Here is a 126,745-nt window from a genome sequence, read left to right on the forward strand (position 1 = left end):
TCATGTATAAGTACACATTAAAATAGAATATAGCTTTTACTGATTAAAACAAATGCCTCTGGATAGAACTGATCAAAACTCACCTGAGAAGCAAAAAGACACGAGGACATGAAGGGGCTTCATTTTTTTATCCGAGTAGAAAATAAGGTAAGTAAAAAAAATAAATAGCGCAGCAGAAATGTCTAGCAGTCCGCCTCAAATTAGTCATCTGATTCACTGCTCAAAGATTGAGTAAAGCTACAAAGCTGTGATTGTACCAAGAAATGATTGCATCTTGTTTGCCTTCAGCTACTGTCATTATTAAATGGGCATGATGTTGTTTGACCGTCCCTCTTTAGCTAAAAAAAAGAGGGAGAAAGAAACAGGGAACATGCCATATGGAAGCCTTCATCAGTCTTCTAAGAAGAATTAGTTCATGACTCTTTCAGGGTATGAACTCTTCACCACTGGCTCTTCCATTTGTTTTAGTACATACAGTCCATTAAGCTCAAGGGCATCAAACTCAACAAGCAGACTCTGCTGACCATGTCACGGGTATCAGAGGACAGTCTGAGGATTCTTTCATATTGCAAAGTAGCCATTCAAACCACAGCTATATAAGAAAATCATACTTATGTTCATTAAATACTCCCAATGAACTCTAACTAACTGGGATGAGAAGGGGCCAATCCAAGGCATCTTCTTGGCATTGCTATCTCTATTATTAACTAAGAAACTGAAATGCCTTGTCTTCTCAATATCTTAATATTATAACTTTATTAAGAAATTTACTTATTATATTTATGTTTTACAGACATTACCTTGAGTGAACCAGGGCTGCACGGCCCTTTTGATTTAGTCCAAATTAGTCCTGCATGCAGGGTTCATACGCCTTTTTCAGGGCCAAATTCAAGCACTTTTTAAGCACTTTCAACGTCCCTTTTCAAGCTTTTCCACTAGTAGAACTGACACACAAAACAAAACAACGACTACACTACACACTAACTACACAAGACCAGTGTTGGTCAAGTTACTTGAAAAAAGTAATCAGTAACTAATTACTGATTACTTCCCCAAAAAAGTAATCCCGTTACTTTACTGATTACTTATTTTCAAAAGTAATTAATTACTTAGTTACTTAGTTACTTTTTAAAAACACGATTTACAACCTGAAGAGGTGATAAAGCGATAGATCTTTCAGCCCAATTCTACTTTTTCTGCATAATCCATCATACAAAATGTAATCAAATGGAAAAGTCTCTTTTTTTAACTTGTTTTATTAGTTTTAATCTTTTAACTTTATGCATCAAGAAAAAATTTAATTGTATGCAACATTCTCTGACTTGAATAAATTAGTTTAACATTTAAACCTATTTTCTGCACATTCCAGCACATAAAATAAAATATTTTTTGTGTTTACACTCAGTCTTTCAAATAGATGCAAGTGAAACACAGCAGAAAATAAATAAAGTCAAAGACTCAGCAGCCCTGTTGCTCTATTTTCACCTGTAAAGCAGGACCGCGGTAGGCGGAGGTTTACCCTGGTGCAGGTGTGCCGCGGTCAGTTGAAGAATCCGCGAGTTTCTCTGTGAATTTCCCATTACGTCGTTGCGCACTCGGTGCTTGCTTGGAAGTTTAGGGTTTTTCGCTGTAAAAAGTTTTCTTCCCACGCACAACGGACACTAATGTTTTTGTCACTTTTTATGGAATCAAACTCAAAATAAGGTCAGTACTTCCACGCTTTAAACGCTGCACGCTCATACTCTCTCCCACAATCGATTTATGATCCATTGTTGATCTGCACACAGCTGTTGTCACCAGCGGCTCACTCGCTTATGTCACTGTCATGAGACATTCTCGCAAAAAAATCACGGTTTTAGTAACGCAGCATTCCTACGGGAAAGTAACGGTAATCTAATTACCAATTTTGCAATAGTAATCCCTTACTTTACTCGTTACTTGAAAAAGTAATCAGATTACAGTAACATGTTACTGCCCATCTCTGCACAAGACAACACACTAACTTGAGACTCCAAACATGGTAAACGTCACAAATCTCTCACGTATCAAAACACTCTGGCTGTATCCCAATTCAGGGTCAGCAGCCTTTAAGTACTGAATATTATGTCACTCATTTATGTGAAAATGTTTAATAATGAGGAACATTAAAACATTACTGTTGGCCACATGTCAGCAAAGTTATTTGCCATTAGCGGTGTTTGTACTTTCAGTGTTTACTTGGTTTTAAAGCCTTTAAAATATAATAATACAATAGCTGACCTTAATCTTACAGAGAATGTGATGATTTTATGGATAATTAAAGTCAGTCATATATCCACAAACACAACAAGCTGAAAGTCAGTGATGCTGCTCGGTTTGCAGTCCTGAATATCACGGCACCAGCAGGATTCACTGCACTGTTAATGTTAGCTATGTTATATTGCTGGTGGTGTCGAACTATGAAAGACAGCAACAAGTTTAATATTCAGAAAAAATAAATTATGTATCAGCAGCAGAATGGACCTAAAAATAGATGTCTGTTTCAGTTCTATGAAGCTTTGAGTATTTTGGATCAGTAGCACTGCTGTGTTTGTTGCATCATATTGCTGTAATTGTTTATATGCTTTATATATTCTGAGGTAAGTTGATCTATAGTGTTACATCATATTCTATAAGGATGTTATGTGTTTGTATACTTTCTGCCCAGTTTGACCCATTTAGCAGAAGTCAGCCTGTTTAAGGCTCTGATATCTATTCTGTATGACGTAAAGCAGTTATGACATGGTATGATTTTCTCACCCAATGAAGGAATGTTTTATATATCAGTCTACTCTTCATTCTATCAGAAACAGTTATCACAGCTCGTACATTTGCTTTTTACACATATATGTAAGCATTGAACCACATTTAGTAATGCCAACATATAAAACGAACAATATTTGTCTCTTATGTACAATACACCTATATATACAGTGTCAAAGATACTCGTCTTTGAGTGAAGATTTAAGGTGATAGGAACAATGAATAAATGCAACTTGAATCTTTATTGAAGCTCAGTATTTGACACGGAGTTCAAACTCCCTGCTGTAATGACTAATAATGATTAATATAATAACTATAATATTGGCCATATTATATTTACATTACCATGACTTTAGTCTCATGAACAACATTAGCTAATTGTTATTCACTAGCTAATCTTAAAATGACTGTTCAGTGTCACGGCCCAGCAGCACGAGGGAACAGAGATGGACACAGGTGCAGAAACCAACCCGGAAGCGAGACGATAGGGAATAAATGATTTATTTCCGCCCACAGGCAAACAAAAGCAAAAAACAAAGCGACGCCACCACACTAGTGGCGCGTAGGATTATCTAAGATAATGGAGGGCGACCTAGACACCTCTAGGGAACGGCTGAACAGCAGAGGCAGCGGGGAGGTAGAAACAGGACTAGGTAGGGGCCGGGGCACTGGAATAAGAGGAGATCACGGTCAGTGGGATCCAGCAGACAATCAACGATCCTCCACAGTTGAATTGAGTTGTCTTACTTGGTTTCAGGTGGAGGGGACAGGTGGGGCGGAAGGCCCGGAAACGGTCGAGACGTGGGGAGGCAGGTAAGTGAGTGGTGGGCCGGCAGGCCACGTCGTGTCAGCAGCAGGCGGCCCAGGTCCAGGAAGGCGGGAGTGAGGGAGACAAGATCTCCACTCCAGGTGCTACCTCTGAGAACAAGAAGAACAAGTAAGTCATCACACGGCTTCAGGACAGAGTTATGATGCTCCACTTGACTAACATGGGGATAGCAGATACTCAGGCGATGAATGGTTGAGAGCGCAGGTCTGATATACTGCTGGCATAATTGCTCACAGGTGGACAGCCAGGGAGGAGCAACCGAACTCCGCCTAAAGGAGGAGGGGCCGCTGTCGGAGACCTGCAGGTGCCCACCCAGACCATGACAGTTCAGTACAGAAATGAAACCCAACAATCATGTTTTTACAGTCCCGTGGTCTAAGCCTCAGATACTTATTAAATCACACAGAGCTCATGTAGAAACAAATGAACTAAATGTGTTCTCCTTCATTTCTGTCAAACAAAGCTGTATGACACGTTTCCAGCTGTTAGTATCATGGTTGCTAGGCAACCTGGGTAGCTCGACGGAGGCTAGACCGTCCCATGCAAGCCTCGCACTTCCGGCCTTAGCGGTCTTTGAGTACGCGGCCCTTTAGGACCGTTGAGGCTGTGTACTTTGAGGCTGCAGACTCTGAGTTGGGATACAGCCAGAGGCGCAAGACAGCCCAGGCAGGGAAATTTTGCTTTTACATTTTGCGACTCATTTTATTTTTCCATCTGATAAGAAAACTATTCAATCAGATAGTTATTTGTGGTGAATGAAATACAGTTACACTTTCAAGCACCACATGTGAAATTCAAGCACTTTTCAAACCTTAAAAAATGCAACATTAAATTCAAGCATTTTCAAGATTTCAAGCACCCGTACAAACCCTGTGCATGTTGTGAGCAAAATCTGTGATGTGCAATGTATAAAACTGAAATAAAGATATGACTTTTAGGAAGTTTTTTTTTACCATATGTCTATGCTTTAGCATGTAGTCGGGTAAAAACGACCCAAAACACAAAATAAAAAAATTAAATAACCTTCTACTAATACTTTTATTGAATTAGGACAAATGTTAACATCCTGTGCAGAAATACATGGGTTCAATAAATAAAATTAAATTTTCTTTTGTGAAATGGTTATCATGTGCATATATTTTGATAATAAAGAAAGCATTATTCAGAGATGTCAGAACTAGTCCGGATTCTGAATAAAGGCCATAAATGAACAACATTGGGATGAACATCAAATTCGAAATGTAAATGAAAAAGAAGCAAATCTAAGTAATAACCACTGCAGGTGCAGTCAAGCCTGCCTGGTGATGTTGGCTGGTGGTTTGTGTAGAGTGTGCCCTACCCAGCACCATCTTTTCTTCCTGATTTCTTCCTCTATTGGGAGTCGACAGGTTCTTTCCCATAGGTTGATGTTGCTGATGGTGTCTGGCCAACAAATGTGGGGGTTCCTTTTGAGACAGCTATTGAGGAATGTTTATTTTTTTGAGGTCTTTTTTTTCCCAGGTGTCATCCCCGTACAGCAGTACTGACTTCACGTTGGATGCCCAGATGTTCTTGATGTGGATGAAGGTGACTATTGTTTTGCCAATCCTTGCCTTGACATCTGCATCGGTTCCACCTTGTTGGTTGATGATGCTGCCCAAGTAGGGGAAACAGTGTACTTCCTCTAGAGCAGCGGTCCCCAACCCTCGGGCCTCGGACCGGTACCGGTCCGTGAGTCGTTTGGTACCGGGTCGCGAGAGTTGAAGCTCAGGTGTGAAATGTATGGTTTTCAGGGTTTTTATCGGTTTTCAGCGTTATTTTGTTATCGTTTTTATCGTTAACTCGGTTTCCCTGGGTCTTTTCACGTGTGTTATGAATAAATCTTCTTTTTTTTCGGTACCGGTACTAGTTTTATTTTGTTGTATTTATCCACGACACCTTAAAGGCAGGTCCGTGAAAATATTGTGGGCATAAACCGGTCCATGGCGCAAAAAAGGTTGGGGACCGCTGCTCTAGAGGACTTCCATTAAGGATGCTTGGGTTGTTGCTATTGGAGTTGATCTTGAGAATTTGGGTTTTCTTCTTGTTGATGATGAGTCCACCATGTGCTGATATAGCTGCCAGTGCATTGGTCTTTTTTTTGCATCTGCTGCTGGCTGTGAGAAAGAAGTGGCAGGTCGTCAGGAATGTCTAAGTCATCAAGCTGACTCCAAAGGGTCCACTAAATTCCATTCCTGCATTCACTGGTGGAAGTCTTCATGATCCAGTTGATGACGACAAACAGACAAGCAGGCATCCTTGTCGGTCTCCGGTCTTCACCTGGAAGCTGTTGGTGAGTTGCCCTTCATGGATTACTCTTCAGGTCATGACCTAATATGAGCCCTTAATCATGTTGACCATCTTGGCTGGGATGCTGTAGTATGCTGGAGGAAGTTCCAATGGCCCTCTCAGTCCACACCAGGGGCGATTTTAGCCCATTTTTGGGGGCACCCCCAAAGATTTCTTACTTTTTTTGACAATATTTGCTGTTTGTGTGACACACTACTAAAAATATAAAAAGCATACAGTACTGTACTTGTTTGCGACATAACATTGTAACAACAAAAGTATAGATAACCCCCCCTCCCAAAATGGTTTGTTCCAGCTCGCCTCTCCCCTACTCTGGCTTTAGCACTCTTGCTGCCAGAGCGATGGTGGCTGAGACACAGCGGAGCAGAGGTGTAAGTGCCTGTATACATTGTATACATTGTATACATTCTACCACAGGCAAAGTTGCCTCCATTTTTATAGTTTTTATTAATATTTTGTAATAATTTATTTGAAATAATTCTGTTTTGGGAGTGTTTTTTATGTATCTGTATTATATTATACAAACACATTAAAAGTGAATCTCTGTCCAAAAAATGCACTGTTTACTTTTTACTCACTATGAGCATCATTCATAATTCTCCCCCAGTAATTAAGGAACTATATGTATTTTTTTTTTTATTACAATCCATTCTTCTTTTGCAGCATTTAAATAACCTTGATCAGATTTGATGGTTTTGTTACAGACTTTTTAAAAAAGTGTTTTGCTTTTCTTTCACAAATGTGGGGATTAAATTGTGTTAAAATGTACAAAACAGTGATGTCATGTTTTGTGACGAGGACCCAGGCACAGAGAGACTTGATGAATTTAGGAATCTTATATTAATAAAGAAATTTGCAGACTTGCACAGAGATGGTAAAATTATGATGACTGATAACGGAGACGAAGACAACAGGCGATGAGGACAGGGAGGAACAGGGGTTTAAATGCACCAAAGTGACAGTCAGACAGAACTTGGGACAACATTTAAGGATGCAGGGACTGACAGAGACAGGTTTATCTTGCCTGGCTGGGCAGCTCTCCGGGTGCTCAGCACCCCCAAAGCTCTGATCCTAGAATCGTCCCTGGTCCACACTGTCAAATGCCTTCTCCAAAGACTGTTCAATTATGATGCATAATGTTGTGATCTGATCTGTGCATGATCGGTTCTGTTAGAAGCCTGCTTGTTCATCTCGTAGTTGTGAATCAACAATTCCCTTCATCCTCTCTAGGGCTACATCCACATGTACACGGATATTTTTGAAAACACAGCTTTTTCTATGCATTTGGTCCTTTCGTCCACACGTAAACTGCATTTAGTATCACTGAAAACTGATATTTATAAAACCTCCTGCCAGGGTAAAGATTTTCGAAAACTCAGTTTTTGCGTTTATGCGTGGATGAGGAAAATAGAGTCACGAAACGTCAAAGGTGTGCACCTTTTTGACGTCATGCTGTGCGCCACGTTATTGTTTACGAGACAAAATTGCTACAATGGCGGATATAGACAAAATACTGTTGCTGTTAATCTTACTATAATTTTTTACACACTTACATATACACATGCAGTTACTGTCCCTCCATTTAGAAAGACAGAGGCGTCAGTGTGAACTTCATGCCTCTGATTCACCTACAGCAGTGTTACTGTATTATGTGTTTAACCTGCTTACATTTTTATCATGGTGTAGTTTTGTCTTATGAATCCAGATAACAGAATGATATCCTTGTTTAACTTATGTTGGCCTCTGGTAAAGGTAATCTAATGGGATGTATGACTGCCAGTGGAACTAGGTCACTAGTGTTTACTGATGATGTGACTACTGATAGAGGCAGCAGGATGAATCTTGATGTGTACAGAGCTATACTCTACTCAGATTCAGCCAAATGCTGCAAAACTGATCAGGTCGTGAGTCACATTGCAAACTGATAAAAAACATACTGTAAAAGAAACCCAAAAATTTCTTAAAGCAAAGAAATTGTCATGGTCCTGAGTCTGAGGACTCAGTGTTTTGTGTTTCCTTATGCTTTTGTTCATTCCGAGTGTGTATTCTGTTGTGATTTTGCCATTTGTTAGGTTTCTGTTCTTTGCCTGCCTGCTCCCACTTCTCTGTGTTCCCTCTGTCTGTCCATGGTGTTATTGTGTCTGCTCATGAGTCTGCCTGTCATGTTCAGTGTCCTGTCTGATTCTCTGTGTCTGTTAGTTTCCTGTTTTATTCTGAAAGTTCATGTCTCATGTCAGTGTGTTCAGTTTTACCTCTCCCCTGTCTCGTTAGCCTTATTGCTCCCAGCTGTGTCTCCCTCCTGTGGCCCATTCCCTGATTACTCCCCGTGTATTTTAGCCCTGTGTTTTCCTGTGCTCTCTGTCGCGTCGTCTGTTTAACTCCGTGTCCGTCTGCATCATTCTGTGTAACCTGGTGTTTAGTCTGCGTCTCTCCGCCATCTTTCATTGTGTATTTTGTTCCTCCCCCTGTGCGTGTTTGGTTTAAGTTGAGTTCTTTAGTTTTCCCCAGTTTAGGTTGGTTTACTCCCCGCTCTGCTCCTCCTGTTTTTGTCCCCTTATCACCTCTGCAAATAAATATTCACTCGCACCCCAGTCAGTGCCTGCATCTTGGATCCTTTACTCAATTCACCACACGACTGCTGTGCAGCCTGACAGAAATGGTATTCTTCAAAAGCAAGTCAATCACATGAGCCTATCCCAGTTGAGTTGGGAACCACAATGGTGTAAACAAACCTTTGGGTTCTTGACATTGTTTGTGGACTTGATTTCCATCCTAGTATTACAAAAAAAAACAAAAAAATCATCTTAAAATGATTAAAATGGAAAATGTGCTAGGTTTTCTCTGGATTCAGATTAATAGTGGCTTTCAAAGCTTTTATCAATATTTTTTAGACCTCATATTTAGAGTTCAAGTGAAAGTTATCATATACAAGCTCAAAACCTAGAATTAATTCCAGATCTTTAATCTGCTTAATTTGTCATAAAAGTAACAAGAGAACAGGACTCAGACCATGGAACCTATCAGCCAACAATCCAGTTACTTTTGAACCTCTAAAACTGGGGAAATATTTATTAAAAAGAAAAAAAAAAGTTGCACGTCCATTAATACAATGTTAATACAATGGTTAAACCCCTTGAGATGTATCTTATAGTCGGCACTTTAGTTATATGCTGTTTGATTTAAACTTGACTGTGGTGGTTTACAAAGGCAAAATTTCAAAGAGATTAAATTATAGAATTAAGTACCGGTATGCATATTTATAGCGGCAGCAGACAAGACTTTGAATTTAAACCTTGTTAGTCAAAAGTGACATCGCACTTAGTGAATGTAGGAGACTCGGACAGTTCCCCTCATAGTGTTCCTTTCATCTCTGTAGAATAGCAGACATTATTTTGAAATACTCACAGAGCAATAAAAAAACCAAACAAACAAAAACAGTAAGACTACTCTCTTTAACATTAAACAATTTTAATGTCTTTATTGTCCAAAGATAGCACAACACTTGTGATTTAAATGTCACTCCTTACAGCATCAACTGCAACACCACTCATTCAAACGCACATAAAATCTCTTGATGTCAAGAAGCAAGTCTCTCAGAAAAGGAAACTTTTTATCTATCATTAGAAATGTTATAAGACCTCTATACTAACTATGTAAACATTGCAATGGAAACGTTCCTGTTGCAATTTCTTACAAAAAAATAAAAACTTCTTAATGAGACTTTTAGAATGAACAAGAGCTCCCGCAGAATAGTGCACATGAATTTTATATACACTCAGTGTCATCAAAATATAATATTCAGTAAATCAAACACCACACAGTATCGGTCATATATTTACATTCTAGTATGTGAATTGCTTCACCCATTCAGGTAAGCGTGTTCCAAAAGGTGGTTCTGACACTACAGATGATCAAGTAGACCGAGGATGATCTGACTCATCAGTTTGTCCTATATTGGCTGGAGTGAGTTTAACCGCCACGAGTAACCACGTGATGTTTGAAAACATTTATATTGGCAGCTTTGTTTTTGTTTTGTTGGTATGATTGTCTTTTTTAAGATCGAGGAAGGACCTGAGCAATTGTGTCCCGCGCGCTCTGAGTGAGCCGCTCTGGGAACCTGACCTCATACTCTACTATTAGGTCTCCCCGACGATCAGGTCGTTTGGGATAAGGTAGCCCTTCTCCACTAATTCGTCGCTTCATCCCCGGATGCACAATATCTGTTGATGACACAGTGACTGTTCTGCCATCTACTGTGGGTGCATTGACTGTACAGCCACACAAAGCCTGGAGAATCAGAAGATAAGATAAAGAAGAAAAACATTAGGAATTCCAGTTAACTTCATATGTCATTTAGTTAACATTTAAATTGATTAAAAAAAACCAAAAAAACCAAAACATTGAAAATGTATTTTTAAAGTTATATGTACTCTTACTTACATCTCTGAGTGAGATCTTAGCGGTGTAAATGATGTCAGAGCCGTCACGTTTGAACACTGGATGTGGCTTGTCTTTCAACACAAATGCAATGTCAGCTGGAATGTTTGTAGGAGTCTCGTCTCCCTCTTTAGGAAACGTAATTTTAGTGCCCTCTTTCCAGCCTTTCTTTATTTGCACCTCTAGGATTTTCTCTTCTTTCCTTAATGTTCGGCCATCAGGGTTCAGCCTTTTCCGTGAGATTTTCATTTTTTTGGTGCAACCTGACAACACTTCCTCCAAGGTCACCCGGAGATCGTGAACTACAGGAGGATCCTGCTGCTTCTTTACCACACTAGTGTGACCGCCCATACCAGAGCTGAAGGAGCGAGGGAACCCACCCATTCCCCCCATTCCGCCGCCACCCATCCCAAAGCGGGCAAATGGCTCATCAGTGTCCATTTCCTCATCCATGCCTCCATTCCGCCCGCCAAAGAACTGTTCAAATGGGTTACGTCCACCGAAGAACTCTGCAAAGATGGCATGGGGGTCACCCTGGAAGGTGTAGCTGAAGGTGCCAGGACCACCACCACCACCACCAGTAGGGCCTCCGCCTTTCAGTCCTGGAAGCATAGTAGAAACAATCAGATTAAAAGGATTCAGTTTGGGTTTGGCACACTGCAGTAAGTTTGTTTGTTTGTTTTTTTTATTCTTGCAAGAAACAGTTGTTAGTCATCATTATCTTACTTTTGTGCAACTTATTTAATGCAAATTACTAATTTTAGATTTTTATTAGTAATGATTTTAAAATATCCCATACACTAATGAGGTTCACGTGAATGCTGGTATAAAGAGAATTTTATCATGTTTTTTCATTTAAACAATAGTATGAACAAAGTTATTTTGTGCTTTGATTTTGCAAACACCCTTTAAAGTACAAAAGCAGATGTGAAACTAGCATAACACTAAAATCAGCCAGGAAACAGGGCTAAAACACATTTGTCATGTTAGAATTAATAGCCAAATAACCAAAGTTATACAGCAGCTGCTGTTTAACTGTGTGCCAAAATATTACTTGTCAGCATCCTTATTTGGAAATGCTCTCAGTTCAGGAGGTACCAAGAAGAATGTGAAGAAATACAACACGAATGCTTGTGTAATGCTGTGATCACTGGGGATAACTGAGGTTTCCACTGCATGAGTGCACTGGGTAGGTGATTTTTCACAATTTTACCAGGCTTTACTAGGAGTAACTTAAGTATTCCATGAGAGTAGCTGGGATATGTCCAGTTGGGTGCATGGAGTGGCACTGCCCCCCTCTACCAATACCCTTGCGCTAGAGTACTGTTAATCTCACAATGTCCATCATCATTGTCTAACAGCATGAATAGGAGCAATGGTGGACTGCAGCTTAGTACAACGAGGACAACGCTGAAGCACTTGAAGGTTATGCTTCCACTTCACTATACTTTAGATGTACATTTTTTACATTGATATCCATTTATTTTAAATCTTTACTTTGTTGTTGACTTTGAAGACTTTAAACTATAAGCATTTTATGCTTTATACTTTGGCTTGTTGTAATGTTAAAACCTCTGTGCTAATACTTAAGTAGAAGTTTCCACCATTTCAGGTTTTTGTGAACTAAAAATATCAACACCGAGGTTAGCTAGTCATCGTTAGGGCCTAAAAGCCGAGCCCCCCGCCCCTTTCCTGTCCCGTCAGATGCAGAACCCTCCAGCTTCTCTACGTACTTCATCAAGTTCTTGCAGAAACATGCAATGCGAGTATTGCCGTCAGCAGACCAGCTCTCCTGTCCTGGCTCAGAGACAAGCCACTGACTGAAGGTCGGAGGACAGGAGAGCCAGGACAGCGCCATGACACACAGGATTATCCCAGTTTAGTCTACACATGTTCAGAACTGTTGTTTCCACCCAGCCTTGTTGACAGCTCGTAGCTCCAACTGTGTTAAACGTTATTTTGACGGCGCCTTGACGATTATTGGCCCCGCAATATTGCATGATTTAGAAAACTTACCTTCTTCGCCAAAACGGTCGTATATATCTTTTTTCTTAGGGTCGCTCAAAACGTCGTAAGCTTCAGCAATCTCCTTGAATTTCTCCTCGGCTCCCGGTGACTTGTTTTTGTCAGGATGATAACGCAGAGCCTGCTTACGATAAGCTTTCTTGATGTCGTCCTCCGATGCTCCTTTCTTAATCCCCAAAATCTCATAGTAGTCTTTACCCATTTTGACCAACCAGTGGTCTAACCTGTTGTAGCTGTTGGTAAATTGCTGGTGATGAACTTCTGCCGCACGTCCTCAATCCTGACTCAACTCGATCCGCTCAGCCCCGCATATTTTCTTTATAAACAGTGTGGAAACTTCCAGAGTTTTCCATAACCAGCCTGAACAATCTCCTCGGTGACGCTGCGCCAGGGACACGCCCAGCGGGACGTCACGCCATGATGCCTTCATGTGGTGTCGGACATATTTCTCAACCTACGTTTCATGCCTGATCCAAGAGTGTCAAACATATTTTAGTTTACGGACCACACACAGCCCAATTTGCTTTCAAAAGGGCCAGATCAGTACTCCAGTAAGTACTCCAGAACAACCTACTGAAAACATTTTCTGCTAATTAAGCAGAATTTGTTTTTATTTAAAATTATATTAATGACATATAAAGCCCCATATGGTCAGACTCGTGTATGTATATGTATGTATGTATGTATGCTTTATAACACCAAATGGCCTCTCAGATCATCTGATCAGGGTCTCCTTCAACAATCTTATTTTAAAACCAGAGGTGATCACTCATTTGAGGTTGGAGTGCCTAAACTTTGGAGAAGCCTTTCTCACCCTGTCAGGGCAACTGAATCAGTGGTCTGTTTCAAGGCACTGCTGAAAACCCTTTTTTATAGGTCAGCCTTTTCTGAATCCTTCTCCTATTATTTTTGGCCATAGTTTACATCTGATGTGTGCATTCAAGTGTGTATGTTAGAATTAGAACATAAGAACGTCTATTTGACTTTGTGTCTGTATGCTTGAACATATATACTTACCTTTAATATGGAGTTTTGTTTTTTACAAACTGTGTGTTTCAGAAAGCACCGTACAAATAAATAAATGACGTAAAAGCATAAAATTTTTATATGTAGAGTATTTGTAAGTAAAGAGCATAGTACTTTATGTCCATACATTTTTGTTCTTGTGTAGCAATGCTGGCAATACGTAACTTTACAGAGAATACCATTTCGTTGAAAAACTTTATTTCAGGGCTTTTCTCCAATTTTCACACCCCAGATTCTGCAAAGCCATGACTAAGTTGTTTCTGGTATGTTTGACGGCCCTCGCTGTCTTGATAAACATAACTTTAGGTTTATTTTGATGCAAAACAAGATCACAAGACCACTCTTGATTACTCTAAAATATTTCAAACATTAGAAAAAATCCATTCCTACATGTCCCGTGGGATTATTGGCTTGGCACACCAAATGCAATCTGAAGCTGAGTGAACTGCTGGCAGGAACTTTCTTTTTTTTTTGTTTTTTTTTTGGCCTGTCCCGTTTGGCTCTTTTGCCATCAGAATTGTTGTCTAAAGGCAAAGAAAGATGCCCAACGGATTTACTTTACCAAACTGACCATCCCAGCCTTGCCGTAATGGTCCATTTGATTCACCTTTTATTGTTTATTTTATTTTCACTTACTGAATACGGGACAGACTTGACTGGGGGAAAGAAGGGGAGAAAGAAAGAGGGAAAGAGAAACAGCTGAGAAGATGGATGGGGGAGAAGGGCAAAAGACAAAAACCAACAGAACAGGCAGAGAAAAAAAAATGCATATATCAATCACCTGGATCACCTGCTGAGAAAGAAAAAAGAAAGCAAGCAGAAGAGAACAAGAGTAATAGAATAAACAACATCACAATGATATATGGGAATATGACAGTAAATACTAAATGTTAAACATTATTGTGCAGCACATAAGATCAACAGAACACAGTGTGCTTTGAGGTAGGAGCCAAAAAGGGTGTAGTTTGTGGGTGTGATCACCCGTGTGTACACCTGTGAGCATGGACGCGCTTGTTTTTTGTTTTTTTAAAAGGTTCCTTCATGTAATAATCTGCTAGAGGGTGTGGGGGGGCCACAGCCCCGTCCTCCAGGGCATGAAGCAGGTGTGGAGGAGATCAAAACTCCAGGAACTTTCACGCTTGGGTGCGGCTCAGATTTAAGACAAATAAATCCACTGCTTACTGACTGGTGGTGAACAGGAAGATGTAACAATAACACTGTGCCATCAGGAGGGATCAGCCTTTTTTAGACCTGTTACCTCAATCAGAGGAAAGCAGACAAGAAACATGTGAAAGAGATACAGTAACTGCCATGTTACTGTGACTTGGCTGTATTCTACCATGTAGCCACATCTGGAAGCCCACTTTTTTATCTCTTTAAACTGCATTTTTTTAAATCTCTGTTTTACACAAACTGATTTAAATGTTGAAGCTAGATAATACATAAATGTAATGATTTGCTGCCACTGCTAAGACCACCTTTTCATTATTATTATTATTATTATTATTATTAATCACTTATTTTAAAAAAGGATCCAAGCTAAATCTGACTTAAGTACAGAACCCACAATAGCATCAACAAACTCAAGTTTTCTTATGTACTCAATAGAAATCTACCATATTGAGTGAACATTTTTGTCTATCAGTGGGTAACCAACCCACAGTTTGAGAACCTCTGCCTGAGGAAAGGTTCACTACAAATTAATACAGACACCATCATCAAAACACCAAATGCTGTGATATTCTTTGGTAAAACGGGCCTCCATCTCTCTTGAGTTTCAGAGACTTTAATAAGTTAAAATAACGATGCACTGGAGCAACAGCGGAGTTTATGGTAACATAGCTCCTCATTACCATACTATATATATAATTCACTATGTTTTATCAAAACGTGACTAAATCTTTTTTTTTTTAATTACAAGTATCACTAGACTCCTGTCTGCACTCTGTGGGTTTCCTCAGTTTCATTTGCTGTTGTGCAAGACAGCACTGGGTTGTATAAAAGTAATATATTCCAATTTGTAAGATAAACTTCTTCGTCATGTGAAGGAAAACCTGTTTTCCAGGCGAGTGCTGCTGCCAGTACAAACTGAAAGGGTGGTAACAGAAAGACTCACCCAAATCACTGTAGCAGTCTCCATTTTTTTTTCTCATAGGACGAGAGGCAGGGTACACCCTGAACAGGTTGCCAGCCTATTGTAAGATTAACAACACACCACACTGAGTAGAGAGAGACAACCATTCACACTCATAGATTTGGCTAGTTTAGAATCACCAGTTAACCTAATCCTAAACCTTTTTGGGGGGGTTTGCTGTCATTCCCTTTGCTTATTACCAACCCTCAGTATCATCCATGTTGAGCAGCATGCAGAAGAATTTTGGAGGCTTGCACAGAAGCACTTTTACACCTATTGAAAACTAGGTGAATAGGTATAGGTAAACATAAGTTACATAGGTAAATAATGTGTATTTACCTATGCACAGTGGCAAACTGACACAATTGCACTACCATGCGTTAAGCACAAATCCCAACTGCATGTTGCTCGACTTGGAGGATGCTGTCCATTGGTCAAATGTTGAGTGGTTGAAAAGTGATTCTGAAAGAGGAAATGGAGTGACAAAAGAGTCCACCAGTAATGTGACAAACAAAAACATACAAATGCACTAATGCATTAAATTTGAGACATTGAAGTGACACATGACATGTAATTTAAAAAAATCAAACTTTATTAATACAACACTTAATTTACAGGGATAAGATGACCCATTAGCTAGATTAGATGACCCAAAGACTAAGCAAACGTTTAAAGTTTAAATGATGTAGTTCCAGTCAAAAAATATCCAAAGTAAAAGCAATTAAACATAAAAAGTACTAGATAATTGAAAACGGGTGACTGCAGGGAAAAACCGTTTTCTACAATCTCTTGTTCACTTGAGAGAGCTGCCCTTTAGACTACAAAAAAATCCAACAATATCGGCGTAGACGCGACCGCTCCCAATGCTCAAGTCCCATTGGCTACATCCTTGATAAGCCGGGCGTGTACGCGCAATTGATGCGGGAGCTGATTGGCTGCGGCGCGATCGCAGTGCTGACCTATGGTACACGGCTCTGTGCCTCAGCAGTTGTGTATTACTACGCTGATTGGACGGTCTCCTGTCACTCATCTGGGATACTAAGGAAGGGGTGCAAACTGCCAAGATGAAGCACTACGAGGTAAGTAGTATCTATGAAACTTTACCCGTCAGTGTGGCTACAAATGAATTAATTAAATAATCCCACAAGTTCTCAGACAATTCTCCATATCAGCGAAAAGAGGTTCAAATTAAAAGCTTTAAACGTGAGCAGTGAAAATAGCACGCTGCTGCATCGCCGCCTCTCATATACTGTGCCCTATATGAACGAGGTGCTGTGGCCTGTTGTCGTTAAAGTCGCGGTTTAATTGGCAAATCCTGTATCCGAAACACAAACAACACCCGCTGATATGATTAATTATACTTACGCTGAGCGTTTGATAAGTTCTCATTGTAAAGTGTAGGCTACTTCTCTGTTAGCTGAAGACTGATAACTGGGTGTAGGTAGGATAATGCTCGGCATCATCGCCATCTCTGGCCGGAGTGACTCATGGCGCTTCTTATCTTATTCTTACCCAATGCAGGTGAACGGTCAAGTGCGCAATCTCAGCACTTCTAAATTAACCCCTGTAGTATAACTGTGGGTTTAAAAAATAATAATAAAAATACATTTTAAATGAGGTGGAATGAGTGAAATTAATTAGATATTTGTATATTAAGAAGGAAAAATGTGCATAAGGGCCTCTTTACTGCTTTATCGCAAACGTGAAAAGCTTCCTGTTTCAAACAGCCGTTTTACTTGTGCAAGCACCTTACGTTTCTCCAGATGTTAACCGTTTCATGAGCACAAAAAAACCCATCAGACAGGATCTGAAGCAGTCTGACAGAAACCAATCCACCCAGTAACTGCTCTGGCTGCCCCTTTCTCCGTTGACAGGTGTCGCTTTTGAGACCTGTTGGCAGGATTAGAATTTAAATGAGGAAAAAAAAGACCGAAAAAGATTTTTAAAAATATCTAAGAACAAACTCCATTAGATTATGTCTGAAGTAAAATGCATACTTGTATGCTTTTAAATTGTATAAAACTAAATCATTTATTAAACATTGGTTTAATTGAACAATTTCGTCTTCTTCACACTGCATCAACTTTATTTGCACTGTAAGGGCTTTTTTCCATGCTTACAATCTGTCTACACCACACTAGGGCATGCAGCCCTTATGTTGAGTTAATTTAAAGAAATATATACATTTCATTGATTTATGACTACTTATTGTACTTCATTACATTTCTGGTGATTTCTTCTAACTCTGGCTAAAACCAGTATGGGACGGTGCCAAACATTCCTCAGAATATTACAGAGATTAAATATATATGATTGACATTTTACTCTAGAGATCAACCAGTATAAAATAAAATATTCTGGCACATGGCCTTCTCTGTAGCAGGTTAGATTCATAGCATAAGTTACTATGGCGATGTAGCCCAGTAAGAAATGAACCACCTTTGTAGTCCTAAAAATCAGGTTTAGTCTGAAGTTAACTGGATAACACGAAATCCTAAATTCAGTCTGTTCTGATGTTATTGTCCTACTTTTATATATATGTATATATTTTAGTTAACTGCCTCCTCAGAGAGTTACCTATGAAGATAAAAATAAATTAGGCTGCAGGTGTTATAGCTCATGATTCTTCCAAAACATTAGTGTGACTTTTTGGTTTTAACTGTTTAATCTCTGTTTTAATGCATTTACACAAGATAGCACCAGAGAGCAACTTCACAGTCATCAACATGTAATGAGTATCTAGAAATGCATACAAAGCCAAAATGTTTCTACTTTGATTGGTGAAAAATATTTTAAAATGATCTCTTACCTTGAATAAATAGGTTCTGTGTAGTCATTATGAAAGTCCACTTAAGCTTGGTGCTCCCTGTTTCCCACTCTCACCCCAGAGTGTATTAGCAGCACAGTCACTGCCAGAGCTTTTATATAGATAGATGAGACAGGGGGAGGTGCTCAGGCGGAGGGTATGCCTGACACAGAAACTGAGATAGGATTATTTTTCCCAGTCTCGGCAGCATTGTCATGTGTCTGCCTCGTTTTTTTCCCCCTTCCCAATCTATGTGACTACCTTTTTCAGGACAATAATAAACTAATTAAATCACTTCATTTAATCAGACAGGCTGCCTTGCAAAAATGACAAACAATGGTCAATGCGTCATCTGAGTCTTGTACATTTAATCAAAGCAGTGTGAAGGTGAACAAGTGTTCACAATTCTGACATTTAAAACTTGAATAGTAAATTATGAGCGACACGAAGTTATTTTTTATTTATCCCCCCCCCCCCCCCCCCCTTTTTTTTTTTTTTTTTTTTTTTAACCAGAATAACATTCAAATTTAGCCCCTGTTTAAATCTGATGTTTGGATACATGTAGTGGACATACGGGTAATTAGCTACATAAGATGGTCTGCATTTACACATCCAAATCCAAGTTCGGATCTGATCCTGCTGCCACTTGTGACTGCATGTCTGTCATTCATTTTTTGAAATTGTATCCCAAGTCTTCGTTCTTAGGTAGTGGAATGGCGAAGTTTGCCAAGGGGAATACCCTGACTAAGCCCTCAGACTTTGGGGGGGGGAATTATCACCCTGAGGTGGCAGAAATAGGCGACTGTAGTCGTATGTGACTGAGACGTTTGGCTGTTCAGTTTGGTTTCATACTGTAAAACTCCTGTAGGCTGTGATAGTGAAACCTTAAACTGGTGTCACAGTGATGGACATGGGGGTTGAAGTTAGGAGCTGATTGAATGTCAGCATAGTATGGTTAACAGTAAGAGCGTGACATCACAAAATAGACACAGATGGCTGTGGGGTCTGTAGGGAGAGGTCAGGTTATGTGGACTTAGCAGGAGGTGTTTTATATTTAGCTGGGTAGATGAAGACTGGGGGGTCTAACTAGAAAGGGGTGTTGTCACTCTACCTCTTCTTCATCATCCTACTTAGCTGGGAGTTGAGAAGTGTCAGTGGTCATCAGGCGTCTGTTTTTAGAAACGAGTTATATTTCAAATGCAAGTCACTGCAGCTCTGAAAGGAAGCTGTTGCTCTCAGCTCCTGAAGTTTCTTTAATGATAAACACAGGTGACAGCTGGGGAATACTGGGCATTCCTACATATGCGCACACACACACACACACACACAGGCGGCATATGTTTGTGCTGCAGGGGTCGCCTGGGAGTTAAAGTGGCACAACAGAAGTGAAGGAATGAGTGGGGTGCAGACAGGGAGGGAGGGAGAGTAAAAGAATGGCAGAGGTAGAGGGAGAGACAGATTTATTTCCACAGCTGAGAGCCTCCTCTCTCTTCTCCAGCTTAGCCCGCATCTGAGATAAACATTTGAGAGGTGGAGAGTGACGAGAGAACTGAGGGGAAGACGGGAATAAACCGAGAGCAGGAGAAGAACTGTGGACATGGATGCCCTAGCATTAGAGGCCACAGGCAACAAAAGGGTGGCTAACGGGGCAGTAGTGCCGGCCCCGCTGCCGGTCCAAGCCCAGAGTAAACGCAAACCTGCCAAAAAAACTAAAAAGGCTGTTGTTTTCTTTGAGGTGGAGATTCTGGACGCCAAGACCAAGGACAAGCTCTGCTTCCTGGACAAGGTAAGACGTCAGTCCTCTTTTTTTACACATTTGTGGAACCTTTTTTTTCTTAAATATTTATGCAACTTTAATTTTACTTTCACACCTAACTTACTTTGATACCTGATCTTTTTAAAAACTGCTTGTGCACATGTAATCATTGCTTCTATGCTCAGTCCAATAGACCCAATATTTCTCTCCTTATACTTCAGTAGAATGGTCTTTTTATGTAAGTCAGGTGTTTTCTAGAACATGGAAAAGCTGCTATAGCTGTAGTCCCCACTGTCTGTCAGTGGGTGTGCACAGCCTTTGAGTGCTGCTGTCTGTAAATGGTGCACACACAGAAGTGCCTTTCATACATACAGCACAGCACTACTGGTTTTATTTATCTGGATATGGTAGAGGTTATTGACGCACATACAAGAAGACATGTACAAAATAAGAGTAACAACTGCAGCCTAATGCAGTCTTGTGTTACATCTGTAGCCTGTATTTATCCCACACTTGTTATTTTGGAGTGGTCGGACAGATGGTTCACTTAAAGCACTGGGCATTACAATATAAATGCAATCACAGTTGTGCATGGCCTCAGACATGCATGCGCTTATGTGCAGTGAAATATGTTGATAATGTATGATTAAATATTGCTAGACACTTTCAAGGCATTCCCATGTTGCACTATGACACTTTATAAAATATGACCAGAACCACACTTGAGTGGTTGCCTGGTGATTGTGAACAATCACAAGTAGGTGTGACGAACAGCTGGTTGCTCAGAAGTTCAACATGCAACACCCTCAACATTTGGGCACTTTTGAGGTTACAGGACACCTGGTGGGAGGCATCCTGTCTCCAAACAGTCACAGCCCAACTCAGACTAACAGCTGTTTGTTTTGCATATTGGCAATGGTTTGCAAGTAGCCGTGTAATTTCTAGACACAGAGAGTCTTTCAGCATGTTACAATCATTCGGAATCAGTCTGAGTCGATGACCGTAACTCAACTGCAACTCACCACTTTGCAGTGAGAGACTTGATTCAACTGGTTGCCAACTGGTTGTATTCTGGTTATTCTGGGTCCTGCAGCAACAATTTCACTATCTGTTGAGGAATTTCTGTTTCAAATCTATGTGCTTCTGGCTGAAGGTAGCTAATATGATTATCAATGTATGCAGACAGCAACACATTGCAATCTTTGCTACTTTATAACGAACAGATTGTGTATAATTGACAACACAAGTCCTTTCAATAGCAAACTAAATCGATCTTATTGCTATTTTTTTGCTGTCTTTGCACACCAAGGAAACTTTAAAGAATGCTACAAACTGTGGGTGTTCACAGACCTGGAGTCAGTTTTGCACACGTTGCAGTAATTTTGGTGGAGCTGTTGTCTCTAACCACTGTTTTCCACAGTGTGACTGCAGCATAAGAGCAAAAGAATGATTTCTACTATAGAAATGCACCTTAAATTGAGCAGCTACTGCAGCACATATGTAGTTTTTCAGATTTACTTCTTGTTTGTCACTGTCTGGTCAGTGGTATTAATCATGACAATTATATTGATCATATATATAAAGTGTGCGTATATGTATGAGATTCAGGTTTGGCCCTATTTAACCACTCCTACAGTCTTTGAAAAATGCAAATATTTCTGCGTTTGTGCTGTTTATTCCAAAATGTGATTGAACCTGTTTGAAGATACATAAGATATTAAGACAAAAAATATGAACAATAGTCTGTTGATTGCATCAGTTTAACTCTAACAGCTTTAGTAGCTATAAAATCTATCACAACAGAAGCAGAATTAGTACAAGATTGCTTTAGACTTTACATTCATTGACATTTAACATCAGTTTTAAATTTCTTTTTAATTTTGAAATGTGTGCCCTTTTTCTGCAATACAACAAACCATTTGCACCGCTGTTACATTTGACCAATGTGTTGACTGATGGACTTCAGTTGTGTTTACAGTTGGGACTAAGTGGGTATCAGCACTGCATTAGCCATATTTACTTTGAAAGGATGTTTAAGCCAACTTTATCAGGCATATTTACAGTTATTTCTACTCCCCCTGTGCTTATGTTATTGTAATGTTTGACAGATTTAAATTGTTAGTGCTCAGCCTGCAGGTTATTGCTCTTGCATTAGAACTGTTTAGTGTATTGCTGTTGTGAGTCCGGTGAGTGTAGAGTTGCATTAGTCAAATTCACGGTGTGATCAGCCACGGCAGACTCTGCTTATTGAAGGCTACTCCTCAGGACCGCAGAGTATAAGGTTGTATCCTTATGGGATTATACTCTGTTGTCAGCTTAGCAGAGTTTCTATGGTGATAACATCATCAATCTTATCACCTCTTTGGAGGCAGCTTGACAGATGTGACAGATATAGATTTGGAATCTGGACAGAAGGCCCTTTGGGAGAGAGGCTTGGTCCTCCAAAGTAGGCTAACGGAGCTAAACTGACAAGCTGTGTGACACATTTAAAAAAATAAATAAATAAAAATCAAGTTCTGTATTATGTCTGGCTCAGTGTGTGTATATGACTGACTGACTTCATACTAAATGAGGCCTGCAGAAAGAGTGGGAGTCCAGAGAGGTGGTTGGTCCATCTAATTCAACCATAGTGATGTCATCCTGCTGAAAATGGCATGTAGTCTTCGGGGGGACATGAACAGAAGCCAAGTCAATTACAGCAGCAGACCTGCTCAGTCTACTACTGATTTGTCACACGATCTTTGAAAGCCAAGACGAGGGAGCGACACTTCAACAGGCAGATGATGACAGAATGTAAAGCAGTATCTCCTTACACTCCTTGTGAGCACTGAAATAAGCAATCAGCAAGACAATGCAAGTTTGATTTAAAGCTTAAAAAATAGTTCCCATCCTTTTTTAAAGACAATTGCAGAGATGGCTTACCATTGCTAAACTGTCTACACTGAAAAGTGCTGGCCTGGCTAAGAAACTGTAATGGCATTTTAGTCTTAACTTAGTGTAGTGGTTCTCACAATCACCCAATGTGCAAAAAAGGTCCCTGGTTCCCAGATGGAAAGAAACGCAGGTTCATCGAGGGTTGTGTTATTGATACTCACAGCTTGCAAACAGCAGCATTTTAGCAAGTTAAAGTAAATGAAAGACATTTTCCTTTTTTTATGAGCTACTGCTGTTTATGAGACCGTACCTAATTCAAAGAGCGACTACTGAAAAAGGTGCCCGCAGCAGCGTTATAGTACAATAGTAGTGACCCAGCAGTATATCCAGTGACATATTATAAACCAAATGTAAGCACAAATTTAGCTTAGGTAGTGTTTTCCCTGGAAATTTTAAGTTGAAGTATAAAACAACTGTCTTTAAATTAACCTTATTGTGGTTAAAATATTGTCAAATAGTAAAACACAAAAAAATATTTTGTACCAAGAAGTTGAAGCTTGGGTTGAGTTTTTTAACAAGATGCTTAAAACCTTCATTTTCAATCTGCTTGCTCTTCCTGTCATATTCAGCGCAGTTAGCGAGTGCTCCAGCAATTCTTTGGGTCATTTGTTTACATTAAGATCACTGACCACCAGTTGCTGCCTTCTCCTCCTCCATAGCCTGGTTGTACTTGATGGTGTTTTCACCTTAACTGGTGAGAGAAGTTTGTTGTTTCCATTTTCAGCAGAAACAGTTTTCTTGTATGTTTTGTTTGTTAGAGGAGGTTGAAGTACCTCCCTTTTAAGGTAAATAAATCAGGCTGACGCACAGCTCTCGCGGTCAGACTTGCCCCGGCTTGTCTCAGTTTTATGGGCACTAGTAAGTGGAACAGGATCAGAATCAAATACTTAATTCCCAAGGAAAATATGTTGTTACAGTTGCTCTAAGACCATAAGAACAGTAACAGACTGAACTAAATTAAATAAGACAATATATTATAAAGTTAAAAAATGTCAAAATAGCTCTAATATTTACAAATGGCTCAATTATAGATATCCAGAATATCAAATGTATGGCGTTGTTGGAATAACAATATGACACTTTTGTCATGTAGAAATGTATACAGTGGCCCCTCGTTTATCACGGGAGATAAGTGAAATCCGCGAAGTAGCCAACTTTATTTATTACAGTTATTATAGATGTTTTAAGGCTGTAAAACCCCTCAGTATACACTTTTCTCAGACAGGCATGAATATTGTCACACTTTTCTCTCTTGTTTAAACACTCTCAAAGTTCAAACCTTTGTATCATAGAACGAAACCAAAGGCACCTGACGGTGCAAAACGTTTCGTGGACATTGTTGTTTGTTAGGGAGAAAACTTACATACAGTACAGCACCTCAGAGTCACACTGCTCGCGATTGAAGATTTATGTAAATTTGACAAGCTGAATGCAATCTATACTGTGCAGGAGACACAGCACGAGATTGATTGACAATGGTTTACAGCCAATCAGGGCGGAGAACACAATGCACAAAAAAAGAAAGAAAGAAAAACAGGCATAATTGCACCAAAAAAGACCACGAGGCCGCGAAAGGTGAACCGCGAGGGACCACTGTATCTGTGCCAGATTTTATAATGGCAGTATGCTTGGAGTCAGATGACACAAAGATGTTAAATTCATTTCTGCCTAATTGTACATTGCTCCAAATAAATCATATCACAGATAACATTAGAAGTTAGTATGTGCCCTAAGATTAGCAGAACTCACCACACTGTCAACCTGCTAAAAGCAGACTGTAGTTTTGTTTTGGTTGTTCGTTTTGTTTGAATGCATGCCTCCTTAGCTTAAACAGATAAAACCCCTTGTTCAAATAATTGTGACAGTGATTATTACTTTAAACAACAAGATTCAAGCTAATTCCCCAGGGTTTCACTGTTTGTTGTCCTGTAACAACTGTTCATGTCCATATTTACCTTTGTGCGCTCTTCGTGTTTCTGTTTCGTCGTCATTCCTTTTTTATATTGGGGGGTTGTTGAGCCATTGCTGGCAGCCTGGCATGAGGTTGTGTACTGTGTGTCTCTGTGCCAAGTTTCTTTGAAACCCTAATACCAGCTGTTAAATAGCTCACATCCATGGGGTGTGCGCACACAGTCAAAGCTAAATTTACCCCTAATCACCATCATGAATGGAAAACAGGGTTATTATCTGTTCCTTTGTATGTACACGTCCCTGCACTTATTTATTGTGATGTTATTTGTAGGTTGAGCCAAATGCCACCATCGGGGAGATCAAGTCTATGTTCCACAAAAGCCGTGAGTGCCATCTGTCTGCAGCCTCATAAATCTAAGTCAAGATCAAGGAAATCTTCTAACGTAGCCTAGATAAATACATCAAAACAGTCTTAAGAAGATCTGGTTTTGTTTGTTTCAGATCCTCAGTGGTACCCAGCCCGACAGTCCATTCGCCTTGACCCAAGTAGGTCCACTTAAATCAATGTTTTCCTTCTGACTTTAAATCATTTGTTTTTATAATTTATTTATTTTAAATACATTTTAAATCTCATATTAAGTAACGTGTGTTTTTCAGAGGGGAAGTCTCTGAAGGACGAGGACGTTCTGCAGCATCTTCCTGTAGGGACTACAGCCACCTTCTATTTCAGGGACCTGGGAGCTCAGATCAGCTGGGTCACAGTGAGTACAACACAAAGACAGCTCCAAAGACAGGAACATATTGTGCTGCCATGAATGGGTCCAACAGCCCTGTCAAGCCCAGATACATCAGTGCAAGTGGGATCAAGCAGAGCTATATAGAGTTTTCCCTGTGTGTAGAAATTGAGTGTGTGTTTGTGGGTCAGACGTTTAGACCTAACTTTGAGGTTAATTTGCTACACAGAAGTCGACTTTGACAGTGAAGGTTGTTTTGACTCTGCAGGGAGATGCAGGACAAGCAGATGGAAAATAATTTACAGTGGGGCAAAAAAGTATTTAGTCAGCCACCGATTGTGCAAGTTCCCCCATCTAAAATGATGACAGAGGTCAGTAATTTGCACCAGAGGTACACTTCAACTGTGAGAGACAGAATGTGAAAAAAAAATCCATGAATCCACATGGTAGGATTTGTAAAGAATTTATTCGTAAATTAGGGTGGAAAATAAGTATTTGGTCACCTCAAACAAGGAAAATCTCTGGCTCTCACAGACCTGTAACGTCTTCTGTAAGAAGCTTTTCTGTCCCCCACTCGTTACCTGTATGAATGGCACCTGTTTGAACTCATCTGTATAAAAGACACCTGTCCACAGCCTCAAACAGTCACACTCCAAACTCCGCCATGGCCAAGACCAAAGAGCTTTCGAAGGACACCAGGAAAAGTATTGTAGACCTGCACCAGACTGGGAAGAGTGAATCTACAATAGGCAAGCAGCTTGGTGTGAAAAAATCAACTGTGGGAGCAATCATCAGAAAATGGAAGACATACAAGACCACTGATAATTTCCCTCGATCTGGGGCTCCACGCAAGATCTCATCCCGTGGGGTCAAAATGATCATGAGAACGGTGAGCAAAGATCCCAGAACCACACGGGGGAACCTGGTGAATGACCTGCAGAGAGCTGGGACCAAAGTAACAAAGGTCACCATCAGTAACACACTACAACGGCAGGGAATCAAATCCCGCAGTGCCAGACGTGTTCCGCTGCTGAAGCCAGTGCATGTCCAGGCCCGTCTGAAGTGTGCCAGAGAGCACATGGATGATACAGCAGAGGATTGGGAGAATGTCATGTGGTCAGATGAAACCAAAGTAGAACTTTTTGGTATAAACTCAACTCGTCGTGTTTGGAGGAAGAAGAACACTGAGTTGCATCCCAAGAACACCATACCTACTGTGAAGCATGGGGGTGGAAACATCATGCTATGGGGCTGTTTTTCTGCCAAGGGGACAGGACGACTGATCCGTGTTAAGGACAGAATGAATGGGGCCGTGTATCGTGAGATTTTGAGCCAAAACCTCCTTCCATCAGTGAGAACTTTGAAGATGAAACGAGGCTGGGTCTTCCAACATGACAATGATCCAAAACACACCGCCCGGGCAACAAAGGAGTGGCTCCGTAAGAAGCATTTGAAAGTCCTGGAGTGGCCTAGCCAGTCTCCAGACCTCAACCCCATAGAAAATCTGTGGCGGGAGTTGAAAGTCCGTGTTGCTCGGCGACAGCCCCAAAACATCACTGCTCTCGAGAAGATCTGCATGGAGGAATGGGCCAAAATACCAGCTACTGTGTGTGCAAACCTGGTAAGGACCTATAGTAAACGTTTGACCTCTGTTATTGCCAACAAAGGTTATGTTACAAAGTATTGAGTTGTATTTTTGTTATTGACCAAATACTTATTTTCCACCCTGATTTACGAATAAATTCTTTACAAATCCTACCATGTGGATTCATGGATTTTTTTTTCACATTCTGTCTCTCACAGTTGAAGTGTACCTCTGGTGCAAATTACTGACCTCTGTCATCATTTTAAGTGGGGGAACTTGCACAATCGGTGGCTGACTAAATACTTTTTTGCCCCACTGTATGACCAAGGTTAAAATAACTGAGAGTGTATGTTCATTGTTTGAGTCTCCAAAGTTCTGACTAATCTTTCTTGTTCCTTTGTTTTTTTTTTGTTTTTCCAGGTTTTCCTAACAGAGTACACCGGTCCACTGGTCATCTATCTGTTGTTCTACTTCAGGGTTCCCTTCATCTACCCACCCAAATATGACTTTACCACCAGTAAACACTGGGTTGTACAGTGAGTGTCTCAAACACACTTTCAGAACACTTAGGTAGTCAAACAGAGCCTGCTTGTCCTCTTTTGTGACCATCTCAACAGCTCAAATAGAAGATAACACTCTTGTGCCTGTCACCTAAATATAAAGCTTTAGCTGTAGTAAACAACATTGTAAGCTTAGTGTTGTAAACACTTCTGATGAGTTTTATCCCTAATTGTATATCAAATACTTTAATGTCTGCTTATCAGTGTTTGTATTTGCCTTATTTTAGCTCAGTGGTGTCAAATGTGGTCGTATAGTGTGAACATTGCACATTTAGGATCAAACTAATGACCTGCCAGAATTTTAGATGTAGACTACAAACTGTGTTCATCGGTTTATAAATGGATTTTATTAAATGTGAACTAGTCTGTAGTCTGACAGAACCCCAGAAACTTGCTGTAAGCAGTCAAAAGAAAGTTGCATTAAATAATTTAAACTAAAAGAAGCATTGCTTTGTTTGCAACTTAATGAAGGACACCTATTTTATTTTTTTATTTATTTTAAAAAGGCTGATGGGTTATTGTTGTCACCCTGCCGGGGAGGCAGCAAGGCTTAAAAAATACTAGCAGCCGCCAATATTTTTTAAGTTATTTAAAAAAAAAATTTAATAAGGCTAATCAAGTGCCTATATTTTTCCAGTCTTGCCTGTATGTGTCACTCTTTCCACTACGTTAAGAGACTCCTGGAGACGCTGTTTGTCCATCGCTTCTCTCATGGAACAATGCCGTTACGCAACATCTTCAAGGTGATTTAGAAATGCATTCATCCATGTTACCTTACCGCATACAAATATGTGTTTTGAAGATCTGGTTTAAGTACGGTACAAGATGAAAAGTGTTTCATTTTCTGACTGAAAATGTTGGGCTGACAATGCTTCTGTCACATTCTGTTTTAGAACTGTACCTACTACTGGGGCTTTGCAGCATGGATGGCTTATTACATCAACCACCCGCTATATACGCCACCCAGTGAGTATGCATGCAGCTACAATTTCTTACAATCAACGCTCACACGTGCCAGTGTGTCATTGTAACTCTTTTTTTCCCCCTTTGCTGATTACATTGATTGCCTCTCTTGCAGTTTATGGGGAGCAACAGATAAGAATTGCCCTCATCATATTCTTGGTAAGAACATTTCTACGATTAGATTTTTTTAAAACACTTTTTTTGTTTTGTTTTGATTTAACACGTTAGGAGTGACATGGTTTCTTTTTCCAGTTCTGTCAGATCGGCAACTTCTCCATCCACATTGCTCTTCGGAACCTTCGTCCACCAGGTAAACACACCTGTCAAATCTGTACATCAATATCTCCATACCTTTTCTTCTCTTTCTAGAAATAATATTTGAAGAGTATTATGATTTTAATATTTCCTAATAGAAAATGACAAAAACTCAAACTACACCTATGACTATGAACAAAAAGTGACTTCCTCAAGATGTTGATAAGTTATAATGAAGTATAATATGTGACATTAGACATTTTCAATGTAAAATAAAAACTTCATATAGAAACTTCATATAGAACCCTGGTTTCGTGTGTGTGTGCACGCGTGCTATTTTCATAGTCCAAATCTGACTGAAAAATAAAATTGTGGTCTCTCTGCAGTCTCAGTAGTTTTAAACAAAACATTATTCTGTCAGCAAATAATAAAACTAAAGATGACTGCATGGATTGAAAATATTTTGAATTTTCATTCACCCACCCTAAATCCAGGCTCTAAGACCAGGAAGATTCCCTATCCAACCAAGAACCCCTTCACCTGGATCTTTCTGCTGGTCTCCTGTCCCAACTACACCTATGAGGTAACAGGTTTAATGACTTTGGTGGCTAAAGGTTTTCTGTCCACTGTAGTAACAAATCAGTTTTAAGAGGGTCATTGATGCTTTAACCATGCAGCTGAATGTTCTCTCACTTGAATATATAAATTGTAGTGTCTCACTTGTATTGAAGTATGTTCAGTTTGTTAAACTATGGGGTGAGCCAGTATAGGTCTGGGGGAAAATATGGATTGAAACTGCAGATTTAATCTTTCCCCCCCTTTGCTTTCCTTGTGCTTTAATTCAACTCCGGACCCTTTTGTTGTTAACAGCCTTTTTTCCTTCTTCTCAAGGGGGGGAGCAAGTCTGAAGGGTTCAGAACTGCTGCATTAATCAAAGAGTTTGCTGCCCTCTGGTGGCATTAGTACATCTTTATCGCATAACTGGCTTTTCTCCTTGAGAGAACTATACGTTGTTCATCGGTCAGGTTATGGACCCAGGACCTTTGATGTCTTACAGCAGAATTTTTGGACTTGTAGTTGGATTGTTGGCGCTCTGTTTGACAATCTAGTGATTGGATTCTGAAGTCTGGAAGTTAGGTCAATGATTGGTGGTGGGGGGAAAAAAATCTGTTCATCCCACCAGATTTTAATCTGACTGTAAAGTAAATCCATTGTGTAGTTACCTCATTAATCTTTAGTGGAAAAAAAGTCATTTCCATCACATGTATATGGATTCATAAAAATCTGAAAACTCAGTGTACAGCTCACTGTTGACAACCGTCTCTGTAGGAGTGTAGTGACAAAGGAAAGTTTATGTCTCACATCCTTCTCCTTCCTCCTGCAGTTGGGCTCCTGGCTTGGTTTCACCCTCATGACCCAGTGTCTGCCAGTGGCCTTCTTTACTTTGGTGGGCTTCATCCAGATGACCGTTTGGGCAAAGGGGAAGCACCGCAGCTACCTGAAGGAGTTCCGAGACTACCCTCCTCTCCGCTCGCCCATCCTGCCTTTCATCCTGTAGAGGACTAGTCAGCACTGCCTGTTTGTAGGAATCAAACCCTCCCCTTTTCCTTGCTTTAAAACCTACACTGGGAAAAAGGAGCCTGTTTTTTTTTTTTTCCCCCCCATGATGTTCAACCTTTGTTTTCCCTTCCTGTAATCTGTCCCCTTTTGTTTTGTGTGAGAATGTAAAACCACTAGTATTGCTCTAAAAATTTTTTATTGAAGACAGACAAACCCTTATTGGTAAATTGAGTTTTGATGTATGTTTGCTTTCCCAGAGCAGTTTTCACCCTTAAACTAACCAGTGTATATATGACACCAGTTCCTTTTTTTTCATCCAGTACTGTTGTTTAGGGGTTGAATTTGCACCTGGTGATATTCAGCATAGAGTTCTCAGTTTTTATTTCCATAAATCTAAATCTGAAACCGTGACAGAACTTAATTTGTTAATGTCTGATGTAATTTATTAAAAAAGTAAACCAACATGTGGTTGTGTCATTTCAGGTTAATTCATGACATCTACACTACTTGAAAATTACCTTTTAAAACAGTAATGATCAAATAAATCAAAATCATTTTATGGTGAAATGGTTCATCTGAATAGGCTGAGTTGTCTTTTATAACATCAGTTTGTATTTTCGGTAATAAGATGCTGGATGTAGAGCTTAAACAATATTGTTTAATGTGAACAGTAGCAGGTATATACAAAGAAGTAGAATCAGAGGATGAACTGATTATGCCGCTTGAGCCTGAGCCTCAATTCTCTTCTTCCTCAGCTGGAGCCTCCTCTCCCTCTCGTACTCTTTCATACGCATCACATAGCTGCAGGCAGAAACACACAAGCATCAGGGTGAAGTTTATTGATGAAATCTGGGGTTTTGTGTTGCTTTGATACTCGAAGAAGAAAACTAGTTGCTCTGCTCAGCCCAAATAGTAAAAAGAGAAATTAAAAATGCATGCCATGAAAGAGTTCGGCTCTTAGGAGGTTAAAGGAAAGCTAAATGGACCTTGTGTTTTTTAGACTCCGCATGACCAGATTGTTTTCATAGACTTCATAAGTATTTTAGATATGAATCATGTGTGGCTAAGATTTATTTACATCTGACAGTAATACATGCTTCCTCAATATCAATAGTTTTAAAAAAGTGAATCTACCATATATAAAGATCTACTCATAGGAGCAGACCTCAGTTTTCACTTTATATATATGGGTTTTTTTTTAAGTTTTATTTTTAAGTTTGATTATTATTTATCGTTTTAAATTGCAGCACTAACAACAATGTCTATACAACTGTAAGCACTTACTCCTGGTGCTCGCAGTAGTCCCAGTCGTGTCTCTCATGCTTGCAGGCTAAGAAGTTGGGCCAGTTGTCCCTCTTGCACTTCATGAGTTTCAGGAGGTAATGGGCACAGTAGTCCCTCTGCTCCACAGGCAACTGGGCCAAGTTCATCTGCTCCTGTGTCGCAATCATCTCTGACAAAGGGACACAAATTTTGAATTATTACCAAGTAAAACACCCTGATGTGCTAAATAGAATATGATATAGAAGCTTGCAATAAAAAGTAATTGGTCTGACCTTATTCTTAGTCACAATTATGGATAAACACAATATGGCTAAACTAATATCACCAAACATTTTCATGTCTTGATTGAAGATATTGAGAAAGCAGTAAAAGTTAATCACAAAAGTAGTTGCTTCTGACACTTTTCAAACCATTGCTTGCACAAAATGGTTTGATTTTATCAAAGTTTCTGGGGTAATTTAACTTTACAGCCCTTTCAATATCACACAAAAACGTGCCAGCTGGGTCGAGGTCAGAACTGTTTTTCAAACAGGAAATTCATTCTTATTCTCTACCCTTTCCCCTCACCCCCCATGTGGCGATTGGAGACAGAAGTTCTTCCAAGGACCTGGTTCTACTGGAAGTCTCTTCCTAGTAAAAATGAGTTATTTTTCCCACCGTCGCTAAGTGTTTGCCAAAAGTGGCCTGCTGGATAATTGGGGTTCTCTGTACAGATTCTTTACACTGCATTAAAACGTTCTTTAAAATGATTGTTGTTGCTATATGAATATGTACCTCTGCTAAATATAGTATCCTGGGAAAAATCATTTTTTGCGACCAAGGATCTCTCTGTGTATTTTAGATAGCTTTGCCTCATCTCCCCAAAGTAGTATTGAGGAGCTTCCTAGAGGACTTCTGCAATGTTGCACTGGCTTCTGTCACTTTTATTACAGTGGATACATAAATATAGGTTAAGCAAGTCAGAGGTAGGCATTTTGAAGTTGCTTTTGTGACGCCCATTCATCATGAGAATCGAGAATTTCCTCCATTTCTAGACAGGATGTCTAATTGTAGTTTGATGAACACTCAGGTCTTATGTAAACTGTTGCGAAAGAGAATGCTCAAACTAAACTCTTGAGAAGAGTAAACTTTGTCAGTATAGACTTTGTTTGTATACTTTTGTACATCTGACTCCAAGTATCTTGGCACAGAGGTCCATAGAAAGTTTCTAGCCTAATCTGAACTGTGAGTGATTAAACCAGTTGTGCAATGCAACCATGAAAATACAACTTTCTTGTGACAGAAACGGAGATAAGAATCCCCTTCATGAGTAATCTGTGCCGAAATCCTGGTACAGCTCATGACAAACTAACAAAACCAGTTAGCTGGTAAGCTAACCAACACATTACCGCAAAGCTAACGTAAGCTAACACTTGACAGGCCAAACTAGCTGCTAATAAATCAATTCCAGTCTCAATTAATAAAATAAATAAATAAATAATGCAGCTGTAAAAGACGCCGAGCTGCTAGCTGCAGACCAACCTCTCTCCTTCCTTTCTGCAAAGCCGAACTGCGGGTCGAACTCGAATTTCTTCGCCGGGTCGGGTTCGGTGTCCGTCTCGGTGACATATCTTCTGACCAGGTGGGCTCCCATGACACCGAGTAAACGTACACTGTTGAAATCAACAAATTCTGGTCGCTTTTCTTTGGCGCTAACGAAATCTTTACAGAATTATTCTGCTATCAGCCATTCGGTCACCTCCACAAGCCTCCTGCTACCACTTCCGGCTGTCACCGGAAAAAAACAGCCGAGCCGAGCCAGTCGGGAAACAAGACAAATGAGAAAGGTTCCGCTTGTTACCCCGTCACTGCACTCCAATTCACCTTTCTCGTTGTATTTTTGTAAACTGTTGTTTCTACATATAATTCACTACTACTGATGAGTTTCTCATTTGAATCTCACAACTCATCAAAACAGTTTGTGCTTTTGTCAATCAGAACTGCAGAGTTGTCACTTACCTAAATGCTGTCCAGCATTGCACTGGTGCCTTCAATGAAATCTTTTTGTTTTGTTTTTTAGATATGGATTTCTCTTCGCTTTGGAGACGGTGGCAATGACAATAAGATAAGACGCAGAGCTAAAGATGTTAGATTGTCACTGGGAGTGACCAGGAGGGATAGCTCAGCTTTAGAGACAAAGCTGAAATTGTTTGGACATGTGGAGTTCAGGGTTAGTCTACATTGAACAAAGGATGTTGAAGATGGAGCTGGCAGGCAGAAAAGAAAAGGGGAAGACGCCAGAATTTTTTTCATAGATGTAGTCAAGGAGGAAAACGTTGCATCGAGAAAAACAGTCAACTTTTTGGGACTTCCTTTCATGGATAGCTGAGCATACATTAAGACAAAGTTAATTTTTCCAGAGCTGAAACCTCATCAACTAGCTTATATTTTCATTATTATTAATGATTAATATAAGTAATATTATTAATGTTTAAACTCTAATTAATTCATTATTATTTTTATGGTCATGTTAGTTAACTAAATAGCTTTGAGTGATGGTGTATGAAACAAAGACCCTGAAAATGTATCTAAATTGGGGCTTTTCCTGGCTAAGAATGGGGCTCTGGAAGTGACTATGTACTACAGTCACTCTGTATGCAGTAAAGATTTGTTTTTGCAGATCATTTTCCTGGGCTTTCTGATCATTTGATAAATAAATTAACAACAACTGTACAAATGAACCAGTGTTGATGTGAAGCAACAGTGCTTGTGTGTTTGCACACATGTTTTGTTTTTACTTAAGAGCACAAGAAAATTCCTTCGGGCAAGTAAAATTTATGTAAACTGTTAAGGTTCAAAATATTGGGGATGGACACCAGAGGAAAAACCCACAATAACAACACTGGTCCGGTCGGGTTGAGTCAAACGATGATTTAATGATCACACACGTGGGAGATGGACACTGTATGCAGACAGTCTCAGATCTCATCTCAAAAAACACATCACCATAGTTTTATGAAATCAGGGTATTAGAACGCCCCCTCCTGCGTAGTGACAGGTGTAATACAATCAATGTTGACAATTTTATTTAACACAAAGAATAACATTGTCTCCTTCCCGAGGGCAGACGCTGACTGCCCCCGTCTCCTGGAACCGTCTGTACCCTGCTAAGACACAACATGGCAGCTACAAGGACTCTTTCATTTGTTAAGACCATCAGTGTGTATTGCTCTAAATCAAGTATATAATATTAAATGAATATTGCTGGATCAGCTACTTCTACTTAAAACATATTAAAACATGACTAAGCACAAAATCACCAAGAATAACATCTTATAAGTGCTGTGTAAGCGCGTGCGGCCTTCCAAGCTCAAAGCCTTTGCCCTCCATAGATCAGTCAGACTCGCGCTGGCTGTAGCTTTTAACCTTTAATTAACTTGAGCACAACTCTAAAATAAGCAACAAACTGCAAGGTGTATGGAATGATCAGGGTTACATCTGCAATGGAAAATCATGTTATTATTCTGGTACCTGCAAGGAAAGATCAAACTAAAGTTATCACCATCACTGTAATGCAAAGAATAATGTAAGGTCAAAAACTTCAATTTATTCTTAATGCAAAGCTGGTTATATACTTCTAATGAACTAATAATGCCATATTAAAATATTAAATGATAATGAGAAAAACATCCCCTCCTTATTTTACAAAACCCACATTTCAACTTATTCATTTTATTATTTAAAGAAAAATGCAAGTCATTTAAATTGTAACATGGCAAAATCACTTGTGCGAAAAAGCTCTTGTATGATAGTATTTGGTACACAGTACAAATCACGTTCCCAGTGAGCGTGAAAGGAATTTAAAATAAGCCTGTATTTAGCTTGTAGCTTGATCCAAGACCTTCTGCTGGCTGAGTCAAGCTTTGTTATATAGAGACTCACTGCTGCTAACGCTACTCATAAAATACAAATTTTCAAGAAGAAGAAGTTTTTATTCATTTCTTAACTGTTAAACAGAAAAGTGCAAACTGATCACAGTGACAACCAAAGCATGTTGTTAGGGTAACAAGATTTTAGACTTGTTTTATAAATTGACTGCGTGGGGACAGTAAAACAAATATTATTCTGCTGATCTGGAGCATTCAGGTGACACCAGTCACCCAAAAAAATTCACCCCAAGGTCAGACCGTGCAATGCTCAGACAAACTATAAAATCCTAAGAGCTACATCTCTGACTCTACAGTGACCTCAGCTATTATGTTAAATGTTAATGTTCATGAGTTGCATCCAAACAATCAATAAGACTTCTAGAACAATATCCTTAGACAGATTTTACAGGAGATATTTAGCCATACTGCACAAACACAGTAAATCAAATACAAATACATCATATCAACTGACAGACACAGTGGTGGAGGGGTCATGATTTGGGTTTGTTTTATAGACACAGGACCTGGACACCTAATTTAGTCACCCATCAAGTTTGCTGTGTATCAAAGTATTCAAAAGTAAGGCCCTCTGTGCACAGCTGAAACAATGTTGTAAAGAGGAGTGGGCCAAAATTCCCAGTGATGTGAGAGACTGATAAAGTCATATAGAAAATGATTTATTATTCACCCTCTTGTTTTATGATTTTATTAAAATTTAGAAAAAGTTTTTCTTTCTTTTTTTCTTTTCTTTTTTTTTTGTTTAAAATTTTTTACTTCCTTTAATCATCTGTCTCATTCCTCCAGAGAAGCAGTACACAGTAGCTGACTGCAGTTTTTGTCACTGGTAGAGATCATCGTCGCCTTCATCTCTGTACAGACTCGGCCTCCCAGATCCAGAACCTTGACTTCCAGACTGGGAACCAGTAGCAGAAGGAAACCTGGGTGGGGAGAAAAGAGTTTCAAGTACAACTAAAACAAGACTGGCTTGTCCACAACTACACGTTTGATAAGCATGTGCACCTGAAGTTTCCAAAACCTCGGCTCTGTTGCAGAGTTTGAGCAAACATCTCATATTTGCGTATGTCATTGTCACTAACAGAGCGACGGGCAAATCGCATCGCCTCTTCAAAGTGGTCCTTCCTGATCTCTGGGACTGGATCAAAGTCCTCATCCTGCAGTCAGAAAAAAAGAAAACAGATAAGGATTTCATGCAAAAATAATACACTGTGTGTGTGCGTGTGTGTGTGTGTTCCCAGTCCAAAGGCTGAAAGTTACAAAACACACAGCCGCCCTTTAGGGAACGTTTTATCTCCCACAGTCTCTGTCTGTACCATGCACACACAGCCTGGTACAACTTTGAGATGTGATTTGTAGAGATAATAAAAGAAAGCCAGAGAAGCCCAATTAGCATTTTCTTCTATAATACATTATATTTTGGTGTAAACAAGCTTGAGCAGCTGACCATAGGGACGCCTGGTCTGTTCTGCCTCTGACGCTCAGCCTTGATCTCGGCCTCTATTGCCTCACGGATGGCCAGCTTACAGGCCCGCTGACAGATCTCTGTCAGATCAGCTCCAGAAAATCCATCTGTGATGCCAGAAAGGTATTCAAGATCCACATCCTGAAGACAAGAGGAAGAGTAAACGACAGAAACTAAGACACTGTAAAAAATAACTTCTGTTTCTGTACACTCCCACAGTGGGTTTTAAATCAAACAGTGAAGATGTGATTGAAGTCAAGGGATTCAACAAAAGTTGAAGCTGTTTAGGAATTTCAGTCATTTTTATCCACAGTCTGCTCATTTTCAGAGGCTCAAATTCATTTGACAAACTAACATAATTGTAAATACAGGGATTTTTCAGAATAATGAGGAAAAATTCCAAACGCTTGCACCAATGGGAATCAAATGCTGTGTTTCCTCTCTAGAGAGGCTGTGACAGGCCTTTACTGAAGCCACATTCAGTTGCTATTTTTGTGCCTTTAGTTTTGTCTTCAGTAACTGAAAAGCGTGTTTTCAGGTTCACAGCATTTAGTTGAATCTGAGGAGACACTTGAGATTTCATCCTGGTTTGATCAGCAGTCACATCATCTATAAACACTACAGTCGCAGTTGTGCTGGCAGCCGTACATGCCGATGCCATGATGGTGTCTCCACCATGTTTTACAGATGACGTGTTACGCTTTGGATTAGGAGCTGTTTCTTTCCTTCTCTACACATCATTTTGGTACAACTCAAGCTTGGCTTTACCTGTCACAAGATATTTTTTTCCAGAAGTGGATTTTATATGTCTTGTGGCAAAATCTAATCCGACCTTATTCTGGATTGTAATACGTGGTTTGTACCTGGTTGTAAACTCACTTGATTTCCATTCATGAAGGCATCTCTTGATTGCAGACTTGCAATAATATGCTTACCTCATCTAAAGTATTCTTGATTTGGCTAGATGTTGTGAAATTGTTTTTCCTCTCTCCAAAAGTTGATTCTGTTCGTCTGGACGTAGCGTTTTGTGGGAGACTCACACAAAAATTTACTTTCCTGGATGATTGAGAATGCATCAAGATGTTTTTCCTCTCAAACAAGGAAATCATTCTGATCATCCACTTTATTTGTCTTCTCTGGTTTTTCAGGGAATTTGTTGTTGACCAGCACATTCAATTTTTTGAAAAATGCTTCAGATGGTTGGTTTAGCTGCTCCTAATCTTTGGTTTATGTCTCATTTTGTATCTCATATTGATGGCTCTAGTGAACAAATTGCAGCGTCACCACTTGGAATCACCTACAGGTCTTTTATCTGGTTAATTTGTCATGGAATACTCAGGGAGCAGGACTCATCTGGCCACATAACTGCTACTGAATTAATTGTCCAATTACTTTTTAGCCTGCAGTAAAGGCCTGGCAAAGCGTATCAGGGGAAAAAACACATCATTAGGCGAGGTCCGTGGACTTTAGACTTAAGGCAGTCATTGAAAGCAACGCATTTTCATCCAAGTATTAATAGCAGTTCCTATATTTAAAATTATTTTAGTTTGTCTGATTACTTTTGAGCCTCTGAAAATGGGGGTCTATGCATAAAAACCACTGCAGTTTTGAAACTGTTAATGCAATCTGTTGGTTAAACACCCTAAATTAAAGCTGAAAGTCTGCGCTTCAATCACACCTCGATTGAGTTTAATATCCACTGTGGTGGTGTACATGGGTAAAATTAAAAAAAATGTGTAATTTTACAAAACTTATGAATCTAACTGTATAGAGCAATTGGTTTTTGTATGTGTGTATCACCAACTCTTGCAACAGGAGATTTGCGTAGATTGGCTTTAAGAATTGCTGTGCGAGATGGCTTATCAGGCAACGGGATGTAGATGAGCTGATCCAGACGACCTGGCCGCAGAATGGCTGGGTCTATGATGTCTGGCCTGGGATGATGAGAGGAAGGATGAAAGTGAGAAGAAAAGTCCGTAAAGAGTTTCATTTATTAACATCTGTACGATACAGACACGCAAAAATGTGTGCACCTGTTTGTGGCACCGATGATGAAGACGTTCTTTTTGTCCGACATGCCGTCCATCTCTGTGAGTATCTGGTTGATGACTCTGTCAGCTGCACCACCTGCATCACCTGCACCGCCTCCTCTAGATTTGGCGATGGAGTCCAGCTCATCAAAAAACAAGATGCAGGGGGCTGCCTGTCTGGCCTGGAGGCAGAAGGAAAAGGTCAAGAGGTCAAGAAAGGTTAAAGTGTAAAGCCAGAACTACAGATTTGATAGAGTACTTTAGTCTGTATTGAGCTCACACTTTCCTCTCTCCACTCTTACCTTATCAAACACATCCCTAACATTTGCCTCTGATTCTCCAAACCACATGGTGAGCATCTCAGGTCCTTTGATTGAGACAAAGTTAGCTTGGCATTCATTGGCGATGGCCTTAGCCAGTAGGGTTTTCCCGCAGCCTGGAGGGCCGTAAAACAAAACTCCACGAGATGGGGTCATTCCAAACTTCAGGAATTTGTCAGGATACTCAACAGGGTACTATGGTGAAGCAAGATGAAGATTCACAGATTATGGATTGAGCTTGTGTTTGTAGTATTGTGGCAAAATTAATGCATGAGTGTTTCTTCCACCTGAACAAGCTCTTGGAGTTCTCGCTTGACCTCGTCCAGTCCGCCGATGTCCTCCCAGTTGACCTGAGGCACCTCTGCAACCGTCTCTCTCAGAGCTGATGGGTTGCTCTGACTTAAAGCCCACTAAAGTGAGGCGATGTTTGGTAAAGAGATGCATATCTATTCATTTATTAATTCCTCAAGAAATATTGATATGCATCTCACATTCATGTTATATGTTGTTCTTTCACTCAATTCTTATAGTTCTACCAACACAAAGAGCTAAATTCATGTGCATTCATGTCTTTTGTACCTGGAAGTCATCCATAGTGACAGCCATTGAGTTGAGCAGGTCAGCGTCGATGGTCTCATCCTCCAGATCTATGAGGGTCATTTTCTTCCGGATGGCTTGCAGAGCAGCTTCTGAGCACAAAGCAGCCAGGTCAGCACCCACATGGCCATGGGTCTCTGTGGCAATCTGGAGTATTTTAAATAAATCACATTAATATTAACATACTAAGTATCAATCAAGCAAATAATATTTATTCATATAATTTTTTTACTGACAAGAATCAAAAAGGGATTTACAGAAGAAGAAAATAGCACATAAAAGTATTAAATCAGTTAAAAGGAAAACAAAATTTAAGGTTCAGAAGTTTAAGTATTTGGTGAGTTTGCTTATATCACCCTAACGTTCAACTATATTAAATTTAACTGACCCTATATTGATAAAAATAATAATAATAATAATAATTTAAAAGAAATAATTTGAATAAATATCATTAGTTTGTTGCATAGATTCCTATATCGCCCCTTCTCAGAGAAGGTTATGTTTACAATTGATATTATAATGCATACGGTCTAATAAAAATTGCAACACTTACAGCAACAAAAGGAGGCATTGTCAAAATGTTTGATTTCATATTTAATTACAAATTCCATTTAAAATTTCAGTTTTATTTCAGTAAAAACTGTTATAAGGAATCATCAGAGTCTTTACATTTATGGGGAATACTCTAATTAAATGATACTCTCTTGCCATAAGTTCAAGCTGTATTACAAGAATATCAAAAAGATCTACAACACCTAAGGATCCTTAATCATCTGCCAGGGCAGGAGGGCCAAGGTGGATCCTTGGTAGAGAAATGCATGTTTTCATCCTGATTAGTTTATTTATAATTGCAAAATAGGACACTGGCCTTGGTACAGGATGTGCTTCTTGTTGCTCTACTTGCAAAAAATGCTCACCTTAACATTCTAGTGGTAATTTTTAGACTTGTTACCAGTACAGTGCTATAAGATATAAATTTTGTTATCAGATCAGCTACTTTCAGCTGTTCCCTTAGTCAGGAGGTTTCATCACGGCAGAGAGCTCCACTATGTAATTTAGCAGATTTTTACACCCTTCAGGGATATTTCATCTGATTGGTAACTGTGTGTAAACTACTACACTATGAAGCCACTAGCTTTGGTATAATGTTCACAAACTCCACAATTTAAAAAGTTGTTGGCTTTTTTTGCTTGAGCCTTTAAGGTGATTGATGAAAAAATAGCAGATTTATTTATTATTATTTAACTCACCATTTCAGTTTTAATTTTATATTAAAGCATTCATTCATTTTCCACTGGCTCACCCTCTCCAGATCGACATCTTGAGCCAGTTTCATGTTTTTGGTGTGGATCTGCAGGATCTCCAATCTACCAGTCGAATCTGGGATTCCAATATCAATCTCACGGTCAAACCTGCCTGGAAAGAAATTGCAATATTTGTAAATGTGTGTGTGTGTGTGTGTGTGTGTGTGTGTGTGTGTGTGTGTGTGCGTTTCTCCTAACCAAAGCGTCTCAGAGCCGGGTCCACACTGTTCGGTCGGTTTGTTGCAGCCATGACAATCACATGAGCTCTTTGCTTCAAGCCATCCATCAGGGTCAGGAGCTGGGACACTATACGCCTCTCCACCTCGCCATGAGTCTGTACATACACATAGACTCACACGTGGTCAAAAACATTTAACTGTTATTTACATGGACACAGGAGAACAACGGGGGGTTAGGTCACTCCCGTCTTAAATCAGCACATTTTTAGAACATTTTCTGCTTGACCAACTCGGATTTGCCTAAAATTGTAATGGTCCAAAAAAGGTCCACTGACCCACCTTCAGGCCCTTTCCACGCCCATTGAAACTAACTAATTTTTCTTTGCAATGTGAAGAGTTTTTATTAGTTTGTGCTGAAACATGAGACTAGACTTTTTTCATATTTTAACTAGCCAGTATTCAGAAATCCAAACAGTGCTTTAGATTTCAATGTGCAAAAGACCATTTACACACACACACACACACACACACACACACACACACACACACACACACACACACACACACACACACACATATATATATAAACACACATACAGGTCCATGCCGATTTGTGATGGAATGATAGTAAAGACTTGCTGAAAGCCAGTTTTCTGCAGACACTGATCTGACCAAGCAGAAACAGGTTTCTTGAATTGTCCCCTCATGTTTACCTTCTCTCTCTTGGGAGCAATGGCATCCAGCTCATCGATGAAGATGATGGCAGGGGCGTTATTCTCTGCCTCCTCAAATGCTTTTCTTAGGTTGCTTTCTGACTCTCCGGCCAGCTTACTCATGATCTCGGGACCTGGTCACAGAATGATACTTTACAAACATCTCCTGCACAGGACTAAGAATAAGAGAACCACTATTTACCACTATAACCTCCATCAGGTTCTTGTTATTCAGCTGACTACATTTTAAAAGTTTTTCTTGAAAGGTCACTAGTATTCTTTGTTGCAGTTATTGGTGTGTTGTTAGTTTGTTGCAGATCTTGCACTTTATGTTGTATTTAATGGATTTTCAATATATGACCGCTACCTTGGCAAGAGATGTGATCTCAGTGGAACTTCCAGGTTGAATAAAGGTAAATAAATAAATAAATTCCCCTCTTAATTTTTCTCTCTGTTTATTTTTTTAAAACGTTTGTTGTTTTTCCTTTTTCTATTTACTGTGCATTTCTGTTTTACCTTTCAAAGAGGGTTCAATCCATCTCTTGGTTAACTGACACAAGACACTCAACAGAAAACGAACTGGAGCACAGTTTTTACAAAAGTAAAGAATTGCAAAACCATATTAACTCAAAGTTTTAATTAATTTATTACTAGTATTTTTTGTTTGTTTGCTGCATTTATTTGCATAATATTCTGCTTTGCAGAGAGTCATTTATTTCCTTCTGTGCTTTAGATTTTCAGGCCTCAGTAGACAAAAGTCTCACCATTGATGAGGAAAAAGAAGGCACCAGTTTCATTTGCTACAGCTCGGGCCACCAGGGTCTTTCCTGTTCCTGCAGGGCCGTACAGCAGGATACCTCTGGGGGGCTGAGAGAGAAGGGAAGAACATACCAAGTAATGCAAAAAGATGCCATGTTAAAATGGAAACAATCACTATTATTGGTGGCTGGGATGATAATTTGTTTTTGAACTGCATGTGTGTGTGTGCATGATACCTTAACTCCGATAGCCTTAAACAGTCCTGGGTGTCTAAGAGGAAGCTCCACCATTTCTTTGATCTGGGCCAGCTGCTTCCGACAACCTCCAATGTCATCGTAGCCAATGTCATTGAGACTCTCCTCTTCATCCTGTCATGCACCAGAAAGCCAGACAGTTTATTACTGTATGTACTGATTAAAAGATGAGGCGATGAGATTTCTTTGGGTATATCTTTGCATCGTCAAAGGTCCCTTTAAGCCATTTTTATAAATTTGATAGTATCCTGAAACAAGAAAGTCATTTGTCCTGAGTCAGACGTTCGGTTCTACAAAAGAGACTTCTTTTTACTGGAACAGGAAGAAATCGGATGGGATGAAAGAAGAATGAATGTCACACTAAAAAAAAACTGCAGAAACCTAAATAAACCCCATGTAGTCACAATCTTCATCTAATGTTTAATCTAAAAAGTATTTGGAGATTGTTAGTTCAAAATACCTAAAACTGGGGTCAATACAAGCAAACAATATTAAATTCATGGAGTTGCTCTGTAATATAATTTAATATAGATGTGAGAGAAGTGAGTCGTAGCTGGAAATAAGTGAAAGTATATGTCTATTTTTGATGCAACAAATGAAGCAACAGTTTATACAATGAACTAACAAAAAATTAACAAATCTGTGAGAAGAATATTTACTAGTTTAATTTTAAATGAGCCAAAATGCAGTCTGATTAATGTTATTTATTTATTGTACAACAACACATTGCCAATATGATACATGCAATTTGCAGTTTCATAAAGGACTTTACAGTATAAGCTCTACAATCTGGAACAAACTGGTGCAATACTTCTTGCAGTAATTCTCCAGATAGGAGAATTTTGATATAAAAGGGTTTTCTTACAGTTCTTTAAATGTTAACACACACTAACATCACACAAAGCAGACTCTTTAATCTCTCACAGACCTCTCTCTTAATTGGCTCTCCCTCACAGTAGATGACTGTGTCAGGGGCAACGATGCAGTGAGGGCTGGGGTCCGTCTCCACCACCTTGAACTCCACAGCTCGCATGCTTCCCCTCACCAAGAAGATGTCACCTAACAATGAAAAGGAGAAGCCACTACATTCACAGCAGCTTCTTGTGCTCTTTGAGTTTCTGTTTTATGTTATAATGTGACCTCAGCTGATTTTATTGCGCTATAACTAGCAGCTGAGGTGTTGCTGTACCTTTGTGCACAGGCCGGTAAGCCTCCAGAAAGTACGGTTTGAGGAAAACATCAAAGAGGTTCCCTGATAGGCCTTCAATGGTGTCATCTATGGGGAGCACGTGGATCTTTTTCCCATACTTGATATCAGGACAGGCATGGATACTGTAATGACATGCACATCAGCAGACACCTGTGGATTATGGTAAATTCATAGCTCCACACTACACTCAAAGCCACAGGCATGAGGTCCACTGCACCTGATGACGTCACCAAGCCGGACACGCAGGTTGTTGCGCGTCACACGGTTCATCCGAATTCGTTCATCTCCACAGGTGTCATCCGTCAGGACGATGCACACTGTTTGCCGTCGTTTCCGCCCTCTCAGCACCACGGTGTCTCCTCGGAAAAGCTGGAGCTCCTCTGTCTTTCGCTAATGCAAACACACACACTCACACACATAAGCCTAACAGTCTAACAAGAAGACAAACAGGACTCTGTGTGGCTATATTTACACCTTACACACACCTGTGATAGGCTGACAATGCTGCTGTCTTCACTGACAGCCTCATCTACAATGAGCCTGTTTGGTCTATGCTTCTGCTTCAGGATGGCAGTGGAGTAATCTTCTCCCTTTGGGCTTCCAAACAAGAGACGCATTATGGCACTCTCACATGTACGTGAAGCTCTAATTTCCTCATGTGACTCTGTGCTGTATTTAGAATCTGTGTGGCTCTGCACATAGCAACTATTTGATTTCATAAACATGAAAATATTATTTGATTATCAATAATTAACTGTACAGGAGTTTTAACATTTTTATGATCTTGAACAGCTGCACTGTGATTTCTCATTATTCAAAGTTTCATGACACAAAAATCCATATTGGATAAAATGTCTTTACTCCTTAAAATATTTTACTGCATATTGAAACATGCATGACTAAGCACACACACACACACACGCATGCATACACAAAGTTACTGTGTGCATACGCAGCTGTTTCACTCACTCTGCTCCTCCTGAGCCTGGCATGACTGCTCCTCTTTGTCCTGTCACACTTTAGATTTCCTTCAATTTTTCACCCTCAGAGTTCACTCCCTCACTGTCTTCTGTAGGTGTTTGCCCTCGTAGATTCAAAAGTTGATCTTGTGTAGTTCTAATCAGCACCGAAGAGCTCAGATTTCCCTCTGATCTGACCAGCGCTGTTCAGGTTTTAGTCTTTCTGAAGCTCTGATATTTTCCCAGCAGTCAGAGTCCTTTTTCTTTTCCTCTGTTTTCTTAAAGCAGCATGTTTACAGGAGGTGCTGCCTGCCTGTTTATCAGCGGAGGTATAAATATGTCCATCTACTTCTCTGTCTTATTATAACCCCAACATGGGTGGACCCATACACACACTTTCACACACACACTCCCTTGCACACTTACCTTGGAGAGTGTCCCAGAACAGATACAGTGTGATATTTCCTCCTCCTCCTGCTACTAACCAACAAATGCAAGAAGAGCTGAGCGAGCCTCAAACGCTGTGAAATATTTATGGGTCACAATAAGTTCTGCTTTCAAAAGAACTGACATATCGTCCTTTTTATCTCCTGGACGAGTCCTCTCTTTTCTAAAACCATTGTCCTTCGACTCCTTGTCACCGTGACCGAAGTGAACTGCTGTTGTGCTCCGGCTGCTCTCGGCCGTTGGTGTATTTATGTTTAGTACACACATACATAGACACACCCTCTCAAGGACACTCACAAAAACACCACCACAGCTTGCAAACAACTGAGCATTCACTCACTGTGGATTCTTTTTATTTTTTATGTTTTATTACTAAATTGTTTAAACAAATGAAAGGAAACAAGCTACAAGGGCTTAAACATACTGTACATTCCCCCTGTGAGAATCAGGACTCGAGCTGTTCCCTCCAACAGATTTAACGAACAAGAAGGAAATGATGTTAACAACACATCGAACACTTTCTTCTTTCTAATGGTAATAATCTTTCAAACACAGTTATTGGAAAGACAGTGAGAGGTAGAGGAGGTTTAAATGCACAAAGAAACATTGAATCTGATTTACGCATCAGTGTACGTTGAAATGTATTGGATATGCTGAAAAAAAAAAAAAATAAGACAAAGAAACAAAATTACAGTTTTTTGTATCATAAACATGGAATGCATGCTGTTACAATACAGATGGAAATAAATTATGTGACAACTGGACACATTTGGTCGCCTTTTGTCGTTATCAGTCAATAAAAGCCATTAAAAAATGCTGGTGGCATGAGATCACTTGATTGATCGACTCAACTTTACCCACAACATCTCTCAGTAAATAATGTAATCTTAGTAATTAACAATCAGCCAAATGGGTTTTAATATATATGTGTGTGTGTGTGTGTTAGTTCAGAGGTGATTTATCGGCTGATTTCAGTTCAATTAGCCAAACTTTACTCTGCAGCTGGTTTCACAGAGATATTTAGATGCTTCATAGGTGTTTTCTACATTAAATAGGCCACAGAAGCAGTATTTTCTTCTTTAATGTTGACTATCAGTAATATCTATAGGAACAAAAGAAGTAAGCATGTCTATAAGACTTGAGCCTTTGTTATGTAAGTAAAGCGCTTTTAGTGTTTCTTGCTCAAATTTGGGATTTTTTATCATATGTTTTTTTACATCGTCCATCAAAATGCACTGTCCCTGTTAAAAGTAACAGTCAGGTGTTTTCATAGACCCAGGAAGGCAAAAGATTGAACCAGCTGCCTGTCCCTTCAAGCTTTTCCTAGTTATCTATGACAAAATTAAAATCTATTTACTAAATATTAAAAAGTAACTTCCAAGTGTAACTAGCTAACAGAAGCAACTAACAAAGTTAATATTACCTTAAGTATGTGTCTGGAACTGACATATAATACACAAATAAATAACCTACATTAAATAAAGACATATTTAGGACCAATAAAATGTGTGTGTGTGTGTGTGTGTGTGTGTGTGTGTGTGTGTGTGTGTGTGTGTGTGTGTGTGTGTAAGGCATGCTACCTTTTGCTGCTACATCCTGTTTTACTTTTATCTTACATTGGTGTTGATTGAACAGCACTAAAGTGTTTTCAAGACATCGAGCGAAATCATTCTCAACGATTAAGCTAGTACGCTAAAAATACCATACAAAAGACTTGATGATCTGACATATGCTGTCATATTAAAGAGGAAGTTCATACAGAAATCGAATTGAAATATTTTTTTCTCTGGTGTCTAAAGCCATAAATATTTGGATGAATATTGGGAACAGTTAGAGAGCTGCACACCACCACAGAAGATTTTAAATCAAGCATTGAAGATGTGACTCAAGTGCAGACTTCCATTTGAGGGGTTTTAACAAAAGTATTGTATTAACTGTTTCGCACACATTGTTATACAAAGCCCCTGATTTTAGAGGCTCAAAAGTAACTGAATAAGAAAAATTTAAAAATAAGGATTAATTAAACTACTTTTGCTGGAAACCTTGAAGTCTAGAACCATTGGACATTACCAAATGCCTACTGCAGGCTAAAAAGTATGATTGTGATCAGATGAGGTCTGTTCCCTTATTATTCCATGATAAATACAGCTGATAAAAGCCCCTGAAAGGATTGCATTTAATTCTCAATGAGGTCCAAAGCGGTGTTGATGCAAGTGAAGGAAGCTATCATTAGCCCGAAAAAGCAAAATAAATCGAAGAGTGTTTTAATATTTGGATGAAAACTGACATCATCAAATGCTGCATTTACTTTACTGTTGCTCCTTCAGTTGCTCTTTGTGGGTCTTTCTGCCACCATTTTTATATTTAATAACTAAAAACATGTCAGGTGACTGTCTTAGCCATTGAGGAATCTCACATTTCTTTACCTTGAGAAACTCTTGGGCAGCTTTTGCCCTGCACTTTGACTCACTATCCACTATCCATCAAATTGAATGGTTCTTGGATCAGTTTCGAACTTTTGGCTGAACCTGAACCTCAATGCCTCGCACACTTTAGAACTAATTCTGCCACTTCTATCAGCAATCACAATATTAATAAACACTAGAGGTCCAGTTGTGTTGGCAGCCACACATGTCCGTACCATTACATGCCTTCACCATGTTTGACGGATGATATGGTATGGTATGTTTCTGTCTCCATCATTCTGGTTTTTCTTTGCAATATTTCTTCAGAACTGTGCAGGCTCCTTTAGATACTTTCTGTCTTTTACAAGATACTTTTACTCTGTCATGAAATAACGAAGATAACAGCATCACCATAGAGGTGCCTGTCAGTCAGTTGTCCAATTACTTTTTAGCCTCTGGAAACTGAGGACTATGTACAAAAATAGCTGTTATTCCAATTTGTTTGTTAAAGCTGAAGGCCTGCACTTCAATCATGTCTTGATTTCTTGATCTAAAATCAGTGAGGAGGCGTCCAGAGTCCAAATTTCATTCATTTGGAATAATTCAGCAGTGACTCAGTGAAAATAACAAAAAAAAAAAAATCCAATCACTTTGCTTTTGGGTGAGCAGTTTCTGTTAGGAACAAGTTTCTTTCTACTGAGCTACATCCATCAATCTTTTCAATGTGACTACAAAAAGAGCAACTATTATCCCCCTCAGCTGAGCTGCAATATCTCTTTTAGTAATAAAGTACTAAATAGTTCCCTTTAATTGGATTTGAGGATGAACTGTCTTCAAGAAATCACAACATCTTAACTCTGGTCCAAGATGTCATGATAACTAAAGATACACTTAAACACTTTTAAATACACTTAAAAATTACACTCTTTGTGTAAATCATCACTGATGAGCGGATCACTCCCAGTAGATCGATCCATTTAGTTTGTTTAGGAAAAAAGCTCTCAGCTTACTCATAATTTCTATAAAACTGGACCTACATAAGACAGTTAAACAGTTCTGTGTGACATGTGATTTTAGGTGTCTATTAAAGAAGTAAAGTCTGATGTAAAGCAAATATCAAAGTGTATCTCTGTAAAACCAGCATATAAGGTGGTGATGCATAGCCCTAAGCAGATTTAAAAAATACTTTTTCCATAATATGGAAAAGATATTAAGTTACACAAAACCAACCAGCTGATAAGCTGACATGGTCCAAAAGCCTCTCAAACATCTTAGTCAGTTTATTGCTTTGACCAGCAACCATTTCCAAAATTTCCATAACCCTGCACAGGTTTTGTTTTAAACATAGAGAACAATATAAAGGTTCATCATGCCAGCCATCATCGGCCTACTTCAGCTTTGGGAATGTCTCAAATCCGGTCAACCTCTAAATTCTTTGCTGTCCTTTTCAACATGTTCTGTCTATTTGTAGAAGGAAAGGTACACACCAACAAGAACATTCTCAGATCATAGCCCAAAAATGCAAATGACCCCTTCCCCAAGTCCCAGAAAAAAAACATACCGCTTTCAAAATGTGCATAAAAAGCAGCATGAAGTGACAGCTTAAACCAAAACATTTTGCACAGTTTAATCAGTACAATTGCAAAGTGCTTAATTGTTGTTTGTCTTAAAGGAGAAATTGCATGGTTGTTTGAAAATCTCTGCTCTACTTTCTCCCTCCGACACTTGTGCTCTGATAGAAAATCCTTGTTGTCTAGAAAATCCAGTCTCATTTCTGATGTCAAGAGGCAGGAGGATAAGAAACAACAGTGTGTGCGTACCTGTGTTTTTGTGTTTGCATGTGTTGTGTGACATGAGATGAAAAGTGAAGTGTATTGTACTGTATATCATGCATGCATTTTTATACTACGTTAGCTATATGTAGATACAAACACAACAGTCTGCTTGTATTTGATTCATGCTGTTAGCAGTCGTCATCCTCAAAGTGTGTTTTCTGCAGAACCTTTACATGACGTTCATAGATCTTGAGGGCGGGGCCAAGTCTGATTGACAGGCCAGTCAAAACATCATTACGCTGCATGAGGAGAAGTGACTTTCCATCGATTTCCTAATGAAGAGAGCAAAACAGCGCATGCAGGTGCATGTTGATTACAAGTGTTTAAAGTGAAGCGCAAGCCATTGAGCTTCTGTATGGTGCACTCTAGTGGCAACTAAGGAAGATCACAGCCTTACCTGGGTCCTGAACGCAGCAGCCTGCTCAGGGAAACCCGCTGCTGTGAAATAACTGACAACATCTGACACTGTCCAGTTTACTGGGCTCCCATTGACGCCCTCAGACTTCATGAGCCTGCAAAAATAACACAGTTGGTCAAACAGAAAACATGCAGGACGCGACGTTGAAACAGTCAATTTTAACAGTTATAGTGCTGCCAGATTTATTTTTCCTCTCTTTTGTAAATTCTATAGTGCATAGCATGACTGCAGAAAAACTATCAATGCTTTTTCATTTCATAAAACTGGTAGAGAGCTGGGGCCAGAGATCTGGATCACTTTGTCTAACCTCGCAGAAGTCATTCACCTCTAGTATGCTATGCATTGACTTCCTGTGTTTCAGTGATTACTTTTGTGTCACAGTTGGTATAATCATATGTCTCACTTTATTTTAAGTGTATAATGTAATCAGGGAAGTGCTTATATTGCACTACACAATATCCTGTGATTAAGTGCTTGGTGGTGATTAGTTGGATATTAAGGTTGAAATTAAACTCACACAACTGTTAAAATATTATAACTTTTTTGTGTCCTGTCTGCAGATTGAAGCTAAGATCTCACAGGTTAAGTACAATTGTTTAGTTTTAATTTATGGGTGGTCACATCCATATTGGCTGAAAAGAGTCCATCAAATATGGGCAAATATCAAATATGACACTAAACAAATGTAGGATGTTCTTCACATGAAAAATAATGTGAAAATGAAAGTACACCATCCTTGAGTTTCAGGGTTTTTATATATTATAATAAATGTCACCTTGTAGAACCACCTCTGCCACATCACTGTCAAACAATTTTAGCCAGCTCTTCTTTACAACGTTGCTTCAGTTCAATGAGGGGAGTTGTTTATGCACAGCTCTCTTAAGGTCCCACCACAGCATTTCAATCAGGTTGAGGTCTAAACTTTCAGTGGGCAATTGGAGCACCTTCCTTTTCTGTTTTTAGCCATTTTTTGTAGATTTGCTGCTGTTCTCATTGATCATTGTCCTGTTGCAAGATCCAATTTGGGACAAGCTTTGTCTGTCAAACAGAAAGTCTCCTTTTAGGAGAGCATCCTAACGTACGGGATAACATCATGGTATGCAGGGTGCTCAGCTGCGGACAGGAAAGTACTGCAGAGGGTCATCAACACAGCCCAGAAGATCACTGGCTGCTCTCTGCCCAGCCTGGAGGTCACAGCAAACTCTCGGTACCTCAGCAGAGCTGGCAATATCATCAAGGACCACTCTCACCCCAGCAATCAACTGTTTGAACTATTACCGTCAGGCCGACGGTACAGGTCACATAAAACCAGGACAAACAGATTCAGGGATAGCTTCTTTCCCAGAGCTATCACTGTAGTAAATAAGCACAAAAACAATTGAACCTATTCCATACCGTCACTGTCATTATATTATGCTGCTATTCATACTGTCATTATATTAATGCTGCTATCCTGTATATATTGTACATACTATTGTTTGAGTACTTACGATTGTTTTTTTTGTACTTTTTATATTTTACATTTATATTTATTATTGAAACTTGCACCAAGGGAGTGGCACTCCAATTTTGTTGTACTCTGTACAATGACAATAAAGGCTATTCTATTCTATTCTATTCTATTCTATTCTATTCTATTCTATTCTCATGTTTCACTCAAGAATACTTTGGTATACAGAGGAGTTCGTGCTCAACTCAATGACTGACAGATATCCAGGTCCTGTGGCTGCAAACCAAGCCCAATTCATCACCCCTCGACCACCGTACTGACAGCTGGTCTGAGGTGTCTGTGTTCATACGCTGTTTGGTTTTTTCTAAATGTGACACTGAACATTACGGCAAAACATCTCCAGTTTAGATTCGTCATTTTTCCAGATGCAACTTTGCAAACCTAAGCTGCGCTGCCATGTCCTCTTTTAGCAAGAAGAGGCTTTCTCCTGACAACCCTTCCAAACAATCCACGCATGTCAGTCTTGTTCTAATTGACTTGTAATGAATTTAACATTAAACATGCTGACTGAGGCCTGTAAAATGTGAGACGGAGTTCTTGGGTTTTTTGCAATTTCTCTAAGCATTGAAGGGTCTAAGCATGGAAGGAATTTACTGGTACATCTACACAGACAGACAAATAGATATTTTATGATCCTGCAAAGGAAACTGCTGTGTTACAGCAGCAAGAAAAAGAAAAAAAACATAGTATATTATACAATAAAAACAACATTTTCAAAGGAAAAGTACCAGAGGCCCATAGTGAAGGTCTTATAATGAGAGGTAGTGCAAAAAAAGCAAAAAAAAAAAATCCTAAAAATATAAAACTAAGATTGTACTAAAGTTGACTGCAAATAGCATTAATAAATAATATGTACACAACAAGAAAAAGCAGAAACAAGCTGGGAAGATGGACGGCTGTCTTGAATGTTTTCCACTTGTGAATAATCCTTCTCAGTGCAGAATGATGGACTTTAAAATGTTTGGAAATGGTCTTATAACCCTTTCTGTATTGATGGGCAGGAGCAATTGCTTCACCAAGATCATTGCTGCTGTGTTTCTTCTTTTGCACTGTGTTAACACACACCTGAATGCTCCAGACCAGCAAACTGCTAAAAATCTGCTTTTATAGAGGAAGTCACGCCTTCTGATGATTAGTTAATCGAGTGCATTTGGCTGCCTCTTACCCTGTTAATTCCTATCAAGGTTTACTTAGTTTTCTACACACTGCTTCTGTATTTAGTTATAAATTGTATAAATAACAACACAGTATAATATGTCATGTTTTGTAGCTCATCTGACGTTCTAATTTTAGAACCTGCTAAAGACCAGGTGTCTTTTTAAAGTATCCTGATATTTTAAACCTTGCAATAGAATCAGGGCATACTTTCTTCATCACATGACCTTATCTGAAAAAAAAAAAGGCTTCAAAACAAACAAGAAGTAAATCATCCGGCAGAATTGGCTCAGCAGAGCATCACCAAGAAAACAATATGTGTTAATGTCTATCTAAAATTGATCAAAATATGAAATAAACTCAATTTTATTTATTTAATTTTAATCAGTCAAATGTTACAATGCAAACTGGTCTGTGCAGGACTGCAGTGAGAAATCTGTTGCAGAGTTATTAAAGTTTTGTAATTCATCTTTTTTATTTTATCTAAACAGTTTTTAGTTTTAGGAATAGTTTTCTTGTTTGAGTTTGATTGTTTTTTATTGTTTTGAAGAAAATGACAGCATACAGAGAAGGACAACACATCACTCCAAAGTATTTCAAGAAACTGCAAGACAAGACAGAGCCTGTAAAGAGAATAATGGGAGGTGTAAATGTGAGTGTGTGGGTTTTAGTTTCAGTCTGTTTTCTTTCTTTTTTTTTACTTGGCAGGACAGTGAGGAGAGTGGGCAGGAAAACTCAGAAAAGAGAGAAAATGTTTGCATTGAAAGACAGTTTGATGAACATTTGAATTCTGAATTCTTTGTTTTGCTAGCATAAAAGCAATTTTTTTAAAAGGGAGCAAATGCCCAAAAAGCAAAGCAGAAATAAAATCTGTATCAGCACCAAATTGATATTTTTAACATATATATTGCTATGTATCGTCAGAATTTCACACAAAGAAGCTGTTGACTTTTGTTCATAGTTTTCTAACGCTTGTGTGCATGCATGCATCAGCATCTGCAACATCTCTACTGTACTCACACTCCACTGCTAATGGTTATCCCTCGTTCTTCAGATCGGCTGGAGTCTCTCGGGGAGGCTGTGGGTGTTAGCAGGCAGGACGACACACCGACCTCTGTCTTGCACTCCAAATCTACGAAGGAGGCAAGTATGATTCCTTGTCGTGAAACCCGAACATGCACTCAGTTTGAGATTATCAATGAAACGAAACTCACTGTTAAAGTCTGAGGAGCTGTGGTTTATTTCATCATGCTGTGTCTGATTCTGTGCATGGACAGGAAAGAAAGACAGGGGTTAAATTAAATGCAAAGAGGGAGTGTCAGAGCAATACAGAGAGAGTCATATGACCTCCGCCTTAAATGAAGGACAAGAGGAGCTAGCAGCATGAAGATGCATCATGACAAAACCACAGTGGGACATTGAGACCATCTGCTGTGGGAGTAAAAATGATGATGTGCAAAGGTATGAAGTGGACTGGGGGGGGGGTTGACAAAGCTGATGAGTCACCCTGGTGGAGAACTGAAGTCTGCCTTAGACACCTTTTGTAATAGGATTTTTCTGCCCGACTTTTGAAAGCATAGAAAAGCCTCCTGGAGATAAATGGATGCTTCCACATACTGAATCTCTCATTACTTTAACCAACAAAACTCTGTAATTGCATTTGAAATCACTCCTCTGTTGACATTGTCATTACACAATACATATACACAATACATAAGAAGTGCTTGGATAATAAGTGCTATGTTGAGCATTGCATGGTATATGTTCAAAAAAAGGTATATGCACACATTATGCAAACCACATTTGTGCTGCCATGCTGGAATTGATTAAAAAAAATTTGTTCAGGAATGCAAGTGAATAGCTGTATTTTGGCATCTTTAATTAAAAAAATTATAATTTAATTTAGTGTTTTTTCTGCTTTTTGTAAAACAGTCAATTTTAAAATTTGTGGATAACAACAATAACTAAAAATTCAGTTAAAGAGCATGCACGCAGTGGTGATTAACCAGTTATAGAAACATAAAAAAACATTTTGATAGTTACAAATACCTTTAATAAACCTTACACTGGGTGGTGGTCTAACACATTTTGAAGCAGTGTATATCAACATTCATATACCATATATACCACTGATACCTAATAAAGTCCTTGTCGGGTACTAATTATTTATTTTAATCATTTTCATATAAAATGCCCAGCATGCACACGGCTTCAGTGTTTGGGTATGCTGTTGGAGAGATGTTAAGAGTGTGTGATAAACTGCTGTTTACTCTGATTACATTTTCTAGATCAGTGTGGATCATAGTTAACAAATAATTACGAAACAAGAGTAATCTGTCTGCTACATTTTCTTATAATTTATTTGAACCTCTTGAAAAATGTAAAGTGTTGCTAGAGGCTTCTTTTCTGGCATTCAGAACTCTTACCAGGAATACTCATTTAAAAGCACTATTTTAGTTAAAAAACGTGATAAAGGTATAACTCCCTCACCCAATCAGAACAACAGAACTAATGAAAGGGTCAGAGAGATGTCAGTCTAGCTCACTCTGCACTTACACCCTTTTTAATATTTTGTTCCTCCTTAATAACCCGTTAATCAGCATCAGGCTCTTAATCACATATTGGGCATATCCTGTAGTACAGTGTAAGACATTTCCTGATTGTATAATTATCTAAAGTGTGACAAAGCTTGGCCATTCAACATTAATCATAACGTAATATTTGCTTTTCCAATGAAAGGGAGAACTCGCACTTTTGAGATTTTACTGTTGCAGAGAGCAAAACACTGACTTCTGTGTCAAAAATTGACACAGCCTTCATTTCAAGGATAATCACTCCCATTCAGAGCTGGTTCTCTGATTGTAACCCAGTGACCAAACAGCCTCTTTAGTTAAAGAGGCCACAGTTTGCAATAGGGCTGGGTATCGTCACTGATTTCTAGAATCGATTCAATTCCGATTCACAAGGCCCCGAATCGATTCGATCCACGATTCGATTTAATTCGATTCGATTTAAATCTGGGAAATTTTGACAGTCAGAAATATTATAATTCAGATCAGTACGTTTACATATTTTTGTATCAATAAAAAGGAAGCTGACACACGCAAGACTTTATCACAGGTGTGAGCATCACAGCAGAGGCCTTTGTGTCAAAGTAGCTGAGGATAAAACACAGAAAAACATGAAGGTGATTTTCCTGGCCTGGGATTTTATAAAAATATTCTGCAGTACATCAAAAACGAAAGAAAACCATTAATCAACATATGAACATCACCTCTGAAGTTACAGCGGTTTTATTACAGACACAGCGTTTTGCATTTTGAATAATTTTAAAAAGTTTAAATTTGTTCAGTATTGAACAGCAGAAATGAGGTTTTCTTTTCGGAAGAATGTAAAAGGGAAAAAACAGCGGCCGACAGCCTGTAAACAACAGTAGACTTGTGCGTAACAAGCAAGCGAATAATGAAGAAAGGGAAACTGTTCTTGAAGTACAGAGAGAGAGCTGTGCATCGCAGTGGAAGCAAAACAGTAAAAGTCTGAGTGAATTCATGACGATGTTTATGTGAAGCGTTTGGATCTTCTTTTGCTGCTGGTTCGGTCAATATTGTTTGGAGAGAGATCAAACTAACAGCTTTAGAATCGGCGCATAAAGGGCGTGCACACAAAGCGCAGACCCGCCGACAGATCAGAGTCAGCGAGCTGTCGGCTTTCAGCCCCGACTGTGAGAAAAGCGACATCTAACTGATTCTGATCCGCGGGTCCCGCTGTGTGTTTAAGTCTTTGTGCAGAATCCGTGTTCCTGCTCTCATTTACTGTCTTAACTGTTTGGTGGTTCTTGAAATTTTGTGAGATTTCACCTGAGATTCTGGCATTTTGGGCAAAATAAATTTATATTAAAAAATTGATTCAGGATTTTAATGAATCGATTTTACGTTATCCAAGCCAGAATCGATTTTAATCGATGAATCGATTATAAGAACCCACCCCTAGTTTGCAACCATAAAGTGACTCATCAGATCAGGAACCCAACTAGAAGCAGGTTTGTTGCTTTTTCAACACTAAGAGCAACAATTTGTCCTCTAGGTTCAGTTAACACAGACTATAATGCGCTGACATGTTTGATGGAGAACAGTAATGGAAAACAAGATGATTCTTGGAATATGCCATTGTGTACCTGAGATTTATTTTTAAAACAACTCATCAGATTTGGCTCAGTGGAATTTTGTTTTTGGAAATCCAGCATGTGTCGCTGACACAAGTATTAAAGGTAGGGCTGTGTGATATGACCAAAATCTCATATCCCGATATAAGAATTCTATCGTCCGATAACGATATAAATCACAAAAATGTAACATTTTCTGTAAATTCTGTGAATCTCGGGCAGCTTGACTTGCGGGAAGTGTTTCCAGCTGAGCGTCGTGTAGCTGGAGTCGAGTGTTTTAACCGATGCATGAAACTATACATTTTTAGACATAAGTTGTAACGGCCGCCGTTTTCTTTGTGAGTATTTATTACACGGCGTGCTGCGGGGAAAGCCTGTTCTAACGTTTGAGTCTAAGGTTGATTTTTTTTTAGCACCTGGGGGCTCTTTTTTACTTCTCATCCGTAAATAATCTGCTCTTTCACGTGATTCAGTTTATTTTGAAAAGTCTCAACAGGATCTTGAGCTTTATTGTGAAAGGTTTATGTGGAACATAAACAAGCGGACACGTGATGCTGTTACCGTCGTTGTTGCTAACCACAATGCATAAAAACAGGTAAACAGTTTATTTTGCGACACCACGAAACAAAGGATAGCGTAAAATGAAACATAGACATTTTTATATCGTCATCCGATATATATCGTTATATCGAACAGCCCTAATTAAAGGTAACAAAACTTTCTTGAAATGATCTACAAGAATGTTGGAAGTGGTGCAGGACTGCCCAAGGAGGTTATCTTAAAATCAGGTTTAATTTTTTACATTTTTATATACTTTTATATACAAGTTTTGTAACTTCACAATCATGAGTTGTAGTTACATTGTGACAGTTAGACCAATAATACCTAGAAAACCATTTAAATAATAACTTCTACATGCAGTGCAGAAAAAATATAATGTGAAATCTTTAATATTTTTAATTATTATTTTTTATAGTTATTAGTGTCCTTGAATTAAATAAGCAGATGGATGGATGGATGGATGGATGGATGGATGGATGGATGGATATTTATTTGAGAAAGTTCTTTGATGAGTTAAGATAAATTAAATGAAAACAATTAGTGCATATTATTGAGTTTTCTTAAAGTTTGCTCTCAGATTTGTTGCTTGAACTGATCTAACTGTGTGCTAAACTTGGTTTAATAGGTTAAACTGGGGAAAAGCATGAGATGGATTTTCTGTAATTGGTTGCAGGATTTTGAGTTTTGGGGTTTAAATGTTTGTTTCCATTCTCGTACTCTAAGATTTTGATTATTTGTTAAGCTGACTTTGGGATTTCCTGTTTTGATTTATTTATTATTAAAAGTATATTGTGAGTGTTTTTTATTTCAAGGTTTCTACTGATATTTGTAGTAGGAGTAGTAGTAGTTTTCCTTACTCTGATAAAAAATAATTGGCTTGTATATTTAAACAGACTAATAACATACAGAAATTTCCTTAACAACCTAAGATCAGCCACGTAAGTACAGAACTCTGATTCCGCCTTCAGATGATTCCTCCTTCCTTCTTATGAGATGCTAAAAAAACGCTTTTAAGGGAAGGAATTGAGAAAAAATCAAATATACGAAAGATGTCGATGAATTAAGGTATTCAAATTGAGTGAAGTCATTGTCATGTTGAAAATACCCCCCAGTTTTGGATGATTTGAGCTTTGTGATATGGCACGTAATCCTCAGAAGGTGGGTATGCCCTTATCATAAAGGGATAGCATTTTCTATGGTTATGTAGGAAAGTTGCAGCAGATCAGCAGTTTCTGAAATACTCAGACCTGTCTGGTACCAACAACCAGGTTCAAAGTCACTTAAATCAACTTTCTTCCTCATTCTGAAGCTCAGCTTGAACTTCAGCTGGTTGTCTTGATTATGTCCACAGGCCGATATGCACTGAGCTGCTGCCATGTGATTGGCTGATTAGATATTTATGTTAGTTGGCAGTTAGACACTTCTAAAATAATAATCGGAAAAATGAGTTCCTGACTAGGAAAACTGAAAAGTCTGAGAAAGTTTTGGCAGATACAAACACTGAGTTGTTGACATCATATAGGCAGCATCATGGAGGATAAAAGTTGATGTCAATTCATGGTTAAAATAGTCCAAATTCACATTTTTTGTTTTTTTGCAAACATTTAGCTTGTAATTTAGGATTTTCACTAATGACCACTCCTCTAGGAAAAGAGCATTACTACACAAAGAATACTTTCACATTTAATGCTCCAGTATATTTGACTTATAATACTTGTGTACTATCAGTCAAACCATTTTGAATGATTGAAAAAACAGAACAAAACAAAAACAAAGTGGACGACACATGTACTTACGCTCACTTGCACCTCCATTGGTATCTGATCAGGGGAACCAGCTCTCTCTTCCATGACTGGACCATTACTCTGTGACTGCGAGGCTCCCTGAACTGGTGTGTCGGGGATGAAATCAAGCACCGGCAAACCTGAAAAAAAAAGTCAAAGCAAGGTAAAAAGACTGAAGAAAGGAAATTCTATATCTGAAAATAGTTTAATGGTAGCATAGGAGCAACTATTTATGTAATTTACTGTGTACAGTACTGTTAAAAAGTCTTGAGCTACTCCTCATTTCTATATTTTTTACTTCCAAGGAGCCAGACTTCCTTCTGATTTATTAAAGTGCTCTTGAGTCCAGGAAGGTATTTTGAAGGTTCTTTTGGACATTGGTTGCTTTTTCATTCATTTTCTGTCCAGTCCTGGTAACTGGCTATTCACAGCGGACTAGTGTTTTGTTTTTTACGTTCCCTAACACTGACCTAAGTGTAAAAAAAAAGTATAAATTGTATGTGTAGGCACTTTATTACCAGCACCCAGTTGCAAAAATGCATAATGCGTTCCCAATCCTTTAGCTGAATTCACAAAATATGTCAAAGATAACACAATTTCTTTGTGTTATTAAAGAAAATGTGTATGGAGTGACCCAGTGAAACCTCATAAGAAATGGTCTCAGTGGAAGGGTGGTTATCAAGAAGCTATTCTTAAGAAAGAAAAACAGGGAAAGGGCTGATGCATGGCAAATTACATAAGAACTGAACTGAAAATTAGTAGCAACAGGTTCAAATACAGACATCAACATTACTGAGGCACTGTGAGATCATCTTGCCAGAGACCTGAGCAAAAGGGAGCCAACATCCAAAGAAGAGCTTTGAAATGTCCTTCAGGAAGCCTGGAGAACAATTCCTGAAGACTACTTAAAAAAATAACAGGAATGCTTACCTAAGCAAGTGCAGTCTGTGCTGCAGAACAAAGGTGGTCAAGCCAAATATTTACTTTGAAACGCCTCAGAATTGTACAAACTCTATTTCTATATATGTCTGCAAAGTTCAATAAGTTGCTGCCCACATTCCCATTTTCATAGCAAAACATAAAGAAAGAAAAAATTATTCAAGTATTAAATAATTACTAGTATTAGTTATTAGTATTAGTCTGTTTGAAATTGTTGTTGAAGAAAAATTAAAAACTTAAAAAAGTCCAATTTAAAGTTGGAAATCAGTTTGAAAAGAAAAAAACAAATAACCACTTGAAGGTTTTAAGAAGCAGCAGCCGTGGTCAGTAAAGAGCTATTTAATATAACCGTGAGAATATTACTAGTTCTTTAATGAGGCTGCCTCTGAGTACACACAGCCATTCAGTGCACACACCTTTGCCTCCCTCCTGCTGCTCCTGCTGGGGGCTCTCCTGCTTTGATGCTTTCTGGATCTCAGCATCTTCTCTGATTTTCTCAATGAGCACTGGTTCGGTTGTCATGGCTACCGGGGATAGTCCTCCCTCCTCCTCAGAACTCCGAGTATCCTCCTCCTCCTCTTCTTCCTCGTTGTCTTCCCGTTCCTCTTCTTCACTGGCTGTTTCCATCGGCTCATTCTCCTGGAGAGAGGGTGACGGCGGCTGCAAGCACACATAAAGTTGTATCAGAAGAAACGCAATTAAAAAAAGGGGTGGGGGTGCACTGCTTTTCGAGATGAGTTTAAAGCTAAGTTAATCGCTCCCTAAGTTTTGAGGGGTTTAAGAGCATATCAGGTCTGCTGAGCTTCTCCGGGGCAGACAGTGCTGCTCATAAACACCCCCCACTTGGAGAAAGACATCAGAAATAACGATAGCCGCCTACTATAGCTAAGTTTGCACGCACACACAGGGTGGAGAGGGAGAGCGCGAGGGAGGAGAGTGCGCTGTCAGAAATGACACAAAGGACTTAATGAAGCAAGAAACGGGAGGGGTAGTGGGACATAAACGGGAAGGCTATAATAAAAACGTTAGAATGGCGCTTTTATTATATGAGTAAACACGATGTCCGGCTGATGGGGCTGAGTCCTCCGTCGGCCTGCGCGACAGAGCAGCGCTCACAGGAGCGCGGCAGCGGCACGTCTCAAGTTTAGACAGACACCGCCTACTGCGCGGCAGGCCCAGACACTCTGCGCTCCGGTGTGCACGGCTAAAGTTTATAGGAACGAAATCAGATGTTATTGACCCGAAAACAGCGAAGTGGAAACGAAATCTGTAGGTGCTCGTGCTCGCGCCGCGCACAGACGCTCTTTGGTGCGCGCTCTCGCCCTGGGAGCCGGGGAAAGCCGCTCCGGAGCTGTCTGCTCCTCTCTGTAACCCGCACCTTTTGTGCAGGAATCCGAGCTATACATACACACACAGACAGAGACACGCATTTGGCGAGGCTACAGAGGACAAACGCAACACGGGCACGGTCGCATCCCACTGACAAGCATTCGAGACAATAACGCATTTCCTCAAATGCCCTCAAACACTTTTTGAAACATTGAGGTTTGACGAGAAGAAGAAAAAACGAAGCACACGCCGGGCGACGGAAGCGCGTCCTAATGCTGTGCGTGCGGTTTCAACCCGCGATCATTAATTTATCGGCAATCCATCGAGCCAAAGCTGCTCGCTGAGCCCCGCACAGTCCAGACGTGTCGAAAATATTAAGTTAGCGTTGCCCACCTTTTTCACAGCGTGTTTGTCCTGCAGTGCGCTCTTTGCAAGTCTGTCAGCGGACGCATTCTTCGGCATCGGTTCCTCTACCACCACCCCCCTCAGAGGGAGAGTAATGTTCCCGCAGCGGGTCCTGCGCAGCCTGCCCCTCGCCACCTCTCTCTCCATGACCACTTTGACTTTGCCTCGGGTCAGCTTTTCCTCCGACAGCCGTTCCTGGCTGCTCAGATAGCCCAGGATCTCCTTCAGCCCAAGCGGCTTCATGTGGCCTCTGGTCACAGTGGCTGAGCCCCCTCGGAGGCTCTTCTCGGACAGGCTGCGAACAGAAGCGACTAATCTGTCGCCCAGGTCCGAGTTAGCGTGGTTCCCCGTTGTTTTGGTGCTCCCTCCTCCGACTCGAAGTTTGGGCTTGAGGGGAACAGACTGCTTCTGCCTTTGATTCTGATGAACACTGCTGACACTCCCAGGGCAAGTTTTGCTCTGCGTGTCAGCCCGGGACACAGCACACTCCTTTTCTGCGCTAACTGCACCGGCTTTGCTCTGAGCCGTCCTGCCGCCGTCAGCCCCGCTGTGTGCGCCTGTCCTGTGGCCGAAACCGGGCGACGGGCAGTCCCCCGCCGCCTGCTGTCCTAATCCCTTGTCTCTCGGTGCACTCGCTTTCTCCTCTTTACAGCCGCTCCCGACAGCACAGCCCGTTGTTGCGCCACAACTGAGGCACCCGTTTCCGCTACTCGGGCTGGAGGCAGGCTTGAGCTTTTTGCCGGTGGTGCTGCCTGATGTTTGAGTGTGTGGATCTGGGCTGGGCTCCGAGTCCTCCTCTGCCTCCTCCTGGTCCGTGAAGCTGTGCGCACTGTCGCCGTTGTTGTTCAGATGATCGTGTTTGGTCCGCTCCCTCGCTGCCTCCGCGCTGCTGCTGCTGCTGCCAGCGGCCGTAAACTCACTCTTCTTTCTGCTTTTCCTCTGCACCTTCGCCGCGTTTCGGTACGATATGGACCCCTTGTAGCTAACTTTGAGCACCGTCTGCTCTTGAATCAGTTTTTCCAGTTCTGTCCTGGTTCGGTCCGGGTCTGACCCGTGTCGTCTCCGGACCATTCGACAGATCCTCTCCAGATCCGGACGGGCTTTTCTCGAGCGGAGAGAGTCGATTGTTTCCAGGATCCACTCTCGGTACTTGTTTGGCTCGGACATCTTCTCCTGCTGGTGCGGATGGGGTTTGGCCCGAGTGCGTCTCTTTTTCCTTCTCTGTTGTTTCACAAGTGACGCTGTGTCAAAGCTGGGAAGCCAAAGTGCGATCCCCGGCTGGAGAATGAGGACGGAAGCCTGGCTGGTACGCTTGCGTTCGTTTGCCACATTGTGCGCTTAAGGTGGACCGAAGATGGCGCCTATGGTCTCTGCCGCCAGAGACGCAAATTGCATTTAAGGTGGAATTGACTCGCATTCGCGTGGCTCAGAGCCACGTTCTTTGTTCGCAGTCTTATTCTGATCAGCCTGCGGTTTACAGCAGCACAGTGGATTTCAGCACAAAGAAACACGCACGCAGCCTCCGTCGAGGACACCCCGGGTATTTGCGTGTTATATTTTTGAGCGTTATGGCGAATGAGTGAGCCGCGCGGTCAACAGATGGGTGGATGACGGCTTCACCCCGCATCAGGCGGGAGTGATGGATGTCACCTCAAGACTACGCCAACCTCCCACCGAGAACACTTTAAATACCTCAGCATCCGCTCACTTTTCGGCAAACGTGGAACTTTCACGTTTCAGCTCCACACCCAAATGAGGACGCGGGAGTTCAGGAGAATTTTACAAGTAAAACTTTATTGGAATGATACTCATGTTGCAAAATATTACACTTCGTATTTTTATGTCACCGTTTCCGTGACTTTAGACGCTTCTCTTTGCAGTGTGTGTATGTGTGTGTGTATAGTATGTCTGTGGCGGGGGTTAATATGGTTTATATTGGGGTCTCATTTCCCTAAAAAGTGCGACAGTATGTACCAGCATTGTGCCTGCATGGAGAGGAAGTTGTATCACTGCAAAAACATCGAGGAGACACATAATAATATTGTATTATAACTTCAAACATTTTGTCCATGATGATATATTCAACATTAAACCTGACATGGAGGAAATACAGCGAATGTGAAACCTCAACAAGTGATGTAAACAGTTTATTAATAATAATAATAATAATAATGGTTTTTAAATTAACCAGTAAGCCAGCTGATGACTACAACTAGGCTTACAGCTTGCAGCTCTTTCCACCATTTATCTGCCACTATGATTTTGGCGTCAGATTCATTGATAAAATCTGGAGTTTTTCAGCTGGTTAATCTGCCTCAGTGAAAAAGAAGGGGAAACATTAATACAGGAGAGACATGTCGGATCCATGTTAGTTGCCTTGTAAGTGACTCATTTCTCTGTGAAGCCCCAGGTTTACTGTGGCAGTTGGTTTGTGGTCATTTAACTTTACTTTTGGGACTATGCCACACACAAGCACAATATCCAGTAGCCTTAAAAGTGACCCAGCATTATTGTCCTAGTCCATTTATTCTTGAAATGCTGTCTCCTGTTTCAGTTGATATCTCTTTCTCTCTGTTAAATAAACTAATAAAAGGAAATTAAATACACATCACCCGTGTAATTCTGACAGGCCTTGCAGAGTCCCAAACAGCCTGCGTTACAAACTGTACATTTATGCAGAATTTAAAGGATGTGGGAGATGTAGGACTTTGTTTTTTGGAGCTTGACCCATGCAAGGCACTAATAAGATAACGCAGCCTCTGATGCAAGTTTACTAAACAGTAAAGCTGAATCACCGGAGTGGTCCTTTAAGACCTTCAGCTGACACTGTGCTTCTGTGATGCACATTCTCAAATTGATCTTTTTTTTAAACAAATTACCACACTGTAAATCTGGGGTCACGCACAGAGTGGGAAAAGAGTGTTGATCGAATAAATAAGTAAATATGGCAAGTGGACAATTAGCTGTGGGGGCTATTGTTCCATATTACAAATGATAGACACAAACCATTACACATAACAAATGTGTATCCTGGAGAAAATGCTTGAGATATATATATATATATATATTTTTTTTTTTTTTTGCTATCTGAACTGTTTCAGACTCGAGGGAAGTATGTGAATTTATATTATCCAGTTTATAACGATGGGAGAAAAACCAAAGCGCCTGTATAAATCAAATTAGGAAACCATCATTATTGTGGCACATTAAATTACAGCAATAAAGAAGGCATTTTGATGTCTGAAACGAACATCAGTGTCACTTTGTTTTATCTCATAAATTGTGAATGAACAAATCCTACAGTAACGACCCTCTCTGGCCATTGCTGAAATATTCTGTGACCATAGCTCAGGAGCCAAGGAGACACTGAATACCAAAAGTGCTATTTGTTGTATTCTTCAAATCAGCAGGTTGTATACCATGCGCTATGATTATTTTTCTCTCTTCTCGGTATTAGCTCGATTCACCGCCAGAAGCTCTAGCTTTCACTAACTTGTTAAATGGAGTGCCAGTCATCTTTACATCATCACCAACACACAAAAAACAAAACGAAACAAAAACTGTGCATGTTTAAAACACATAAACAGTAACAGAGCTGCTGTCACATATAAGACTGTCACATAGAGTGTGGTCCTACTTTACAAGTGATAAGAAGAAAGGGATGGGTAATAAGATGAGGTGAACATGAATACATATTTCCATTGAAGACCATAAAAGCGCACTATCCAAACTGCCATCAGTGACTGGTCAAAATGCTCTGAAGGCCACCAGCCGGAAGCAGTTCAAGGTAGTTTGCCTCAAGCGGTCTCTTTCAGTTGGAGTAATCAAGGGCCAAAGGCTTGATTCAGTAAGCAGAATCACTGTGGCCATTACGTAAACTCTGAGCCGAGACAGGAAGTGCTTTCATGAAAACAAAGTTGTCGAGTCAGTTAGCAAAATCAAATCTTCTGGAAGGGCAAACTGTGGAAGACGCTAACCAAAAGTCTGAATATTCCCTTTTGTTTCTCTTAATTTGAACCAGAACTTTAAATTCCCAAATCCATATCACAGATTTACCTGCTGATCCTAACACTGTATGTTAATAAAATGTCTATTAAGTGATATGTTCAAACCTGAGATACCATTACGTTACAGTGTTTCTTTAAAACACCCTTAAAAACCGAGTTAATTCCATCCCCTTACTCGTATTTCCTTGTTTGTTAGCGTGACATGATATCATTGGAGCCACTAGTATCTAATAACATTTAGAATGGAGTACCGTAGATATGCACTAATTCTAACAATGATAAGAACGGTAGATGGATAGTTACACAGTAAACGTAACTGACTTTTTTTCCCCTTAAAACATCATCTGTCTCTCGATGAAATTTATTTTGCACACACAATGCATTCATTTTTTTTGTTTTTTTTTGTTGGCCCATCAAGCCTTAAGTTATGTCGTGTGTCTATGATATGAAAGGGTAAAAGTTTAAATTCTGAAGGAAAAATTGAGATAAAACTGCAAAATGTAAAGTCATCCAAGCTGAAAGTACATATGTGTGCAAGACCTATTAAACCTGCTACTTACATGCCCTTCCTGCTTAAAAAAAAACAAAGAGCATGTTAGCCAGTTGTCGGTTAAAATTTAAGAAACTTTTGTCCAGACTGAGACCTAAACTTGCACAAAACTCATTAGTCTTCATGTAATGACTAAGAGGCTGGACTAGATCAGCACAGACAGGCTGATTTCTCTTTGCTGCGGTGTGAATATGACTAAAAGATGGATTTAAAAAAAGGAAAAGGAAAAGGGAAGATCTCGGGTGAAAATGTGTAGAGGCAACTCCAAATTAGTTGGATTCTCAACACCCATGAAGCACACCTTCATTATAAAGGGATCCATAAATAAGACAGAATAATAAATAAAACACAACAAAAACACAACAGAAAAGGCAACACTGCTGGTTATCAGTCTCCTTGCTCTTTTTTCCTTCTCTATCCGATTTTTCCTCTTTGTAGCTGGTGCTTGTGATTGGACAGGAGACAGTACTTTCTCCTTATGTCTCCCACTTGACCAGCCTACCTTTGACTCTCCCTATTTCCTTCTTTCTTCCTCTCTTGCTCTCTAACTCTAGAACTCAGCAAACTCCTTGGCACATTTCTCAGTGAAGGAGACGCGAATCTCCTCCTCCTCGTAGTCGTCGAAGTTGCTGGTGTCGCCTGGTCCTTTGAACTTGGGGATGAAGGGAGCTTCCACCTAAAGTCACATAAAGGAAACTATTATAAAACAAACTGAAGGGAAGAAAAGTCTCACATGCCACACAGTACACTCACCAAAACATACCTTTTTCTGGTAAATGGCAATCCAGTCAGTTGTTGCAAACCACTTGTGTCCCTTGATATCATTGACCCCGTTTTTGAGGTTTCCATAACGTTTTGTGAGATCCACCTTAAAATAACACAAACATATTTTTCTCACGGTCACGTTAAAGAAAAAATAAATGTAACCTAAACGTCTGAATGCCTGCGGTATTTGCTCTCACCTGTAACAGGTTCCTTAGGAGGTCTTTCAGGTCTGAACTGAAGTGAGACGGGAAACGAACCTAAGGGCAGAGCACAAAATGAGGATTGAACCAGTGATAACTTCATGTAGTGATGAGATTCAGGCTCTCGGGTTCGTTATCTTCTGTAGTGAAGCACTGGTAGATTCTTATAATACAATGACATGGCTCTATGTAGTTCTGGGAAAAACTAAGTACATCATATGAATCAGTAGCTTGTAGAAGAACCTTTTCCAGCAATAACTTCCAGTAATTGTCTTGAGAGACTTCCCAGACTTCTCACATTGTTGTGGAGGATTTTTAGCCCACTCTTCTTTACAATGGTTGCTTCGGTTCATTGAAGCTTGCTGGCGTGCATTTGTGCACAGCTCTTGAGTTCCAGCTACAGTAATTCAATCAGGTTTAAGTATGGACTTTGACTAGGCCGTTGAACCTTCTGTTTTAGATTTGCTCGTGTGTGTGAGATGACTTTCTCGTTGGTCAACCAAGCTTCCTTTGTCGGAAAAATGGTGTCACATTTGACTCTACAGGGAGTGCAAAATTATTAGGCAAATGAGTATTTTGTCCACATCATCCTCTTCATGCATGTTGTCCTACTCCAAGCTGTATAGGCTCGAAAGCCTACTACCAATTAAGCATATTAGGTGATGTGCATCTCTGTAATGAGAAGGGGTGTGGTCTAATGACATCAACACCCTATATCAGGTGTTATTATTAGGCAACGTCCTTTCCTTTGGCAAAATGGGTCAAAAGAAGGACTTGACAGGCTCAGAAAAGTCAAAAATAGTGAGATATCTTGCAGAGGGATGCAGCAGTCTCAAAATTGCAAAGCTTCTGAAGCGTGATCATCGAACAATCAAGTGTTTCATTCAAAATAGTCAACAGGGTCGCAAGAAGCATGTGGAAAAACCAAGGCGCAAAATAACTGCCCATGAACTGAGAAAAGTCAAGCGTGCAGCTGCCAAGATGCCACTTGCCACCAGTTTGGCCATATTTCAGAGCTGCAACATCACTGGAGTGCCCAAAAGCACAAGGTGTGCAATACTCAGAGACATGGCCAAGGTAAGAAAGGCTGAAAGACGACCACCACTGAACAAGACACACAAGCTGAAACGTCAAGACTGGGCCAACAAATATCTCAAGACTGATTTTTCTAAGGTTTTATGGACTGATGAAATGAGAGTGAGTCTTGATGGGCCAGATGGATGGGCCCGTGGCTGGATTGGTAAAGGGCAGAGAGCTCCAGTCCGACTCAGACGCCAGCAAGGTGGAGGTGGAGTACTGGTTTGGGCTGGTATCATCAAAGATGAGCTTGTGGGGCCTTTTCGGGTTGAGGATGGAGTCAAGCTCAACTCCCAGTCCTACTGCCAGTTCCTGGAAGACACCTTCTTCAAGCAGTGGTACAGGAAGAAGTCTGCATCCTTCAAGAAAAACATGACTTTCATGCAGGACAATGCTCCATCACACGCGTCCAAGTACTTCACAGCGTGGCTGGCAAGAAAGGGTATAAAAGAAGAAAAACTAATGACATGGCCTCCTTGTTCACCTGATCTGAACCCCATTGAGAACCTGTGGTCCATCATCAAATGTGAGATTTACAAGGAGGGAAAACAGTACACCTCTCTGAACAGTGTCTGGGAGGCTGTGGTTGCTGCTGCACGCAATGTTGATGGTGAACAGATCAAAACACTGACAGAATCCATGGATGGCAGGCTTTTGAGTGTCCTTGCAAAGAAAGGTGGCTATATTGGTCGCTGATTTGTTTTTGTTTTGTTTTTGAATGTCAGAAATGTATATTTGTGAATGTGGAGATGTTATATTGGTTTCACTGGTAAAAAATAAATAATTGAAATGGGTATATTTGTTAAGTTTTTTGTTAAGTTGCCTAAAATAGCTAAAACTAAAAACAAACTAAAAACTACTTCCAAAAACATTCAGCTTTGATATTAATGAGTTTTTTGGGTTCATTGAGAACATGGATGTTGTTCAATAATAAAATTATTCCTCAAAAATACAACTTGCCTAATAATTCTGCACTCCCTGTAGAATAAGCACACAATAACAGAAAAATAAAACACATCACCCCTCCACAGAGTTGATTAATGGTTTGAGGTGTACGTGCTATTATGCTGTGTCTGGTTTTCTCCAAACGTGTAGCTGTGCATGTATGGCCAAACTTGTCCGCTTTGTTCTTATGTGTCTAAAAGTCTGTACTCACAACAACATTTCACGCACAGATTTATCAATGTTTTCGTAGGTTTGTATTTTACATAATTAGAAGTCCTTCAGACTGTGTGCATGAACAAATGAGGGAATGACATAGGTCTTTAAAATGAGTATTACTACTTCTACTATACCACTGCTACTTATTATTATTTTAATTTTTTTTTCAGTCATCATTTACAGTTGACCGTAAGGCCCCATATACTCAGAATTACAATTAAATAAATAAATAAAAACCCCTCAAAATAAAACATGTGTAAACATAACTTCAATCATTGTCTGATGTCATAACTTATCTTCTAATATTCTCTTTTTTGACACTATACCACAGATGATGGAGAATTTTGAGGCGTATTTTTGTTTTCTTTGTTTTTATTGCCATGCGTTTCTTATCTGGGTTTGACAGATCATGTGGTCCATGTCCTCCACCTAATTTCTTCTTTTTCCTGTAGTTTGTCTTTTTCATATCAACTGATCCACAGTGACTAGCTCAGGGGAGATAAAGGTGGACAGCTTTCATGTTGCGAGAGAAAAACCTAAATGTTCCTTGTCCACACATAAATGCAGATATATAGATTTAAAAAATTTTCACCCTCAAAGGTATTTTTCAAAAGCTGTTTTCAGTGGTTCAAACTACCACACAGTTAAGTTAAGTTAAGTTAAGTTAAGTTTACTAAAATACTCATATACAAGCGAACATAACTTTGGATCTGCATGATGTCAAAAGATAGCAGATAGTCTCAGTATGGTTACCTCAGGTACAGTGAACATGATGCTATTCAAATTCTTTGTGTGAGGTGGACAGCCAGTCAGAGGAAAGATGAATTAAAGAGAGGGTGGCTTCAAAGGAGGCAGAGCCAAAATAGCTTAGTTCAGACAGTGGATGAACTGAGGTGCTGTATCAATGGTTGTTATAAAATACATAAGGATTATTTTGGAATCTGAATCATGCAACACAACTCTATTAAAGTCCAAATATAAAATTATGGAACTGGAAACGATCACAATACTCCCCTTATAAATATACAAGAAATAAATAAAGGAAATATGCTCCTCTTACATCCTCCCTGATCAGATTTATTATGCTGGATCAAGGCTCTAACTGCCAGGTTCTCTAATATGATGGCGTAAAAAATTGCTGCTTTTTACACATCTGGAAACAACAATGTGGGTGGAACAAATACAATGCAAACCACAGAGTATTTTCAGAGACCAACAAAGGAAAAACATGGCTGAACAGATCAAAACAGATGCTTCTACTTGGTCCGTGTTTCTATGGTAAAAACACATTTTTTGAAACTACACCATACCCACTCTACCACAAAAAAAAAGAAAAAAGAAAAAAACATTGCCCAAAACTCTTTCAGGATTAACCTAAAACTGAAATTTAAATACAAAGTAAACTAAAATACATTTTTACAACAAAAAAACAACCTAATATCACATCATGAGTCATGTTCTCTTGTGTAAAGCATTAAATATTAGCACAAAATGCTAATCAGACAGTCAAACTCACCTTCCCTGAAACAATCTTTTCATAGATCTGAATGGGCTGATCAGCAAAGAAAGGCGGGTACCCTGCTGCCATCTCGTAGACGAGTACACCCAATGCCCACCAGTCTACTGCTTTGTTATACCCCTGGTGGATGTAGCGGGGGGCATGACAAGGATGGAGTAACGGAAGAAGAAAGAAAAAACATTAAGTTAATTTAAGATAAAATATAAAATGATGCAGTAAATGTATATTTCATCATATGTCTGTAATGAATTGTGTACACGGGTAATATCAACAAATGCACCAATTCCCCAGACAAAAAAAAACCCCCACAGAAAATAAATGATGAACTATCTCGATAGTCTGTTATTTACAGTAAAATTACAAATCAATAAAGTGGCTTGTTTTATTCCACATAATTAATTGTCAACTCAGTATCTCCAGATTATAAAGTGTTATATAAAGCTGCACACAGTAAGGATGCATTCACAGCCTGTTAGCCTTAGTTACTGTCAGTTACTGGACAGCTTGTGTCTACACGTGTCTGTATCATAGTTAGTACACATGGTTGGAGTACTTGGACCAAACCTTTAAAAGGTCCACTCACACTACACTCGAGGTCCCAAATGAATTCCTATATACATGGTCTCAGAGACTCAATTTTATTCAATCCTTATTCCAATCTAACTACATATTAGCTTTCCAAGATATCTTACACTCAATATGTTTTCCTAATGCAAAGTGCAGATATGTACTGCTACAATGTTCGACGTTCACATTAAGCATAGCCAAACTTTTAAAATAATAAGGCTTCAGACAGCTTTCAACACCCAGTTTCTGGCACTCTGTTTAAGCTTGTGGATCTGCATGATGACAAAGACACCAAGAGTGGTCATCTCAGATACTCAGCTTTTGCCTGAGCACATAAGCCCCACCCACCTGCTATTCAAATCATTCATTTGTGAGTTGACTTAAAGCGAGGGTGGCCTCAAAGGGAGAGGAGTGAAAACTTGTTTCAGTCACAGTGGAGGAACTGAGGGGCTGCACCAAGTCCCAGAATAAGACAAATGATTACCTCGAACTGTGAATCATGCAAAACTACAATAATAAAATCCCCAAAAAATAAAAATACAGAGCATGAAATAAAGAGAATAGCTCCATTTTAATAATGATATGTCAGTTTTCGATAATGATATGTTCACTTCTTGTTGTGAGGAGTATCTTGGGATGCCTTTGAGACAAAAAGCTTGTCTGTTAAGACTAAATTTGGTGACTTGTGGTACATTTTATTATATACACTGGATTTAATAATTGCTTTAATGACTTTTCCTGTCTGATTGTAAACATATATTTGTAAGTCATTCAGTCATTTAGCGGAAACCTCACTTACATTATAGTTTGGATTTATTGGAATTAAAAGTTTAGCCACATTATTTAGTATTGTTTATAATATTGGGCACTACCATTCAACACCATTTGGATGAACTACTTTATATAATTATTTGTGTAACATTTAAAAGTTGCTTATTTAAAGCCTCCACCCATCTCTGACAGCAATTTTTGATCCTACCTTCAACTGTTGGGAAAAAAAAATGAGGAATGTGAATGTGGCAGTCTTCCAGTGACCTGAGCTACAGAGAGCACAGTGAAAATACTCTCCCATCATTTTGGTGTTTAAGAAAGAGAAACTTGAACCTGCTTGTCACTCACAGACTCTATAGATCACAACCCACCAGGGTTACAAAGCCCATAAATGTCTATATATATACACAAACTGCAGCACTTCAAATGTTCTTTTAATACTTATTGCACAATTTTAAAGTTGCTGGCACGTAAGCTTCCCAAAGCCTGGCACCTAATGAGGATGCTGCCAGTCTGTGCAAACAACAATATTCTTAATGAGTTTTGTCATCAGTGTTTTGCTAACATATGTCAAACACTGAAGAGACCTGTGTGTTCTCTACTCAGGTGTACACAACTTCTCATCTGTGTGCACATACATTCATAGAGCATCTGGGGTGGGACTGATACAGACAGATGGGCATGTTTTTGTGTCACAATGCTCCCAGTATCTTAAAGCGTATATGCACATGTAGAGTGAACCGCAATTTGCTTGTCAAAAGTACTGCTAAAACATGTCCTGCTAGGATTATTTATATGACTGTATATTACTGCAGATTATTCGTGTGATCAGCTTTAAATTCACAGGGGTGTAACGCTGGTATTATAGTTTGCAAGTAAGCAAAGTAAGCTATTGGACCTTCACATATTATCACATGATTTTTAGGACTTGTCCTGAAAGAAAAACCAACAGTTATGCATTTGTCTTCCAGTTGGACTCCAAGCAAACTGTAAAAATGTATAATAGAAACAATCTTTCCTATGAGGTACCTACAGCTATCCACAAGTGAATATAATCCTAGCCTTAAAAAACGAAGAAGCCTCTACCCCAAGCTTAAAGTTAGTTCAGCTGGCTGCCAAGCGCACCTTGCTGAGAATGATCTCTGGAGCCAGATATTCTGGGGTGCCACACAGTGTCCAGGTCCGGCCCTTCACACGTTTGGCAAAGCCAAAATCTGTAACCTAAGAGGGGACAAAGAACAATGACAACGACAGTGAGTAAAAAAAAAAGAATAAAAAAAAAAAAAAGAAAAAAAGAAAATTCAAATAGGCTAAGTAACACCACATGAAAGGCAGCAAGAAAGAGAGGCACTAAAAACAGCCGCATCAAGGGAAATTGTCACCAGCTGTTATGCAACAGTTCGCCACTAGAGGGTGGTACACCAGCACACAGAGACGATTCCAGAGTGAAGAACACCTTTGTAAGGTTAACGAATCTCACACTGAAAATAAATGTCCTCATATCTGTTGAGCTGTACGTGGCATAAAATATTCTAATTTTGAGCTCTAGAAAACTCTTACTGTGATGATAGTTTTAAAATATTTAAGTAAAAAGATGTTAGATAAATGGAATAAAACAGATGGATTAATGTGTGCTAAAAAAAATTACTGTCAGTTGCAGACATAATAAATATGGAACACAAATTCATCAGCACGGTCTGTGAAGGATAAATAATTAACAGTAAGTTTGTTACCTGTATGTAGCCCTGTTGGTCTATGAGCAGGTTTTCAGGTTTCAGGTCTCTGTAGATCAGGTCCAAAGCATGGAGATACTCAAAGGTCAGAACGATTTGAGCAGCGTAAAACCGAGCGTGAGGCTCACTGCACATAAACACAACGAGACAAAAGGGGATCTGTTTGGTGATCGAATAGCAGAGATGACTTGAGTCTAGCATAGAGATGAGAAGAGCTGAAAATACTGCCGTAGGTTAGGAGACATGATAGAAGAAAGAATACTGAATGGGAATTAATACATGGAAAAGATGTAGGCAAGCAATACTCTACATTATACTATAATCTGAAATAGCATGACATTTGTTTGCTGCTTTGGGATAAGCCAGATCATCTTGCAACTTTGGATTAAGCTGTTAATTAAGTTATAATGTCATGTAACTCTAGACATGGATAGTATAATAATTCTTCTGGGGAAAAAAGGTTTTTAAATCTTATATTGCGACACAGTATCCAAACTTTTCTAGAGTTGTTGTGCTTTGTGCCTATGTAGAATACAAGATAACAGAAATGCTTTCAAAGTCCACTGTTTACTCTTGTAGCAATCCACAAAATGCTTCTGGATATAAACTTTATTCAAACACTGACCTAAATCTGCCAATTCTCCGTAGATGGGAAAACATCTCGCCACCTGGCACATACTCCATCACCATGTAGAGGTTAGTGTTGTCCTGCAGAAAGGAGGACGAAGGTTAGTGGCACTCACACAAACACACAAAAGCATGCCCATGTATGGATGCACTTCAGGTACACACATATACAGGAGTTAAAACTCAATTACGTGAGCTAAAAAAGAGAAGAGCAATTTCACCAGTTACCAAATTGTTTAATCTAGCTGGTATTTTGCTAGTTAGCATTAACTGACTATTATTTATAGTATTGCCATATAAATAATAAAGTACTTTAACCCAGGAACATTACTGAAGGCCTGGTTTGTATATTGTGTGTTGTTTATATCACAGTTTTGCAAGATATAAGTAGTGTAACCGACTAACACAAATCACACTGCGTATGTTTTGTTCTTGTTGACTCTTCCTCCTGTGTGTAGGACAACACACGTGGACTGGAATATTCTGTTAATAGGTTTATTTAAGGTGTCTAGGATAGTCAATCCCTGGCTTTCCAGGTGCATCTAAACAGCTTAACCTGAATAAGGCATTAATTGGAGTATAGCCATCAGCAGGATTAGTCTGTGCACGTCCATGTCACACGCTCATGTGACATCTAAAGCCAACTTCACCATGTACTTACATACAACTCAACAGGACTGACAGTGGTGATGGAAGGGGTAGTAGACTGAAAGATTAATGCACTATAAATTATTTAATTTTAATCATTAAAACAATCAGAGTTGGTGCTCAATTTTCAAAAATATTACAAATAGGCTTCTCATCTGCTGGCCAAAGATACTTGTAAACACTTCCAAGAGGTCTTTAAAAACATGCAGACTTAATGTGACCACTTAGTTCATAGTTTGAATAAATAAAGCAAATTATTTTTTGAATTAACTAATTTGTGTGTGAGTAACCAAACCATCATCGGATCTGTAACAAATTTTAGCCATTTTCTGCTTATTATTGTTTCAGAATCATTTTAAGTACAGGTATGCATAACACATGTTAAATAAAGCACTGACCATTGCCAGCAGTGACCAAAGTAACAACTAGCAGTTGAAAATAGTATTTAGTGGCAAGTTAGTAACTTCAGGAGTTGGTTGAGACCAGCACAAAGATGGATATATATTAATCAGGCAGCTAAGAAACAGCTTCGAATGGATCATAACATTTGTCTGTGGCTTTTTAATGAATTAATATGCGAAACTTTGCTAAAGAGTTCTTTTATTGTTATTTTAATTGTGTGAGAAATTAAGCAGTCACTCGCTGTCATCAAACAACCACAGGCATGTGTGCTCTCACACACCTAAAATAATCCATACCTTGAATGAGTACTCTAACCGCACCAGAAAAGGGAAGCTGACAGCCTGAAGAATCCTCTTCTCATTTAGAGTGTGCTCTATCTGCTTGAGCTTGACCACCTGAAAGGCAGAGAGAGACAGAAAGAAGAAGGAGAGAGAGAGTGAGAGAGAGACATTTTACCCAGTAAGACAAGAGTGTGAAATTTAAGGCAAATATGAAACTAGCAATTTTCATTTAAATACATATCTGTTAAGACATCTCTCACAGGTTGAAGTAATATGCTGCCTATGGCCCAATCATCACAATATTTGAGTGTTTTTGCAATTGGAGGATTATAACATGGGTGTCTGTGGCACCATTACTGGAAAAAATGCTGTATTAAGTTACTGATAATGAAAACCGAACATTTCCTACTGCTGCATCTTCCCATTAAAACCATTTAACTTTTGAAAAATGAGCTTGCTTTTATTATGAAGTATCAGCTGGAAATGCATTGTGTTTGTTACTGTTATCATTCATTAAAAATGGATCAACAAAACAATATAACTGACATATTTCTTTGACAGCAGATCAGTTTGAGATACTGCAGAAAGTAATGGAACAAGAAGCAACAGCCAGAGTGAGCTGTAAGATGAAGCGCTGCAGGCAAAAGACTGCACACCTCCAACAAACTTCTTTCACTGTACCCTTCTGCTGACATTCAAAATCATATCTCAGCTGCTCACCAAATGATAAAAAGGCTCTTACTTATTACATTACTTCTTTATGAAAAGACAGTAGTATTACTGTCTCCAAAATTGTGTAACTTTAACAAACAGACACTCCAGGTACAGCAAGACATCTGTGGCATTTACGAAAACAACCTGAAGTCCGTATTCTCAAGATTTTCCTCCATAATTAAGACTATAGGCCAGTGTGCTATTGTGCCATGTCTTTGAACTTTAAAATAACTATGAAACGTGTGGGGGTTTCATGGGAAATCAGCTTAGAGTTAGAAGTAGTTTAGATGAAAGGAGGTTGCAAGGCGGATAGTGCAAAATTTAACAGGAAACAAGAGTTTGTGGCAGATTTTTGGCTGGGAAGACTTATGAACATATTCTACATCACCAGTTACAACAAGGCTGCATCGGTAGGGTGGCAGCACCTGGTTAAAATAGTATTCTCTTTTAAACCTCACTTGGTATGCCACTTGGGCCTCTCTGGCGAGACCAATCACAGATACTCCACTTCCACCACTTCCATCTGTAACAGACCAATCACTTCAAGGACACAGGCTCGCCCGACCCCCTTTATAATAGGCCCTGGCCCCACACCAGGCATTCTTGCCTTCTTCCCTGTGAAGATCATTAGAGCTTAACCAGTGATCCTGGACCAAGGTTATCCACTTAACAGTTTACAGATCCAGTTGTGAAAGGTATTCCCTGAACATTTCTGGTTTCAGGATTACTAACATAAATATTTTATTTAATTATATTTTAATTATGTCAGTATATTTTTCTAGTAAGCAGTCGTCGTGTTGTTGCAATTCTGCACCTTATCAAGTCAGCACCTTATCAAGTCAGCACATCAAGTGAGCTTGTGCTTGTATAGCTATTTGCTAGCTGTCCAAGCTTGAAAATTGGTGCCTATGGGTGCCACTGCATTCTCTGGTAGTGGTAAATGGTAGTGGTAGCAAGGTTAGGGACGTTGCTTTTGCAACGTCCCTAACCCCTCTGAATCACTTATGTGGGTGTCAAACATGCAAAGGCGTCACATGGGCAGACAGAATCCTGGAGTCGCATTTGCAAGTGCCCAGGGCCGCAAAAGCCGATCCCTGTCTTTCTGACACTGCAGCGAAGCTGAGCAACATACCCAGCTCAGGTTGCACTTGCTGGGGGGATATGATCAAAGACCCCAAGGCTGAACTTACTCCTTTTTTAATCAGCTCCTCAACTCCAAGGAGGAAGAAGATGAGGATGAGTTAAAAAGTATCTTCTGATGATAATGATGACGATGAGGAGGATGTCATTTTCCCTCCTATCCAGGCATTGTGGCCATTTTCCATCTTCCCCATAAGGTCACGCTTATATATATATATGATATGCAAGCATGTAATAGCCAGTGTCCCAGGAGGTGTCCTCTCTGCAGATGGATATGAGATGTCATCTGAGTCCCAGTCACAATTTCTCTAAATATCTGGTAGCTATGTCTCACTGGAGTGACCCAAAATTGTTCATAACCAGTGTCCTCTTATGTATGGTGGTTATGAGGAAACAGATGCTTGATTGAAAGGTTAGAAGGCTGTTTTTGAGGGGAGGGCTGTCAGAGGTACCTGGCCCCAGAGACTCATATAAATTAGCAAGAGCTGATGGCAATTTTCTAAACTGAGGCACAAAGGCAAGTTTAGGCCTTCAGGGATTTTTTGGTATCTTGCCATAGTTCCTGTTTGCAGTCCCTTCCCTTGCCTTTGTGCCGAGGTTTAGGGAATCTAGCTTAGCTTTTCATTAGGGCTGTGACACTAGATGGTGGAGGCTATAGTGATGGCATGATTACCAGTGCAACCAGCATTCACCAGCATCCACATTCTACCAGAGAAATGGCTTCCTTGTGGGGCCTTGTTAAGGGTGTTTCTGTGGATTACATCTTTGTTATTGCTAGTTGGGCTTCCACACATTTTTTAATTTGTACTGTTCTGATGTAACTGCGTCCTCACTTGCATGCTCAGGCCTTAATGAGGCCTGCTAGCTGAACGTTGGGGTTGGTGTGAGGTGTCGGCCTTCGAGGTGCTATTGGCAGGAGAGCATGCAATTTGGGAGTGAGCTACATTTCCAATAGTGCGATACCAAGTAAAGCTTAAAAGGCAATGTTTGTTTACCAGGGTAACCCCAGTTCTCTGAAAACTGAGGGAGTTATTTCATCGCATTGCCCTATTTGCATGTGCAAAAATGGCTTGTGTGGGGCCAGAGGCTATTTTTAAAATGGTTTGGGGACCCTATGTCCTTGAAGTGATTTGGTCTGTCTTAGATAGATGCGATGGTAGTTTAGCTTCTGTGAAAGTATTGGGTTTACCCTGGGAGATGACCCTGTGGACCAAAAACTCCATCTAAATTGTTTACTAAAGTTAATTTTCAGTACAACAATATGGTGCTATGTATGCAGAGGCAATAAATAAATAAAAGTATAATGCCCACCTCCCTGAAACAAGTGCAACATAGACTTTTTTGTGAAAACAGCCATAGCAAAACAACACCATCGTGTTCATGTACATTCATTCTCTCACTCTCTCAGGCATGTGTTCTGTCAGTAGTACTTGCAGAAGACTGTAAATTCATGGATTACCTTCATGTCCCTACTGATGTAAAAATTATTTTGCCAGTACTTTAGTACAGCATGACAGATAGATAGATATAGATATTCATTCTGATTTTGATCTTGCTAAAATCCCAATCTCAGTGTTTTATCAATAAGATGATAATTAAATGGTAAATGGTCTGTATTTGTATAGCACTTTACTTGGTCCTAAGGACCCCAAAGCGCTTTACACTATACACAATCATCCACCCATTCACACACACATTCACACACTTTAAGCCATAATATAATTATATTGTGGATTAATTATCATCTTATTCACAGATTAAGTCAAAGATTTATTTTAACTGAATATTAAAATTACTCTGGTGTTATCCACGTAAAGACAACCTCTGCTCTGTGACTGTAACTAATCCCTGCTTTCAGCACAAGTGGGTTCAGATAATAATTTCACCTGTATTTGAAGGGCCTTTAACAAAATGCATAAAAGAATAAAATCTTCCGAGTGCAGTATTCACATCAATTACATTTCTGTTTTCTGTGGGAAGACTAACTAAAAAATGGATGGGAGCGCATTTAAACACCCCAATCCCTCTGTGATTCTGGTGACCCCTGACCCAGACTGACCTTCTGCTTGTTGAGGATCTTCATCGCATAATGTTGTCCCGTTTCTCTGTGCTTCACCAGCATAACACGACCAAATGAGCCCGTGCCCAGGGTTTTCAACCTCTCAAACTGCTCCAGGCAAGCAGTGTTCTGAACAGACAAAACAAAAACGGTTAGCTGATTTTTGTGAAAATGGGATATTTAGGGTCATGTTGCTGGTAGCGAGTTTTTATTTTCAGCTACTCGTGTGCTCACATTTATCACTAATTCTTGTATTTTCATGGTATATATTCTTTGCACATGTCATAAACAAATATGCAATAGATAATATATATAAATTAATATATTTGGTATGTATGGTTTATAATTTCTTAATAGAAAGTAATACACATGTGCATACAGGATACAGTGTAAATTTGAAGAACAATAAAGAAAAAACTTTTACTCATGTTTGTGGTACCTGAACTGTTTCTCAGGCTCAGATGGTCCCAGAAACTTATTTATCATAAATAATTGATGTTTTCCTACATAGAATCAAATCATGCTTAACACTCATATATTTTTAGATACTGTCATAGACGGTTTTGCATACATATGTGATAAATATTGGTTTAGGCTTAGATATTCAGCTTTATCTCAAAAGTCAAAACAAAAATATTGCCTTCACTGCAATTTTTATACCCAGTGCCATAGTTTGAGCTGCTCAAGTGTAATTGGATCATTGCTACATAACCCGTTTCACTGACAGCTGTGGGTTGTTTCTTCATTACTTCTTCCGAAGTAGAATAAAAAATAAAAACGTTTTGAAGATGATTTCAAGTGTGGTACATGCATTTGGGAGCTATGAACCCACAACATGTGTTTGAAAGAGCTCTCATTTCAAGTGAAACAAGCTATCCTTGAGATCCATTTAAAAAAAATGCAGTACTGGTGAGCTTTGCTCAGTATTACAGTATTGCAATGGGCCCTTTTATCATTGTGTTAATTTGTTCATTTGACAATCTGAAAATAATAAATAAAACTGAATAAAAATTCAGTATATTTTTTAACCCCAAATTCATCATTTAGCTTCAATAAGCTTAAATAAATACAAAAAAAAATAAGCCAGTGTCCCAAAACATACGGAGAAAATTATATACAGTATAAATTAAAACAATGTTGATACAGATTTATGTATATTTAATGGTTTAATTAATGTCTATGAAGAATATTAGGTGATCTAAAACAAGTGAATTAAAAAAAACAACAACACACACACACACACACACACACACACACACAGCTTTAGGGTTGATACAGTTGACATTGCCCTGGGGATATTTTCTAACTTTCTTACTCATACTGCATACAATATGAAATATGTATACTGAATATAAATTTGCAGCATTAAATATTACAAAACATATGGAGTTGTTTTATGTCACAGTTTACTTGAAACAGTAACTTGCATTTTAAAAACAGTCAGACAGTAGCATCATCACTAACCAATAGCCAATAAATAATAAAACTGATGCTATTTACAAACAAATGTATTTATACCGCCATCTGTATATATTAAAATTATAATTTTCAGTGATTTGCATAAAGTGATAGCTGGTAATACTGAACAAATAAACAATAAAGACATGAAACAAGTGAAATTTCAGTAGCTATGATTGGCATTTTCAAAAACAGCAGCCCACACAGAAGTAATGTATATATTTCTTTGGCCATACAAAATTGGGAGTGAAAATTCTGTTTTTCTAACATGCAAACAAAGTTAGGATTAAAGTACAAACAATAAATCCTGTGTATCATACTTCTGAAGCTTAGTGGGCAGACTTAGTACACACACTAACCTGTGCAGGATTCTCCCACTTTTTGAGGAAGTCCTCTTTGGCTTTAGCAAGGAATTCCTTGACTGTGGAAAAAACACACACCAGTGTTTACATAAGAAAGGCTTTAGTGGGGCATCTGTGTGTATACAGAAAGTGAAAAAAACATCAAAATAAAGAAACAGAACACCTACTTTATTGTCTGAAGTCAACAGCACAGAGTCTGACTAAAAATTGTTAATTAAATCAAATTTTATTCATATCCATCGTAAAACCACCTGCTCATAATTATTACTCACAAAGACCCAGTGGCTACATGGATGATTTGTCAGTGTGTAGAAAGTTTTGAGACGTAAACTGATCGTCTTATCTGTCTGTAAGGTAATTCAGGCTGTTGGGATTTTTCTAAATGTACAGCAATTAGTCCAGATGGCTGATAGTCTGAAAACTACATGCAGAATATTCTCAAGTGCAAAAAAAATACCTGAACTTGAAATCTCATGAACAAGTATACTCATTTAAAAGCTTAAATCTCAGGACACATTTCAAAACACTTGTTGACCTACCGGTATTAACTATCAACACTTTCCCTTCTCACCTTCACTAAAAGTGTCAGCTGCTCAGTGACCGGTATGCATTTATACCAAGTAGCTATGTCATATACTTAGATGTCTTGATTTAAATGTCAAGCATTTAAGCCTTTTGGAATAACTGTTTCTTTGATTTTCTTAAAAAGAAATCCATCACAGTATTCAGATTTACTCCAGTTTGTGACACATACATAACTAAATAAACCTTTACATATCATTTCCTAGTAAATTGCTATTTCAAAAATGATGAATTTAAAAACAAACACAAAAGTATAACCCCAGACATGAGCACACTCATCCTTCTATATTTGGACTTACAGTACAGCAGACAATCAGACTAACTCAGTGTCAATCTGCAAACCTTAAGGGGGTTCACCAAACAAAATAGCCCCCACACTTTCAGCAGCATCTCTTTCCAGAGACAACAGGCACTGTGCGTTTGGGAAATATCTGACACATAGCTTGTTGTGATCTCGCCAAGATTTGAGTACAAGAGGATGTGAAGTTGCCAAGATTCTTGCAGCTTACAATAGCTGTTGGTTGTTTTGCACCTCGTGAAGTGATTTGGCTATGGAAACGGCACCACCACCTGCTTTATTATAAAGCAGCATCAACTGAATCCAAAGAAAAAGCTCTGTTCAAAGCGGAATACTACTACCGAGCACCTATTCATCTGTCTCTATATTATGAGGTTAGTTAATTGAAATGTAGCTGCCTAATTTGGGTTCTTGAAAGCTATTCTGACACAGGCTTATTTAAGGACTGAGCAGGATGAGTGGATCTTTTTAAATCAGACAGCAGAAATAGGCCGCTGCATGGAATGTTAACTGAAGCTAACATAGCCGCTGTGTCACACCGTCTCTGGTGATTTCGTGAGTCTGGAACAGAGCAATGTGTTATGTGTAGCGTACAGGCGACGGTACCCACCGCTTTCCATCTCGCTGCCCTTCCTGGCCGTGGGCGCGTTGCCCATGATGACAACCTGTCAACGGGCGATCCGTGGCTTTTTGGCCGCCCTGCAGCCTTCTCAAGCCGATCTAATCTCGATTAGGTCTGTTCGGTATTTTCTAAATCCAAAAGCACCAAGCGTTAACTCCGAGGTCTTGGTCTTTAATAGCCTGGCAGCTGCTGATGCGGTGCCAGGGCGAGACGAGATGGTAAAGCGGGCTCACTCACTCCTCAGTCATCAGCAACCGGCAATTGATATACAGTTCAAATCCACGGGGAGGATACCTTTGAGGTATCTCGGTCGTTGGGGCTTCACTGGACCGTAAGGCCGAGCTCGGCGCAGATGGCCTGAACACGGAGGATCCAGTCTTCGCCTGTCCCTCCTTGCAGCCCCCGCCGAACGAGCCCCCCCGGCTCCCCACCTCTCCCCAGCCTAAAGAAAAACGACACCAGAGGCGGGGACGCGATATTCTCAGCCCAAGAGCCGCCACTTTTTGTTACCAAACCCAGCTTTTAAAAATTAAACCTCGGCGGGGTCCGACGACGACGGGAATTCACCCAAATCAACATTGGCCCCCCGTAGCCTCGGAGACGAGCGAGATGACGGAACTACAGTCGACTGAACGTCCCGCCTACTAGCCAGAACCGGTTTTTGATTGACAGCTGCAACCAGCCCGCGGATTGGCAACCTATGTATGCCGGTATCCCACGGAAGGCACTGATTGGCTCTTCGCAATCCATCAAGAGCAGCACCATCCTACCGCCCTACACAAAGCGAGTGAGGGGAACGTCACCGATTATTTTCCTCCCGACGACATACCCGCCCACTTTTCCTGGTTTCCGTCCTCCATTGGCTAGATGAGGGCGAACCGTGGGAATCTCGGCGAATGTGAAGATGTCCATTGGCTCTGAGTAACGATTGGCAGGTAGAAAAAAAAACCCTCTTCAGCCCCCCACTCCCACCGCCACCAAGCGACTGATACACGTTTGGCCAAGTGACGTCAACCGCGAGCTATTTTTAGAAATGTTGGTCAGAATTTAACGCACGCGCGGCGCGGTCGGGCTGGCAGGACTTCTAAACATTTCGCAGACCGTCGTGCGTTAAATGATGAGTGTATTTAGTGAGAAATAATATTAGGAAACAAGACGGTCTTTCTAAACACTCCGAGAGATACCGTCTCTCTGAATATTTTACAGTCACCGAAACCCTCCAACAGCCTCCTTCAACACAGCACATCCACCCCAGCACCTAGAACACCTGCAGGCTTAGCCTAGCATATGACCGAGAGTCCTTTTATGAACGGGACCTTCAAAAGGCTCGGTTTCACATGGATTTGCATCTGAATATCTAATTTCAATAACAATTTCACCTTGTGCTGGTAATTAAAAAAAAAAAAAAAAAAACTTATGGTATGAAAAAAAAACATCCATTCTATGAATACGAGATCTCTCAGCTGTTGCAGGGTTTGACACCATCATTTGGGCTCACAGGACACCACCATGGTTATGTAAAACGGACTCAAAAACCAAATCACTAATTCTGCTAATACTTGGTTGTAACTTACATATCACAGTCCCCCCACACCGTACAGAGTGCTGTTAAAGGACAATTGAAGCTGCATATGGGTTTTACTGCTAAATATGAATATATGAAAAGAAAAACTGGTCAACTGTGCAGACATGTGAGAAGTAGACAGATGGATGGATGGGGGAGTTGGTCCCTTCAACTAAGATAAAATGTGCAAGAGAGCACAGACAGGCCCCCCTTCCTTTTGTGCAGCAGTTGCCTAGCAACATGAGGCTGGAGTGAAAATGGTGGTGCTGCATTTTATGAATGAAATCGGAAAACAGAAAGGAGCCAGAGATGGGAGGGCGAGGAGCGAGCCAACGTGCTGAGTCTCTCTACTGTTGCAGTGCTTCCTTCCACACAAGTCAAGGTGGAAAGCAGCCGTATGGAACACGTTCTGATTAACAGGAAACACAACAAGGTCAACAAAAAAAAAACTTTATTAACCCCATCACTGTTGTTACAAATACTGAAGCTGAGAATATATAGTAAGTACAAAATGAAAACCTGCCTTCTTGTTTTGAAGACAAAATAAGAACAAGGAAAACATTATTTACAGTAAGCCTAAATCATCCACACACACACACACACACACACACACACACACACACACACACACACACACAATGCAATTTGGCATCCATCATTACCTACATGTTTTGCTCATATAGGCGTTTTATGTAACAGTAGGTGAACTGTTGCCTATTCACAGAAGCAGGTTTACCGAGTGATCTAGATAACCCTGGGGCAAAACATGTTAATGCGAATAAAGCCACTTGATGCCACAATATCATAAACATGGCCCATAATTCAAACCCAATTCCCTCCCCCCAGTAGGTGTCACAAGAGACAAATCTTACAAAGAATGAAGTGCTCTACTACAAGCAGCTAGGTGCTATATCCTTCCCATCGCATAGCACTAGTTGATCTGTGCAGAAAAGGACAAAATGAACAGCATGGGTATCAGAATCTCGAGTTTTTCCCCACACGTTTCAGGTCTGTTGAAGTGACCTGGCCCAGCACTGATGATCTGCACTTCTTTCAGCCAGGCATAAAATATAATCTTATACAGAAATACAATAAATTAAGGCAAATCTGACTGTGCACACCTGTGTGTGTGTGTGTGTGTGTGTGTGTGTGTGTGTGTGTGTGTGTGTGTTGAAAGGAAGTGCGTAAAGAGGAGGAACCAGAGGTGGTAACCATGCCAGACCAATCCCATTTTTGAGTGCTTCATAAAAAGATAATGTCTATGCTGTGGTGTCCTGTGCTTTCTGTTAAAGTCCACATGTTATACAGAAACATCCATGGCCTCCTTGTATAAATGTGTGTTTGCAATGTGGGTGTGTATAGATAAGAAGGGCTCCTTATCCATTGCATTAATCTGATGCCTCTTACATGCAGTCCATGGAGTTATCTGGCATCACTCCTAGATGTGGCATCTTTCCTGGTATACAGGATGGAGGGAGCATGCCACTGATGTTGGGGGACGGGTCAACATTCTCACTGTCTTCCATCTTGTCTGCCAAGCCCTCCCAGTTGATATGAAAACGGGTGACACGAGGATTTGAGGCCAAAATATTCCTCTGGAGCTGCAATGATGAGAACTTGTTAGAAATAGGGGTGGACTGCTAATGTTTTTACATGAGGACATAATTAGATTACTAATTAGGAGCCCAAAAGTTAGTTATGACAGCCATCCTTAGGAGTGCACATTTCCCCTCAGAACTTGGGATAGCTTTGAATTAAATACAATGAATAGTTGGTTTTATGTTGGATTTGTAGAAGGAAAAGACCAGTGTAAAGAGAATGAAGCACAAGATAATAATTTTAATGCTAATGTTAAAGTAGATACTGGTACAAGAAAGCATAAAATTCCACCTGAACTAATGCATTCTTTTAAAACAATGCAAGACCAAATAAAACAAAAACACAGTGCTAAACAATCTCCAGATAATTCTACACACACATACACGTACATAATGCTACAGTTATCTGTAATTGTACATTTCTGGGCACAAGAGGGCAGCAGAGAGACATTTATAGTACCTTTCCACAAATATGGCCCATATTCTACACTTAATATCACCCAATGCTGATGTAATCTGGTCACATTACAGTAAATGCAGACAGCTGGAAACAGCTTTCCTCAGTATTATTCATGATGGTCATTTGTGTACTTGTGTATGTTACCTGAGAGTAATCTGGTTTGAGAGGTGGGTTTTCTCGCAGTTCAGGGTCCGTGTATTCATTGTTGACATAGTAACCGATGCGGATGAACTCCTGTCCACGGTAGGTGCAGGTTATAAGGACTACGGTCACTCCTACAGCATCGCTTTCTGGAATCAGCCCTGTGTTAGGAGCGTCAGCCTGATAGGGTAAATGAGCACAGAGAAGAAATCAGATGAAATCTAATTATGCTATAAATGAAACAGTAACTGGTTAACCAAACCAGGGATATCAAATACATATATGATATTGTGCAAAAGGAGTATGTGAAAAATCCCGTTTATAACAATTTTCAAGACATGGAACACTCAAAGAGCTTTATAGAGGTTAAAAAGACAAAATTGATACAAATGAACTGAGAAAAAACACAAACATAACCCAAATGCCTGTCTGAACAGATGCATTTTAAGCTGCTGTTTAAAGGATGTCACTGAGTGGGAAGTGCAAAGAATGAGTGGGAAGCTGTTCCAAAGTTTTGGAGCTAAGGTTTGGAAGCCACAGTCCCCTCTTAGTTTTCAAAAGGATATACAGTGGGGCAAAAAAGTATTTAGTCAGCCACCGATTGTGCAAGTTCCCCCACCTAAAATGATGACAGAGGTCAGTAATTTGCACCAGAGGTACACTTCAACTGTGAGAGACAGAATGTGAAAAAAAAAAATCCATGAATTCACATGGTAGGATTTGTAAAGAATTTATTCGTAAATCAGGGTGGAAAATAAGTATTTGGTCAATAACAAAAATACAACTCAATACTTTGTAACATAACCTTTGTTGGCAATAACAGAGGTCAAACGTTTACTATAGGTCTTTACCAGGTTTGCACACACAGTAGCTGGTATTTTGGCCCATTCCTCCATGCAGATCTTCTCGAGAGCAGTGATGTTTTGGGGCTGTCGCCGAGCAACACGGACTTTCAACTCCCGCCACAGATTTTCTATGGGGTTGAGGTCTGGAGACTGGCTAGGCCACTCCAGAACTTTCAAATGCTTCTTACGGAGCCACTCCTTTGTTGCCCGGGCGGTGTGTTTTGGATCATTGTCATGTTGGAAGACCCAGCCTCGTTTCATCTTCAAAGTTCTCACTGATGGAAGGAGGTTTTGGCTCAAAATCTCACGATACATGGCCCCATTCATTCTGTCCTTAACACGGATCAGTCGTCCTGTCCCCTTGGCAGAAAAACAGCCCCATAGCATGATGTTTCCACCCCCATGCTTCACAGTAGGTATGGTGTTCTTGGGATGCAACTCAGTATTCTTCTTCCTCCAAACACGACGAGTTGAGTTTATACCAAAAAGTTCTACTTTGGTTTCATCTGACCACATGACATTCTCCCAATCCTCTGCTGTATCATCCATGTGCTCTCTGGCAAACTTCAGACGGGCCTGGACATGCACTGGCTTCAGCAGCGGAACACGTCTGGCACTGCGGGATTTGATTCCCTGCCGTTGTAGTGTGTTACTGATGGTGACCTTTGTTACTTTGGTCCCAGCTCTCTGCAGGTCATTCACCAGGTCCCCCCGTGTGGTTCTGGGATCTTTGCTCACCGTTCTCATGATCATTTTGACCCCACGGGATGAGATCTTGCGTGGAGCCCCAGATCGAGGGAGATTATCAGTGGTCTTGTATGTCTTCCATTTTCTGATGATTGCTCCCACAGTTGATTTTTTCACACCAAGCTGCTTGCCTATTGTAGATTCACTCTTCCCAGTCTGGTGCAGGTCTACAATACTTTTCCTGGTGTCCTTCGAAAGCTCTTTGGTCTTGGCCATGGCGGAGTTTGGAGTCTGACTGTTTGAGGCTGTGGACAGGTGTCTTTTATACAGATGATGAGTTCAAACAGGTGCCATTCATACAGGTAACAAGTGGGGGACAGAAAAGCTTCTTACAGAAGACGTTACAGGTCTGTGAGAGCCAGAGATTTTCCTTGTTTGAGGTGACCAAATACTTATTTACCACCCTGATTTACGAATAAATTCTTTACAAATCCTACCATGTGAATTCATGGATTTTTTTTTCACATTCTGTCTCTCACAGTTGAAGTGTACCTCTGGTGCAAATTACTGACTTCTGTCATCATTTTAAGTGGGGGAACTTGCACAATCGGTGGCTGACTAAATACTTTTTTGCCCCACTGTATGAAATCACAAGAAGGCCTCTGAGGACCTACGAACCCAGCCTAGAGAATAGGGGTGGAGCACTTTGATAATGTAGATGAAAAACCAAAATTTTAAACTACTCTAAACCTGACAGAAAGCCAGTGCAAAAATGTTAAAAGTGGACTGATGTATGAAGACTTTTGAGAGTCAGTTAAGAGTCTCACAGGAGCATTTTGGACAGACTGAAGGGAATTAATAGATGCTTCAGTCAGAACAGAAAACTCCATTCAATAACCTAAGCAAGAGGAGAAGGAGGCTTGGACAAGAACCTCCAATTCACTTCTTGAGAAAACAAGCTGTGGTGCTTGTCCATGCCTTCTTGTCCTCTTAAAAGCAGTCATACATCAGATGAAAAATCTGACGGTACTTTTCTGCACTTAAAGTTCACACCACTTTCTGAAATTTCTCACCATTAGGTGCCTTTTTTCTTTTACACTTGAATGGTTCATAGGTCATTGTTAAGTGACTGTAAGAAAAAAAAAATCCTTTGAAAATATCCAGGTACAAGGACTACATTGAAAATTTGTGAGGAAAAAAGTAGTCAATGTCCAAAGAAATACTGAAAGGTCAGAAGACTTTGGAAAACTATTGTTCAAGACCACAAAAATGATAAGTCTTGACTCCTTGATAGCAAAATATAATAAGAAATTAGGCTTGACTTAGTATAGGCTTGCACTGTACTGTATAACTCATTGAGAAGTTGAGTGCAGAGAGACTTTGTTGACAATTAGCATCACAAAGTTCAAGCTTAGTCAGAAAAGGGGATACGATGCTGCCTCACATGGAGAAGCTCATCTGTCTTGGGATCTTGTTTAGAGACAAGGGTAAAGTGGAGCAGGAGAATGACAGATCTATATGATCTATTGCGTTCAATTGACATTTCTACCTTCACCTTTTTTTTTTTTTTTTTGCATATACTATTATATATTGTACATATATTTATTAGTTTCAGATTTAGCCATTTTTATATTTTGCCTGTTTATGTTATTGTATTTTGCACAACTCCTTGTGAAGCTCGCACACAAGAATTTCACTCGCATGTGCTGTACCAATGTACCTGCACATGTGATGTGACAATAAAAAGTGATTTGATTTGACCTACGGACAAAAATACAAGGTAGAGACTGACAGAAGTAGACCACAAATACTAGCGGAGACAATCCTCCACTACATCTCTGCATCAGGTGTGGTAGCAACATGTACTGATCCCAGTGAGAACCCAGCCATGATGTCTCTTGGCCGGTCTGGGAACCTCTCAGTTTCCTCTCAGAAAAGCTGGGAAAAAGATGCTGGGACAGTGCGATCTGGTATGTCTGCTTTGAATACTACTCAACAGGGTTTGTTTTAAATAAAACTGGATGTTAAGTATTACATGATAAAAGCTCACTGAGAGGACTCACCTGAAACACAAACATGTGTCTGCCAGCTGGTACAGGGCCCACTAAAACAGAGTCCAAAACCTGGTCGTACTCCTCGCTCTCAGCTGAACCCACATAAATGATCTTCCATTCCAGGTCTGCCAGTACACAGAGGACAAATAGGGAGGTTTGTTTTTAAATTATTATTATGATCACCATCATCATTATTACTACTACTACTACTACTACTACAACAAGGTAGGCTTAATTTTACTTTTTTAAATGAATAATTATAGTTAAACATGCACAAACTACTTTTTTTCCTTTCTCACACACACACACACCTGTAAAACAGGGTATTGTGAATGATACCTTCACCAGAAGGGTCACTTTATCCAATTTACATAGAAAATGTTTCATGGTTGTCCCTTTTTGTTATAGTTCACCCTGTATTAATTAGTATTAGTAATGCAAATAAAATTTACCTGTAGCACTGGCCAGATATAACCGAAACGGCATCAGTCTCCATAAAAACCTCAAGTTTCCACAATTTATTGATTTGAATATAAGGGAGAAAAACGATGTTTAATGGTGCAAATGTTGTTTTGGGATATTAATAACTGGATTTGGTAATGAAAGAAAAAACAAAAAACAAAACAAGATTTGTGACTCAGTCCAACTAGCACCACAATACGAAAGAGACAAAAAGCAATTCAGTTTGTTTGAGGTGCTGACAAAATTTGAAACTCTACTTGCTCCTAATGTGTATTTGGTAATATTATTTGGGCTCACTTTTAAATGAACGGCAGAAAACAGGAGACTAAACTTGGAAGTTGTAGCATGATGCTATTGGTAGGCTTGATTTTAAGACAGTTCAGTACATTCTATATTTAATATCTGCTTATCCATTAATTTTAAAATCAAATAAATGTTAAGGGTGCTGTGTCGAGAACTAGTAAAAAATGGGCCAAGATAGAATACGTACAAATAAATTCAGACTGAAGCTTATACTTAAATTTTGTTGACAGGAAAATAGTTTTTTTTTTTTTTTTTTTTTTTTTTTAAATCGGAAAGGTAATGAAACTTAAGTTTCGGTATTATAGATACCAAATGTTCACAGCAAAGCAGCAAATAATATAATGCCACTTAGGGCTCACAAGTCCATTGTGCTATAATTAGAAGAAAATGCGGGCTACTTTTATATCCTTAAAGAAAAATATATTTCCCCGCTATCCCGTCGCGCGGTTCGCGGCAAATTACGAGCTTGTTTATTGCTACAGTAACATGTGACCGACCAATCAGCTTCTTGAGAAATACTTACGAGGAAGGTCCTTTAACCAATAGCGGTGGGCAGGAGGCGGGGCGCTCTGCACAAACGCGCCAGCGCCAATTTTCAACAACTTTACAAATGAAATATAACTTTACAGCCCAAACGACAGCTAATACTGAATAACCATCGAGCAAAATAACGTGCTTATCGTTCACTTATGATGCAACAAATACATCCAGCGGTGAAATTAACACTTAAAGCAGACTGCGCCCACACGACGCTGCTATTCTACAGCTAACATATAACAAAAGAGTAATTCAACTAGAATGACACGCTAGCTAAATACCCACCTTCCGGCAAGTCCTCCATGCATTCAAACGTTATTTCGAACTGAAACGGGTTTCCAAACGGGCTGGGGTTATCCAACACAGCAACATTTAACACTTGTACCTTGGCCATATCTTCAGACGCACCTTAACCTGAGAAACTCTTACGCCTTTTTTTCTCTTGAACCAGATTTAGTGAGTCACTTCGCACTTTACTATCGCCGAGCTCACACGCTGTCAAAGTTGCCTGGCTTCAAAGACGCAAGTTACAGTTAGCCTCTTTTATTCTCCAAGTACACCAACAGAAGGAGCCGCTGCTTGGCTGAAGGAAGTACGTCACTTTCGTCTTCTTCGACGTCTTTATTTTACATTGTCCATAGAAGGGTGGTGCTGCCCTCCAATGGTAATTTGTTGTATTGCAGCTAGATTAAACGAAATACATAAATATCCTCGAGAAATATCAAGAAAAATATTTTTAAAATAGTGTGTATATATGCATATAGTAGAGAAATGCCAAGAGCTGACATATAAATGCCTTTCTGTTGTTTACTTGTTCAAAAGAAACAAAAAAATAATTACAATGCCACAGTTATTTAGACCTGTATATGTCTCTTCACTGACTGATCAAGTTTTCTACACAGAGGAAAAGTTTCAGACCATGAAATAAATACTTTATTGCAAAGAAATCCAAGGCGCCTCCAAAAATTACCTTTACTTCGTTTTTGTTCTAACTTTCATTTGACTTGTGTGAGAAAACCAGTAGCTGCATTGGGAGTATTTCTACAGAGCATTAATCAGTGCTGAAAACCAGTGCGTTACAGTGTGATTCTCAACATTTTCCACTGTGACTATGTTAGCTTATCAAACACAATTGCAGCCACTAAGATCAAATATGACGGCAATCTGTTCTCGCACAGTTCACAGTGCATACATTGCCATTGTAACCTAAGTTTTGAGGAAGGAAAAAAAGCTCGATATAAAATAATTTTTTTTTAAAAGGACAAGTAGTGCAGATATAACTCAGGTTATATAATTTTATTTGTTGTTACATGGGTAAACATGCTGACATTTTATTTTTGTTATTATTAACTATCTATTAACCACCTTCGTACACATGATGTTACATGATGTTTTACAAACGATTCTTACATGTTTGTCCAAATATAGGTACCATTTACACTGTATTTTTTCAAAATGTAATGTAAATGTGGAGTAACTGATTATTTTTCTGTATACTACTTGAAAAATTCACCTATTATCTCCTTGCAGTCGACCAGTTCTATTCTTGCCTGTCTTCCTCTTCCTGTCTCTGTCTCAGTCCATCAGGGGACATTTGGGATGTGGTGGAAGAATGCACGTTTAAGACACTTCCTCACTGGCCTCACTACAGACCTGGAAGTCTGTCTTTAATATACAGTTTATGATTTTTTTCTTTATTTTCTCCTTCGGAAAGCTAGTCTAATTCTCTGTGTTGCTAAGGCAGGTTTTTGTTTGCCTTTTTTTAAGAAGTGTCTTACTCAACCTTTAAAAAATATTTATAGATTATTATTTTTTATTCTCTTCAGTTTCACTAATTTCGACATCCTCGGATCATGTATTCATTGACCATCTCGTTAATGGCTAAACAGGTAGAATTATGTTCCTCAGTTGTACATTCTGTTACTGTAGGCCAGTACTCAATCCAGGTTCTCTCACCAAGGACATACTGATACCTAATTTGAAAGTGAAAAACAGAAAAAAATCTTACAAATCTATGAATACTCCCAATATCACAAGAAGAAAAAAACAACAACTTACGATTGACTCTTTTCATCTTTGAAAATATCTCCAGATGTTCCCATCATAAGGAAGGTTTTGCCCACTCCCAGATCTAAAGCCATTCTGCAGTGTGGATAACCTAGGAACGTGCGCTGTCTACCCTGAGCACCCACATCATAACTTCCTGTAATCAATACATAGAAGAACAAATGCAAATAACACAAAGGAATTTTTTACATTTTCTTTGTATTATTTGTAGCTCTAATCATCACTTCTGAAAGATTGCAAACTACCTGAAAACAAACAAACACATAAGTAGGCAGTTTGGGAAGAATTATTGGTCAGAGCCCAGAAAATGAATCTAAATCATACTTAATTGTGATTCCTTTAAAATTCACATATTAAGAAGAAGCTCAGCTATGAAAAATTAGGTGGCATTTTAATTCTGAGAAATTCTCAGCCAAATATTTGAAAATAATGATGGCTGAAAATGTCTTAAATTCAGACAAAGAAGATATCTGGTATCACCATAGGGGATCAGATAGGGAAACAATACAAATCGCAAACACTTTTGGTTCTGTCACAGGTTTAAATAAAATCAACCTACCTTCTTTGATGACTTCCAGCACCTGCACTGTGTAAATGTCTGTGGACAAACCATCTTTAAACTGTTCCACGCTCACTTTGTATGCTGAGGACAGACAGTTTGTAGACTGTTAGCTCACCTGCTCTGTTCCTTAGAGTATTTATTCCATATTTATTAAAAACAAACTTACCAAAATCTATTTTGCTCCTCACTGTAGTCTCACAAATCTTATCTTTGCGTTCATCATTGTTGATTTTTCCCTTCTTCTGCATACTACAATTCTCTGGAAATATACAACAGGCACAAAGGGATAAAGGAACTAAATGAGATTATGTGGAATTTTGTGGACTGGTGATGGCTGCATGGATCTAAGCCACATTTTAAATATGTTAGAGCTGTGTTTGTGTTATCTGCATTTGACTGACAGATGAGCTCCTATTAAACAATAGAATCATACATCTCATGGGTCAAATACATTACCAAAAACTAACTAGCAACTGCAATATACACCCAGCAGCCGAGTCATTACATCTTGGTAGTATCAGGTTGCCTCCGCAACTCGTCACAAAACATATTCAAAGAGTTGCTGGAAACATTCCTCAAAGATTTTGGCCACATTGATGCGATTGAATCACACGGGTGTATTTGTCACGGAGTGTCTAAAGTACTTTTATAGTAAAAAAAAAGAAAAAAAAACTTCCAAGTATTGTGTACAATCTACCTGTTCTAACCTTTGTATACCAAAAATGTTTAATAAAGAATTTCAGAGGTTAAAAAAAATGTATGTAGCGTCATCTCCTGCTTACCTTCAGCACATATGCATTCATCATTTCTACAGAGGCGCAGCAGCTCTCCAGTTTTCCTTTCTGGATGATAGAATCTCACACATTTTGTGTCTGCATTGACAAATAAAGATGTTTTTGCACCATTGTAGTACATTTAAAAATGTAATATTGCACCCAACCACATGAAGTGAAATCTACTGGAAGCAAAGATGAATCCTTTACGCTCAAAAAACGATTCAAAGATGCCAAACTCACGATCACTTTGTAGCTGGTCGCTGAATTCGTAGACATATACAGAAGCTGGTTGTAAGATGCCCACTCTCAGTTTCTGATGGACCCTAAAGGCAATCTCCAGCTCCGTGTAAGGAACCTAGAGGAGAGAAGTTATGAAAAGGAATTAAAAAATGATGTGAGCACAGGTCAAAAGAGAAAAAGTAGAGAGAGGGGGAACACTGATCGCTTACTTTGTTCAGGTAAATGGTGAGCAATCTTCTCTCTGACTCAGTGCTCAGCCTGTATTTTGAAATAGTGCGGGCATGCCCTTTGGCTTGCTACAATGAAACACACACATCCACGGTTCAAAATTTAAAGATGCCTCCTTAATTAGAAATACTGAATTCTGAACAATTTGAGCCCATTTGTGTTTATTTTTCTTACTAAATCCAGATCTTTTGTGCTAACAGTGAAGCCAGTTAGCAAGCCTATATCCAAGACTGGTGTGGTTGCATTACGCTCCTTGTTCTTATAGCTGTAAACAGAACAGGGAGAATAAGTAATCAAAGAATGAAAAGGCAAGAACAATTTCTTTATCAGCAGTAAAAGACACAAAAGTTACAAATCTGTATAGCTCTAAACAAGAGCTGTGAGAAAAATGTTTTAAATAAAATTGTTAGTGCTGTCAGCGCTAATCTTGTTAAAATGACGTTAACGGCATAACCGCATCAACAGGGCAAATCTCCATTAGCAGGTTAGTGCAGATCGCCCCGTGCGCGGTCGCAACAGGTGTTTTTCTGCCTGGTGACTTAATTTCACAAATTTTCCAAGTGTGAGCTCAAGGTTGTTCATTTGTTGGTGGGAATAATATATAATATTGTTAAAACCTTTAACGGAAATCAAATCATTTGAAAAGTTCAATGAAATATACATATATTTATTTTTTGTCTACTTACAAAACCTTAATTTTTAGGTTGTAGATGTTTTCATCATCACCCAGCGACTCTGCAGAGGCAAAGCAATGGAAGACTTTAAATCTGATTTACAGTATTTATTTTTAAAAAGCTCGGAAAAAATCAAATTAAAATAAGAAAATTACCTCACATAGATAGTCAAAAAATGTGTACAGTTATCTTAAGATGGATAAACCGACAGAGGGCAGCAAATTACCTGGAAGGAGCTGCACTGACAGGTTAAATTTCTGACAGTTGTCTTCTTTTTCTTTCGGCAGTTCATAATACAGCGACGTTATCTGTGATACAGACAACAGGAGCTTACAGCAAATTCAAACACAAGGAAACAAATAAACAACAAATAAACAACCAAAACATTGCATTTTACTTACCGTCAGTGTTGCTTCTCCTGGTCCTGTGGCTGACACTTTCACGTCTTGGTTTATGACGTTGATCTGTTAAGGATGCAGAAATCAACACATAGCAAGCAGAAGGAACAGAGATGCTGTGTATTTACTTATGTGAAAAAGAACACTTTCTCACTTTAGATGTTCTTGTAGCAAAGTGGTTTTCCCAGTTAAAGTTGTATTTATCAGGCTTTGACCTCCCCGGCAACAAGATGTCCACATTCAGATCGTAATCTGGCTCTTTTTCACTGGTCCAGTACTCTGCTATTGCCTGGTACACTGTCATTGTGGCCTGGGGAGAAAAATGATCAGTGATCAATAATTTGTGGCCAGAGCAAGATTAACTTCATCAGTGGATCAGTACATGAGGATATTAAGATGTCTTCTTTACCTGAGCTGACCCATAGCCTCCATTCTCTCTGATCTGTTTGTTGAACCATCGGACAATTGGTCTTGCTTCATCAAAGGCCTTTAATGGAAGAAAAGGGTTGAAATACAGTGTATTTGTCTTATTTTAGTTAAATATAGAAAATCTTATCAAAGCTGTTATATAATAAGCACGATTTCCACAGACCTCTGCATATCCTCCTACACTACATCTATTATCTTCTCTGTGGTCTTCCTCATTTCCTCCTGCCTGGCAGCTCAATCTTCTATTACATGTACACTTTAGCTACATGTACTGCTCTGTGACACAGATACTTACCTTGGCCCTAACAAGAGCCAATAGAGCGTAAGCCGTGGCCTCCACTGTGAAAACTCGTCCTGCAGGTGAAGGCCAATAGGACGAATCTAAGCAAAACACAGAGACAGTTTTGCATCAAGTAATGTGGTGCTCTGTCTAATCTTTAATTTAAATAATTTTTATAATAAACTTGATAATAGGTGGGTAAGGTTATATAAATATATACACAAATTCATACACAAGAAAAATGCATTCCATTTTTTCAAAAAGAAAGCTGCTATTTGATAGGTGCTGGCTGGGTGGAGGATTGAAGAAAAAAGGAGGAGTGAAATGCAGAAATGCAATGCTTGTTGTTACTTCAGTAATAGTTACCAGATACAATTCAGTAGATAATTGTTGGTCCTATGGAAAGAGAAGGAACCCAAAGAAGATTGCTAGGAATAAATGCACACTGGATAAGCAGAAGAAGATGGATGGATGGATGGAGGGAAAAACACAGAGGTGCAAACATCAGTGTCTTACTTTCTTTTTCTTACGATGTGGCAGGTGAACGTGCATATAAAGATGGAATCACAAACACTCATGTCATATATTTTAGAATCACGCTTAAAGAAATATACCCCCCAAAAAAGGTTACACATTCATCCAGCAGGATGTTGATCCAAAATGTTCGAGTCACTCATTTAGTAAAACCTCCTACACTACATAAATGATCCAAACTAAACTTCTCCACTTACCGTGGCTGCTAAAAAATAGATTAAAAAAATGTCATGGAGAACAAAAATCTGTTAATAGCTGTCGCCAAAACTGTCACAGAGACTGGTTGGGTCCACACTCAAATGTTGTCAAGCTGCTCTACAAGCTAACCGACAGAAAGCAATAAAACCAATCTCTGATCTTTAGTAAAGTCATTATTGGGTGTCAGAATACGCATCTATTTGTACTGATTTTGAGTTGTATATAACTTCAAAACTAACAAACTCATTTGTGTGGAACTTTCTGCTTGTCAGAATCAGAATCAGAAACTTTATTGTCATTGTCATGAGAACAACGAAATTAAGAATGGTCCCCGATCATTGCATCATCCCTAGCAATATCAAAATATAAATAAAACAATAAAATTCAATAAATAAAATAGATAGAATACTTAAAATACTAACAATTGTGCTTTCCAGTTGACAGATGTGTATTAAAAAAAAATCATTTTCTTTCACATTTTTTCTCCTTCATTTATGTCAAACAAAGCTGTATGTAACGTTTCTCGCGGTTAGTATCATGGTTGCTAGGCAACCTGAACAGCGCGACGAAGGCTAGACCGTCCCATTTCACAAGCCTCTCACTTCCGCACTTCTCGTACTTATAGTACGCACAGTGCGCGTACTTCAAGCGTGCAGACCCTGAATTGGGACACAGCCATCGTGAACGCTTCCTGGCCATCCAGCGAAACTCTTGGGAAGACAACGTGAACATTTTATTTGTACTGTATAATCTGCAGATTCTGACAGAAATCTGCAACTATCCTTTGAAGCACCGCTCCTCTAAAACAGCAATAAGGATAATTATTAGGTTATCTACATTATTATGTAAATAACAAAATAACTTAAAGCAAAAATTGGGAAACATAAAGTCCGAAGTCTTTACATTAAGGGCCATCAGTCAAACAATACTGTTTGCTCTGGGTCTAAACAGAGCGCGTTGTGTGTGACGTCTTCTTTTGCGCATGCGGGCCGCTTTGAGCGTTCACACTAGAGCACGTTTGCTGTCGCATTTTAGTTGTAGTGTGAACAAGCAGACAAAAAAATCGGATTTGATCAAAAAATCGGAATTGAGCATTAAGACCTGCAGTGTGAACGTAGCCATAATGTCAAAATACATTTTTAGGCCACTTTATCTTGCGTTTATAGAAAGCTAGGATATGCACTGAACTACAGAACAATTCCTGGAATGCTAAATAGCACGCATATATTTATAGCATTTTTGAGCTTTTCTTTCTTGCAGGTAACTACACAACCACACTGATGCTTTACATGAATCTCTAATAAGCTAACATGTACGTGAATGTTAGACATGAGAGTCAATCCGTTTGACCCAAGTTTTTGTGATGCGGTTGTTGATGTAGTTTTGCACAAGCTATTTATTATTCCACTTTAGTACTACTATCTTTATATTTTGGATTGTTGTGTTACAGCACCTGGGGAAGAAAACTTAAAGAAGATCTCTCGGTTTAGTTTGTTTTCATTGGCCATGGCGTATGATGTTATGGCAACAGCATAAGGGTTGACTAAGCTTGGCAGACGCCTCTCCAGGTAGCCCACTGCTTTGTCTATGCTCGCTTGCAGATTCTGGATAGAAAGAAACAATGAAGGAAAGAAAAGTAGAAGAAATGTAAGATCACGTCGACGGGTAAGATTTAAGTTGCAGCTGCACAGATGTTTAAAGATCTGCAATATGGGAACAAAATGTACAGACTGCCAGTCTTTCGATAGATCAGTAAACACACTATCCTTCATTTTTTATATTTGACTACTGGGTTTCACATTCTGTGCGTAAAAGTTTTAAAAAAAGAGAGATAACGAACAAAAAGGCACTCACATGAACAGTTGGAGCACATATTGTGTGTGACTCTTGCATAGAAATGACGCAGAAAGCTGTAAAGGAGGCATCTGAGTCTGTGTCAAGCACATCACCCTGTACACGCAAATACACACAAGCATGTCAAAACTACTGATATATATACTACTTCTTAATATATTTAATAATAAAAGTTTGCTGATTCATCCAAAATGACATTTGGTATACTATTCTGCAGGTTTGTATTTTATGCAGGCTTTTGTTAAAATGAAGAGTTAATGTTAATGAAATCAGTGCACGCACAAGAATCTCTTTGAGGGACACACTTCCAACTTCCATAAACATGCCGTTACGTTGCTGTGTGTTCACGATCAGAAACCTGACAGCGTTACAGATCACTTCACTTTGCACTGCTATCAGATTGTTGGCCAGGGCGAACACCTTGACAACATATGCTGTCAACCTAGTAGAAGAAAGGTGTATATGTAAAATCAACACATAGTCATAATCCGAGTGAGAAAATATGCAAACATTTACATATTAAAAACCAACAACTGTAGGCCTCACCAGGTGCTGCTGGGTTCATCCTGAGTCCTAGCAAAAGATCCATCTTTTTTACTGTATTCAAGTTGGTTGTGGTATCCTAAACAAACCAAAGAAAGTAAACTCAAGTTATTCACTATTGTTCAAACTCTGTACTAAAAGTTACTGAAAACCTATTTGAATAGTATTTTTAAATTAGGTGGTTTTGTATTGCTGGTTACTGCCAAGTGTGACCTTTGGTTTTTACACACAGGGCTTTAAAAAAGAAATCTCTCATACCTGTGCTAACAGTTTGTGTTAACTTACCAGTTGCGATGTGCTGGAGGGCCTGATGACGCTGGTCAATGTTCGCAATCTCCCAGAGATCGGCTCTGTCTAAATATGTGACTGCGATAACTGGTAGGGTCATGTGAATCATGTTCTCCTCTCCACATCCTGAAGGCTGATAGATCAGACCACCCATTGACTCCCCACTAATTGTGTTCTTGAGCACGTTTCTCTGTTGTTTCCCTGAAATTAATACACAACCAGTCTCATCATTTGCTACTGAGAAAAAGGTGGAACACAGGGGCGTAATTTCCAGGGGGGTAAGGGGGGTTATGACCCCTCCAATAATCAGACCCAACCAATATAACCCCTACAATAAAATTATGAATTAGAATAGAATAATCCTTTAATTGTCCCACAAGGGGAAATTTGGTTGTATCAGCAGCAAAGAAAAGCACATATACAAAAAGAACAGGACACAGAACAGAAAACAAAATTATTATTATTTTTTTTACATATTTACATCAAAGACAATAGTTACCAGAGCAGAGTACAGTACAGCTGTTGAAATTAGCGTACAGATAGTGTGCAAACAGAGCAGGATACTGAAAGATGTTTAAATAGTTAAGAATATTTAGAATAATTAGAAAAGTGCAGATTGTGTATTGTACCTGTGCATTAAAAAGTAGACATGTAACTTTCAATAAGTTCGTGTATATATAAGCTGAGAAAAGTAATGTGCAGTTATAACAGTACAAGTTGTTACAGCACTGATGTAAACATCTGTGTTTCTTGGGAGCAGTTCTGCATAAATAGGCTGTTGATTTTATTTACTCATTTACTCAGTTAATACCAGCAAAATAGTTGTACATTTAATCATCTGGGAATTTACCCAGATTTATTTATTTATTTAGACAGAGATCTTGACCCCCCCAATGTTCAGCACAAAGTTACACCGATGGTGGAACACGTAGCTCTTACCAAATAAATACAGTAATCCCATATGCATTTTACATATAATTTTAATAATATGAATGATTTTAATTAATTAATATGCTTGAAATGTTTGGGTTTTTTTTGGCAGATATGATGTAAGCATTTGAAGGCTGATCATTAGTGTGATCATCACTGACGATATGTCACTGCATGTTGAATATTGCTAGTGCTTTTCCCAAGCAGACAAGACTGTGCTGAAAATCTGCAGAAACTATTACTGTGAGTAATCTGACATGACACTGGAACTGCCATGTGAATGAAATTTAGTCCTGTTGGCACCACTGCCTCTTATCTCTCCAGTAATACCGAGGTGACACTGCAGGCACTCTGATGTGTATATCTTACCTGTTAGTGAGATTTGTGTGCTGGTAGGTGAGTTGGGAACAAAATCTATCACAGGAATCTTGCTATTGAGGATTTCCACTTGTCTGCCATCTATAAAGTTGAAAAAGTTTCATTAATACTTACAAAAAATAACCAGAGATGATAGCTGTTCATTATCAGGCTATAAGCAAATGAATAAGTTACTATCTTTTCTTTAACTGGAGCTACTTAACATTGATACTCACCTGTACCTCTTTGTTTAGGGTCCAAAGTTAGAGTATGAGTAGATTTGATCAATATGCCTTCAGGCTGAAAAAACAAGCAACTTTTTAACTTGCTGTACAACAAATTTAGATGAGAATTGTTTGTCCTAGGTGGATTTGATTATAAGAAGTATCTCAGTTTAGTTCAGCCAGATCCACTAATAAAAAGAACAACTTTAAGTCAGCAGTAATTTATATTTCCTACACTTACAAGCACACATCGAGGAAGGATGGTATGGGAAGAGCAGCGAGTGTGCCAACCTGGCTCGAAAAGCCATGGCAAAAAGGATGGATACTGTGTTTTGGCAGTCTAACAAAGTAATATAAACTCAAACAAGCAAACAAAAAATGAAATCTTAAACCTCCCCAGAAAACTACTATATGCTGAGGGAGAGTTGAGTGTAAAACGTGTGGATTGTTGCATCAGACACAGGACACTTGCTTGGTCTCTTGTGTTCTGGGAGCCTCTGGATGTCTGGAGTTTTGATCTCCTCCATATCTGCTTCATACCCTGGAGGACGGGGCTGTGGCCCCCCCACACTCCCTAGCAGATCGTTACATGGAGAAACCTTTGGAATGCAAGCATGCTGATCCGCACAGGTATGCACACAGGTGTACACACGGGTATTCACAGACGCGGACTACAGCTTTCTTGGCTGCTGCCTCAAAGCACATTGTGCGCTGTCTATCTTGCGTGCTGCACAATATCGTTTATTATTTAGTATCTACTGATATCTACTGCTAGCTAGTTTATTGTGATGGTGCCGTTTTTTTTATTATGTTGCTCTTTGTTGTTTGCTTTCTCTTCTGTTTTTTTTCTCCATACAGATGACCCAGGTGTTTTTTTTTCTTTCTTCCCCCCCTTCTCACCGTCTCTTCTCCCCTTTGGTTTTCTTTCTCTCCCTCTCTTTCTTTCATTCTTTCTCCCTGTCCTATCCCCCAGTCATGTCTGTCCCGTTTGTAGCAACTGAAAATAAAATAAATTCATAATTATAATAAAGGTCAATCAAATGGACCAATATGGCAAGGCCATGATGATCCACTTGGTAAAATAAATCCGCTTGGCATCTTTCTTGGCCTTAAGACAACAATTCTGATGGCTAAAGATCCAAACGGGACACAAAAAAAAAAAAAAAAAAAAAAAAAAAAAAAAGACAGGATAAAAAGGAGGATGGAGGTAGGTTCCAAAGCATTTTTTAGATTAACCGAAGGTTTGGCAGGCTTCAGGGACTAAAAGGGGCACTCTATATGTGACCCTTAGAATGATCATAGGTGATAGCTCAACTGGAATGTGTGCTGAGCTTGACTTTGGTGCCTGCCTGTACCAATGCTATGCTTGATTTCTAAATGTATTTAATTGTACCCTGCATATCTGGCTGCATTCAATGACTTCATGTGTTTCTTAAAGGTAGGGAGCTATGTGAGTTGGTAGAATATGTCTTTCTTTCTTACCACTACTTGTAGCATTTTCACAATTCCATCACTGATACCCAATTCTGAGTCTTTGACAGCTGCTTTGATCTCAATGCGGTGCTGTCCCTCTTTTGTAGGAATGATGGTGAATGGTACAGATCGTATACTTTTGGCCCCGACTTTAATCTCCTGACGAAATTGCCCACGTTTAGATGCTGCACTGCACACATGTTCCGCCTCAGTCAGATCAATGCGCACCTTGAAAATAAGTTCATTCAAGGATTTCAAACACTTTTTGTGATAATCTACAGAATATAAAAAATCGCTACAGTCTCTGATCAAGTTCCACTGAAGAACAGTTAACTGAATAATAATAATATTAATGATGATGATAAAATGTCATTGAATGGAACATTATGGTGGTGTTGACGTGCTTGGGTGAACCAGGCTTACTGTGTAAAGATTGGGACCATAGTTGTGGATGACTGCCTTAATTTCTAGCTGCTCCCCACGAACAGCAGTGTCCGGTAGCTTCAGATCAACAAAGAAATCTTTACGGACAACTATCTCTAATGGATCACCCACACAGATACCTTCAAAAAAGAGAAAAAAAGAAAAACGGACAAAGACACAAACACAGCAAAAGAAAGACCAGTTGATGAGCTATAGGTTGGCTCCTTGATCTAGAGACAAATTATATCAGTTCATCCTCACCGTGAGTTTTTGATAGACTAATACCAGTGAGCTGCCAGGTTGTAATTGAGTCTTGCAAAGGAACATTTTTCAAAACTGATGTTGTTTCACTGAAAAACGAAATATTAACACTTTGAGAAGTGAAGGTACTAAGATATTTCAATTCTATATTTCAGCTCACTAACCATTTAGCTCTGTTCGCAGGGCAAGCAGGCAATTTGATATCAGACCACAGCCAACTTTCAGGGAAATTGGTGCGGGAAACAATTTCATTGCTGTCCATGAAACTGCTGTCATCATCCTCACCTGAAGTTTTAAAACGTTCACATTTTTATTCCTTTATAGTGACCAGTAGGACCATTTATAACCACCTTCCATCCATTGTTCGTGTTTCTTACTGCGAGCCAGTTTGAGGCCATCCTCCTTCCTCTCAGCTCTCTTTTTTTCTATTTCCTTGCAGCAGTGCAGGAAAGCCTCAAAACAGGCTGTATCAGCGATAAACTCACTGCGCTTCTCACAGTTAGATGAAGTTGGGGTTTCCCGGATTCCATCTAAGCAACAGTCACGTTCCAGTTTGTCTTTATATTGACTCACTGTAGAGAAAATAGCATTTAACAGAAAGACAAAAGGTGAGACTCCTTCTGACCCTTTTTTTTTTTTTTTTTACACAGAGGTATAAAAGACTAATAATTAGTTTATTTATTAGAAATAAAAAAAAGTTTCTAAATCTAATTGAATTTGACAATCATTGTCACATTTTTTTTACTGGTCATTTATGTTACTTTAGCTCAAAATAGAAAAAAAAAACTTAAAAATGTTTACTTTGGTACAACAACAGAGCAAAGTGGAAAGTCTCAAATAGTGATAAAACTAGTACTTTAAATCAAAACAACCTATAAATGTTCTCCATATAATTAAACTATAATTTGAATAAGAAAACACAAACGCAGAATGTGGAAAATGAATTGGAGTATAAAAATTGTTGTAGCTGTAGATGAGACAGACTGAACTATTGTACATAATAAATAAATCTTGTAGTATTGTAGGAAAAAAAAGACATTTGACTTATTTTTTCTTGTACAATCATATAGCATGGAAAAGTTAAGCTTTAGAAATGTTAGCAACACAAGGAGTTGTTTGTAAAGCCTGAAGTGTATGACAGAAGATCATGTAAGTGTTTGTTGATCTTACATAAGGTAGTTGTGACATTCATCATATCAACGGCCCTTTTTCTTCTGTTGGGGTTCAGACATTTCAGCTCTGGAAATAAACACAGACTAGACTTTACTATTTTGGTTTTAGAAGAAAGAAGTAATACAAGTGTGAGAGTAAAAAAGAGGTTACCTTGTCTGTAAGGAGTTCCAGAAGCTGTATTTGACTCAAACAGCAGCCCAGCATCATAAAATACACTCATGCTATCCTTCCCTCCACCTGGTGTGCACCCTGTGTCATAGTTCTCCACAGTGTCCCAAATCTACAGTATGGACGTTATACACACAGAGAAGCAGATAGTTTAAGTTTGGGGTTCAGCTATGAGTGTGCTGGCAGTTATTTCTATAGTTTTTGGTTTAGTCTTCCTCCATACCGTTACATATTAAAATGTTCTTGAGCAAAAAATGCAACAACTTGTATCTTTAGTCCACTGCCGTTAAAGTGTGAGCCTTAAACTCCTTAAAGTCATTTTGAAGGGGAATAAATGAAAAATAAATTACCTTTTTTTGGGTTAGACGGTGCTTACTGTTTAGGACGTATACACCTTTGTCAACTGCGACCAGTCCAACTGTGGCTTCTGGATCACCTGTGATTTTCAGGCTAAATATTTTGCGAGGCTCATAGAATTTAGAACCAGCTTCTGATTGAAGCTGCAGCTGGAGAAGGAAGGAAAAGTAGATTTGTATTCGTTAAAGCAACCAGACTGTAAATGGGAAATATACTAACTTTAACTGTGGTGCGCAGGTGTGTAATTTTCCCACTTAAATTGCTACATCATTATTATGCGTCTCACCGAACCCATGCAGGAGTCTTCTACATCCACCCAGACAGAGTCTGACACAACTTCGTTATCATTTGGATGATAATAGGCGATGATGCGGAAAGATGGCAGCAAGTCTTTGGTAACAGTGATGATTAAGGATATCATTATTTGACCACTTGTTCTGTAACGGCCATATTTCACAAGCTGACCTCTGCTAAGTATCTAGAGATAAGAAACTGAACATCAACACTTATCTCGTATGTATGTACAGTCTACTATGTACGTTTGTTATGTAAGTAAATATGTATCTCACCAAGTACGTTATGTCATTTTGAACATTTTGCTGCCCACTGAGGTGAATGTTGATCTTCATGTTTTGCCTGTTTTTTACTTCAGCTGTATCCACCCCTTTAAAAACATTAAAAAAATTTGACTTAAGAATTTATTTATTTTTGGATGTCACTACCTCTCTAATGTTATTTCAGTACATACCTATGTGAATGTAACAGTTGCTCTGAGAGGCATATGGGAGAGCAGTCATGGTGGCTGACGCTTGCCTTTCAGGTGAAATTTTAACATCGTTGGTCTTTGCCTACAATAAAGCACACGTAAGCTAATAAAGTAATTGACTTCGCTCTCACTTTCATTCAGCCTGCATATAGAGGTGACCCATGTACAGTACAACATTGCTTTATGTGCAAAGTTGAATTTAATTATATCAAAGCCAGTATTCAGTAACAACTAAATATATACAGAATAATAATTATGAGACAATTAACCTAACAGTATCTTTAAAAATTTCTCCCACTGGGGATTTGAAGATTCTTGCATATCAGATAAGCTTATCTAACAACTGACAACTATTAGGTTTTATGACTTACTATGATTTTCATTGGTTGAGGATTATTGACTGTATTGATAGTAAGCCTCGCCATGCCATTAGCTGCGGTAAAGCCTTGGACATCACCTGGGTCAATCATCACTGCAACACCTTGTGCAGGAGAGCCATCAGGATTCAAAACCTCAATCTGCAAAACAAAGCAAAACAACAACGATTTTTATCATTTTTATCATTTTATCTACTCTTTTTGACCATCTTTATACTTCTCCGTCAACGCTGTCAAAGCAAATATTCACATTTTTCACAATGCCTGTCACAATCCTGGTAGTGGCGATTTTACGATTTTCTTTCATGTTTATTTTCTTGTTCTTTCTCTTTTCATGGGGATAAGGGGGGGGGGGGGGGGGGGGGGGGGGGAGGGGGGGGGCCTCTGTCATGATCCTGGGTCTTTTGACCTAGCGTTTTGAGTTTTAGTTTATTTTTTATGTTTATGGTTTATGTTTAAGTTCATTAGGTTATCTAAGTTCATTTGTTTATTAGATTCCCCTTGTGTCTTCTACCCCTGTGTTTTAGTCTCCCTTTGCCCTTTATGTGTTTCATGCTGCATGTCTTATGTTTTCAAGTTTGTATTGTCATGTCTGCGTCTCATGTTTCCTCTTTTATTTTGAAGGTCCATGTCCTACGTCAGTGTAGTCAGCTTTGCTTCCTTTGTTTCATAAGTGTCAGCTGTTTCCCCATGTGTTTCCACTTCCCCTAATCACCCTTGTGTGTATTTAGTCTGTGTGTTTCTGCTCATTCTTTGTCAGGTTGTCTATTGTTCATGTCATGTTTCCATGTATTGTTCCATCCAGGCCACGTTTCATGTTGAGGGTTTTTTCATGTTTGTTTATAGGTCACCCAGTTTAGGTTAATGTTAGTTTTGCTTTGTTTGTACCTTTTTTTACCTGCCCCATTAAACGGCTCGCTTTTTGTTAATATTTAAGTTTTGTTCCCTGTTCCTTGGAGTCTGCGTTATGGGTCCTTTTCGTCAATCCATACCGTCTGCCTCTGCCAGACTGTGACAATGCCATCCAGTGGTCATTTCTAAAGTGACCATTTATGTATCTCAGATCATCTAACCATAGTTTTATTTTTACAAACATGCAAATAAAGGTAATTCACATTACCGCAACATCGAAGGACATTCCTGGTTTGAAATATCTGGACGTTTTCTTGAAGTGGATGGTGTAAGGTGATGTAACAATCTGAATACCTGTCAGCTCTGCCTCTGCCATTTCACTTCCTGTACAAACAATTCCATTAAATATATGAATTAAAAATGATTATTAGCACTTTAAAACACAATAAAAACAGACAAGCAAAGATTTCAGGGCAACGATAATATAGAAAGTTAAATGTACATTATTTTTGGTGCAGTATTTCAAAAGCAACTTAGATGCATTTTAAGTTGTTGGCTCTCAGTATATTAATAGCACAACATAAATACAATATAAGGACTACATTTAATATTGCGCCATGAATGCTATGATCCCAATTAATCCCAATAAAATGGAAGTGAAATTTCACACACAGGACAAGTCTCCGTCTGTCCTCTGTTGTGTTTTCCACATGGTTGTCTCTCTCCCTGTTCTGTGTTTTTCTGTGTGTGTGTGTGTGTGTGTGTGTGTGTGTGTGTGTGTGTGTGTGTGTGTGTGTGTGTGTGTGTGTGTGTGAGAGAGAGAGAGAGTGGAGAACTGAGAACTGATTGTACAGGCATTATTAAATATTTACCAAAACCGTGTTTAAATTTATAAAGATAATAATATCAAGAGTTAATTTGGCTGAACAGGGGACTTTAATAATCTAACAATGTAATTAATTAATATAATTAATAATTAGTAACTTTTTAAAATTTACATGTAGGATTTGTTTTACGATACACAGATCAAAAATGTTAAGGGAACATAAGACAAAGCCAGTTAAACTTCAGGCATATAAGTCTATCAAGTTAGGAAGCATAAATCATTGTATATGAATCTTATCTTTTTTGATCCAAATGAAAGCAACAACAGGAACACTGAAAAGGCAACAAGAAGACACTGCCCAAAAGACAATATCGGACTATAGACATATAGACACAGACGGTTGCTTTTTGCTAGTGTGCTTGTCATTACTGATAGCATTAGACTGTTACTGAAATGTATTCAGCTTGCACAGGAAGTTAGGTAAGGTTTGCTGTGTCTCCCAACATAGTCTTAATATTACAGAGGATATATCAAGAAATGAGGTGGAAAAGAAGACACAACGAGAGCTGGACAGGACTAGGAAGGGCATTAACTGAACAGCCGGGCTGATATCTGCTCCTCTGTGCAGAGAGAAACACTGCCAGAGCCCTTCAAAAAGACCTTGAGATGGCTCACATACATTATTCTGAGATAATTGCCAGAGAACACCAGAACTCCAAACACAGTTACATAGTTATATAGTTTACTGTGTAGCTTTTTGCACAGAGAATGACTGCTCACGGGATATTTCCTATTTTTTGGTTATGTGTGAAAATATCAGCAGTTTATGCAATCCTCAGACCAGTTTGTCAATCAAAACATCCATCTCTCTCATTCTGATGCTTGGTTTGAATTTCAGAAGGTCATCTTGATCATGTCTATAGACCAATATTGAGTAACTGGCATGTTGTTGGCTGATTGGGGATTGACATTAACAAGCAGTCAAACAGTTGTACCCAACAAGGTGGCTGGTGGGTGTATTTCATCTTATTGAGAGTATTTCAGTAACACAGCTATTTACACACCCATTAATGCTTGTGTTAGCTATAGGTGTACTACTATAATTAACATTCACCTTTGATATTTTTAATTACACTCACATGCTCTCTTTTACCATTTCTTACCGCTGTCTGTCAGCACATTGACAGCTGCAAATATGGAGCTCCCCACCAGGCTGGAGATGTTTTCAAAGGTCTGTTTGATGTGCTCTTTCTTCAGCGTGACTGTTCCTACACCATTCTCAATCTACAACACATAACACACATAATGTTAGTGCTTTATTTCATCTGGATGAAAATATTGCAGCTTAGACCCAAACAGAAAACATTTGTTCCATTCTTTGCATGTGTTTTAATACATGTGCGTAAAAGAAAAATGTGTGCGACAGAAAGACACAATAATAAAGATGAAGTGATGGCACACAAAAGTGATGAACAAATGTGTGAGTATGTACCGACACTTTCTGAAGCGAGGCCTGAAAATTTGTCTTTTGGTCCTGATGCAAAACTCCAAATACCCCAAAAGCTGACCCATCCACCTCTTCACCAAACAGATAGCTAAAGCCACAAGAAAGTAATTAATAAGCTAACGAGGCCAACAAATGGGTATGATTAAAATAAAAGCATCAAAAAAACATAAAAAAAAAACAATCTAAAATCTAAAAAACATTTTACATACGTAGCTTTGATGTTGATGGTGAGCTCATCACTGTCCACATAGAAGAAAGGATTTTCACGCGTCAGCTTGACCTCAAAATTGGGCAGCACTGAAATGACATTTTACTGTATGGTGAAGATAAAGTAAAGAGGGTAAAAGTATTGTTGTACAGGTTATATCTAAAGTGGATTTAACCCCTGGGCCTGAAAAGTGAGTCCAGAAAATGGGGAGAAGCCTTAAACCTGCATTCTTTGTAGCAAGTAAGAAAAAAAAATCTGTTTTGTTTGTTTATGTTTCGGTGGGTATGGTATTATTTTCTTGTGCTTCTAATTTTTTTTGTTTGTTAGGTGAGTTAATTCCCTTTTCTGATCCATTCTGTCCTAGTTTCATTTATGTGTTTTGGTCCTTCAGCCTAGTCTCTGTATTTCTGTATTTTTTGTTCCACTGTTTAGTTGTGTCAAGTTGATGTTCTCTAATTTTAGTTAACCTCACTTGTGTTCCCACTGGTTTCCTCTCCCATCCTCATCTCCCATTGTCCTTTGTTGTGTCCTTCCTCATGTCTTCCAGCTCTGTTTCCACATTTTTACTTTCTTTGCTCCCACTACTGCTACTGTGTTGGACTTTTTCATTCCGTTTAAAGTAAAGCATTAAAGGTAATTTTGAATTTGTTTCCTGCCTTTTTGGGTCCCAAATCCTGCTTGGCACACAGCGATTTCATGACAACGTAATCTTTACATTGCAAATGATGCTCCATATTAGTTAATAAGCAAGAGTGTGCTACTAATATGGTGACAGCCAAAAATGCTTAGAGACTTCAGAAACAGAGCTTCACAAGGCGGTGGCATGATACCTACATCCATCTTTTAAATGCAGTCTATGATGAAAATGCCCATGAGATAGCTCACCATAGTCCTTGACCTCAAATTCTGCAGAATAGCTCAACTGTGGTTTACTCTGGAAACTCGCCATCACTTTCCACAGTCCAGTGCTTTCAAAAGACAAACACATGTACATAGAGTCAGACTGACATGTGAAGGATGTCTTCCAGGACGATGGCATGTTTCAGTGGCTAATTCTGTTGCTGTTTTGGTTTTCTCAATTCCCTAAAGACTCATCCAATTTAAATGTGCAGAGCTGAATCCCCAATTTAATACACTCATAGTGCTTAAATATCCAGAATGATGTGTGTGTAGTTTGGCATATTTTTGTTTTTAACTGAGACATGGTGATGCTTTTAGATGAGTAACATAAATGCTAACATGCATATGTTGAAATGCTGATGTTTATGAATAATTGTAAGTGTGTTTGCCAGGTTTTGTGTGTTAAGCAGAATCCACTTTTACTGTATTTGCTGAAATTTTCCTTTGTTTATCTTTTAATGTCTACTTTAATGTCTGCTTTAGTGACATCACAACAAGCTTGGATAAAATCCTATGCACACCCTTTTCAGCAAAATAGGGAACATCTTACTGCCAGACACGAACACCTTTTTGTGATGAAAACGCAAGACAAAAATGTTTTAAGGGGCATTAAATGCATGGCATACTGCCAATAAAATTACCCTGTGATGTTTAGTTAATTCTTTATAAAATCATTCACATATAATGTGAAACTACTTTCTAACTGCTCTGTCCACTTCTTTGATGCAGAATACCCCTTTCTCACATCAAGTATCTAGGAAATGTAAATGGATCACCTGCCTGCAAAACCGCACACGTTCTCAATAATAAATTCCATTGTAATAAACACAGAGACGATGGTACAGGTGCTTAACATGTGCAACTTGCAAATATTAGCATTCTAATAAGTACTAAATATAAGCATGTTAAAACTCTACTTATCACTGTGTCTCAGTTATTCCATATATGTAAAAGTAACATACAAGAAACCCAACCCCCCCCCCCCCCCCCCCCCACCCCTCCAAAAAAACAAAAACAAAACAACAAAGCATGGAATTAAAAAATATATACCTGACAATTTCATTAAGTTGAAAATGTCCAGAGTGGATTCCTGATTTCACAGAAACTGTATCGAGTGGGAAAATGATGCCTTCAGGGTTCTAAAAAAGAAAACAAAATAAAAACCAAAAAAAAAAAAAGTCTTATACTTTGATTTACAAAAAAAAAAATCTAGCTCCTTCATCTCTTCTGTCATACTGTTGTTGTATTATTTATTCTATACACTTAATGTTTTCATGGCATATTAAGTTATATCATTAAGAGTCTATTAAGACTCCATAAGCTCAAGCCTTTATCAATCTCAGTCATACTGCCTTCATACTACCTAGATATGAAAAGCAACAGAACATGTAATATGACAATGAATTCTTCAACCAAATGACCTCAAAATTCAATTAAATAACACATTTTAATACCCATCCCAAATTAATCCATTCAGTCAAATTCTAGTCTGTCTGCTAGTTAGTTTATTGCTTGGTGCAGACTGATGGTAGTGGTTTATCCTCTATAAAACAATGACAACTTGCCTTCATCTAAAAATAAAGTTCTACAATATCACATTCATTATTAAATAAAAGAATAAAACAAAAGCAATACCACAAACTGAATGGCAACAGAGGTATCACTTATGGTGGAATTGTCCCGCTCCACTGGTTCCATGTTAGGGGTCAGTGCAAATAACCTGTAATGAACTGAGAGAAAGGTTATTCATGTTATTCTACATTTAGCTCTGTGACTGTTTGGCTTTTTCAGCTGCTTGTAACAGTAGTGTATGTAACGTGTTACAAAGTAACAAAGAATTGTATGTTTACGTCCTGATCAGGATAGAGCTTTGTGTCAGTGTGTGCCTATGTGACAATGCATCTATAACCATGTTATGTAGTATTGTAAAGTGAAGTAAAAATTAAAGGTGGGCAAATCATTTTAAATATCAATTGAATATCACTGGTATTGGCATTGGATTGATACTAGCATGATAGGATCAACACTTTGTTTCTATCTTCTAAGTTCTATATGTAGCTCACTGAATCTTGTTAGATTAAATATTTTTTGAAAATGAAAAAATATGCCTCAAATATGTGTGTTCTGACTCTTCAATGTCTTTTATTTATAGCCTATAGAACATTTCAGCACCTGAAGTTGACCTAAAAAGTCCTTTAGAGACAAGCGCAGTTACAATAGAGGTCTCCAAAAAAACATGACAAGTTGAAGTGTGTGTGTGTGTGTGTGTGTGTGTGTGTGTGTGTGTGTGTGTGCGTGTGTGTGTGTGTGTGTTAAGAATTTGTAAACTGACAATGATTCATCTCATGCAAAATGACACACTGCCCTTCCCTACATAAATTGCCTTTATATTAAAAGTATTGGTTATCAGTATTGGCAATACAGGCCCTGTATTTATTTTATCAGACTCTGCAGTATTACACAGCACTAGTAACAAGTAGAGCAAGTAATTTGATATTGCAATAACGTAAAAAAAATGCTTTTAGAAATCCCCAACACTACAAAGGGGGTTGATTGTACACATTGTAGTTTGCTGTGGGAGCCAAAGGGAGGCGCCAGATTTTCAGGTTTAGTTGTAACTCTAAGTAAAACATAAAGGTGAGCTCTTTCATTCCGCATTTAAACAGAGTAATGCTGTGCTTCCAAGGGTATCAGTAACCCTGCATTTAACTTCACTTCCAGCGGAACGTCTTTTTTTCACCACTAGAACTATAAGTCAAAGCAACAGCGCAGCATTGGCAGGAACAACAGCTATATCAACATAACATATACATATATTTTAAAACACAATTTCCTTAAACTCAAAATGAAAAACAAAGCTTCAGAGACATGATATGAGGTTTTTTTCCTACACTAGAATGATTGTATGATGCTCTTTGGTCTGATTTTAAACTTTGCTGTAGGTTTTGTGTTAATACTTAAGAATGAAAGAAAGACTTTGTTTATGTCCTCATTAGGATAGAGATTTGTGTTGTTGTGTGCCTCATATGTGACAACGCATGTTGGGCCATGTTATGTAGCATTGTAATATGCCACATTTCCCAACATGCCACAGTGTTTTTCAGCACAGTTACATTAAAACCATCGGTATCTGTAGACTTCCGCTATTTTCAACAGACCTTCATTTATCTATTGAGCTCTACTTAGACCTCTTTATATACTTTTCTTGTTTCTGTATCCAGGATACAAGCATGCAGAGCAGGATTTAAGATTTCCTTTTTTAAGATATAAAGGAGAAGCTGAACAATGACCTCTTTCTTTTATCATAAATTACTGTTTGAACAAAACAATAACAAGACAATCCAACATAAAGAGCTAAGACTAAACAACTTTCTTTCTATTATGAAATTCCTCTTTAAATTCAGAATGTCTAAAAATACAGAAGCATTTTATCATTGTGTATTGAACTTACCTTTGCTGTTGGGTGTGTAGAGAGTCTTGTCCGTCTGGATGAAGATGTATCCAGAGTGGAAGGACACTAGGACAATTTTCTCCAGTTTCACATCAGGGAACTGAGCTTGCAGGTAAACATACTGCTTCCTTTGTGGATCCCTACTGAAGCCTTGATTGGGGATCTTGAACCAGTGTGAAGAAACAGTACAATGCAGGGTACATGAGATAATTAAGTTAAGGTGGTAGTGCAGTGCCACTTCAGAAACTATTCGGACACTTCTACTTTTTGCACACTTTACAGTTTTGCAAATGTAATTTTTCAATGAAAAATTAAAAGTTTCCCAACAATGTATAAACTTATAATAAAAATATTAAAAAGTGTTTTTCTATTTATTCTCTTTCCTAATTTGTAACAATCTGATATGTCATTTTTGAAAGTATTCAGGCTCTTAAGTCTTTAAGTCTTTTGAAGCCTGGATAAGAAGATTTGTCTGTAAAGTGCTGTCTTCAGGCTCCTTCACAGATTGTATGTGCTTTAAATGGAGGCTTTAGCTGGACCACTCATTAACAGTCAGTATTTTTTTGGCTGTATGGTTATCATCAGACCAATTTCAGTTGGCATGTACTTTTAATAAGGTTTTCTTCAAGTATCTGCATTTGGCAGTGTTTATCCTTCCTTTACTATTTCAGATCTCCACCAAAACAAATTGCAAATACCATCATGCTTCACTGTCTGGACTGTATTGGCCACATGATAATCATTGCCGGGTGTAAATGGATCATAGCTCTTGATGTTTTGCTCAAATAGTTCTGTTTTTGAGTCATTACATCTTTGTTCGTGTGTGCTGTGACCTGAAAATGTATCTGGAAAACTTGGATTTTCTTCTCTAAAAGTTGCTTCCTGAAAACTGAAAGGGTTTTCCATTGGGCACATTCTCCCATTTTTGCAGAGGAATTTCTAAACCTCTTTGTGTGATCACTGGGTCCATGTTTACCTCCCTGACCAACTTTCCTTTCTAATCTGTCTGGCTAAAACACTATAAAAAGTATGTGTAGTTTTATACATGTTACTTTCAATTATAGAGCCAACTGCTCCTGGACAATGGAAGATTTGCTAATGGTTATATAAACTTGCTTTAATCTTTTCTTCACCACTGGCTTTGTTTTTTTAATACAATTTTTAACATTTCTAAAAACATTTTTTTTGTTTTATCAATGATTATTGAATGTAGACTAATATGAAAAAGTCAGTTTGATTAATTCAAAACAAATTTATAACAAATCTTACAACACAAGAAACATTTAAAAAACGTAAGGTGTCTAACTTAATGGTGTACATATGCTAACCTTTAACTTAAACTCTTGTTCTGTATCACTTTGCTTATTATTATGCAAAAACTGAGGGCTGACAAATCCAAACAAGACTTACCTACCAACGAAACCAGTTAACAGTAACATAGATTTCCATATTTCTGCATTACCTTAATTTGTCCAAAGGCCTGAAATTTATTTGCACTGTTGAGGTTCACAGATGTTGATATCAGCGTTTTGGATTTGGTCGGATAGCTCATTACACTAATTTCAACCATTAAATCGCTTTCATCAGTGCAGTCTTGACACTCCACAAAGATGTTTTGTGCTGTTCCTACCCCCAACAAGTTGGGGGCAGACATCACCTTCCTATGGAGCAGTGGTGAGACAGAGAGGAAAAAATTAAACATTGCTTCTAAGAACAGGCAAACACACTGTTGTTTACCACTGACAAATACAAAGATTTACTTTTATTTGTTTTTTCCCAAAAGCTGACGGGAAGTTCTGGTTTAAACAATATGTTTGACTCTCTTCTGCTTCGAACTGGACTTTACACATAATAAGTGATCCATTGATTATCTTGACCAAGGTACTAAGTACTAAGTCAATATAATATTTCATCACTGTTGTTATTGTTTATTATGGTTGGGACGGGAAAAATAAAAAACATCTAAAAAGTAATAAAAAGTCTAGTTACTTGCAACAGAATGTTAATTTATACAACAGAAACTGCTAAAAGACTAATCATTATGGAAGTAACAGATGAAATGCAATTATTGAAAATCTTTGCTCGTATAGGTTCAATTGGAAAACCAGTAAATCAGTAAGAGTAGGGACAGAGTTCCCAGACAAAGACAGCTTTTATTTGAGCTTTAAAAATAGACTGGAACTGAAGCAGCATATTAAAATGAATTAAATAATACATTATTTCATCACTACCAAATTTAAATTTAATTTTCTCATCAAAGATTTAGTGTATGATATAACACTCTGACATGTCTGAGGGGTGCAGAGCCTACATTTGATATTGTGTTGTACATATAAACATTACAGAAAATATTTAATAGCACCAGTAATATAAAAAAACAAAACAATAAATTCATGCTGTTATTTTACAGACAAACATTTTCAAATCACAAACTCTTGTAAACTTAGAGTTTGGATCTTGAGCTCTACTTACATGGGTGATCCATCAGTCAGAAAAATTAAGGACAAAAAGGCCAGTGAGGCTAATAGCCAAAGCCAAGTCCTGTATGTCCCCCTGCCTGATCTCATATCTGCCCTTACCATACAACTCTGGAGCATTTTTATCCACGTAATGCCCTCCTTCTGCACTTTGACTTTGACCCAGTGCAGTTTTGCCCAATTAATCTACTAGATCAGGTAAAAAATCATTGAAAATGTTAAAAGTATGCACATTTGCATACTAGAGCAGTGTTCTCTATGGTTTGATTTTAAAAAATCAGGACACACACTATCAGACTTAAACAGCAACCACCATCTTTTTTTCCAAAGCTAACACTGTTTGATAAGCTGCTGTATCTCCAGAAATTGGTGAACAGTATTTTTTTAAAAAGTAATATCTAATGCAGCATCATTCATATAAAAGATATGATTCTATTGCAACAGCAAGTATCATTTGTTCATGTTAAACTAAGAAAGGTAAAATTAAAATGCAAAATCTTTCTCAGCAATGGAAATAAAATCAAATGAGATAATGTGTAACTGGAATAACACTTTAAGATTGACACTTGGCCCAGAGGTTACTTGAAATTAGATTACTTGTGTGTGTGTGTGAGAATAATCTTCTAACAGGTGTACTTAAAATTACTTATGTAGTACTTAAAGTATAATCTGTATCTCCTTTCCTGTAAGATATCCATAATTTCCAAATAAAGTACCTTACATTTACTTGCAGAGTAATTAAATGTGGGGTACCTGCAGAAAGCTGATTCTGTTCTGGACCTAGACATTCCCAAAGTCTTGAGTTAGTAAATGGCTACGTCCAGATGAACAGAATCAACTTTCTGGGCTTTTCTTACCTGGATGATTGTAAATGAAGCGATATATTTCTATAGTCTATATAATGCATCATCAAATTGCTGTATTAAAACAACATAAAATGCTGTCTACATGATAAATGTTGTCATGTCATTTTTTTGTTTTTGTTTTTTAAATCTTCCTTCCTATGGGTTTTACCTATATTCAGTTAAACAATTTTTTCTAGGTGGTTTATACTGTAAGACAAAGAAAGGTAAAGAAAAGCTCAACAAATCAGATTATCCTTTATGAGAAAGCACTGGGGGATGCTGGAAAAGAAAAAAAGAAAAAGAAAAAAAACAACTTTTCTAACATGGAGAAACCTCTGGCAGAAACAGGACCTGGACACGAACGTCTCTCTACGAGACACACAAGGACACTGTACCACCATCACACTGAGAGATGCTCTGTTCATCCCATCCTACCCTCAGAGCATATTTTCAGTGAAGGCAGCTACAAACTATGGAGCACAGGTGATCTTCAAGAAGGGACAGAACGAACTAGTGAACAAAGATGGGACAGTCTTCCCCATCGAAGAATACAACAGACTCTACTATTTGAAAACGGTAAACATTGAAACATCACTCAATGACATAATGTCCTGTGATACTGTTAATCTGGCTTGTGATGTAAAAACATGGCACGAAATTTTAGGACATTGTAATGTTAGCGATGTGTTAAAACTACCTGATGTTGTAGATGGCATGAAAATCACAGGCAGGGGGATGCTAGATTGTAATGTGTGCACAGAAGGGAAATTCACTAACAACAGAAACAGACAAAGTGACCCAAAAGCGAGTGAACCATTACAGTTGGTACACACTGACCTAGCCGGCCCTATTGAACCAAGTGGCCAAAGTGGTCATAAATACACTATAGTATTTACCGATGATTTTTCAGGGGCAGTGTCAGTTTACTTCCTAAAACAGAAAAGTGACACGACAGAGGCCACAGCAAAGTTTCTAACTGACTGTGCACCATACGGCAGTGTTAAGTGCATTAGATCAGACAATGGCACCGAGTTCACAAGCAGTTCCTTTCAGTCTCTTTAAGGGAAAAAGGCATAAAGCATGAAACATCTGCACCATATTCTCCTCATCAAAATGGCACAGCTGAGAGGCAATGGAGAACTCTCTTTGAAATGGGGAGGTGTCTCTTACTAGAAAAAGAGCTGCCAAAAGAATTATGGCCTTACGCCATTCAAAATGCAGCTCACACCCGCAACAGATGCTACAGTAACAGGACTAAAAGTACACCATATCAAATGTTAACAGGGAAAAGACCAGATCTCTCAAAACTGTGGATATTTGGATCAGACTGTTATGCATACACACATAACCACAAGAAACTTGATCCCAGATGTGAAAAAGGAATATTTGTGGGTTATAGTAAAAATAGCCCAGCATACCTGGTCTATAACCCTCGCACAGGAAAAGTGTCAAAACACAGGCTTGTGAGATTTATCAAGAAGAACACTGTTGAACAACAAACACAGACTGATGAATATGACTCAGAAATTCAGACTTATGAGTATGTAGTACCCTCAAAAAAAAGTACAGGACAACAAAATGAAAATGCAGCAGAAAACAGACCTCCTAGAGAAGAGGAAACCAACACAAATGAACCAAACCCTGACATAGAAAGAAATGAGGGTGATGAGCAAAACCAAACTGAGCGCTATCCTAACAGAGAAAGGAAACCTCCGAAATATCTAGAGGATTACACATCTAACTGCAAAGATTTAGCAAATGTAACCTCTGTAAGTGTTGATTATTGTTACAGAGCAACCTGTGGAATCCCCCAAACCTATAAAGAGGCGCTGATGTCACCAGAGGCACCAAGGTGGAAACAGGCAATGACAGAAGAAATCAACTCTCTGAAAGAGAATGACACATTCGAACTGACTACTTTACCTACTGGTAGAAATACCATTGGAGGAAAATGGGTCTACGCCCTCAAAGAAAATGAACAAGGACAAATATTCAAAGCCAGGTTTGTAGCAAAAGGTTACAACCAGACACAAGGAATAGATTACCAAGAGACATTTGCACCAACAGCAAACATGACATCTGTGCGAACCCTAATGCAAATAGCAGTCCAGAATGATCTTATTATCCACCAAATGGATGTTAAAACTGCATATTTGCATGCTCCCATTGAGGAAGAAATATACATGGAACAACCAGAAGGTTTTGAGCAAACAGAGTCAGGAGAAAACTTGGTGTACAAATTAAAGAAATCCCTTTACGGGTTAAAACAATCAGGTAGAAACTGGTACAAACTCTTGAATGACTACCTTGAACAAAATGACTTTGAAAGAAACCTTTCTGATCACTGTGTATACAGAAAGGACATTGGACACGAAACTCTACTGGTTATCATCTGGGTAGATGACTTGATCATTGCGGCTAGCAATACTAACTTGTTAAACACATTCAAAGAAACAATGAGGTCAAAGTTTAACATGAAAGACCTGGGGAAAATATCCAGTTTTCTTGGGATACAGTTTATACAAAAAGAGAGTGAAATCAGGATGAATCAGAAGAGGTACATTCAAAGAATGTTGGAACGCTTTGGGATGTCTGAATGCAAACCCAGATCCACACTGTGTGAACTAAAAACGGACACTACTACATGTGGAGGAAATGATGCAAATGAGACTGTTAACTCAAGAGAGTACAGAGAAATAGTGGGCAGTTTGATATATGCCATGACGTGTACGAGACCAGATATAAGCTGGGTTGTTAGCAGACTATCTCAAACACTTGCTCAACCCACGAGAGAGGACTTAGTAACGGCAAAACAAGTCCTCAGATACCTAAAAGGCACAAACGACTTCGAACTGATCTTTAAGAAAAGCAGTGAGGATCTAGATCTAATTGCTTACAGTGACTCTGACTGGGCATCCTCTGTAAAAGACAGACGCAGTACAACAGGCTACTGTTTTGCACTTACTAAAGAGGGACCAGTAATATCTTGGAAAACAAAGAAACAGCCTACAGTGGCACTCTCAACATGTGAAGCTGAATACATTGGTCTTGCAACCACTACTCAGGAAAGCATGTACTTAACCCAACTGTTAAACGGCATGGACAGAAAAAGGTACACATGTACTAAACTGTTTGGGGACAACCAAGGGGCCATTGTGTTGAGTAAAAACCCAGTGAACAGACAGAGGTCAAAGCATATTGATGTGAAATATCACTTCATTCGTGAAGCGGTAAATGAAAGGAAAATCTGCATTGAACACTGTCCATCAGAAGAAATGGCTGCAGACGTACAACAAAACCAGTTACAAGAGTGAGACTCAGAAAGTTTCAAAAATGGTTCTTTGGAAATGCATAAGATGCTATGGGTTAACAGCATGAGAACAAGGGGGGGTGTTAGATTTGTGTTCTCAAGAGTAAATATATTTATTTATTTTATGTTGTGAAAGACGTTTTCTGATTGTCATTTTATTTTGAAAAGGATTTTATTTTGGTGATTATAGATTACTTCACTTCCTGTTCCTGTTGTTCCGAAGCCCGAACTGCTGAAGCAATGATGTATTTCATTCCCTTCCTGTGTTGCTAACAATAAAAGAAACGGGCAAAGTAATCAACCAAGTGAGTGTATTATTAAGAGAACATGGCCGAAGAAGAAGAAAACTCTTCAAGCTCAACACCAGCTCACCTCCTGCAACTACTTTTCCGAGAATACGCTTCTTTTGTGGTTCGGACTCCTTCTGACATTTCTTTGGAGGTGGAGAAACATCACAGTAATTGCTTAAAGGAGCTTGCTTCTTCGACATCTTTAAGAGTTCTAAACAAATGTCTGTCCTCCCACTGTCGTTCTCTAAAACCTAAAAGAGAACTATGGATTTGATCAACTGGTCTCTGAATGCTATTGACACCCTTTTCTCAACGAGAAATCTGGGCTCGGGAGAGCCTGAGTGCCCTGGAGGGACTTTCCCTGCCGGATACACGATGGACGGGTGGCAGAACTGGAGGATCATGTGCCTGACGCGACTGTCGATCGAGGACGCTGAAGATATCTATCTATTCGGAACCATGATAACAGGGTTCATGCTGATCGGAGTTGGCTTAGCCCTGGTTTATCGGAGAAATAAGAGAGCGGAACCGGCTGTTCAAACCCCCCCAAGGCTGCCCGCTGGAATCGAAATGGAACAAGGCGCAACCTCTCACAACGAACGTAATATGGTCAACACCTTGGAGACGCTTGCAGCTGCTGTGAAGGCTCAAAACAACACCATTGAGCGTATGAGGGGAAACATCAGAGAGAGGCCTGCTCAAAATGAGACCCTTGAGCGACAGTTGGAAAACATCGCGGAACGGATCACTGCAGTTGTGAGGTCTCAGAATCAAAAGAACGATAACACCATGGAACAGAAGTTTGATACCATCATGGGGAGGCTCGCGACTCTCCAACGGGAGATCGAGAGGCCAGTGTCGGAGTGTTAAAGAGCAGCCTGAAAATTCTCCTGGGCTGCTCGCATGGAAATTAACAAAATCAACATGAACATTGCGGACCCCCATAACGCGCCAGCTGCAGGCCCAAGGCTGGAGCCGAACAATCACTCCCTGATAACGACTGTGTTACGGCTATTCTTCCCATCCCATGCAAGGACACCTGGATTGGCTGGAGGACTGTTTACTTAGCCTGATAGGCCGAAGGACACTGTCTCAGCTGAACTATGGACACGCACACATACACTTACACTGATAGGCACTCACTCATCCCCCTCCCTTTCCAACGCCTTCGATGCTTGTTTCCTGCGAGGGAACACGGCGGGTCTGTGTGCCGCGCTGGAATGGTAGCGCTGTGCAGGGTGGCTGCTGTGTTCGCTTCGGATTACTCCTCACCCCCCACCCACCCCTGTGGCTTGTCATGTCTTCACAATGTTGTGCTGTGGACATTTATGTGCTATTTTGTGCAAAGGAGTTTTTTTTGTTTCCTGTTCTCATGCTGTCCTACCATGGAAGCACAGCATGAGTAGGGGTCTCTTTTTTTCCTCTTGTACTTTCCCCACTGTAGTGTACATTTCAATGTTTTTTTCTCTGATTCTACCAATCTCCGACCTGTATCCCCATGTAATGTTTGTGCTATACAGTGGGACAAAAAAGTATTTAGTCAGCCACCGATTGTGCAAGTTCCCCCACTTAAAATGATGACAGAGGTCAGTAATTTGCACCAGAGGTACACTTCAACTGTGAGAGACAGAATGTGGAAAAAAAATCCATGAATCCACATGGTAGGATTTGTAAAGAATTTATTCGTAAATCAGGGTGGAAAATAAGTATTTGGTCAATAACAAAAATACAACTCAATACTTTGTAACATAACCTTTGTTGGCAATAACAGAGGTCAAACGTTTACTATAGGTCTTTACCAGGTTTGCACACACAGTAGCTGGTATTTTGGCCCATTCCTCCATGCAGATCTTCTCGAGAGCAGTGATGTTTTGGGGCTGTCGCCGAGCAACACGGACTTTCAACTCCCGCCACAGATTTTCTATGGGGTTGAGGTCTGGAGACTGGCTAGGCCACTCCAGGACTTTCAAATGCTTCTTACGGAGCCACTCCTTTGTTGCCTGGGCGGTGTGTTTTGGATCATTGTCATGTTGGAAGACCCAGCCTCGTTTCATCTTCAAAGTTCTCACTGATGGAAGGAGGTTTTGTCTCAAAATCTCACGATACATGGCCCCATTCATTCTGTCCTTAACACGGATCAGTCGTCCTGTCCCCTTGGCAGAAAAACAGCCCCATAGCATGATGTTTCCACCCCCATGCTTCACAGTAGGTATGGTGTTCTTGGGATGCAACTCAGTATTCTTCTTCCTCCAAACACGACGAGTTGAGTTTATACCAAAAAGTTCTACTTTGGTTTCATCTGACCACATGACATTCTCCCAATCCTCTGCTGTATCATCCATGTGCTCTCTGGCAAACTTCAGACGGGCCTGGACATGCACTGGCTTCAGCAGCGGAACACGTCTGGCACTGCGGGATTTGATTCCCTGCCGTTGTAGTGTGTTACTGATGGTGACCTTTGTTACTTTGGTCCCAGCTCTCTGCAGGTCATTCACCAGGTCCCCCCGTGTGGTTCTGGGATCTTTGCTCACCGTTCTCATGATCATTTTGACCCCACGGGATGAGATCTTGCGTGGAGCCCCAGATCGAGGGAGATTATCAGTGGTCTTGTATGTCTTCCATTTTCTGATGATTGCTCCCACAGTTGATTTTTTTCACACCAAGCTGCTTGCCTATTGTAGATTCACTCTTCCCAGTCTGGTGCAGGTCTACAATACTTTTCCTGGTGTCCTTCGAAAGCTCTTTGGTCTTGGCCATGGCGGAGTTTGGAGTCTGACTGTTTGAGGCTGTGGACAGGTGTCTTTTATACAGATGATGGGTTCAAACAGGTGCCATTCATACAGGTAACGAGTGGGGGACAGAAAAGCTTCTTACAGAAGACGTTACAGGTCTGTGAGAGCCAGAGATTTTCCTTGTTTGAGGTGACCAAATACTTATTTTCCACCCTAATTTACGAATAAATTCTTTACAAATCCTACCATGTGGATTCATGGATTTTTTTTTCACATTCTGTCTCTCACAGTTGAAGTGTACCTCTGGTGCAAATTACTGACCTCTGTCATCATTTTAAGTGGGGGAACTTGCACAATCGGTGGCTGACTAAATACTTTTTTGCCCCACTGTATGTGTAAGGTCGGGGGGGTGGGTCCCATTTCACTGCAGGGCAACCTGCATGTGACGAATAAAGCTTTGATTGATTGATTGATTGTGTGTGTGTGTGTGTGTGTGTGTGTGTGTGTGTGTGTGTGTTGGGGGGGGGGGGGGGGGGGGGGGGGGCGCCAGAGGGAGTGTTTGCCCAGGGCGCCAAACAGGCTAGGACCACCACTGCACACTTTGTAGAGGGCATATGATGTTTTTGTTTGTGGCTATAATTTCTGCTTGCCTTATCACAGTGGGGTGTCGACCACTAATATGGCCCAAAAAAGTAAATTTACTGAAAATGAATCTGAATACTGCAAGTGCTTCAAACAGCATGACTCATTCAGTCATTCACACCCATTCTATTAAACATCCACACATATTCATACTCTGATGGATGCATTGGAGACAACCAACAAACCTCCACTTAGTGGATGTCCTGCTCAACATCCTGAGTTACAGCCACCCTAAATACAGTGTTCTTAAAATGTAATATGGATAAATACTGTTTGTTTTTCCACAAAATTACCAAAAGAATTATGCTTACAGCCTAAAATTACAAAATTACATCCAGCATAATTTGTGTCCCCTTTTTG

At 39.2% G+C, this 126,745-nt stretch overlaps 9 protein-coding genes and 1 long non-coding RNA gene across 13 annotated transcripts in view; 1 reads left to right on the forward strand and 9 right to left on the reverse strand.

Annotated features, from left to right (window-relative positions):
* LOC146573004 (uncharacterized) overlaps positions 1-226 on the reverse strand; it is a 4,703-nt gene extending 4,477 nt beyond the window's left edge. Inside the window, exon 1 of the mRNA XM_085278716.1 lies at positions 84-226. Coding sequence (XP_085134842.1) covers positions 84-123 — 40 coding nt within the window. The 5' untranslated portion in view covers positions 124-226. The remainder of the gene's footprint in view (positions 1-83) is intronic.
* A 9,159-nt stretch (positions 227-9,385) lies between these two features.
* dnajb1b (DnaJ heat shock protein family (Hsp40) member B1b) lies at positions 9,386-12,797 on the reverse strand. The gene is made up of 3 exons (XM_085277513.1): positions 12,392-12,797; positions 10,379-10,977; positions 9,386-10,225 (listed from the first exon to the last, which is right to left on the reverse strand). The coding sequence occupies exons 1-3, from the start codon at positions 12,600-12,602 to the stop codon at positions 9,992-9,994; spliced, it is 1,044 nt and encodes a 347-aa protein (XP_085133639.1). The 5' UTR covers positions 12,603-12,797; the 3' UTR covers positions 9,386-9,991.
* Positions 12,798-16,136: 3,339 nt separating this feature from the next.
* Positions 16,137-18,446, reverse strand: LOC146573006 (uncharacterized). The gene is made up of 2 exons (XR_014892775.1): positions 18,370-18,446; positions 16,137-17,450 (listed from the first exon to the last, which is right to left on the reverse strand). It is a non-coding gene; the product is annotated as an uncharacterized LOC146573006 (long non-coding RNA).
* tecrb (trans-2,3-enoyl-CoA reductase b) lies at positions 16,530-31,086 on the forward strand. Of its 2 annotated transcripts, XM_085277512.1 has the most exons (12): positions 16,530-16,639; positions 20,102-20,152; positions 25,299-25,350; positions 25,469-25,513; positions 25,625-25,728; positions 27,707-27,822; positions 28,484-28,589; positions 28,740-28,812; positions 28,925-28,968; positions 29,062-29,119; positions 29,559-29,647; positions 30,449-31,086. In XM_085277512.1, exons 1-12 carry the CDS (start codon positions 16,625-16,627, stop codon positions 30,620-30,622), a joined length of 927 nt encoding a protein of 308 aa, XP_085133638.1. In that variant the 5' UTR covers positions 16,530-16,624; the 3' UTR covers positions 30,623-31,086. The 2 variants fall into 2 exon arrangements, with proteins under 2 accessions (XP_085133638.1, XP_085133637.1); XM_085277511.1 differs by lacking the exon at positions 16,530-16,639 and having other exon boundaries at positions 19,775-20,152.
* Positions 31,087-31,262: 176 nt separating this feature from the next.
* On the reverse strand, positions 31,263-33,693 carry ndufb7 (NADH:ubiquinone oxidoreductase subunit B7). The gene is made up of 3 exons (XM_085277514.1): positions 33,430-33,693; positions 31,909-32,077; positions 31,263-31,425 (listed from the first exon to the last, which is right to left on the reverse strand). The coding sequence occupies exons 1-3, from the start codon at positions 33,539-33,541 to the stop codon at positions 31,338-31,340; spliced, it is 369 nt and encodes a 122-aa protein (XP_085133640.1). The 5' UTR covers positions 33,542-33,693; the 3' UTR covers positions 31,263-31,337.
* Positions 33,694-34,822: 1,129 nt separating this feature from the next.
* On the reverse strand, positions 34,823-46,282 carry LOC146573009 (transitional endoplasmic reticulum ATPase). 3 transcript variants are annotated; one of them, XM_085277516.1, is made up of 18 exons: positions 46,048-46,282; positions 45,148-45,259; positions 44,880-45,052; positions 44,642-44,784; positions 44,381-44,511; positions 43,435-43,566; positions 43,204-43,306; positions 42,440-42,573; positions 41,746-41,881; positions 41,547-41,659; positions 40,226-40,390; positions 39,934-40,056; positions 39,629-39,841; positions 39,330-39,508; positions 39,101-39,230; positions 37,279-37,437; positions 36,837-36,988; positions 34,823-36,754 (listed from the first exon to the last, which is right to left on the reverse strand). In XM_085277516.1, the coding sequence occupies exons 3-18, from the start codon at positions 44,930-44,932 to the stop codon at positions 36,655-36,657; spliced, it is 2,166 nt and encodes a 721-aa protein (XP_085133642.1). In that variant the 5' UTR covers positions 44,933-45,052; positions 45,148-45,259; positions 46,048-46,282; the 3' UTR covers positions 34,823-36,654. The 3 variants fall into 3 exon arrangements, with proteins under 3 accessions (XP_085133642.1, XP_085133641.1, XP_085133643.1); XM_085277515.1 differs by lacking the exon at positions 46,048-46,282 and adding an exon at positions 45,632-45,998; XM_085277517.1 differs by lacking the exon at positions 45,148-45,259.
* Positions 46,283-46,414: 132 nt separating this feature from the next.
* On the reverse strand, positions 46,415-63,912 carry samd1b (sterile alpha motif domain containing 1b). The gene is made up of 7 exons (XM_085277518.1): positions 62,560-63,912; positions 61,254-61,497; positions 59,911-60,038; positions 54,606-54,654; positions 54,412-54,523; positions 50,706-50,820; positions 46,415-50,580 (listed from the first exon to the last, which is right to left on the reverse strand). The coding sequence occupies exons 1-7, from the start codon at positions 63,736-63,738 to the stop codon at positions 50,437-50,439; spliced, it is 1,971 nt and encodes a 656-aa protein (XP_085133644.1). The 5' UTR covers positions 63,739-63,912; the 3' UTR covers positions 46,415-50,436.
* Positions 63,913-64,345: 433 nt separating this feature from the next.
* prkacab (protein kinase, cAMP-dependent, catalytic, alpha, genome duplicate b) lies at positions 64,346-84,845 on the reverse strand. The gene is made up of 11 exons (XM_085277523.1): positions 84,103-84,845; positions 82,610-82,671; positions 80,793-80,921; positions 76,895-76,993; positions 75,547-75,629; positions 74,922-75,048; positions 74,314-74,409; positions 71,848-71,970; positions 68,091-68,150; positions 67,892-67,996; positions 64,346-67,804 (listed from the first exon to the last, which is right to left on the reverse strand). Exons 1-11 carry the CDS (start codon positions 84,146-84,148, stop codon positions 67,679-67,681), a joined length of 1,056 nt encoding a protein of 351 aa, XP_085133649.1. The 5' UTR covers positions 84,149-84,845; the 3' UTR covers positions 64,346-67,678.
* A 1,267-nt stretch (positions 84,846-86,112) lies between these two features.
* LOC146573012 (histone chaperone asf1b-B-like) lies at positions 86,113-93,374 on the reverse strand. The gene is made up of 4 exons (XM_085277525.1): positions 93,051-93,374; positions 91,473-91,588; positions 87,881-88,057; positions 86,113-87,279 (listed from the first exon to the last, which is right to left on the reverse strand). The coding sequence occupies exons 1-4, from the start codon at positions 93,157-93,159 to the stop codon at positions 87,082-87,084; spliced, it is 600 nt and encodes a 199-aa protein (XP_085133651.1). The 5' UTR covers positions 93,160-93,374; the 3' UTR covers positions 86,113-87,081.
* A 349-nt stretch (positions 93,375-93,723) lies between these two features.
* LOC146573013 (complement C3-like) lies at positions 93,724-118,701 on the reverse strand. Its single transcript, XM_085277519.1, has 43 exons — positions 118,562-118,701; positions 117,552-117,750; positions 116,090-116,252; positions 114,274-114,368; positions 113,689-113,777; positions 112,624-112,706; positions 111,740-111,827; positions 111,516-111,618; positions 111,187-111,307; positions 109,466-109,581; positions 108,340-108,486; positions 107,951-108,050; positions 107,772-107,866; positions 107,489-107,680; positions 107,196-107,351; positions 106,828-106,957; positions 106,675-106,743; positions 105,882-106,076; positions 105,669-105,789; positions 105,505-105,593; positions 105,244-105,383; positions 104,830-105,048; positions 103,360-103,423; positions 103,136-103,225; positions 101,834-102,037; positions 101,552-101,627; positions 101,288-101,447; positions 101,006-101,101; positions 100,605-100,755; positions 98,435-98,520; positions 98,120-98,197; positions 97,865-98,020; positions 97,714-97,776; positions 97,539-97,620; positions 97,325-97,373; positions 96,813-96,903; positions 96,620-96,706; positions 96,411-96,525; positions 96,177-96,266; positions 95,561-95,653; positions 95,392-95,475; positions 94,824-94,968; positions 93,724-94,738 (listed from the first exon to the last, which is right to left on the reverse strand). Exons 1-43 carry the CDS (start codon positions 118,684-118,686, stop codon positions 94,597-94,599), a joined length of 5,037 nt encoding a protein of 1,678 aa, XP_085133645.1. The 5' UTR covers positions 118,687-118,701; the 3' UTR covers positions 93,724-94,596.
* Positions 118,702-126,745: the final 8,044 nt, after the last annotated feature.

Source organism: Mchenga conophoros, linkage group LG6, assembly GCF_057382185.1.
Source record: "Mchenga conophoros isolate Kocher_MC1m ecotype Shallow Benthic linkage group LG6, M_conophoros_male_GT1.1, whole genome shotgun sequence".
Lineage (NCBI taxonomy): Eukaryota > Metazoa > Chordata > Actinopteri > Cichliformes > Cichlidae > Mchenga > Mchenga conophoros.

Coding starts and splice junctions, on each gene's coding strand:
- dnajb1b (XM_085277513.1), bottom strand. CDS start 12,602: ATGGGTAAAGACTACTATGAGATTTTGGGGATTAAGAAAGGAGCATCG. Junction 10,978..12,391: donor CGACCGTTTTGGCGAAGAAG/GTAAGTTTTCTA, acceptor CTATGCTTCCAG/GACTGAAAGGCGGAGGCCCT. Junction 10,226..10,378: donor CTAAGATCTCACTCAGAGAT/GTAAGTAAGAGT, acceptor CTGATTCTCCAG/GCTTTGTGTGGCTGTACAGT.
- tecrb (XM_085277511.1), top strand. CDS start 19,964: ATGGATGCCCTAGCATTAGAGGCCACAGGCAACAAAAGGGTGGCTAAC. Junction 25,514..25,624: donor GTCCATTCGCCTTGACCCAA/GTAGGTCCACTT, acceptor TGTGTTTTTCAG/AGGGGAAGTCTCTGAAGGAC. Junction 28,813..28,924: donor CCCGCTATATACGCCACCCA/GTGAGTATGCAT, acceptor CCTCTCTTGCAG/TTTATGGGGAGCAACAGATA.
- ndufb7 (XM_085277514.1), bottom strand. CDS start 33,541: ATGGGAGCCCACCTGGTCAGAAGATATGTCACCGAGACGGACACCGAA. Junction 32,078..33,429: donor TGCAGAAAGGAAGGAGAGAG/GTTGGTCTGCAG, acceptor TCCCTTTGTCAG/AGATGATTGCGACACAGGAG. Junction 31,426..31,908: donor GACTACTGCGAGCACCAGGA/GTAAGTGCTTAC, acceptor TTCTGCCTGCAG/CTATGTGATGCGTATGAAAG.
- LOC146573009 (XM_085277515.1), bottom strand. CDS start 45,654: ATGCCAGGCTCAGGAGGAGCAGA. Junction 40,057..40,225: donor TCACTATGGATGACTTCCAG/GTACAAAAGACA, acceptor GCCTCACTTTAG/TGGGCTTTAAGTCAGAGCAA. Junction 39,842..39,933: donor AACTCCAAGAGCTTGTTCAG/GTGGAAGAAACA, acceptor GCTTCACCATAG/TACCCTGTTGAGTATCCTGA.
- samd1b (XM_085277518.1), bottom strand. CDS start 63,738: ATGTCCGAGCCAAACAAGTACCGAGAGTGGATCCTGGAAACAATCGAC. Junction 60,039..61,253: donor GCAGCAGGAGGGAGGCAAAG/GTGTGTGCACTG, acceptor TTTTTTTTTCAG/GTTTGCCGGTGCTTGATTTC. Junction 54,655..59,910: donor CAATGGAGGTGCAAGTGAGC/GTAAGTACATGT, acceptor GTCCATGCACAG/AATCAGACACAGCATGATGA.
- prkacab (XM_085277523.1), bottom strand. CDS start 84,148: ATGGGCAACGCGCCCACGGCCAGGAAGGGCAGCGAGATGGAAAGCG. Junction 68,151..71,847: donor AAAAGATTGTTTCAGGGAAG/GTGAGTTTGACT, acceptor CTCTGCCCTTAG/GTTCGTTTCCCGTCTCACTT. Junction 67,805..67,891: donor TTGCCATTTACCAGAAAAAG/GTATGTTTTGGT, acceptor ATGTGACTTTAG/GTGGAAGCTCCCTTCATCCC.
- LOC146573012 (XM_085277525.1), bottom strand. CDS start 93,159: ATGGCCAAGGTACAAGTGTTAAATGTTGCTGTGTTGGATAACCCCAGC. Junction 91,589..93,050: donor CATGGAGGACTTGCCGGAAG/GTGGGTATTTAG, acceptor GTGTACTGGCAG/ACCTGGAATGGAAGATCATT. Junction 87,280..87,880: donor TCAAACCAGATTACTCTCAG/GTAACATACACA, acceptor TCATCATTGCAG/CTCCAGAGGAATATTTTGGC.
- LOC146573013 (XM_085277519.1), bottom strand. CDS start 118,686: ATGCTCCAGAGTTGTATGGTAAGGGCAGATATGAGATCAGGCAGGGGG. Junction 116,253..117,551: donor AGGCCTTTGGACAAATTAAG/GTAATGCAGAAA, acceptor CACTGGTTCAAG/ATCCCCAATCAAGGCTTCAG. Junction 97,777..97,864: donor TTGCTACAAGAACATCTAAA/GTGAGAAAGTGT, acceptor CATCCTTAACAG/ATCAACGTCATAAACCAAGA.